The sequence below is a fragment of the Hypanus sabinus genome, chromosome 3, assembly GCF_030144855.1.
Source record: "Hypanus sabinus isolate sHypSab1 chromosome 3, sHypSab1.hap1, whole genome shotgun sequence".
Classification (NCBI taxonomy): Eukaryota; Metazoa; Chordata; class Chondrichthyes; order Myliobatiformes; family Dasyatidae; genus Hypanus; species Hypanus sabinus.
Window position 1 is genome coordinate 191,063,280 of NC_082708.1, and position 144,179 is coordinate 191,207,458.

General features: G+C 48.7%; 2 protein-coding genes across 4 annotated transcripts; one reads left to right on the plus strand and one right to left on the minus strand.

The window, feature by feature from the left end:
* Positions 1-34,950: 34,950 nt before the first annotated feature.
* On the minus strand, positions 34,951-84,578 carry wdr54 (WD repeat domain 54). Of its 3 annotated transcripts, XM_059965901.1 has the most exons (12): positions 84,505-84,550; positions 83,566-83,603; positions 83,383-83,422; positions 78,178-78,403; positions 67,563-67,625; positions 65,852-65,918; positions 64,504-64,557; positions 52,550-52,677; positions 51,069-51,169; positions 42,497-42,659; positions 42,318-42,392; positions 34,951-41,015 (listed from the first exon to the last, which is right to left on the minus strand). In XM_059965901.1, the coding sequence occupies exons 4-12, from the start codon at positions 78,400-78,402 to the stop codon at positions 40,884-40,886; spliced, it is 1,008 nt and encodes a 335-aa protein (XP_059821884.1). In that variant the 5' UTR covers position 78,403; positions 83,383-83,422; positions 83,566-83,603; positions 84,505-84,550; the 3' UTR covers positions 34,951-40,883. The 3 variants fall into 3 exon arrangements, with proteins under 3 accessions (XP_059821884.1, XP_059821883.1, XP_059821885.1); XM_059965900.1 differs by having other exon boundaries at positions 83,383-83,603; positions 84,505-84,578; XM_059965902.1 differs by lacking the exon at positions 83,383-83,422 and having other exon boundaries at positions 84,505-84,547.
* LOC132392007 (uncharacterized protein C2orf81) lies at positions 84,160-113,191 on the plus strand. The gene is made up of 5 exons (XM_059965898.1): positions 84,160-84,271; positions 94,834-95,069; positions 102,677-102,886; positions 105,034-105,210; positions 109,961-113,191. Exons 1-5 carry the CDS (start codon positions 84,175-84,177, stop codon positions 110,690-110,692), a joined length of 1,452 nt encoding a protein of 483 aa, XP_059821881.1. The 5' UTR covers positions 84,160-84,174; the 3' UTR covers positions 110,693-113,191.
* Positions 113,192-144,179: the final 30,988 nt, after the last annotated feature.

Genomic DNA, 144,179 nt, shown 5'->3' on the forward strand with positions numbered 1-144,179 from the left:
TAACTGAGGGGTGACACCAGGCTTCTGGTGTGTAACTGAGGGGTGACAATCGGCTTCTGGTATGTAACTGAGGGGTGACACCAGGCATCTGGTGTGTAACTGAGGGGTGACACTGGGCGTCTGGTGTGTAACTGAGGGGTGACACCACACTTCTGGTGTGTAACTGATGGGTGACACCAGGCGTCTGGTGTGTAACTGAGGGGTGACACTCGGGTTCTGGTGTGTAACTGAGGGGTGACACTTGGCTTCTGGTGTGTAACTGAGGGGTGATACTCGGCATCTGGTGTGTAACTGAGGGGTGACACCAGGCTTCTGGTGTGTAACTGAGGGGTGACACTCGGGTTCAGGTGTGTAACTGAGGGGTGACACTCAGCTTCTGGTGTGTAACTGAGGGGTGACACCAGGCTTCTGGTGTGTAACTGAGGGGTGACACCCGGCGTCTGGTGTTTAACTGAGGGGTGACACGAGGCTTCTGGTGTGTAACTGAGGGGTGACACTCAGCTTCTGGTGTGTAATTGAGGGGTGACACCATGCTTCTGGTGTGTAACTGAGGGGTGACACTCGGGTTCTGGTGTGTAACTGAGGGGTGACACTCGGGTTCTGGTGTGTAACTGAGTGGTGACACTCGGGTTCTGGTGTGTAACTGAGGGGTGACACCAGGCTTCTGGTGTGTAACTGAGGGATGACACTCGGCTCCTGGTGTGTAACTGAGGGGTGGCACCAGGCATCTGGTGTGTAACTGTGGGGTGACACTCGGGTTCTGGTGTGTAACTGAGGGGTGACACCATGCATCTGGTGTGTAACTGAGGGGTGATACTCGGCTTCTGGTGTGTAACTGAGGGGTGACACTCGGCTTCTGGTGTGTAACTGAGGGGTGACACCAGGCATCTGGTGTGTAACTGAGGGGTGACACTCGGCTTCTGGTGTGTAACTGAGGGGTGACACTCGGCTTCTGGTGTGTAACTGAGGGGTGACACCAGGCATCTGGTGTGTAACTGAGGGGTGACACTCGGCTTCTGGTATGTAACTGAGGGGTGACACCAGGCTTCTTGTGTGTAACTGAGGGGTGACACTCGGGTTCTGGTGTGTAACTGAGGGGTGACACTCAGCTTCTGGTGTGTAACTGAGGGGTGACACCAGGCATCTGGTGTGTAACTGAGGGGTGACACTCGGCTTCTGGTGTGTAACTGAGGGGTGACACCAGGCTACTGGTGTGTAACTCAGGGGTGACACTCGGGTACTGGTGTGTAACTGAGGGGTGACACCCGGGTTCTGGTGTGTAGCTGAGGGGTGACACTCGGGTTCAGGTGTGTAACTGAGGGGTGACACTCGGGTTCTGGTGTGTAACTGAGGGGTGACACTCGGGTTCTGGTGTGTAACTGAGGGGTAACACTCGGCTTCTGGTGTGTAACTGAGGGGTGACACTCGGGTTCTGGTGTGTAGCTGAGGGGTAACACTCGGCTTCTGGTGTGTAACTGAGGGGTGACACTCGGGTTCTTGTGTGTAACTGAGGGGTGACACCAGGCTTCTGGTGTGTAACTGAGGGATGACACCAGGCATCTGGTGTGTAACTGAGGGGTGACACTCGGCTTCTGGTGTTTAACTGAGGGGTGACACTCGGCTTCTGGTGTGTAACTGAGGGGTGACACCAGGCATCTGGTGTGTAACTGAGGGGTGACACTCGGCTTCAGGTGTTTAACTGAGGGGTGACACTCGGGTTCAGGTCTGTAACTAAGGGGTGACACCAGGCTTCTGGTGTGTAACTGAAGTTGTGACACTCGGGTTCTGGTGTGTAACTGAGGGGTGACACCAGGCATCTGGTGTGTAACTGAGGGGTGACACTCGGCTTCTGGTATGTAACTGAGGGGTGACACCAGGCATCTGGTGTGTAACTGAGGGGTGACACTCGGCTTCTGGTGTGTAACTGTGGGGTGACACCAGGCATCTGGTGTGTAACTGAGGGGTGACACTCGGCTTCTGGTATGTAACTGAGGGGTGACACCAGGCATCTGGAGTGTAACTGAGGGGTGACACTCGGCTTCTGGTGTGTAACTGAGGGGTGACACTCGGCTTCTGGTGTGTAACTGAGGGGTGACACTCGCGTTCTGGTGTGTAACTGAGGGGTGACACGCAGCTTCTGGTGTGTAACTGAGGGGTGACACTCGGGTTCTGGTGTGTAACTGAGGGGTGACACCAGGCTTCTGGTGTGTAGCTGAGGGGTGACACTCGGGTTCTGGTGTGTAACTGAGGGGTGACACTCAGCTTCTGGTGTGTAACTGAGGGGTGACACCAGGCATCTGGTGTGTAACTGAGGGGTGACACTCGGGTTCTGTTGTGTAACTGAGGGGTGACACTCGGGTTCTGGTGTGTAACTGAGGGGTAACACTCTGCTTCTGGTGTGTAACTGAGGGGTGACACTCGGGTTCTGGTGTGTAGCTGAGGGGTAACACTCGGCTTCTGGTGTGTAACTGAGGGGTGACACGCGGGTTCTGGTGTGTAACTGAGGGGTGACACCAGGCTTCTGGTGTGTAACTGAGGGATGACACTCGGCTCCTGGTGTGTAACTGAGGGGTGACACTCGGCTTCTGGTGTGTAACTGAGGGGTGACACCAGGCATCTGGTGTGTAACTGAGGGGTGACACTCGGCTTCTGGTGTGTAACTGAGGGGTGACACTCGGGTTCTGGTGTGTAACTGAGGGGTGACACTCGGCTTCTGGTGTGTAACTGAGGGGTGGCACCAGGCTTCTGGTGTGTAACTGAGTGGTGACACTCGGCTTCTGGTGTGTAACTGAGGGGTGACACTCAGCTTCTGGTGTGTAACTAAGGGGTGAGACTCGGCTTCTGGTGTGTAACTGAGGGGTGACACTCGGGTTCTGGTGTGTAACTGAGGGGTGATACGAGGCTTCTGGTGTGTAACTGAGGGGTGACACTCAGCTTCTGGTGTGTAATTGAGGGGTGACACCAGGCTTCTGGTGTGTAACTGAGGGGTGACACTCGGGTTCTGGTGTTTAACTGAGGGGTGACACTCGGCTTCTGGTGTGTAACTGAGGGGTGACACCAGGCTTCTGGTGTGTAACTGAGGGGTGACACTCGGCTTCTGGTGTGTAACTGAGGGGTGACACCAGACTTCTGGTGTGTAACTGAGGTGTGACACTCGGCTTCTGGTGTGTAACTGAGGGGTGACACCAGGCTACTGGTGTGTAACTGAGGGGTGACACCAGACTTCTGGTGTGTAACTGAGGGGTGACACTCGGCTTCTGGTGTGTAACTGAGGGGTGACAGCAGGCTTCTGGTGTGTAACTGAGGGGTGACACTCGGCTTCTGGTGTGTAACTGAGGGGTGACACTCGGGTTCTGGTGTGTAACTGAGGGGTGACACCAGGCTTCTGGTGTGTAACTGAGGGATGACACTCGGCTCCTGGTGTGTAACTGAGGGGTGGCACCAGGCATCTAGTCTGTAACTGAGGGGTGACACTTGGGTTCTGGTGTGTAACTGAGGGGTGACACTCGGCTTCTGGTGTGTAACTGAGGGGTGACACCAGGCTTCTGGTGTGTAACTGAGGGGTGACACTCGGGTTCTGGTGTGTAACTGAGGGGTGACACCAGGCTTCTGGTGTGTAACTGAGGGATGACACTCGGCTCCTGGTGTGTAACTGAGGGGTGGCACCAGGCATCTGCTGTGTAACTGAGGGGTGACACTCGGGTTCAGGTGTGTAACTGAGGGGTGACACCAGGCTTCTGGTGTGTAACTGAGGGGTGACACTCGGGTGGTGTGTAACTGAGGGGTGACATCAGGCTTCTGGTGTGTAACTGAGGGGTGACACTAGAGTTCTGGTGTGTAACTGAGGGGTGACACCAGGCTTCTGGTGTGTAACTGAGGGGTGACACTCGGCTTCTGGTGTGTAACTGAGGGGTGACACCAGGCTTCTGGTGTGTTCACTGAGGGGTGACACTCGAGTTCTGGTGTGTAACTGAGGGGTGACACTCGGCTTCAGGTGTGTAACTGAGGGGTGACACCAGGCTTCTGGTGTGTAACTGAGGGGTGACACTGGGCGTCTGGTGTGTAACTGAGGGTTGACACCAGGCTTCTGGTGTGTAACGGATGGGTGACACCAGGCTTCTGGTGTGTAGCTGAGGGGTAACACTCGGCTTCTGGTGTGTAACTGAGGGGTGACACTCGGGTTCTGGTGTGTAACTGAGGGGTGACACCAGGCTTCTGGTGTGTAACTGAGGGGTGACACTCGGGTTCAGGTGTGTAACTGAGGGGTGACACCAGGCATCTGGTGTGTAACTGAGGGGTGACACTCGGGTTCTGGTGTGTAACTGAGGGGTGACACTCGGCTTTTGGTGTGTAACTGAGGGGTGACACCAGGCGTCTGGTGTGTAACTGAGGGGTGACACTCGGGTTCTGGTGTGTAACTGAGGGGTGACACCAGGCGTCTGGTGTGTAACTGAGGGGTGACACTCGGCTTCTGGTGTGTAACTGAGGGGTGACACTCGGGTTCTGGTGTGTAACTGACGGGTGACACTCGGGTTCTGGTGTGTAACTGAGGGGTGACACTCGGGTTCTGGTGTGTAACTGAGGGGTGTCACCAGGCTTCTGGTGTGTAACTGTGGGGTGACACTCGGGTTCAGGTGTGTAACTGAGGGGTGACACCAGGCATCTGGTGTGTAACTGAGGGGTGACAACAGGCATCTGGTGTGTAACTGAGGGGTGACACTCGGCTTCTGGTATGTAACTGAGGGGTGACACCAGGCTTCTGGTGTGTAACTGAGGGGTGACACTCGGGTTCTGGTGTGTAACTGAGGGGTGACACTCAGCTTCTGGTGTGTAACTGAGGGGTGACACCAGGCATCTGGTGTGTAACTGAGGGGTGACACTCGGCTTCTGGTGTGTAACTGAGGGGTGACACCAGGCTACTGGTGTGTAACTCAGGGGTGACACTCGGGTACTGGTGTGTAACTGAGGGGTGACACTCGGGTTCTGGTGTGTAGCTGAGGGGTGACACTCGGGTTCAGGTGTGTAACTGAGGGGTGACACTCGAGTTCTGGTGTGTAACTGAGGGGTGACACTCGGGTTCTGGTGTGTAACTGAGGGGTAACACTCGGCTTCTGGTGTGTAACTGAGGGGTGACACTCGGGTTCTGGTGTGTAGCTGAGGGGTAACACTCGGCTTCTGGTGTGTAACTGAGGGGTGACACTCGGGTTCTTGTGTGTAACTGAGGGGTGACACCAGGCTTCTGGTGTGTAACTGAGGGATGACACCAGGCATCTGGTGTGTAACTGAGGGGTGACACTCGGCTTCTGGTGTTTAACTGAGGGGTGACACTCGGCTTCTGGTGTGTAACTGAGGGGTGACACCAGGCATCTGGTGTGTAACTGAGGGGTGACACTCGGCTTCAGGTGTTTAACTGAGGGGTGACACTCGGGTTCAGGTCTGTAACTAAGGGGTGACACCAGGCTTCTGGTGTGTAACTGAAGTTGTGACACTCGGGTTCTGGTGTGTAACTGAGGGGTGACACCAGGCATCTGGTGTGTAACTGAGGGGTGACACTCGGCTTCTGGTATGTAACTGAGGGGTGACACCAGGCATCTGGTGTGTAACTGAGGGGTGACACTCGGCTTCTGGTGTGTAACTGTGGGGTGACACCAGGCATCTGGTGTGTAACTGAGGGGTGACACTCGGCTTCTGGTATGTAACTGAGGGGTGACACCAGGCATCTGGAGTGTAACTGAGGGGTGACACTCGGCTTCTGGTGTGTAACTGAGAGGTGACACTCGGCTTCTGGTGTGTAACTGAGGGGTGACACTCGCGTTCTGGTGTGTAACTGAGGGGTGACACTCAGCTTCTGGTGTGTAACTGAGGGGTGACACTCGGGTTCTGGTGTGTAACTGAGGGGTGACACCAGGCTTCTGGTGTGTAGCTGAGGGGTGACACTCGGGTTCTGGTGTGTAACTGAGGGGTGACACTCAGCTTCTGGTGTGTAACTGAGGGGTGACACCAGGCATCTGGTGTGTAACTGAGGAGTGACACTCGGCTTCTGGTGTGTAACTGAGGGGTGACACCAGGCTTCTGTTGTGTAACTGAGGGGTGACACTCGGGTTCTGGTGTGTAACTGAGGGGTGACACTCGGGTTCTGGTGTGTAACTGAGGGGTAACACTCTGCTTCTGGTGTGTAACTGAGGGGTGACACTCGGGTTCTGGTGTGTAGCTGAGGGGTAACACTCGGCTTCTGGTGTGTAACTGAGGGGTGACACGCGGGTTCTGGTGTGTAACTGAGGGGTGACACCAGGCTTCTGGTGTGTAACTGAGGGATGACACTCGGCTCCTGGTGTGTAACTGAGGGGTGACAACAGGCTTCTGGTGTGTAACTGAGGGATGACACTCGGCTTCTGGTGTGTAACTGAGGGGTGACACCAGGCATCTGGTGTGTAACTGAGGGGTGATACTCGGCTTCTGGTGTGTAACTGAGGGGTGACACTCGGGTTCTGGTGTGTAACTGAGGGGTGACACTCGGCTTCTGGTGTGTAACTGAGGGGTGGCACCAGGCTTCTGGTGTGTAACTGAGTGGTGACACTCGGCTTCTGGTGTGTAACTGAGGGGTGACACTCAGCTTCTGGTGTGTAACTAAGGGGTGAGACTCGGCTTCTGGTGTGTAGCTGAGGGGTGACACTCGGGTTCTGGTGTGTAACTGAGGGGTGATACGAGGCTTCTGGTGTGTAACTGAGGGGTGACAGCTTCTGGTGTGTAATTGAGGGGTGACAGCAGGCTTCTGGTGTGTAACTGAGGGGTGACACTCGGGTTCTGGTGTTTAACTGAGGGGTGACACTCGGCTTCTGGTGTGTAACTGAGGGGTGACACCAGGCTTCTGGTGTGTAACTGAGGGGTGACACTCGGCTTCTGGTGTGTAACTGAGGGGTGACACCAGACTTCTGGTGTGTAACTGAGGTGTGACACTCGGCTTCTGGTGTGTAACTGAGGGGTGACACCAGGCTACTGGTGTGTAACTGAGGGGTGACACCAGACTTCTGGTGTGTAACTGAGGGGTGACACTCGGCTTCTGGTGTGTAACTGAGGGGTGACAGCAGGCTTCTGGTGTGTAACTGAGGGGTGACACTCGGCTTCTGGTGTGTAACTGAGGGGTGACACTCGGGTTCTGGTGTGTAACTGAGGGGTGACACTCGGGTGGTGTGTAACTGAGGGGTGACATCAGGCTTCTGGTGTGTAACTGAGGGGTGACACTAGAGTTCTGGTGTGTAACTGAGGGGTGACACCAGGCTTCTGGTGTGTAACTGAGGGGTGACACTCGGCTTCTGGTGTGTAACTGAGGGGTGACACCAGGCTTCTGGTGTGTAACTGAGGGGTGACACTCGAGTTCTGGTGTGTAACTGAGGGGTGACACTCGGCTTCAGGTGTGTAACTGAGGGGTGACACCAGGCTTCTGGTGTGTAACTGAGGGGTGACACTGGGCGTCTGGTGTGTAACTGAGGGTTGACACCAGGCTTCTGGTGTGTAACGGATGGGTGACACCAGGCTTCTGGTGTGTAGCTGAGGGGTAACACTCGGCTTCTGGTGTGTAACTGAGGGGTGACACTCGGGTTCTGGTGTGTAACTGAGGGGTGACACCAGGCTTCTGGTGTGTAACTGAGGGGTGACACTCGGGTTCAGGTGTGTAACTGAGGGGTGACACCAGGCATCTGGTGTGTAACTGAGGGGTGACACTCGGGTTCTGGTGTGTAACTGAGGGGTGACACTCGGCTTTTGGTGTGTAACTGAGGGGTGACACCAGGCGTCTGGTGTGTAACTGAGGGGTGACACTCGGGTTCTGGTGTGTAACTGAGGGGTGACACCAGGCGTCTGGTGTGTAACTGAGGGGTGACACTCGGCTTCTGGTGTGTAACTGAGGGGTGACACTCGGGTTCTGGTGTGTAACTGACGGGTGACACTCGGGTTCTGGTGTGTAACTGAGGGGTGACACTCGGGTTCTGGTGTGTAACTGAGGGGTGACACCAGGCTTCTGGTGTGTAACTGTGGGGTGACACTCGGGTTCAGGTGTGTAACTGAGGGGTGACACCAGGCATCTGGTGTGTAACTGAGGGGTGACACTCTGGTTCTGGTGTGCAACTGAGGGGTGACACTCGGGTTCTGGTGTGTAACTGAGGGGTGACACCAGGCTTCTGGTGTGTAACTGAGGGATGACACTCGGCTCCTGGTGTGTAACTGAGGGGTGGCACCAGGCATCTGGTCTGTAACTGAGGGGTGACACTTGGGTTCTGGTGTGTAACTGAGGGGTGACACTCGGCTTCTGGTGTGTAACTGAGGGGTGACACCAGGCTTCTGGTGTGTGACTGAGGGGTGACACTCGGGTTCTGGTGTGTAACTGAGGGGTGACACCAGGCTTCTGGTGTGTAACTGAGGGATGACACTCGGCTCCTGGTGTGTAACTGAGGGGTGGCACCAGGCATCTGCTGTGTAACTGAGGGGTGACACTCGGGTTCAGGTGTGTAACTGAGGGGTGACACCAGGCTTCTGGTGTGTAACTGAGGGGTGACACTCGGGTGGTGTGTAACTGAGGGGTGACATCAGGCTTCTGGTGTGTAACTGAGGGGTGACACTAGAGTTCTGGTGTGTAACTGAGGGGTGACACCAGGCTTCTGGTGTGTAACTGAGGGGTGACACTCGGCTTCTGGTGTGTAACTGAGGGGTGACACCAGGCTTCTGGTGTGTAACTGAGGGGTGACACTCGAGTTCTGGTGTGTAACTGAGGGGTGACACTCGGCTTCAGGTGTGTAACTGAGGGGTGACACCAGGCTTCTGGTGTGTAACTGAGGGGTGTCACTGGGCGTCTGGTGTGTAACTGAGGGTTGACACCAGGCTTCTGGTGTGTAACGGATGGGTGACACCAGGCTTCTGGTGTGTAGCTGAGGGGTAACACTCGGCTTCTGGTGTGTAACTGAGGGGTGACACTCGGGTTCTGGTGTGTAACTGAGGGGTGACACCAGGCTTCTGGTGTGTAACTGAGGGGTGACACTCGGGTTCAGGTGTGTAACTGAGGGGTGACACCAGGCATCTGGTGTGTAACTGAGGGGTGACACTCGGGTTCTGGTGTGTAACTGAGGGGTGACACTCGGGTTCTGGTGTGTAACTGAGGGGTGACACCAGGCGTCTGGTGTGTAACTGAGGGGTGACATTCGGGTTCTGGTGTGTAACTGAGGGGTGACACCAGGCGTCTGGTGTGTAACTGAGGGGTGACACTCGGCTTCTGGTGTGTAACTGAGGGGTGACACTCGGGTTCTGGTGTGTAACTGACGGGTGACACTCGGGTTCTGGTGTGTAACTGAGGGGTGACACTCGGGTTCTGGTGTGTAACTGAGGGGTGACACCAGGCTTCTGGTGTGTAACTGTGGGGTGACACTCGGGTTCAGGTGTGTAACTGAGGGGTGACACCAGGCATCTGGTGTGTAACTGAGGGGTGACACTCTGGTTCTGGTGTGCAACTGAGGGGTGACACTCGGCTTCTGGTGTGTAACTGAGGGGTGACACTCGGCTTTTGGTGTGTAACTGAGGGGTGACACCAGGCGTCTGGTGTGTAACTGAGGGGTGACACTCGGGTTCTGGTGTGTAACTGAGGGGTGACACCAGGCGTCTGGTGTGTAACTGAGGGGTGACACTCGGCTTCTGGTGTGTAACTGAGGGGTGACACTCGGGTTCTGGTCTGTAACTGAGGGGTGACACTCGGGTTCTGGTGTGTAACTGAGGGGTGACACTCGGGTTCTGGTGTGTAACTGAGGGGTGACACCAGGCTTCTGGTGTGTAACTGTGGGGTGACACTCGGGTTCAGGTGTGTAACTGAGGGGTGACACCAGGCATCTGGTGTGTAACTGAGGGGTGATACTCGGGTTCTGGTGTGTAACTGAGGGGTGACACTCGGCTTCTGGTGTGTAACTGAGGGGTGACACTCGGCTTCTGGTGTGTAACTGAGGGGTAAACACCAGGCGTCTGGTGTGTAACTGAGGGGTGACACTCGGGTTCTGGTGTGTAACTGAGGGGTGACACCAGGCTTCTGGTGTGTAACTGAGGGGGGACACTCGGCTTCTGGTGTGTAACTGAGGAGTGACACCAGGCTTCTGTTGTGTAACTGAGGGGTGACACTCGGCTTCTGGTGTGTAACTGAGGAGTGACACCAGGCTTCTGTTGTGTAACTGAGGGGTGACACTCAGCTTCTGGTGTGTAACTGAGGGGTGACACTCGGGTTCTGGTGTGTAACTGAGGTGTAAACACCAGGCGTCTGGTGTGTAACAGAGGAGTGACACCAGGCTTCTGGTGTGTAACTGAGGGGTGACACCAGGCTTCTGGTGTGTAACTGAGGGGGGACACTCGGCTTCTGGTGTGTAACTGAGGAGTGACACCAGGCTTCTGGTGTGTAACTGAGGGGTGACACTCGGGTTCAGGTGTGTAACTGAGCGGTGACACTCAGCTTCTGGTGTGTAACTGAGGGGTGACACCAGGCTTCTGGTGTGTAACTGAGGGGTGACACTCGGGTTCTGGTGTGTAACTGAGGGGTGACACCAGGCTTCTGGTGTGTAACTGAGGGGTGACACTCGGGTTCAGGTGTGTAACTGAGGGGTGACACCAGGCATCTGGTGTGTAACTGAGGGGTGACACTCGGGTTCTGGTGTGTAACTGAGGGGTGACACTCGGCTTCTGGTGTGTAACTGAGGGGTGACACTCGGCTTCTGGTGTGTAACTGATGGGTGACACCAGGCGTCTGGTGTGTAACTGAGGGGTGACACTCGGGTTCAGGTGTGTAACTGAGGGGTGACACTGGGCGTCTGGTGTGTAACTGAAGGGTGACACCACACTTCTGGTGTGTAACTGATGGGTGACACCAGGCGTCTGGTGTGTAACTGAGGGGTGACACTCGGGTTCTGGTGTGTAACTGAGGGGTGACACTTGGCTTCTGGTGTGTAACTGAGGGGTGATACTCGGCATCTGGTGTGTAACTGAGGGGTGACACCAGGCTTCTGGTGTGTAACTGAGGGGTGTCACTCGGGTTCAGGTGTGTAACTGAGGGGTGACACTCAGCTTCTGGTGTGTAACTGAGGGGTGACACCAGGCTTCTGGTGTGTAACTGAGGGGTGACACCCGGCGTCTGGTGTTTAACTGAGGGGTGACACGAGGCTTCTGGTATGTAACTGAGGGGTGACACTCAGCTTCTGGTGTGTAATTGAGGGGTGACACCAGGCTTCTGGTGTGTAACTGAGGGGTGACACTCGGGTTCTGGTGTTTAACTGAGGGGTGACACTCGGCTTCAGGTGTGTAACTGAGGGGTGACACTCGGGTTCTGGTGTGTAACTGAGGGGTGACACTCGGGTTCTGGTGTGTAACTGAGGGGTGACACTCGGCTTCTGGTGTGTAACTGAGGGATGACACTCGGCACCTGGTGTGTAACTGAGGGGTGACACTCGGGTTCTGGTGTGTAACTGAGGGGTGACACCAGGCTTCTGGTGTGTAACTGAGGGGTGAAACTCGGGTTCTGGTGTGTAACTGAGGGGTGACACTCGGGTTCTGGTGTGTAACTGAGGGGTGACACTCGGCTTCTGGTGTGTAACTGAGGGAGACACTCAGCTTCTGGTGTGTAACTGAGGGGTGACACTGGGCGTCTGGTGTGTAACTGAGGGGTGACACCAGGCTTCTGGTGTGTAACTGACGGGTGACACTGGGCGTCTGGTGTGTAACTGAGGGGTGACACCAGGCTTCTGGTGTGTAACGGAGGGGTGACACCAGGCTTCTGGTGTGTAACTGAGGGGTAACACTCGGCTTCTGGTGTGTAACTGAGGGGTGACACTCGGGTTCAGGTGTGTAACTGAGGGGTGACACCAGGCTTCTGGTGTGTAACTGAGGGGAGACACTCGGGTTCAGGTGTGTAACTGAGGGGTGACACCAGGCATCTGGTGTGTAACTGAGGGGTGACACTCGGGTTCTGGTGTGTAACTGAGGGGTGACACTCGGCTTCTGGTGTGTAACTGAGGGGTGACACTCGGCTTCTGGTGTGTAACTGAGGGGTGTCACTCGTCTTCTCGTGTGTAACTGATGGGTGACACCAGGCGTCTGGTGTGTATCTGAGGGGTGACACTCGGGTTCAGGTGTGTAACTGAGGGGTGACACTGGGCGTCTGGTGTGTAACTGAGGGGTGACACCACACTTCTGGTGTGTAACTGAACGGTGACACCAGGCTTCTGGTGTGTAACTGAGGGGTGACACCAGGCTTCTGGTGTGTAACTGAGGGGGGACACTCGGCTTCTGGTGTGTAACTGAGGGGTGACACCAGGCTTCTGGTGTGTAACTGAGGGGTGACACTCGGGTTCAGGTGTGTAACTGAGCGGTGACACTCAGCTTCTGGTGTGTAACTGAGGGGTGACACCAGGCTTCTGGTGTGTAACTGAGGGGTGACACTCGTGTTCTGGTGTGTAACTGAGGGGTGACACCAGGCATCTGGTGTGTAACTGAGGGGTGACACTCGGGTTCTGGTGTGTAACTGAGGGGTGACACTCGGCTTCTGGTGTGTAACTGAGGGGTGACACTCGGCTTCTGGTGTGTAACTGAGGGGTGACACTCGGGTTCTCGTGTGTAACTGATGGGTGACACCAGGCGTCTGGTGTGTAACTGAGGGGTGACACCAGGCTTCTGGTGTGTATCTGAGGGGTGACACTCGGGTTCAGGTGTGTAACTGAGGGGTGACACTGGGCGTCTGGTGTGTAACTGAGGGGTGACACCACACTTCTGGTGTGTAACTGAACGGTGACACCAGGCTTCTGGTGTGTAACTGAGGGGTGACACCAGGCTTCTGGTGTGTAACTGAGGGGGGACACTCGGCTTCTGGTGTGTAACTGAGGAGTGACACCAGGCTTCTGGTGTGTAACTGAGGGGGGACACTCGGCTTCTGGTGTGTAACTGAGGGGTGACACCAGGCTTCTGGTGTGTAACTGAGGGGTGACACTCGGGTTCAGGTGTGTAACTGAGCGGTGACACTCAGCTTCTGGTGTGTAACTGAGGGGTGACACTCGGCTTCTGGTGTGTAACTGAGGGGTGACACCAGGCATCTGGTGTGTAACTGAGGGGTGACACTCGGCTTCAGGTGTTTAACTGAGGGGTGACACTCGGGTTCAGGTCTGTAACTAAGGGGTGACACCAGGCTTCTGGTGTGTAACTGAAGTTGTGACACTCGGGTTCTGGTGTGTAACTGAGGGGTGACACCAGGCATCTGGTGTGTAACTGAGGGGTGACACTCGGCTTCTGGTATGTAACTGAGGGGTGACACCAGGCATCTGGTGTGTAACTGAGGGGTGACACTCGGCTTCTGGTATGTAACTGAGGGGTGACACCAGGCATCTGGTGTGTAACTGAGGGGTGACACTCGGCTTCTGGTGTGTAACTGTGGGGTGACACTAGGCATCTGGTGTGTAACTGAGGGGTGACACTCGGCTTCTGGTATGTAACTGAGGGGTGACACCAGGCATCTGGAGTGTAACTGAGGGGTGACACTCGGCTTCTGGTGTGTAACTGAGAGGTGACACTCGGCTTCTGGTGTGTAACTGAGGGGTGACACTCGCGTTCTGGTGTGTAACTGAGGGGTGACACTCAGCTTCTGGTGTGTAACTGAGGGGTGACACTCGGGTTCTGGTGTGTAACTGAGGGGTGACACCAGGCTTCTGGTGTGTAGCTGAGGGGTGACACTCGGGTTCTGGTGTGTAACTGAGGGGTGACACTCAGCTTCTGGTGTGTAACTGAGGGGTGACACCAGGCATCTGGTGTGTAACTGAGGAGTGACACTCGGCTTCTGGTGTGTAACTGAGGGGTGACACCAGGCTTCTGTTGTGTAACTGAGGGGTGACACTCGGGTTCTGGTGTGTAACTGAGGGGTGACACTCGGGTTCTGGTGTGTAACTGAGGGGTAACACTCTGCTTCTGGTGTGTAACTGAGGGGTGACACTCGGGTTCTGGTGTGTAGCTGAGGGGTAACACTCGGCTTCTGGTGTGTAACTGAGGGGTGACACGCGGGTTCTGGTGTGTAACTGAGGGGTGACACCAGGCTTCTGGTGTGTAACTGAGGGATGACACTCGGCTCCTGGTGTGTAACTGAGGGGTGACAACAGGCTTCTGGTGTGTAACTGAGGGATGACACTCGGCTTCTGGTGTGTAACTGAGGGGTGACACCAGGCATCTGGTGTGTAACTGAGGGGTGATACTCGGCTTCTGGTGTGTAACTGAGGGGTGACACTCGGGTTCTGGTGTGTAACTGAGGGGTGACACTCGGCTTCTGGTGTGTAACTGAGGGGTGGCACCAGGCTTCTGGTGTGTAACTGAGTGGTGACACTCGGCTTCTGGTGTGTAACTGAGGGGTGACACTCAGCTTCTGGTGTGTAACTAAGGGGTGAGACTCGGCTTCTGGTGTGTAGCTGAGGGGTGACACTCGGGTTCTGGTGTGTAACTGAGGGGTGATACGAGGCTTCTGGTGTGTAACTGAGGGGTGACAGCTTCTGGTGTGTAATTGAGGGGTGACAGCAGGCTTCTGGTGTGTAACTGAGGGGTGACACTCGGGTTCTGGTGTTTAACTGAGGGGTGACACTCGGCTTCTGGTGTGTAACTGAGGGGTGACACCAGGCTTCTGGTGTGTAACTGAGGGGTGACACTCGGCTTCTGGTGTGTAACTGAGGGGTGACACCAGACTTCTGGTGTGTAACTGAGGTGTGACACTCGGCTTCTGGTGTGTAACTGAGGGGTGACACCAGGCTACTGGTGTGTAACTGAGGGGTGACACCAGACTTCTGGTGTGTAACTGAGGGGTGACACTCGGCTTCTGGTGTGTAACTGAGGGGTGACAGCAGGCTTCTGGTGTGTAACTGAGGGGTGACACTCGGCTTCTGGTGTGTAACTGAGGGGTGACACTCGGGTTCTAGTGTGTAACTGAGGGGTGACACTCGGGTGGTGTGTAACTGAGGGGTGACATCAGGCTTCTGGTGTGTAACTGAGGGGTGACACTAGAGTTCTGGTGTGTAACTGAGGGGTGACACCAGGCTTCTGGTGTGTAACTGAGGGGTGACACTCGGCTTCTGGTGTGTAACTGAGGGGTGACACCAGGCTTCTGGTGTGTAACTGAGGGGTGACACTCGAGTTCTGGTGTGTAACTGAGGGGTGACACTCGGCTTCAGGTGTGTAACTGAGGGGTGACACCAGGCTTCTGGTGTGTAACTGAGGGGTGACACTGGGCGTCTGGTGTGTAACTGAGGGTTGACACCAGGCTTCTGGTGTGTAACGGATGGGTGACACCAGGCTTCTGGTGTGTTGCTGAGGGGTAACACTCGGCTTCTGGTGTGTAACTGAGGGGTGACACTCGGGTTCTGGTGTGTAACTGAGGGGTGACACCAGGCTTCTGGTGTGTAACTGAGGGGTGACACTCGGGTTCAGGTGTGTAACTGAGGGGTGACACCAGGCATCTGGTGTGTAACTGAGGGGTGACACTCGGGTTCTGGTGTGTAACTGAGGGGTGACACTCGGCTTTTGGTGTGTAACTGAGGGGTGACACCAGGCGTCTGGTGTGTAACTGAGGGGTGACACTCGGGTTCTGGTGTGTAACTGAGGGGTGACACCAGGCGTCTGGTGTGTAACTGAGGGGTGACACTCGGCTTCTGGTGTGTAACTGAGGGGTGACACTAGGGTTCTGGTGTGTAACTGACGGGTGACACTCGGGTTCTGGTGTGTAACTGAGGGGTGACACTCGGGTTCTGGTGTGTAACTGAGGGGTGACACCAGGCTTCTGGTGTGTAACTGTGGGGTGACACTCGGGTTCAGGTGTGTAACTGAGGGGTGACACCAGGCATCTGGTGTGTAACTGAGGGGTGACACTCTGGTTCTGGTGTGCAACTGAGGGGTGACACTCGGGTTCTGGTGTGTAACTGAGGGGTGACACCAGGCTTCTGGTGTGTAACTGAGGGATGACACTCGGCTCCTGGTGTGTAACTGAGGGGTGGCACCAGGCATCTGGTCTGTAACTGAGGGGTGACACTTGGGTTCTGGTGTGTAACTGAGGGGTGACACTCGGCTTCTGGTGTGTAACTGAGGGGTGACACCAGGCTTCTGGTGTGTGACTGAGGGGTGACACTCGGGTTCTGGTGTGTAACTGAGGGGTGACACCAGGCTTCTGGTGTGTAACTGAGGGATGACACTCGGCTCCTGGTGTGTAACTGAGGGGTGGCACCAGGCATCTGCTGTGTAACTGAGGGGTGACACTCGGGTTCAGGTGTGTAACTGAGGGGTGACACCAGGCTTCTGGTGTGTAACTGAGGGGTGACACTCGGGTGGTGTGTAACTGAGGGGTGACATCAGGCTTCTGGTGTGTAACTGAGGGGTGACACTAGAGTTCTGGTGTGTAACTGAGGGGTGACACCAGGCTTCTGGTGTGTAACTGAGGGGTGACACTCGGCTTCTGGTGTGTAACTGAGGGGTGACACCAGGCTTCTGGTGTGTAACTGAGGGGTGACACTCGAGTTCTGGTGTGTAACTGAGGGGTGACACTCGGCTTCAGGTGTGTAACTGAGGGGTGACACCAGGCTTCTGGTGTGTAACTGAGGGGTGTCACTGGGCGTCTGGTGTGTAACTGAGGGTTGACACCAGGCTTCTGGTGTGTAACGGATGGGTGACACCAGGCTTCTGGTGTGTAGCTGAGGGGTAACACTCGGCTTCTGGTGTGTAACTGAGGGGTGACACTCGGGTTCTGGTGTGTAACTGAGGGGTGACACCAGGCTTCTGGTGTGTAACTGAGGGGTGACACTGGGGTTCAGGTGTGTAACTGAGGGGTGACACCAGGCATCTGGTGTGTAACTGAGGGGTGACACTCGGGTTCTGGTGTGTAACTGAGGGGTGACACTCGGGTTCTGGTGTGTAACTGAGGGGTTACACCAGGCGTCTGGTGTGTAACTGAGGGGTGACATTCGGGTTCTGGTGTGTAACTGAGGGGTGACACCAGGCGTCTGGTGTGTAACTGAGGGGTGACACTCGGCTTCTGGTGTGTAACTGAGGGGTGACACTCGGGTTCTGGTGTGTAACTGACGGGTGACACTCGGGTTCTGGTGTGTAACTGAGGGGTGACACTCGGGTTCTGGTGTGTAACTGAGGGGTGACACCAGGCTTCTGGTGTGTAACTGTGGGGTGACACTCGGGTTCAGGTGTGTAACTGAGGGGTGACACCAGGCATCTGGTGTGTAACTGAGGGGTGACACTCTGGTTCTGGTGTGCAACTGAGGGGTGACACTCGGCTTCTGGTGTGTAACTGAGGGGTGACACTCGGCTTTTGGTGTGTAACTGAGGGGTGACACCAGGCGTCTGGTGTGTAACTGAGGGGTGACACTCGGGTTCTGGTGTGTAACTGAGGGGTGACACCAGGCGTCTGGTGTGTAACTGAGGGGTGACACTCGGCTTCTGGTGTGTAACTGAGGGGTGACACTCGGGTTCTGGTCTGTAACTGACGGGTGACACTCGGGTTCTGGTGTGTAACTGAGGGGTGACACTCGGGTTCTGGTGTGTAACTGAGGGGTGACACCAGGCTTCTGGTGTGTAACTGTGGGGTGACACTCGGGTTCAGGTGTGTAACTGAGGGGTGACACCAGGCATCTGGTGTGTAACTGAGGGGTGATACTCGGGTTCTGGTGTGTAACTGAGGGCTGACACTCGGCTTCTGGTGTGTAACTGAGGGGTGACACTCGGCTTCTGGTGTGTAACTGAGGGGTAAACACCAGGCGTCTGGTGTGTAACTGAGGGGTGACACTCGGGTTCTGGTGTGTAACTGAGGGGTGACACCAGGCTTCTGGTGTGTAACTGAGGGGGGACACTCGGCTTCTGGTGTGTAACTGAGGAGTGACACCAGGCTTCTGTTGTGTAACTGAGGGGTGACACTCGGCTTCTGGTGTGTAACTGAGGAGTGACACCAGGCTTCTGTTGTGTAACTGAGGGGTGACACTCAGCTTCTGGTGTGTAACTGAGGGGTGACACTCGGGTTCTGGTGTGTAACTGAGGTGTAAACACCAGGCGTCTGGTGTGTAACAGAGGAGTGACACCAGGCTTCTGGTGTGTAACTGAGGGGTGACACCAGGCTTCTGGTGTGTAACTGAGGGGGGACACTCGGCTTCTGGTGTGTAACTGAGGAGTGACACCAGGCTTCTGGTGTGTAACTGAGGGGTGACACTCGGGTTCAGGTGTGTAACTGAGCGGTGACACTCAGCTTCTGGTGTGTAACTGAGGGGTGACACCAGGCTTCTGGTGTGTAACTGAGGGGTGACACTCGGGTTCTGGTGTGTAACTGAGGGGTGACACCAGGCTTCTGGTGTGTAACTGAGGGGTGACACTCGGGTTCAGGTGTGTAACTGAGGGGTGACACCAGGCATCTGGTGTGTAACTGAGGGGTGACACTCGGGTTCTGGTGTGTAACTGAGGGGTGACACTCGGCTTCTGGTGTGTAACTGAGGGGTGACACTCGGCTTCTGGTGTGTAACTGATGGGTGACACCAGGCGTCTGGTGTGTAACTGAGGGGTGACACTCGGGTTCAGGTGTGTAACTGAGGGGTGACACTGGGCGTCTGGTGTGTAACTGAGGGGTGACACCACACTTCTGGTGTGTAACTGATGGGTGACACCAGGCGTCTGGTGTGTAACTGAGGGGTGACACTCGGGTTCTGGTGTGTAACTGAGGGGTGACACTTGGCTTCTGGTGTGTAACTGAGGGGTGATACTCGGCATCTGGTGTGTAACTGAGGGGTGACACCAGGCTTCTGGTGTGTAACTGAGGGGTGTCACTCGGGTTCAGGTGTGTAACTGAGGGGTGACACTCAGCTTCTGGTGTGTAACTGAGGGGTGACACCAGGCTTCTGGTGTGTAACTGAGGGGTGACACCCGGCGTCTGGTGTTTAACTGAGGGGTGACACGAGGCTTCTGGTGTGTAACTGAGGGGTGACACTCAGCTTCTGGTGTGTAATTGAGGGGTGACACCAGGCTTCTGGTGTGTAACTGAGGGGTGACACTCGGGTTCTGGTGTTTAACTGAGGGGTGACACTCGGCTTCAGGTGTGTAACTGAGGGGTGACACTCGGGTTCTGGTGTGTAACTGAGGGGTGACACTCGGGTTCTGGTGTGTAACTGAGGGGTGACACTCGGCTTCTGGTGTGTAACTGAGGGATGACACTCGGCACCTGGTGTGTAACTGAGGGGTGACACTCGGGTTCTGGTGTGTAACTGAGGGGTGACACCAGGCTTCTGGTGTGTAACTGAGGGGTGAAACTCGGGTTCTGGTGTGTAACTGAGGGGTGACACTCGGGTTCTGGTGTGTAACTGAGGGGTGACACTCGGCTTCTGGTGTGTAACTGAGGGAGACACTCAGCTTCTGGTGTGTAACTGAGGGGTGACACTGGGCGTCTGGTGTGTAACTGAGGGGTGACACCAGGCTTCTGGTGTGTAACTGACGGGTGACACTGGGCGTCTGGTGTGTAACTGAGGGGTGACACCAGGCTTCTGGTGTGTAACGGAGGGGTGACACCAGGCTTCTGGTGTGTAACTGAGGGGTAACACTCGGCTTCTGGTGTGTAACTGAGGGGTGACACTCGGGTTCAGGTGTGTAACTGAGGGGTGACACCAGGCTTCTGGTGTGTAACTGAGGGGAGACACTCGGGTTCAGGTGTGTAACTGAGGGGTGACACCAGGCATCTGGTGTGTAACTGAGGGGTGACACTCGGGTTCTGGTGTGTAACTGAGGGGTGACACTCGGCTTCTGGTGTGTAACTGAGGGGTGACACTCGGCTTCTGGTGTGTAACTGAGGGGTGTCACTCGTCTTCTCGTGTGTAACTGATGGGTGACACCAGGCGTCTGGTGTGTATCTGAGGGGTGACACTCGGTTTCAGGTGTGTAACTGAGGGGTGACACTGGGCGTCTGGTGTGTAACTGAGGGGTGACACCACACTTCTGGTGTGTAACTGAACGGTGACACCAGGCTTCTGGTGTGTAACTGAGGGGTGACACCAGGCTTCTGGTGTGTAACTGAGGGGGGACACTCGGCTTCTGGTGTGTAACTGAGGGGTGACACTCGGGTTCTGGTGTGTAACTGAGGGGTGACACTTGGCTTCTGGTGTGTAACTGAGGGGTGATACTCGGCATCTGGTGTGTAACTGAGGGGTGACACCAGGCTTCTGGTGTGTAACTGAGGGTTGACACCAGGCTTCTGGTGTGTAACGGATGGGTGACACCAGGCTTCTGGTGTGTAGCTGAGGGGTAACACTCGGCTTCTGGTGTGTAACTGAGGGGTGACACTCGGGTTCTGGTGTGTAACTGAGGGGTGACACCAGGCTTCTGGTGTGTAACTGAGGGGTGACACTCGGGTTCAGGTGTGTAACTGAGGGGTGACACCAGGCATCTGGTGTGTAACTGAGGGGTGACACTCGGGTTCTGGTGTGTAACTGAGGGGTGACACTCGGCTTTTGGTGTGTAACTGAGGGGTGACACCAGGCGTCTGGTGTGTAACTGAGGGGTGACACTCGGGTTCTGGTGTGTAACTGAGGGGTGACACCAGGCGTCTGGTGTGTAACTGAGGGGTGACACTCGGCTTCTGGTGTGTAACTGAGGGGTGACACTCGGGTTCTGGTGTGTAACTGACGGGTGACACTCGGGTTCTGGTGTGTAACTGAGGGGTGACACTCGGGTTCTGGTGTGTAACTGAGGGGTGACACCAGGCTTCTGGTGTGTAACTGTGGGGTGACACTCGGGTTCAGGTGTGTAACTGAGGGGTGACACCAGGCATCTGGTGTGTAACTGAGGGGTGACACTCTGGTTCTGGTGTGCAACTGAGGGGTGACACTCGGGTTCTGGTGTGTAACTGAGGGGTGACACCAGGCTTCTGGTGTGTAACTGAGGGATGACACTCGGCTCCTGGTGTGTAACTGAGGGGTGGCACCAGGCATCTGGTCTGTAACTGAGGGGTGACACTTGGGTTCTGGTGTGTAACTGAGGGGTGACACTCGGCTTCTGGTGTGTAACTGAGGGGTGACACCAGGCTTCTGGTGTGTGACTGAGGGGTGACACTCGGGTTCTGGTGTGTAACTGAGGGGTGACACCAGGCTTCTGGTGTGTAACTGAGGGATGACACTCGGCTCCTGGTGTGTAACTGAGGGGTGGCACCAGGCATCTGCTGTGTAACTGAGGGGTGACACTCGGGTTCAGGTGTGTAACTGAGGGGTGACACCAGGCTTCTGGTGTGTAACTGAGGGGTGACACTCGGGTGGTGTGTAACTGAGGGGTGACATCAGGCTTCTGGTGTGTAACTGAGGGGTGACACTAGAGTTCTGGTGTGTAACTGAGGGGTGACACCAGGCTTCTGGTGTGTAACTGAGGGGTGACACTCGGCTTCTGGTGTGTAACTGAGGGGTGACACCAGGCTTCTGGTGTGTAACTGAGGGGTGACACTCGAGTTCTGGTGTGTAACTGAGGGGTGACACTCGGCTTCAGGTGTGTAACTGAGGGGTGACACCAGGCTTCTGGTGTGTAACTGAGGGGTGTCACTGGGCGTCTGGTGTGTAACTGAGGGTTGACACCAGGCTTCTGGTGTGTAACGGATGGGTGACACCAGGCTTCTGGTGTGTAGCTGAGGGGTAACACTCGGCTTCTGGTGTGTAACTGAGGGGTGACACTCGGGTTCTGGTGTGTAACTGAGGGGTGACACCAGGCTTCTGGTGTGTAACTGAGGGGTGACACTCGGGTTCAGGTGTGTAACTGAGGGGTGACACCAGGCATCTGGTGTGTAACTGAGGGGTGACACTCGGGTTCTGGTGTGTAACTGAGGGGTGACACTCGGGTTCTGGTGTGTAACTGAGGGGTGACACCAGGCGTCTGGTGTGTAACTGAGGGGTGACATTCGGGTTCTGGTGTGTAACTGAGGGGTGACACCAGGCGTCTGGTGTGTAACTGAGGGGTGACACTCGGCTTCTGGTGTGTAACTGAGGGGTGACACTCGGGTTCTGGTGTGTAACTGACGGGTGACACTCGGGTTCTGGTGTGTAACTGAGGGGTGACACTCGGGTTCTGCTGTGTAACTGAGGGGTGACACCAGGCTTCTGGTGTGTAACTGTGGGGTGACACTCGGGTTCAGGTGTGTAACTGAGGGGTGACACCAGGCATCTGGTGTGTAACTGAGGGGTGACACTCTGGTTCTGGTGTGCAACTGAGGGGTGACACTCGGCTTCTGGTGTGTAACTGAGGGGTGACACTCGGCTTTTGGTGTGTAACTGAGGGGTGACACCAGGCGTCTGGTGTGTAACTGAGGGGTGACACTCGGGTTCTGGTGTGTAACTGAGGGGTGACACCAGGCGTCTGGTGTGTAACTGAGGGGTGACACTCGGCTTCTGGTGTGTAACTGAGGGGTGACACTCGGGTTCTGGTCTGTAACTGACGGGTGACACTCGGGTTCTGGTGTGTAACTGAGGGGTGACACTCGGGTTCTGGTGTGTAACTGAGGGGTGACACCAGGCTTCTGGTGTGTAACTGTGGGGTGACACTCGGGTTCAGGTGTGTAACTGAGGGGTGACACCAGGCATCTGGTGTGTAACTGAGGGGTGATACTCGGGTTCTGGTGTGTAACTGAGGGGTGACACTCGGCTTCTGGTGTGTAACTGAGGGGTGACACTCGGCTTCTGGTGTGTAACTGAGGGGTAAACACCAGGCGTCTGGTGTGTAACTGAGGGGTGACACTCGGGTTCTGGTGTGTAACTGAGGGGTGACACCAGGCTTCTGGTGTGTAACTGAGGGGGGACACTCGGCTTCTGGTGTGTAACTGAGGAGTGACACCAGGCTTCTGTTGTGTAACTGAGGGGTGACACTCGGCTTCTGGTGTGTAACTGAGGAGTGACACCAGGCTTCTGTTGTGTAACTGAGGGGTGACACTCAGCTTCTGGTGTGTAACTGAGGGGTGACACTCGGGTTCTGGTGTGTAACTGAGGTGTAAACACCAGGCGTCTGGTGTGTAACAGAGGAGTGACACCAGGCTTCTGGTGTGTAACTGAGGGGTGACACCAGGCTTCTGGTGTGTAACTGAGGGGGGACACTCGGCTTCTGGTGTGTAACTGAGGAGTGACACCAGGCTTCTGGTGTGTAACTGAGGGGTGACACTCGGGTTCAGGTGTGTAACTGAGCGGTGACACTCAGCTTCTGGTGTGTAACTGAGGGGTGACACCAGGCTTCTGGTGTGTAACTGAGGGGTGACACTCGGGTTCTGGTGTGTAACTGAGGGGTGACACCAGGCTTCTGGTGTGTAACTGAGGGGTGACACTCGGGTTCAGGTGTGTAACTGAGGGGTGACACCAGGCATCTGGTGTGTAACTGAGGGGTGACACTCGGGTTCTGGTGTGTAACTGAGGGGTGACACTCGGCTTCTGGTGTGTAACTGAGGGGTGACACTCGGCTTCTGGTGTGTAACTGATGGGTGACACCAGGCGTCTGGTGTGTAACTGAGGGGTGACACTCGGGTTCAGGTGTGTAACTGAGGGGTGACACTGGGCGTCTGGTGTGTAACTGAGGGGTGACACCACACTTCTGGTGTGTAACTGATGGGTGACACCAGGCGTCTGGTGTGTAACTGAGGGGTGACACTCGGGTTCTGGTGTGTAACTGAGGGGTGACACTTGGCTTCTGGTGTGTAACTGAGGGGTGATACTCGGCATCTGGTGTGTAACTGAGGGGTGACACCAGGCTTCTGGTGTGTAACTGAGGGGTGTCACTCGGGTTCAGGTGTGTAACTGAGGGGTGACACTCAGCTTCTGGTGTGTAACTGAGGGGTGACACCAGGCTTCTGGTGTGTAACTGAGGGGTGACACCCGGCGTCTGGTGTTTAACTGAGGGGTGACACGAGGCTTCTGGTGTGTAACTGAGGGGTGACACTCAGCTTCTGGTGTGTAATTGAGGGGTGACACCAGGCTTCTGGTGTGTAACTGAGGGGTGACACTCGGGTTCTGGTGTTTAACTGAGGGGTGACACTCGGCTTCAGGTGTGTAACTGAGGGGTGACACTCGGGTTCTGGTGTGTAACTGAGGGGTGACACTCGGGTTCTGGTGTGTAACTGAGGGGTGACACTCGGCTTCTGGTGTGTAACTGAGGGATGACACTCGGCACCTGGTGTGTAACTGAGGGGTGACACTCGGGTTCTGGTGTGTAACTGAGGGGTGACACCAGGCTTCTGGTGTGTAACTGAGGGGTGAAACTCGGGTTCTGGTGTGTAACTGAGGGGTGACACTCGGGTTCTGGTGTGTAACTGAGGGGTGACACTCGGCTTCTGGTGTGTAACTGAGGGAGACACTCAGCTTCTGGTGTGTAACTGAGGGGTGACACTGGGCGTCTGGTGTGTAACTGAGGGGTGACACCAGGCTTCTGGTGTGTAACTGACGGGTGACACTGGGCGTCTGGTGTGTAACTGAGGGGTGACACCAGGCTTCTGGTGTGTAACGGAGGGGTGACACCAGGCTTCTGGTGTGTAACTGAGGGGTAACACTCGGCTTCTGGTGTGTAACTGAGGGGTGACACTCGGGTTCAGGTGTGTAACTGAGGGGTGACACCAGGCTTCTGGTGTGTAACTGAGGGGAGACACTCGGGTTCAGGTGTGTAACTGAGGGGTGACACCAGGCATCTGGTGTGTAACTGAGGGGTGACACTCGGCTTCTGGTGTGTAACTGAGGGGTGACACTCGGCTTCTGGTGTGTAACTGAGGGGTGTCACTCGTCTTCTCGTGTGTAACTGATGGGTGACACCAGGCGTCTGGTGTGTATCTGAGGGGTGACACTCGGGTTCAGGTGTGTAACTGAGGGGTGACACTGGGCGTCTGGTGTGTAACTGAGGGGTGACACCACACTTCTGGTGTGTAACTGAACGGTGACACCAGGCTTCTGGTGTGTAACTGAGGGGTGACACCAGGCTTCTGGTGTGTAACTGAGGGGGGACACTCGGCTTCTGGTGTGTAACTGAGGGGTGACACCAGGCTTCTGGTGTGTAACTGAGGGGTGACACTCGGGTTCAGGTGTGTAACTGAGCGGTGACACTCAGCTTCTGGTGTGTAACTGAGGGGTGACACCAGGCTTCTGGTGTGTAACTGAGGGGTGACACTCGTGTTCTGGTGTGTAACTGAGGGGTGACACCAGGCATCTGGTGTGTAACTGAGGGGTGACACTCGGGTTCTGGTGTGTAACTGAGGGGTGACACTCGGCTTCTGGTGTGTAACTGAGGGGTGACACTCGGCTTCTGGTGTGTAACTGAGGGGTGACACTCGGGTTCTCGTGTGTAACTGATGGGTGACACCAGGCGTCTGGTGTGTAACTGAGGGGTGACACCAGGCTTCTGGTGTGTATCTGAGGGGTGACACTCGGGTTCAGGTGTGTAACTGAGGGGTGACACTGGGCGTCTGGTGTGTAACTGAGGGGTGACACCACACTTCTGGTGTGTAACTGAACGGTGACACCAGGCTTCTGGTGTGTAACTGAGGGGTGACACCAGGCTTCTGGTGTGTAACTGAGGGGGGACACTCGGCTTCTGGTGTGTAACTGAGGAGTGACACCAGGCTTCTGGTGTGTAACTGAGGGGGGACACTCGGCTTCTGGTGTGTAACTGAGGGGTGACACCAGGCTTCTGGTGTGTAACTGAGGGGTGACACTCGGGTTCAGGTGTGTAACTGAGCGGTGACACTCAGCTTCTGGTGTGTAACTGAGGGGTGACACCAGGCTTCTGGTGTGTAACTGAGGGGTGACACTCGTGTTCTGGTGTGTAACTGAGGGGTGACACCAGGCTTCTGGTGTGTAACTGAGGGGTGACACTCGGGTTCAGGTGTGTAACTGAGGGGTGACACCAGGCATCTGGTGTGTAACTGAGGGGTGACACTCAGGTTCTGGTGTGTAACTGAGGGGTGACACTCGGCTTCTGGTGTGTAACTGAGGGGTGACACTCGGGTTCAGGTGTGTAACTGAGGGGTGACACTGGGCGTCTGGTGTGTAACTGAGGGGTGACACCACACTTCTCGTGTGTAACTGATGGGTGACACCAGGCGTCTGGTGTGTAACTGAGGGGTGACACTCGGGTTCTGGTGTGTAACTGAGGGGTAACACTTGGCTTCTGGTGTGTAACTGAGGGGTGATACTCGGCATCTGGTGTGTAACTGAGGGGTGACACCAGGCTTCTGGTGTGTAACTGAGGGGTGACACTCGGGTTCAGGTGTGTAACTGAGGGGTGACACTCAGCTTCTGGTGTGTAACTGAGGGGTGACACCAGGCTTCTGGTGTGTAACTGAGGGGTGACACTCGGGTTCTGGTGTTTAACTGAGGGGTGACACGAGGCTTCTGGTGTGTAACTGAGGGGTGACACTCAGCTTCTGGTGTGTAATTGAGGGGTGACACCAGGCTTCTGGTGTGTAACTGAGGGGTGACACTCGGGTTCTGGTGTTTAACTGAGGGGTGACACTCGGCTTCTGGTGTGTAACTGAGGGGTGACACTCGGCTTCTGGTGTGTAACTGAGGGGTGACACTCGGGTTCTGGTGTGTAACTGAGGGGTGACACTCGGCTTCTGGTGTGTAACTGAGGGATGACACTCGGCACCTGGTGTGTAACTGAGGGGTGACACTCGGGTTCTGGTGTGTAACTGAGGGGTGACACCAGGCTTCTGGTGTGTAACTGAGGGGTGACACTCGGGTTCTGGTGTGTAACTGAGGGGTGACACTCGGGTTCTGGTGTGTAACTGAGGGGTGACACTCGGCTTCTGGTGTGTAACCGAGGGGTGACACTCAGCTTCTGGTGTGTAACTGAGGGGTGACACTGGGCGTCTGGTGTGTAACTGAGGGGTGACACCAGGCTTCTGGTGTGTAACTGACGGGTGACACTGGGCGTCTGGTGTGTAACTGAGGGGTGACACCAGGCTTCTGGTGTGTAACGGAGGGGTGACACCAGGCTTCTGGTGTGTAACTGAGGGGTAACACTCGGCTTCTGGTGTGTAACTGAGGGGTGACACTCGGGTTCTGGTGTTTAACTGAGGGGTGACACCAGGCTTCTGGTGTGTAACTGAGGGGTGACACTCGGGTTCAGGTGTGTAACTGAGGGGTGACACCAGGCATCTGGTGTGTAACTGAGGCGTGACACTCGGGTTCTGGTGTGTAACTGAGGGGTGACACTCGGCTTCTGGTGTGTAACTGAGGGGTGACACTCGGCTTCTGGTGTGTAACTGATGGGTGACTCCAGGCGTCTGGTGTGTAACTGAGGGGTGACACCAGGCTTCTGGTGTGTATCTGAGGGGTGACACTTGGGTTCAGGTGTGTAACTGAGGGGTGACACTGGGCGTCTGGTGTGTAACTGAGGGGTGACACCACACTTCTGGTGTGTAACTGAACGGTGACAGCAGGCGTCTGGTGTGTAACTGAGGGGTGACACTCGGGTTCTGGTGTGTAACTGAGGGGTGACACTTGGCTTCTGGTGTGTAACTGAGGGGTGATACTCGGCATCTGGTGTGTAACTGAGGGGTGACACCAGGCTTCTGGTGTGTAACTGAGGGGTGACACTCGGCTTCTGGTGTGTAACTGAGGGGTGACACCAGGCTTCTGGTGTGTAACTGAGGGGTGACACCCGGCGTCTGGTGTTTAACTGAGGGGTGACACGAGGCTTCTGGTGTGTAACTGAGGGGTGACACACAGCTTCTGGTGTGTAATTGAGGGGTGACACCAGGCTTCTGGTGTGTAACTGAGGGATGACACTCGGCTCCTGGTGTGTAACTGAGGGGTGGCACCAGGCATCTGGTGTGTAACTGAGGGGTGACACTCGGGTTCTGGTGTGTAACTGAAGGGTGACACTCGGCTTCTGGTGTGTAACTGAGGGGTGACACCAGGCATCTGGTGTGTTACTGAGGGATGACACTCGGCTTCTGGTGTGTAACTGAGGGGTTACACCAGGCATCTGGTGTGTAACTGAGGGGTGACAGTCGGCTTCTGGTGTTTAACTGAGGGGTGACACTCGGCTTCTGGTGTGTAACTGAGGGGTGACACTCGGCTTCTGGTGTGTAACTGATGGGTGACACCAGGCGTCTGGTGTGTAACTGAGGGGTGACACCAGGCTTCTGGTGTGTATCTGAGGGGTGACACTTGGGTTCAGGTGTGTAACTGAGGGGTGACACTGGGCGTCTGGTGTGTAACTGAGGGGTGACACCACACTTCTGGTGTGTAACTGAACGGTGACAGCAGGCGTCTGGTGTGTAACTGAGGGGTGACACTCGGGTTCTGGTGTGTAACTGAGGGGTGACACATGGCTTCTGGTGTGTAACTGAGGGGTGATACTCGGCATCTGGTGTGTAACTGAGGGGTGACACCAGGCTTCTGGTGTGTAACTGAGGGGTGACACTCGGCTTCTGGTGTGTAACTGAGGGGTGACACCAGGCTTCTGGTGTGTAACTGAGGGGTGACACCCGGCGTCTGGTGTTTAACTGAGGGGTGACACGAGGCTTCTGGTGTGTAACTGAGGGGTGACACTCAGCTTCTGGTGTGTAATTGAGGGGTGACACCAGGCTTCTGGTGTGTAACTGAGGGATGACACTCGGCTCCTGGTGTGTAACTGAGGGGTGGCACCAGGCATCTGGTGTGTAACTGAGGGGTGACACTCGGGTTCTGGTGTGTAACTGAGGGGTGACACTCGGCTTCTGGTGTGTAACTGAGGGGTGACACCAGGCATCTGGTGTGTAACTGAGGGATGACACTCGGCTTCTGGTGTGTAACTGAGGGGTTACACCAGGCATCTGGTGTGTAACTGAGGGGTGACACTCGGCTTCTGGTGTTTAACTGAGGGGTGACACTCGGCTTCTGGTGTGTAACTGAGGGGTGACACCAGGCATCTGGTGTGTAACTGAGGGGTGACACTCGGCTTCAGGTGTTTAACTGAGGGGTGACACTCGGGTTCAGGTGTGTAACTAAGGGGTGACACCAGGCTTCTGGTGTGTAACTGAGGTTGTGACACTCGGGTTCTGGTGTGTAACTGAGGGATGACACCAGGCATCTGGTGTGTAACTGAGGGATGACACTCGTCTTCTGGTGTGTAACTGAGGGGTGACACAAGGCATCTGGTGTGTAACTGAGGGGTGACAATCGGCTTCTGGTATGTAACTGAGGGGTGACACCAGGCATCTGGTGTGTAACTGAGGGGTGACACTCGGGTTCTGGTGTGTAACTGAGGGGTGACACTCGGCTTCTTGTGTGTAACTGAGGGGTGACACCAGGCAACTGGTGTGTAACTGAGGGGTGACACTCGGCTTCTGGTGTGTAACTGAGGGGTGACACTCGGCTTCTGGTGTGTAACTGAGGGGTGACACCAGGCATCTGGTGTGTAACTGAGGGGTGACACTCGGCTTCTGGTGTGTAACTGAGGGGTGACACTCGGCTTCTGGTGTGTAACTGAGGGGTGACACCAGGCATCTGGTGTGTAACTGAGGGGTGACACTCGGCTTCTGGTGTGTAACTGAGGGGTGACACCAGGCTTCTGGTGTGTAACTGAGGGCTGACACTCGGGTTCTGGTGTGTAACTGAGGAGTGACACTCAGCTTCTGGTGTGTAACTGTGGGGTGACACCAGGCATCTGGTGTGTAACTGAGGGGTGACACTCGGCTTCTGGTGTGTAACTGAGGGGTGACACCAGGCTTCTGGTGTGTAACTGAGGGGTGACACTCGGGTTCTGGTGTGTAGCTGAGGGGTAACACTCGGCTTCTGGTGTGTAACTGAGGGGTGACACTCGGGTTCTGGTGTGTAGCTGAGGGGTAACACTCGGCTTCTGGTGTGTAACTGAGGGGTGACACTCGGGTTCTGGTGTGTAGCTGAGGGGTAACACTCGGCTTCTGGTGTGTAACTGAGGGGTGACACTCGGGTTCTGGTGTTTAACTGAGGGGTGACACCAGGCTTCTGGTGTGTAATTGAGGGATGACACTCGGCTCCTGGTGTGTAACTGAGGGGTGACACCAGGCTTCTGGTGTGTAACTGAGGGATGACACTCGGCTTCTGGTGTGTAACTGAGGGGTGACACTCGGCATCTGGTGTGTAACTGAGGGGTGACACTCGGGTTCTGGTGTGTAGCTGAGGGGTAACACTCGGCTTCTGGTGTGTAACTGAGGGGTGACACTCGGGTTCTGGTGTGTAGCTGAGGGGTAACACTCTGCTTCTGGTGTGTAACTGAGGGGTGACACTCGGGTTCTGGTGTGTAGCTGAGGGGTAACACTCGGCTTCTGGTGTGTAACTGAGGGGTGACACTCGGGTTCTGGTGTGTAACTGAGGGGTGACACCAGGCTTCTGGTGTGTAATTGAGGGATGACACTCGGCTCCTGGTGTGTAACTGAGGGGTGACACCAGGCTTCTGGTGTGTAACTGAGGGATGACACTCGGCTTCTGGTGTGTAACTGAGGGGTGACACCAGGCATCTGGTGTGTAACTGAGGGGTGACACCAGGCATCTGGTGTGTAACTGAGGGGTGACACTCGGCTTCTGGTGTGTAACTGAGGGGTGACACTTGGGTTCTGGTGTGTAACTGAGGGGTGACACTCGGGTTCTGGTGTGTAACTGAGGGGTGACACTCGGCTTCTGGTGTGTAACTGAGGGGTGACACTCGGCATCTGGTGTGTAACTGAGGGGTGACACTCGGGTTCTGATGTGTGATGGAGGGGTGACACTCGGGTTCTGATGTGTGATGGAGGGGTGACACCAAACTCTTCAGACTGATGAAGCTCATCTCCAACATGCTGTGGTCTTGCTCTGCCTGGTGACCGTGTGGCATTCCACACCATAGAACCATAGAACATTACAGCACAGAAACAGGCCCTTCGGCCCTTCTTGTCTGGGCTGAACCATTCTTCTGCTTCGTCCCACTGACCTGCACCTCCATACACCTCTCATCCATGACCTGTCCAAGTTTCTCTTAAATGTTAAAAGTGATCCCTCATTTACTTCATCTGGCAGCTCATTCCACATTCCCACCACTCTGTGTGAAGAAGCCCCCCCCCATGTTCCCTTTAAACTTTTCCCCCTCCACCCTTAACCATGTCCTCTTATTTTTCTCCCCTACCTTCGGTGGAAAAAGCCTGATTGTATTCACTCTATCTGTACCCATCATAATTTTATATACCTCTCTCAAATCTCCCCTCATTCTTCTACGCCCCAGGGAATTAAGTCCTAACCTATTCAATCTTTCTCTGTAACTCAGTTTCTCAATTCCCAGCAACATCCTTGTAAACCTTCTCTGCACTCTTTCAACCTTGTTAATATCCTTCCTGTAATTCAGTGACCAAAATTGCGCACAATACTCCAAATTTGGCCTCACCAATGTCTTATATAACCTCACCATTACATTCCAACTCTTATACTCAAATCTTTGATTTATAAAGCCCAATGTACCAAAAGCTCCCTTTACTACCCTATCTACTTGTGATGCCACTTTTAGGGAATTATGTATCTGTATTCCCAGATCCCTCTGTTCTACTGCACTCCTCAGTGTCCTACCATTTACCTTTATGTTCTACCTTGGTTTTTCCTTCCAAACTGCAATATCTCACACTTGTCTGTATTAGACTCCATCTGCCATTATTCAGCCCATTTATCCAGATCCCTTTGCAAGCTTTGAAAACCTCCTCACTGTCCACTACACCTCCAATCTTTCTATCATCAGCAAATTTGCTGATCCAATTTGCCACATTATCATCCAGATCAACCCCATTAATGTGGTCATACCTTTCCTGTTTCTCAGCTCCACCCATATGGATGGTAGACAAGCCCTTTAATCTGTCCTGCCTGAGCATTTTCCCTGACTAGCAATGTCACCCCCTCACCCACCCTTCATCTCTCTGCCTCTATCACGTCTGAAACATCGGAACCCTGGAACATTAAGCTGCCAGTCCTGCCCCTCCTTTTACCAAGTTTCACTAATGGCTACAATGTCATAATTCCACATGTCAATCCACACCTTCAGCTCTTCTGCCTTCCCCACAATACTCCTCACATTGAAATAGACACACCTCAGAAGATTATTACCACCACACACAACCCTTCTATTTGTGACTTTGCATGAACCCTTAACATCATTTATTTTCACCCCCGTTCCACTATCTACTCTGAAACTCTGGTTTCCATCCCCCTACAAATCTCGTTTAACCCTCCCCCATAGCACTAACAAATCTCCCTGCAAAGATATTGGTCCCCCTGTAGTTCAGGGGTAACCCTTCTCTCCTGCCCCAGAAAGGGTCCCAATGATCCTGAAATCTGAAACCCTGCCCCCTACACCAGTTCCTCAGCCACGTGTTCATCCTCCAGAGCATCCTATTCTTACCCTCACTGGCATGTGGCACAGGTAACAATCCTGAGATTACCACCCTCGAGGTCCTGCTTTTTAACTTCCTACCAAGCTCTCGATACTCACTCTTCAGGGCCTCCTCACTTTCTTCCTATGTCATTGGTACCAATATGCACCATGACATCTGGCTGCTCACCCTCCCATTTCAGAATGCTGTGCACACAATCTGAGACATCCCTGATCCTGGCACCCGAGAGGCAACAAACCATCCGGGAGTCTCTGTTGCGACCACAGATCCTTCTGTCTGTACCTCTAACTATTGAGTCCCCCTATCACTACCACTCTCCTCTTCTTCCTCCCTCCCTTCTGCAGTGCAGAACCAGATTCAGTGCCAGAGATCTGGCTGCCGCAGCTTGTCCCAGGTAAGTCATCCCCCCTCCCCCCAACAGTATCCAAATCGGTATTCTTGTTGTTGAGGGGAATGGCCACAGGGAGCCCTGCTCTGCCTGCTCTTTCCCCTTCCCTCGCCTGACAGTAACCCAATTACTTGTGTGCTGCTCCTTTGGCATAACTACCTCCCTGAAACTACTATCTATAAACTCCTCATCCTCCCAAATGATCCGGTGGTCATCCAGCTCCTGCTCCAGTTCCCTAACACAATTTGTTAGGAGCTGCAGCTGGATGCACCTTGCAGGTGTCATTGTCAGGGACACTAGAGGTCTCCCTAAGTTACCACATCCTGCAAGGGAAGCATTTCAACATCCCGCCTGGCACTCTCTCTACTCTAAACAAACAAAACAAAACTTACCGGAACCTACCCTCGCCTCTCCCTGTTCTCGCCGAAGCCTGATTGAGCCAAAGCCGTCCCACTCTGACTCGTCCACTCCGACGATGGCCGCTGTATATGGCAGTCTTTTTTTTTAAACCTTTGGCACGCTACATCACACACCTGCGCAGTCTAGCCTCTTTTCCCCAATCAGTTAAAAAAAAGGCTTCTCTCCGAGATGCTTCTTCACTCTCCACCTCTTGCTTCAATTTAAAAGATTTAGATTATGTGGGAGATTTCACCAGATTCCTCCTCTCCTCGCATCCCCACCTTGGGTGTTCATACGGATTCAGAGAATCAGACCAGATTCCTCCTCTCCTCGCATCCCCACCTTGGGTGTTCATAGGAATCAGAGAATCAGACCAGATTCCTCCTCTCCCGGCATCCCCACCTTGGCTGTTCATACGGATTCAGAGAATCAGACCAGATTCCTCCTCTCCTCGCATCCCCACCTTGGGTGTTCATACGGATTCAGAGAATCAGACCAGATTCCTCCTCTCCTCGCATCCCCACCTTGGGTGTTCATACGGATTCAGAGAATCAGACCAGATTCCTCCTCTCCTCGCATCCCCACCTTGGGTGTTCATACGGAATCAGAGAATCAGACCAGATTCCTCCTCTCCCGGCATCCCCACCTTGGGTGTTCATACGGATTCAGAGAATCAGACCAGATTCCTCCTCTCCCAGCATCCCCACCTTGGTGTTCACTCAGATTCAGAGAATCAGACCAGATTCCTCCTCTCCCGGCATCCCCACCTTGGGTGTTCACTCAGGTTCAGAGAATCAGACCAGATTCCTCCTCTCTCGGCATCCCCACCTTGGTGTTCACGCAGGTTCAGAGAATCCAGGAGCTTGTTCTGTCTCCGGGGAAGATAAAAGTGCGATCACCACCCATCAAGCAGCCATGAACCGTTCCTCCTGACACCCTCCCGCACAGAGCTCACTCAGTAAGTACAGGATCAATGGAACAGGCGTCCCTTTAGAGTTCATTATGAATATAGAATGTGATTGGTACCTGGAAGAAGTTGCCCTCTGAATATGGGTACATGACTGAATGAACCTTATCAATCTTCCGGACGTCTCAATGAGAATGAACAATCTTCAAGACTTCCCTGTCCCAGACTGAGGTTTATCACTGACACAAGCTGTGAAATTTGCTGGCAGCAGTACAGTGTGAGACCCTGAAGGAAAAACCTGCTCAGCCTAGGGACCCAACGTTGACAGAAGGTCTTGTTCTTGAATCCTGGCTGCTCTGGACAAAGCTCTTTTCAGTTCAGGTTTTCTTGTGAAATGCACAAGAATGGTGATGCTGTAGATGTATAAACTTTGGTTAGTCTGCACCTTGTATTGTGTGAAGCTCCTGTCATGCCATCACAGGAAGGATTAGAAGACTTTGGAGAGGTTTCAGATGAGGTTTAGCACGATGTTGTCTAGATTTGTGGGTACGTGCTATCAGAAAAGGTTAGATTCACCTGAATTGTTTTTCCTGGGGCAATGGAGGCTGAGGAGACCTAAAGGTTTATAAAAGTACGAGAGGCATAAATAGGGTAGACAGTCTGAATATTTATCGCTGGTTGAAATATCAAATACCAGGAGGCAGATATTTAAGGTGAGAGCAGGGAGTTTAAAGGAGATGTGTGTGGTAAATGATTATTTTTTTATATATACACAGAGAGCAGTGGGTGCCTCAATCACACTGCCCAGGGTGGTGCTGATTGTAGATACGAGACTGCTGTCCAAGAAGCTACTAGGCACATGAATATGCATGAAATGGAGGGTTTAATCTGGCAGACATTGTGGGCTGAAAGGCACATAGATTCAAACACATAAATGATACAAAAATTACACTATGAAACCATAAGACATAGGAGTTAAATTGGGCGATTCAGCCCATCAAATCTGCTCTGCCATTTCATCATGGCTGATTGATTAACTCCGTTCTAATAATTATATAATTACTTCAGAAAGTGAAGAAAAATACTCAGGAAAAACATGATATTCGTACAAAATTAGAGCTAGAAAGAAGTCCATGATATTGCTCCATTGTTGAGGTAGGGGTGAGGTTGTGCAAGAAACTGACTTATCCGTGCTCCTGTTTTGGTCCCATATTCCTCTCTGCTTATCCGTTCTTCAGTACAGTAGGAGAGAGCACAGGTTGAGTGGGCCACTGGAGTCCACGCTGGTTGGGGATTGGCCCCTCCTGTTGGGAATTGCATTTGTCTGCGGACTGCACAGGCTTGCTCTTACCAATGACATCTGGGCAGCATCAATCTACAGGACATGACACTCAAGGACTTGGCTCTATTGTATTTTTTGTGTGACTGTATGTTTGCTGCTATTTAATATGTGCTATATGTGCCTTGTGCTGTGTTTGACCTTTGGTAGTGTTCTCACCTTGGTCGCAGAGGAACAGTTTCATTTGGCTGTGTTCATGGCTCTTCCTGAATGACAATTATACTTCAACTTGAACTTTTGGAGTTGAAGCTGTTCCTGAACCAGGTGGGTGGGAACTTAGCTTCAGTATGTCCTACCTGACCATTAGAACATGGCTCATTCGGTGGTGAATCTTGACGCAGTCCTTCCTCGATATGCTTTTGATGACAGGGAGGGACGTGTCTGTGACAGAGCAGCTGTGCCCACTACCTCTGCAGCCTCCTGCATTCCAGCAGCGGTGCTAGAAAGTTAGAATTTTCTCTATTTCTGCATAAATATGACCTAAAATGTGATCAGATCTTCACACAAGTCCTAAAACTAGATAAAGAGAACCCAATTAAATAAATAACACACAAAGCATTATACTTGTTCATTTAATTATTGAGAAAAATGATCCAAAATTACATGACAACAACACACACAAAATGCTGGTGGAACACAGCAGGCCAGGCAGCATCTATAGGGAGAAGTGCTGTCGACATCAGGATGAAGGGTCTCGGCCCGAAACGTCGACAGCGCTTCTCCCTATAGATGCTGCCTGGCCTGTTGTGTTCCACCAGCATTTTGTGTGTGTGTTGTTGTTTGAATTTCCAGCATCTGCAGATTTCCTCGTGTTTGCTCCCAAAATTACATGGATTTGTTAGTGTCACATACCCCGTGACGGGGTTACCGAACTAGCAGAAATGGAAAACACTTTGGAGTCTGGTATTACTGTAAACTAATAGTGTTTATTAGTAAACTAAACAATACAGTCCTATAAAATGCAAATATATAAAACAGATTAGCAATGATATAGACATGGATATAGGTATATGTGTGGAAATAGGATCAAAACTAGGCTCTTTCAAACCTAGGGGTAAATAGATACAGTCTTACGATGCGACAAAAAGAGTTCAGTTCAGTTCAGGTCAATGCAGTTGTTTGAGTATCGTTGGAGAGAGAGAGAGAGGGGATGAGAGGTGATGCTGTTGCCTTTGATCTTCCTGTTGTGGTCACCGACTATGACCATATCACGTACGACCGTTCTTCAGTGGTGGACCAGTCACCCAGGCAGGGGTGGACACACAAACAGTTCCCCACCGGACGCACCTTCTCAACTGTGAGCCATTGATCGATTTCCCAAATTGATCCTCCAAAACCCCCACCTTCATGTGGGGGCACAGCGCTCTTTCAGTGTCCTGCGGTGTGTCTCCCTGATGTGTCTTAGCAGACCTGCTTTTTATCCCCACATGCTGAACGCCGGCTGTCCATCAAACTGGCTCCGCCCTGCTGTCTCTGCAGGAATCTTAACGAGCAGGCAAAGTGTCCCTGGAGCTAAGGTAAATAATCAGCCAAGGATCTATAACATTTTTTATTTCTTATTCTCATCGGAGTTAAGAGAGGTGGGACTGCGCAGGCGTGTGACGTCGGGCAGTGAAGCAGGGAAGATTTAAAAAGAACACAGCCTTATACAGCAGGCAGCAGAGTGAAGGCTTAAGGGCTTGAGCTCAACGGGCTTAGGCAGAAGCGGGTGAGGCAAGGTTGGTTTAGGTTTCAGTTTTTCCTGTTATTTGAGGAAAGGGGAAGTATGAGTGTGAGAGCAGCTTGTTGTTCTCGGTGTCGGATGTGGGAGGACCTGGAGTCTCCCAGCCTCCCGGAAGTCCACATCTGCGCCAGATGCGCCGAGCTGCAGCTCCTAAGGGACCGAGTTAAGGAACTGGAGCTGCAGCTCGATGACCTTCGTCTGGTCAGGATGAGTGAGGAGTTGATAGAGAGGAGTTACAGGCAGGTGGTCACACCAGGGCCACAGGAGGCAGACAGGTGGGTCACAGTCAGGAGGGGAAAGTGGAAGAGTCAGGAATTAGAGAGTACCCCAGTGGCTGTACCCCTTGACAATAAGTACTCCTGTTTGAGTACTATTGGGGGGGGACAGCCTACCTGGGGGAAGCAACAGTGGCCGTGCCTCCGGCACAGAGTCTGGCCCTGTGGCTCAGAAGGGTAGGGAAAGGAAGAGGAAGGCAGTAGTAATAGGGGACTCGATAGTTAGGGGGTCAGATAGGTGATTCTGTGGATGCAGTCAGAAGACCCAGATGGTAGTTTGCCTCCCTGGTGCCAGGGTTCGGGCTGTTTCTGATTGCGTTGAATATATCCTGAAGTGGGAGGGTGAGGAGCCTGAGGTCGTGGTACATATAGGTACCAATGACATAGGTAGGAAAAGGGAAGCGGTCCTGAAAGGAGAATATAGGGAGTTAGGAAGGCAGTTGAGAAGAAGGACCACAAAGGTAGTAATCTCAGGATTACTGCCTGTGCCACGTGACAGTGAGAGTAGGAATGGAATGACGTGGAGGATAAATGCGTGGCTGAGGGATTGGAGCACGGGGCAGGGATTCAAGTTTCTGGATCATTGGGATCTCTTTTGGGGCAGGAGTGACCTGTACAGAAAGGACGGGTTACATTTGAATCATAGGGGGACCAATATCCTGGCGGGGAGATTTGCTAAGGCTACTGGGGAGACTTTAAACTAGAATGGTTGGGGAGTGGGAATCAATTTGAAGAGACTAGGGGAGAGGTTAGTTCACAAATAGAGAAAGCTAGTAGACAGTGTGTGAGGGAGGATAGGCAGGTGATAGAGGAGGGGAGCGCTCAGACCGAAGATGTAGGGGAGAAGGAAGAAAAAGATAATAAAGTTGATCGCATTGTTAGGGATAAACAGAGAGGAAGAGGTGGAGAGTTTCGTAAATGCATCTATTTTAATATTAGAAAGGTGGATCAGCTTAGAGCATGGATTGATACCTAGAAATATGATGTTGTAGCTATTAGTGAAACATGGTTGCAGGAGGGGTGTGATTGGCAACTAAATATTCCTGGATTTCGTTGCTTCAGGTGTGATAGAATCGGAGGGGCAAGAGGAGGAGGTGTTGCATTGCTTGTCCAAGAAAATATTACAGTGGTGCTTTGGCAGGATAGATTAGAGAGCTGATCTAGCGAGACTATTTGGATGGAGTTGAGGAATGGGAAAAGTGTAGTAATACTTATAGGGTTGTATTATAGACCACCTAATGGGGAGTGAGAATTGGAGAAGCAAATTTGTAAGGAGATAGCAGATATTTGTAGTAAGCACAAGGTTGTGATTGTAGGAGAGTGGTAGCTCTCTTTTGAAGACGCTAACCTGGAGTTACATGCAGGCTTCAGTTCTTTGTGGGAATGGGACCCGCTCTCAAGGTTCCATGACTGGCTGTTATTCAACACACCAAGGGTTTGGCCTGAGAGTCTCGATCATGTTCAGAAGCCTAAGATCTCAGGGCTCTGGAGATGTGGGGGGTGGGGGGGGGTCGAGGGTCAGTGTCACGGAAGGAGATTCATGTGTCGTCGGGGAGGCCGGAAAATCTTTCACTGTGGGCTCAAAGACCCGAGGTCTTTGTGATCTTCGGACAGAGAGCTCAAAAGAAGCGATGAAACAGACTTATAATATCGCAAACCAGCATGTTGTTATGTCTCCTGCTCACTGTGAAAATGGGGGACACCTCCCTCTCCCTTGGAGAGAGAGAACCTGTGGTTTGTCAAATGTCAGTTGAAATGCGAAGCCTTTTGGATAACTTTGGTCTGTGTCTTTGCTATTGCTTAGCACACAATACCAATATTGTGACAATACCAATGCGCTTTTTTTTGCTGGTGGGGGTACTTTGGGGTTCTCACGTTTAGCTGCCGTTCATTCTTTGGGGCACTTCTCTGTTTTTGTGGATGTTTGTGAAGAAAAAGCATTTCAGGATGTATATTGTATACATTTCTCTGACATTAAATTCAACCTTTGAACCTTTGAAGGAGCTGAAGCAAGCAGTTCATGCAAAGAAGCCTACCAACATTCCAGAGTTCAAGCAGTTTTGTAAGGAGGAATGGCCTAAAATTCTTCCAAGCCAATGTGCAGGACTGATCAACAGTTACTGGAAATGCTTGGTTGAAGTTACTGCTGTACAAGGGACTGACATCAATTACTGAAAGCAAACAAATACATATAATATTGGATCATCTTTCTCAATAAATAAATGGATAAATAAATAAATAATGTTTCGTGTGAGATTCATTTAATTGGGTTCTTTGTATCTAGTTTTAGGACACATGAAGATCTGATCACATTTTAGGTCATATTTATACAGAAATAGAGAAAATTCTACAGGGTTCACAAACTTTCTAGCACCACTGTATGTGTTGTAATTGCCATACCGATGCATTTTACAACCAGTCTGTAGAGGTTTGTCAGTGTTTGGTGACTGCATAGTAAATGTTGCTCACGTAAGTTAGTGTTAATACTATGTTTACTCAGAGAAAGCAGATAACTTGCACACCACCAAACAAACAGTCTTCTCTTTACAGTAGCATTCAAATATCTTTAAACAGACAAAGAAACAACAAACTTTAATATTAAATAACAAAACTAACTGGCATCATTCTGCATTTTTACACAGACTATTAATTAGCTAATTAATTATCAGTGTTTACTGTCCATACTCTATCTTTTTGATAATTTGAAAACAATGTTTGGGCGTACTGGGAAGAGCTCAGATGAGCCACACCGGCCACACTTTTAGTGAAATTAACACTGGATTTTTTTCAGTTAATTCAAAATAACAAATGACTGTGCTATGTTTTGAACCCACAGATGAATAATGAGGGCTCTAATTACTCTACATATCAGTGCCACTTGCTAAGCACTGAGTCCACCAGGAGGATCACGGGGGTCTCCCTCCCCCCCAATTATGATAGTTACCTGCAGCGTTATTGGTGAAGGGCCCAAGTATTGTTGAGAACCCCTACTGCCTATGCCACAATCTCTTACTCACTACCATCAGGAAGGAGGTACAGGAGCATCAGGTCTGGGACTGCTAGACTAGATAACAGCTCCTTCCCTCAGGCTGCATACCAATGACTACCCTGCCATCGCTGAGGTCTCATCACTAGGACAGAGTTGCTGTTTACTGTATGATTTATTTGCGCTGCACATTTTTAAATTATATTTTATTAACTTATTTATGGTAATATTTTGTTTTATGTGCTCTGTGCGATACATGTTGTGTGTGGATGCACCGTGGTCTAGAAGAACATAGTGTCTCATTTGGTTATATACATGTACAATCAAATGACAATAAATCTGAATTTGAACCTGAACAACGAGGGAACGAGTTCCAGTGAAATTCCATGTATCCTGTCTGAAGGAACTTACGGACAAGCTGTATTCTCTTGGAGTGCTGCTGACACCTGCATATCGACTCTCCTTCCGCAGTACTTACGCCTGTACATAACGAATAATCTCACTCAGGTCGTATCCGGTCACTGCAAAGGCACTTCCTTCGGGGTCACAGAACTTGCCTCCGCAGACCTGAACATCGGTCACACACTCCGTGTGCAAATGCTCCACCTGTCGAAAGCAACGGCCTGTGGGTTGATTCCTGTCACTGGGCTCAAACACACCTACAAGTCAGCCCAGACCACTCCACTAATGCTTATCCCATGTTGGGGGCAGAGGAAAGACAGCAGGAATGAGGGGCTGGGGAGGAAGCCAATGAAGTGCAGATAGAGGAAGTGGGGGATGTCCAGTGGAGTGCAGGGACGATGGGAAAGGCTGGGTGTGGGTGGGCAGTGGGGTCAGAGACACGGGGTATGGGTGGGCAGTGGGGTGCAGAGACACAGGGTGTGTGCGTGAGCAGTGTGGTGCAGAGACACGGGGTATGGGTGGGCAGTGGGGTCAGAGACACGGGGTATGGGTGGGTAGAGGGGTCAGAGACATGGGGTATGGATGGGTAGTGGGGGGGTCAGAGACACGGGGTATGGGTGGGTAGAGGGGTCAGAGGCACGGGGTATGGGTGGGCAGTGGGTGCCGAGACACAGGGGGTGTGCGTGAGCAGCGTGGTGCAGAGACACAGGTTGGGTTATGGGTGAGCAGTGTGGTGCAGAGACATGGGGTATGGGTGGGTAGAGGGGTCAGAGACACGGGGTATGGGTGGGCAGTGGGTGCCGAGACACAGGGGGTGTGCTTGAGCAGCGTGGTGCAGAGACACAGGTTGGGTTATGGGTGAGCAGTGTGGTGCAGAGACACAGGTTGGGTTATGGGTGAGCAGCGTGGTGCAGAGACACAGGTTGGGTTATGGGTGAGCAGTGTGGTGCAGAGACATGGGGTATGGGTGGGTAGAGGGGTCAGAGACATGGGGTATGGGTGGGTAGAGGGGTCAGAGACACAGGTTGGGTTATGGGTGAGCAGTGTGGTGCAGAGACATGGGGTATGGGTGGGTAGAGGGGTCAGAGACGGGGTATGGGTGGGTAGAGGGGTCAGAGACACAGGTTGGGTTATGGGTGAGCAGTGTGGTGCAGAGACACGGGGTATGGGTGGGTAGAGGGGTCAGAGACACAGGTTGGGTTATGGGTGAGCAGTGGAAGGATGAGCCCTCACAAGGAATGGGTTGAAGGAAGCATAGTTCATGGAGGTGTGAACACAGAGCTTGGTCCGAACCGGGTTACTGACAGAAGTTTATATCAGCCTGGGGACCCCAGGTGCAGCCTGAGACTCGGGGAGAGTTCCCCAAATCTGTGTTGACATGCTACAACCTTCCTTAAAGTGGCAGCAATTAGAAACTGGCTTGACCCAAGAAGGAGCACTGTTGCCATCAGCAGCACAGAGCGCACTGGATACCCTGAGAAATCCACCACTTTTCAGCGTCCTTACCTCAATGGCTTTGGACTCCAGGTTCCAAAAGAGTCTCCAGATGTGGACAAAGGAATCCTCAGCCCCTGACAACAGCTGTAAAGGACAAGTGCAGTTAGTAATGTCGCCTGGAACAGCTCTGATCCTGGAGAATCACAAAGGCTGGAAGAGAACAGGCTGCCTATGAGCAACCAGGGTACCTTGCCACTTTGGGGTGCAATATCAAGTGTGCTGATCCAGCAGGCATGAGCGTTCACCACCAAGTGTACCATAGCAGTCGCTGCGTCGAAGATCTGGATCTGGCCACTCCCGTAACCAGCTGCAATCATCCCATTCCACATCCTCACAGACGAGCAGGTAACCCTAGGGACCATCCGCAGGTTAGCACAGGCACCAACATTCACAGCCCACTCCACTACCAGAGGACCAGAGAACTGACCAGTACCAAAATTACTCCCTCCGATCACCAAAAGCAAAATGACTGAGTGGCTGCTTGATTTCTAAACCTTCACTGGAAGTATATTTGTTTACCACCTGCAGTCTCAGATTTCAGTAGATGGTGGTAAAGCACTAAAATAATGTGTCTATTACACATCCTTGTATGTGAACATTTGTGCTGATATGTGAAGCTTATAAAGGATTATAAAAGTATGAAGAGCAGAAATACTACAGATAAAGTCTTTTTCTCAGGACAGGGAAGCCTCAAGATGGAGGTCACCAGTTAAGATGTAATCACAAAGGTGTGCCAGTTCCTCTAGATTCTTAGATTATGGATGTTCATCAATTCACAAGAACTCTAACAAACTTCGACAGATACACAGTCTACATAGTCTTTTAACTGGTTGCATTATGGCCTAGTGTAGCAATTCCAATGCAAAGGAACACAAGAGGCTGCAGAGGGTAATGGACACAGCCCGGTTCTACAGGAGGCAATGGCTCAAAAAGGCAGCATCCATCATCCAAAATCCCCACCATCTGATCCACATTGTATCGAAAGGACAGGCAGGAAGGCAGAGGGAGCAGCGTTGCACTGTTGGTAAAAAATTAAATCAAATCATTAGAAAGAGGTGACATAGGGCTGGAAGGTGTTGTCATTGTGGATAGAGCTAAGGAACTGCAAGGGTAAAAAGACCTTCATGGGAATTGTATAGAGACCCCCAAACAGTAGTAAGGATGTGGTCTACAAATTAAAACAAGAGATAGAAAATGCATGTCAAAAGGGCAACGTTACAATAGACACAGGAGGGGACTATCTAGTGTCTACAAGATGGCTTTTTAGAGCAACTCATGGTTGAACCCACTTGGGAATCAGCTGTTCTCAATTGGGTATTGTGCAATGAACCAGAATTGATTAGAGAGCTTAAAGTAAAGGAATCCGTAGGGGCAAGGGATCATAATGTAATTGAATTCACCACGCAATTTGAGGAGAAGCTAAGTCAGATGTATCAGTATTAAGTGGAGTAAAGGAAATTACAGAGGCATAAGTGAGAAGTAGGCTGGAATTGATTGGAAAAGAACACTGGCAGGGCTAACGGCAGATTGGGAAGTTTTTTTAAACCAACAGCAGGCAACTAAAAAAGATATCAAGAGGGTAAAGATGGAATACAAAAGTAAACCGACCAATAATATTAAAGAGGCTGCCAAAAGATTCTTCAAATACATTAAGTGTAAAGGAGAAGCGAGAGTGGAAATCTGACCCCTTGGAAAAGATGCCGGAGAGATAGTAATGGGGGACAACAAAATTGCAGACAAACTGATTATCAGTCTTCACTGTGGAAGACATTAGCAGTATTGTGGAATTCCAGGTGTCAGCAGTCATGAAGTGTGTGAAGTTAACATAACTAGACAGAAAGTTCTTGGGAAAGTGAAAGGTCTGAAGGTGGATAAGTCACCTGTACCAGATGGTGTACACCCTAGGGTTCTGACAGAGGTGTCTGAAGAGACTGTGGAAGCATTAGTAATGATCTTTCAAGAATCACTAGACACTGGAATGGTTCCAGAAGAATGGAAATTTGCAAATGTCACTCCACTCTTCAAGAAGGCAGAGAGGCAGTTGAAAGCAAACTATAGGCCAGTCAGTGGTTATGAAAATGTTGGAGTTGATGATTAAGGATGAGATCTCTGGGTACTTGAAGGAACATGATAAAATAGACCACAGACAGCATTATTTCCTTAAGGGAAAACCTTGCCTGACAAATCTGTTGGAATTTTTTGAAGAAATACAAGCAGGATAGACAAAGCAGAACTGGTTGATATTATGTAGCTGGATTTTCAGAAAGTCTTTGATAAGGTGCCACACATATAACCATCAAACGATATAACAATTACAGCGCAGAAACAGGCCATCTTGGCCCTTCTAGTCCATGCTGAACACTTACTCTCATCTAGTCCCACCGACCTACTCTCAGCCCATAACCCTCTATTCCTTTCCTGTCCATATACCTATCCAATTTTTTTTTAAATGACAATATCGAACCTGCCTCTACCACTTCTACTGGAAGCTCGTTCCACACAGCTACCACTCTCTGAGTAAAGAAGTTCCCCCTCGTGTTACCCCTAAACTTTTGCCCCTTAACTCTCAACTCATATCCACTTGTTTGAATCTCCCTTACTCTCAATGGAAAAAGCCTATCCACGTCAACTCTATCTATCCCCCTCATAACTTTAAATACCTCTATCAAGTTCCCCCTTAACCTTCTACTCTCCAAAGAATAAAGAACTAACTTGTTCAACCTTTCTCTGTAACTTAAGTGCTGAAACCCAGGTAACATTCTAGTAAATCTCCTCTGTACTCTCTCTATTTTGTTGACATCTTTCCTATAATTTGGTGACCAGAACTGTACACAATACTCCAAAAAAAACTGTACACAATACGAGGCTACTGAATAAGCTACGAGCCCTTGGTATTACAGGAAAGATTCTAACATGGATAAAGCTGTGTCTGATTGACAGGAGGCAAAGAGTAGAAATAAAGGTAACCTTTAATGGTTGACTGCTGGTGACTAGTGATGTTCCACAGGGATCTGTGTTGAGACCAATACCTTTCACGTTATATTTGGATGTTGGAATGCATGGCTTTGTTGCAAGATTTGCAGATGGTATGTAGATTGATGGAAGGGCAGGTAGTTTTAAGGAAGTAAAGAGGTTACAGAAGGACTTAGATAAGGAGAATGTCAGAGAAACAGCAGATGGAATACAGTCTCGGGAAGTGTACGATCATGCACTTTGGTAGAAGAAATGAAAGGGTTGACTTTTTCTAAATGGAAAGAAAGTAAAAAAAATAATGAGGTGCAAAGGACTTGGGAATCCTTGTGCAGGATTCCCTAAAGGTTAATTTGCAGATTGAGTATGTGGTGAAGAAGGCAAATGCATTTGTTAGTATTCATTTCAAGAGGACTTGAAAATAGAACATAGAACATGGAAATTTATGGCACATTACAGGTACTTCGGCCCACAATGTTGTGCCAACCATGTAACCCACTCTACAGACTGCCCAGAATTTCCCTAGCCTTCTATTTTTCTAAGCTTCATGTACCTATCTAAGAGGCTCTTAAAAGACACTATTGTATCTGCTTCCACCACTGCTGCTGGCAGTGCATTCCACGCACCCACCACACTCTGTGTGAAAAGCCTAACCCTAACACCCCCTTGGTACCAAGCGCCTTAAAACTATGCCCCCTCACATTAGCCATTTCAGCCCTGGGAAAAAGCCTCTAGCTATCCACACAATCAATGCCAGTTATAATCTTATACACCTCTATCAGGTCAACTCTCATCCTCCATCGCTCCAAGGAGGAAAGGCCACAAGCACTAAGCCTATTCTCGTAACGTATGCTCTCCAATCCAGGCAACATTCCTGTAAATCTCCTCTGCACTCTCTCTATAATACCCACCTCCTTCCTGTAATGAGATGACCAGAACTGAACACAGTACTCCAAGTGGAGTCTGACCAAGGTCTTACATAGCTGTAATATTACTTCACAGCTCTTGAACTCAACCCCTTGGTTGATGAATGCCAACACACCATACACCTTCTTAACAATCCTGTCAACCTGCACAGCAGCTCTGAGCGTCCTATTGAAACAGACCCCAAGATCTGTCAGATCCTCCACACTGCGAAGTCTTACCATTTATATTATATACCGTCTTCAAATTGGACCTACCAAAATGAACAACTTCACACTTATTTGAGTTGAAGTCCACCTGCCACATCTCAGCCTTAGTTCTGCATCCTATTGATATCCCATTGTAACATCTGATAACCCTGCAGACCATCCACAACACCCCAACCTTTGTATCATCATCAAATTTACTAACCCACCTTTCTACTTCTTCATCTAGGTCATTTATAAAAATCACAAAGAGGAGGTGTCCTAGAACAGATCCCTGCAGAACACCACTGGTCACCAACCTCCATGCAAAATATATACCATCAACAACCACCCTTTGCCTTTGGTGGGCAAGCTAATTCTGGATCCACAAAACAAGGTCTCCTTGGATCCCATACTCCCTTACATTCTGAAGGAGCCTTACATGGGGAACCTTATCATATGCCTTACTGGAATCCATATATACTACAGGAAGTCCCCGAGTTACGAATATCCCTTACAAATGGAGGAAGGAGAATGCCGTCTACCATTTTAAGCCAGATCACATCACTGTCCACCATTTAAAGTCGTTGCCGTTAACACTGTGTTGAGTGTGTAACTTTGTATTTTGTTTAAATTTTCCTTAGCAAGATTCACCCTGACTCCCTTTTCCTGTCAGCACTGCCCCCACTTGTCCCATTTAACCTGCCTCAATGCGGGTGGACTTTAGGACCCGGGGGAGCGCAGGTCAGGACCTGCCGCCCGCAGCTGCTGCTGAATCTGCAGTGTTTCTGTTCCGCTGACGGAAAACGATCACGATTGAAAATGAAGTGGAAATAATAAAGTGATCGGAAAGAGGTGAAATACCATCTGTCACTCGAAAAGCGTTAAGCTACAGTCTGTCAACGATCGGGACAATTTTAAAGGATAAAGGATAAAGTGAGAATAATGGAGCATGTGAAAGGCCCTTCCCCAATGAAAGCTACAATTATTACTAAGCAACGCACTGATTTAATTATTGAAATACATTTGTTTCTCAAGTGTTTTATATGCACAGAAAGGTAAAATATATACTATATACTAAGACAAACGTTTGACTAACTGACGCTAAATAATACTCGATGTACCTGTTCCGACTTAAAGACGGACTCAGGAATGGAACTCATTCATAACCCGGGGACTGCCTGTATATCCACTGTTTCTACTGTCATCAATGTGTTTTGTTACATCCTCAAAGAATTCAATCAGGCTCCTAAGGCACGACCTGCCCTTGACAAAGCCATGCTGGTTACCTCTAATCAGATTATGTCTCTCCAAATGCTCATAAATCTAAGACCAGAGGATATACCTTAGAATAGAGGGGCATCCTTTTAGAACAGAGATGAGGAGGAATTTCTTTAGCCAGAGAGAGGTAAATCAGTGGAATTCTTTGCCACAGGCAGCTGTGGAGGCTAAGTCATCTATATTTAAGGCAGATGTTGACAGATTCTTGATTGGTCAGGGCATGAAGATTTACAGGGAGAAGGCAGGAGATTGGGGCTAGGAGGAAAATTGGTTCAGCCATGATGGAATAGTGGAGCAGACTCAATGGGCCAAATTGTCTAATTCTGTTCCTATATCTCATGGTCTTAGCCATCAAAAATCATCCATTATGCTACTTTCTTCCAATCACCAGGTTCTTGAACAGAGCTGCACAATTCTATCTCAACCTCATCAACAGAAGACAATGGACCACCTATGCTACATAGATTGCTTTTAATTGTGTTTTTGCACTAAAGTCCTGCATACTCCTTTCTTCACCTCCATAGCTTATGCTCTGTGTTTGTCTGATTCTGCATGCTTGCTGCAAGGAAGCTTTTTATTCCACCTGTATACCTCACTGTATTTGTGCAGGGGTCACCAACCTTTTTTGCACCGCGGACCATTTAATATCGACAATATTCTTGTGGACCAGCTGACCGGGGGGTGGGAGGGTGTGATGTTAAACACGACTGGAATACAGCGATACTCGAAGGAGGTTCCTTATGTCCAGTCTATTCCACAATTTAGTTTGTGTGGCTACCAGCACTTGCTTCTGTCCTGCTTGCTCACGTTTTTTCCGCTCAAAAAACTCAATGAGTTTGTCTTTAAATGCAGGGCGCTTGGACTCAAGGTACCGAAGCAGTTTTGAGAGCTTCACTGCCTCATTAGACAGTGCCAGGCCCAAACTCCAGCTTCCCGCCCATTGCCAGATGCCTTGGCCAGGTGTGGCTGGTCATGGGTGGGGTGAGAGAACAAAGTAAGGGCCGGAGGTCCCCATGCCGGGGCCGCGGCAGTCTCAGTCCTGACAGAGTGATTAATCAAGCGGAGAGTACGACAGGGCGTGTGCCCGCCCTCCTTGTAGGTAGGTAGGATCTATCGGCCTAAGGGATGACTTTCAGTGGATCGCAGCGAGGTAGCTGCTCTGCTACTTACGAAACCCTGAGCCTGAATTAGGTCATCTGTGAATATTTTAGCACCAGGTTCCCCACAAACATTTGGTGTGCTAAACAGATTTAGAGGTGGCACCCATCTGTCTGCACTCCAGGCCAGTAGCAATGGCACTTCCCGCCAGCCGCGCGAGGGTATCACTGCTTTTGGGTGACCGACGACCTCGCGTGAGTTCAAGTTCAACAGTGGGCGTGACAGGGAAAGAGGAAAGGTGCAGCTGACTCATATCGTTTCATATCACCAAATCATATTGTGGTGTTTGGGGACCACTGTATTTGTGCATTTGACAATAAACTCCAATTGACTTTTATTTGTGTTTAAAGATACAGCACAGAACTGGACCTGAGCTGCACTGCCCCACAACCCACCTATTTAACCTTAGCCCAATCCCAGGTTAACGACGACGACGAATCACAAGTTATCATGATGCGCCTAGTATGGAAGCTCCCACTTCCAGCTTCCACCACTGGCTAGCAGTCTTGTGAAAAGGAGTCTCTCCCTGCCAGTAAACAGCCTCTCCACAGCAAGCCTCATGTACGCCTCCTCACTAACGACACATAGAAACTGAACTTCTTTCAGACTCAGGCTGAACTACAGAGGACGAGGAGCAGGTTCAGCCCCTGCAAATGTAACACACAGGACATGCCCTGGTGCTTGTGAACTAGATCCCCAGCGCCCCACTGCTTTGTGGGCAGCTTCTGGAGAGACGAAGACTACGTGAGTAAACCCAGACAGCAAATCCGGAGTGGAGCCCCTAAGTCAATGAACATCCTTCCGGCAGCTCCTGCAGCCAAGCTGGTGCCAAACATTTTGCTTCATAAACCAAGAGGGGGTATCTTGACAACTGGGCATCTGAGGATCTCCATACCTTCTGCCCAGGCTTGTGATGATGATCATCATTACCCATTGTCCTTTGAGACAGACAGATGCCAACCAATCGCAGGAGAATTTACAATGACCAATTAACCCACTAACTGATATTCTTTGGACTTTGGCAGGAAATCCACATATATAAATCAAGAACGTACAAACTTCTTTATTGGACACTGGAATTGATCTCTGAACTCTGACACCCCAAGCTGTAATAGTGTCACACTAACTGCTGCACACCCGACACCCTATAGTTTTGATGAAGTAACCAAAGTTAATGAGGAAAAGACAGTAGATATGGTCCACATGAGTAAGGTTTTTGAAAAGGTTCCACATGGTAGGCTGCTCTTTAAGGTTAGATCACATGGCATCCAGGGAGAGTGGGGAACATGAAACAAATTTTTCTCGATGGAAGGAAGCACAGAGTGATGGAGAAAAGTGGTTTCTCGGTCTGGAGGCCCATGACTAGTGGTACTTTCCAGGATCAGTTTGAGGCCCATTGTTATTTGTCTGTGTTGAGGAAGGCAAACGTGATGTCAGCATTCATTTCAAGAGAACCAGAATATAAAAGCAAGGATGTAATGCCGAAACTTTCTAAGGCATTGGTCAGATCTCATTTAGAGTATTGTGAGCAGTTTTGAGCCTCTTATCTAAAAGGCTGTAACACAGAGGAACAGAATTAGGCCATTTGGCCCTTCAACCCTGCTCAAATAAAATGATGTGCTGGCGTTGAAGGGGATCCAGAGGAGGTCCATGTGAATGATTTTGGAAATAAAAGGGTTAACATATGAGGAGGATTTAATGGTTCTGGGTCTTGTACTCGTTGGAGTTTAGGAAAACAAGGGGTGATCTCATGGAAACCAATTGAATATTGAAAAGTCTGGATAGAGTGAATGTAGAGGATGTTTCCAATAGTGGGGGAGTCTAGGACCATAGGGCACAGTCTCAGGATAGAGGGCTGTCCATTTACAACAGAGATGAGGAGGAACTTCTTTAGCCAGAGGGTGAAGAATCTGTGGAACCTATTAGCATGGATGGCTGAGGAGGTCAAGCCATTAGGTATATTTCAAACAGAGATTTATAGATTCTTCATTAGTAAGGGTGTCACAGGTTATGGGGAAAAAGCAGAAGGACAGGGTTGAGTGGGATAATAAATAAGCCATGATAGAATGGTGGAGAAGACTTGATGGCCCAAATGGTCTAATTCTGCTCCTATGTATTATGGTCCTAAGTAAGGGTTTTAGCTTGAGCACCATTTATCCCTCTTATTATCCCTCTATTAGCTGTCAAAGATCCATACATTTCTCTGTTACCATTAAACTGAAATGCTTCTGCCACTACTTACCCATAAGATGAAATCTTGTGGATTAGTGTAAAATCTTCTCCTGATTTCCAGACACAGAGGAGCCCAGAGTCATCAGCCGTCACCATATCTGCAATGCACCCCTGTAAACTCAAGACAATGTCAGTCTGTCTCAATGCAACCTACTGTCAGATAAACACACCAGAATGGGGAGATGAGAGAATATTGCAGTTGGGATTGAGAATGCACTTGCATCCTCATCAAGGGAGGGGAGAACAACTTGAAATTTCCTTGGCATTATTATTTCAGATTATTATTATTATTTCAGAATATTATTTCAGATTATTATTTATTATTATGTCCTGGGTCCAACAAGTAACTGCCATTACAAAGAAGGCATGGCAGCATCTCTACTTTCTTAGAAGTTTGTACAGATTTGGCACATCATCTAAAACTTTGACAAACTTCTATACATATGCTGTGGAGAATATATTGACTGGTCACACCACAGTCTAGTATGGGAACACCAATGTCTTTGAACAAAAAAACCTACAAAGAGTAGTGGATGAGGCCTGGTCCATTGCAGGTAAAGCACTCCCCATGAGCCAGTCCTCATCAGTGAATCAGAGATAGAGACGGTCAGCAACTTTAAATTCCTCAACATTATCATTTCAGAGGATCTGTCCTGGGTCCATAATGTAAATGTCATTAAGAAGAAAGCACGTCAGTGCCTCTACTTTCCTAGAAGTTTGCGAAGGTTCAATACATGTGTAGTGGAGAGTATACTGACCGGCTGCATCACAGCTTGGTATAGAAACACCGATTCCCTTGTACAGAAAAGCCTAAAAAAAGTAGTGGATACAGTCCAGCCCATCAGAGGTAAAGCCCTCCCCACCATTGAGCATATCTGCACAAAACTTTGTCGTAAGAAAGCATTACCCATCATCCAGATCGTGCTCTTTTCTCGCTGCTGCCATCAGGAAATAGTACTGGAGACTCAGGACTCAAACCACCAGATTCAGGAACAGTTATTAGCCCTCAACCATCAGGCTCTTGAACCAACGGGGATAGTTTCACTCACCCTAACACCAGACTGACTCTACAACATATGGACTCATTTTTAAAGACTCCACAAATCATGTTTTCAATATTTATTGCTTATTTATTTTTCCTTTTGTATTTGCATATTGTTGTCTTTTGTATATTGGCTGTTTGTCCGTGTGTGTGATACTACTGTATTTCTTTCTATTTACGTGAATGTCTCCAAGATGGTACAATCTGGTGATGTATATGTACTTTGATAGTAAATTTATTTGGAATTTTCAAAAATAAACTTTAACCCACAGATACACGACACAGAAACAGGCCCTTTGCCCACAAAATCTGTGTCGACCAAACATCAATCTCATTCTTTATTTCTCCCAGATTCCAATCAAGTTGCCCCAGATTGGTGTTGATCAGGCCTCATCTAATTAATTGGTTGGACAAGGCTTAGAGGCTCTCGTGAATGGTAGCCTGGTTACCTTATCTTCAGAGGAGTCACATGCAATATCAGTGATTGGGTCTCTGTGCTCTTCCAGAACTTCAGACAAGATGATGTTGGTCCCTTTAGGAGGAATATTAAAGACAAGGATGGATCCCATCGAAGAGCCTGCAATGAGAGACAGTCAGACACTCAGATGTGCAAGAATGATTCTGGGAAAGAAAGGGTTAATGTATCAGGAGCATTTGATGGTTCTGAGCCTGTAACCAGCCAGTGGCACAGTGCTATCCACACCAGACTTCAAGGCAAGTGATCCCGGATTTGAATCCAGCTGCCTCCTTCCACGCTTTTCATCTGTGCTGGGTTAAGTGTCAAGCAAGCAACTCGGCCTCATAAAAAAGACAAAATACTAAAGAAACAGGGCATGGAAAGGAGCAACAACAACAGCTGAACCTGAGGGGGACCAATATATTTGCAGGCAGATTTCCTAGAACTGTTCGAAGCGTTTAAACCAGGAGTTCCCAATCTTTTATATGCCTTGGACTAATACCATTAACTTGGACCCACGGTTCCGAACCCCTGGCTTAAGCTCATTTGGCAAGAGTTGGCAACCAGAGTGATAGGGCTGAGGATGGGGCAGTTGCTATATAAGTTGATGCATAAGCCCAAAAAAATGGGAGCAGAATTAGGCCATTTGGCCCACTGGGCCTGCTTCAACATTTCGTCATGGATGAGTCATTTCCCTCTCAGCCCCACTCTCCTGCTTACTCCCCATATCCAATCATGCCCTGACTAATCAAGAATCTACCAACCTTTGCCTTAAATATGAAGTTCAAAGTAAATCTTATTCTCAAAGTACATACATTATGTCACCATATAAAACCCTGAGATTCATTTTCCTGTGGACCTGCTCAGCAAGTCCATAGATCAACTAGATTGCAGAAGACAACAAACTGTGCAAATGCAAATATAAATAAATAATAAGAACATGAAATATCAAGATAATGAGTCCTTAAAGTGAGATCATTGGTTGTGGGAACATCTGAAAGCATGAGCAATTGAATGAAGTTAGACTACAAGTAATTGGAGCAGAATTAGGCCATTTAACCCATTGAGTGTGCTCCAGCATTCCATCATGGCTGATCCTGGATCCCACTCAACCCTATACACCTGCCTTCTTACCATATCGTTTGATACCCTGGCCGATCAGGAAACAATCAACTTCCGTGTTAAATATACCCACGGGCGGCCTCCACTGCAGTCTGAGAGCATTTTACAGATTCACTACTCTTACCTGCATTCTAAAATGTCACTCCCCAGCTTTGTGGCTGTGCCCTCTAGTTCTGGATACACCCACCATAGGAAACATCCTCTCCACATCCACCCTATCTAGTTCTTTCAACATTCAGTAAGTTTCAATGAGATCCCCATGCATTCTCCTAAATTCCAGTGAGTACAGGCCCAAAGTTGCCAAACGCTCCTCATATGTTAACCCCTTCCATTCCCGGAATCATCCTCGGGAACCTCCTCTAGACTCTCCCCAATGACAATACATCCTTTCTGAGATATGGGGCCTAAAACCGTCGACAATACTCCAAGTGTGGCCTGACTAGCATCTTATAAAGCATTATCTACTTGTTTTTTTATATTCTACTCCCCTTGAAATAAATGCCAACATTGCATTTGCCTTCCTTACCACAGGCTCAATCTGTAAATTAACTTTCTGGGAGTCTTGCACGAGAACTCCTAAGTCCCTCTGCACCTCTGATGTTTGAATCTTCTCTCCATTTAGATAATTTTCTGCACTATTGTTCCTTTTTACCAAAATGCATTATCATACATTTCCCAACACTGTATTTCATCTGCCATTTTTTGCCCATTCTTCCAATTTGTCGAAGTCCTGCTACAATCCCATTGCTTCCTCAACACTCTCTCCCCCTCCACCTATTTTTGTAACATCCACAAACTTTTCCACAAAGTCACCAATTCTATTATCCAAATCACTGGTAAACAGTATGAAAAGTAGTGGTCCCAATACTGACTCTTGAGGAACACCACTAGTCAATGGCAGCAAAACAGAAAAGGACCCCTTTATTCCCACTCACTCTCTCCTGCCTGTCAGCTATCCCTCTATCCATGCCAGTATCTTTCCTGTAACGCCATAGGATTTTATTTTGTTAAGCAGCCTCCTGCGTGGCACCTTACGAAATGCCTTCTAAAAATCCAACTAAATGGCATCTACTGCTTCTCCTTTGTCCACCCTGCTTGTAACTTCCACGATGAACTCTGACAGATCTGTCAGGCAAGATTTCTTTTTACATAAACCATGCTGACTTTGCTTTATTTTATCATTAGTCTCCAAGTCCCTCAAAACCTCATCCTTAATAATAGACTCCAACACTTTCCCAATCATTGAGGTTAGGCTGACTGGCTTATATTTCCTTTCTTTTGCCTTCCCCCCTTCTTAAAGAACGGAGTGACATTTGAAATCTTCTAGTCTTCTAGGACCATGCCAGAAACAAGTGTGTTCTTGAAAGATCATGACCAATGCATCCATTACCTCTTCAATAACTTCTCTCAGTACTCTGGGATGTAGTCCATCTCATCCAGTGATTTATCCACCTAAAATCTTTCAATTTGCCTGGCACTTTTTCCTTCGTAACCAGCAATGGTTCCCTCTCCTGCTCCCTGGCACTCTCGGACTTCTGGCACACTGCTGGTGACTTCCACAGTGAAGACTTGCAAAGTACCCATTAAGTTCATCTGCCATTTCTTTGTCCGTCATTACTACAGCACCAGCATCATTTTGCAGCAGTCCAATATCAACTCTCACCTCTTTTACTCCTTGTATAACTGAAAAAGCTTTTGGTATCCTGTTAAATTATTGGCTAGTTTGCCCTCATATTTAATCTTTTCTCTTCTTATAGTTTTTTTAGTTGCCTTTTGTTGGATTTTAAAAGATTCCCAATCATCCAACTTCTCACTCACTTTTTCTACCTTATATGCCCTTTCCTTGGCTTTTATGCAGTCCTTAACTTGCTTTGTCAGCCAAGGTTGCTTACTCCTGCCAATTGAGAACTTCTTCCTTTGTGGGACATATCTATCCTGCACCTTGTGAACTATTCCCAGAAACTTCAGCCATCTCTGCTCTGCCTTCATCCCTACCAGTATCCTCCTCCAATCCAACGGGGCAAGCTCCTCTCTCATGCCTCTGTAATTCCCTTTATTCCATTGTGATACTGATACATGTGACTTGTGCTTCTCCCTCTCAAATTGCAGTAAGAATTCAATCATGCTTTGATCACTGCCTCTGAAGGGCTCCTTTAGATTTTGTTCCCTAATAAGTCTTGGGTTATTACACAACACCTAATGTAAGATGGCCTTTCCTTGAATTTGTTCAAGCACAAACTGCTCTAAAGACAACTTGTAGGCATTCAACAAATTCCCTCTCTTGTGATCCAACACCAACCTGATTTTACCAATCCCCTTGCATATTGAAGTCCCCTTTTATAATTGTGCCATTACTCTTTTTACAAACCTTTTCCAGCTCCCTTTGCAATCTCAACCTCACATCTTGTATACTATTTGGAGGCCTATATATGATTCCCAAAATGTTTTTTTCACCCTTGCAGTTTCTTAATTCCACCCACAAAGGTTCAGCATTCTCTGACCCTATGTCACCTCTTTCTAAAGATGTAATTCCATCTCTTACCAACACAGCCACACCAACGCCTATGCCTTGCAATACAAAGTATATCCTTTGATATCAAGCTCCCAATTATGGCCTTCTTTCAGCCATGACTCAGTGATGCCCACAACTTCATTCTGACCAATCTCTAACTGCATCACCAGTTCGTCCACCTTATTCCGAATGCTATGCACATTTAAATACCATGGCTTCAGTTTTGCAGTTCTTCACCCTTTTGAATTTTGCCTCTGTGATACAAATTAACTCTTTGCTCTCTCTACACTTATACTCAATCATCGGCTTGGCCTTTCTTACATTCATGTTACATCTACCATCTACTTGTTAAGCTGTTGGTTCATACTGGTTCCCATCCCATCGCCATATTAGTTTAAATCATTCCCAACAGCTCTAGTAAATTTTCCCATAAAAATATTGGTCCCCTCTCAGATTCAAGTGCAACCCGTCCCTGTTGTACAGGTCTCATCTGCCCCAATTATCCAGAAATCTGAAACCCTGCCCTCTGTTCCAATCTTTCACCGACATATTTATCTGCCACCTCACTGTAACATGGCACAATCCCAAGATTACTATTCTTGACGTCCTGTTTCTCAGCTTACTTCCTAACTCCCTGTACTTATTTTTTCAGGACCTCCTCCCTTTTCTACCCATGTCATTGGTATCAATATGTATGACGACTTCTGGCGGCTCATCCTCCCTGTTCAGGATATCGTTCACGCGTTCAGAAACCTCGCAGACCCTGGCACCCGGGAAGCAAACTACCATCTGTGTTTCCTTTTCATGCTCGTAGAATTGCCTACCTGTCCCTGATTATAGAGTCCTCTATTACTGTTGTCATTCTCTTCAGTTCCCACCATTCTGAGCTACAGGGCCAGACTCAGCAGCAGAGGCACAGCCACTTGTGCTTCCCCCAGGTAGGGCATCCACCTCCAGCAGTACTCAAAATGGAGTACTTACTGTTGAGGGGAATGGCCACAAGGGTGCTCTCCACTATCTGACATTCCCCCTTCACTCTCCTGACAGTTATCCCCTTTGTTCGAGAGCCTGATTGTTGTGGGTTAGTAACTCTTCTTGTACCTGGTGTTGTGAATCCCGAGGCTCTTGCACATTCTACTTGATGGCACCAGCAAGAACAGTACCTCCACAATGTGGAGACTTGGCCTCCACAATGACCTGTGGCAGCAAATTCTACAAATTTACCACTCTCTAAGCAAAAGAAATTGCTCATCTCTGTTCTAAATGGATCCCTCACTATTCTGAAGCTGTGTCCTCTGGTCTTAAGACTCCCCCACCATAGGAAACATCATATCTAGATCAACTCTATTGGGGCCTTTCAACATTTGATAGTTTTCAAAGAGACCGCCATCATTCTTCTGAATTCCAGTAAAGATGGGTCTAGGGCCATCAAACCCTTCTCATACAATAAGGCTTTCAATCCCGGAATCATTTTTGTGAATCACCTTTGATCTCTCTCCAATGTCAGAACACCTTTTCTTAGATAAGGGACCCTGAACTGTTCACAAAACTCCTTACATTGCCTGAACATTACTTCCTTGCTTTTATGTTCTAGTCCTCTTGAAATGAATGCTAACATTATATTTACCTTTCTCTCCACCGCCTCAATCTGCAAATTAACCTTTTGGGAATCCTGCATGAGAACTCCCAAGTCCTTTAGCACCTTCATTTTTTCAATTTTCTTTCCATTCAGAAAATAGTCTATGCTTCTATTTCTTCTTCCAAGGTTCATGGCCATACACTTCCCGACACTCTACTCCATCTGCCACTTCTTTGCCTATTCTCCTAATCTGTCAAAGTCCCTCTGTAGCACCTCTGTTTCCTTAAAACTAGCTGCCCGTCCACTCATCTTCATATCATCTGCAAACTTGGCCACAAAGCCATCAATTCCTTCACCCAAATCATTAACACATTATGTAAAAAGAGACAGTCCCAACACAGACATCTGTGGGAAATCACTAATCACCAAGAGCAAACCAGTAAAGGCTCCCTTTATTCCCACACTTTGCCTCCTGCCAATCAGCCAATGCTCCAACCATGTGAGTATCTTGGGCTTTTAACTTAAGGTATTGGTGGATAGTTTATCTCCAGAGATGGAGACAGAGAGATCAAGAAAGGGGAGGGAAGTGTCTGAAATGGTATTTCCTGGGAACAGATGAGGATACCAAAAGTTTTTTCAAATACATAAAGAGTAAAAGAGAAGTGAGAGAGGATATTGGATCGGTAGAAAATTAAGCTGGAGAGGCAATAATGGAGGAAAAAGAAATGCTGGAGGAACTCGTTAAAATATTTTACATCAGTCTTCACTATGGAAGACACTAGTAGTGTGCCAAAATTCGAGTGTGTCATGGAGCAGAAGTAAGTGTTGTTGCTACTAATAAGAAGGTGCTTGGGAAGCCAAAAGGTCTGAAGGTGGATAAATCACTTGGACCAGATGGACTACACTCCAGGGTTCTAAAAAAAAATAGCTGTGAAGATTGTGGAGGCATTAGTAATCATCTTTCAAGAATCACTAGATTCTGGCACTCTTCAAGAAAGGAAGAAGACAGAAATAAGGAAACTATAGGTCAGTTAGCCTGACTTCAATGGTTGGGAAGATTTTGGAGTCCAGTATTAAGAATGAGGTTTTGGGGTACTGGTAGGTGCATGATAAAACAGGCCAAAGTCAGCATGGTTTCCTTAAAGAGAAAACTTGTCTCATAAATTTGTTGGAAGTTTTTGAGGAAACAAGATAGAGAAAGAGTCAGGTTATGTTACTTACATGGATTTTGAAAAGGCCTTTGACAAAGTGCCCCGCACGAAGCTGCTTAACAAGATAAGAACCCATTGTATTACAGTAAAGATAGAAGATTGGCTGACTGGCGGAAGACAAAGAATGGAAATAAAGGGAGCCTTTTCTGTTTGGCTAATGGTGACTAATGGTGTTTTGCAGGGTCAGAGTTGGGACCGCTTCTCTTCACATCATATGTGAATAATTTGGATGATGGAATTGGCGGGGCAGTAGTGTTGAGGAAGCAGAGAGTTAGCAGAAAAACAGATCAATTGGGAGAAAAGTCAAAGAAATGGTAGATGGAATATAATGCAGGGAAATGCATGGTAATGCACTTTGGTAGAGGAAATAAAGGGATAGACTATTTTCTAAATGGGGAGAAAATTCAAACATTAGAGCTGCAAGCGGACATGGGAGTTCTTGAGCAGGATTCACTGAGGATTAACTTGCAGATTCTATCAATAGAAAAGAAGGCAAATGTAATGTTAGCATTCCTTTCAAAAGAACTAGAACTCCCATAGTCCTGATTGATAAGCTACAGAACCTGGGCCTCTGTAACTCACTCTGCAACTGGATCCTTGACTTCCTAACCGGAAAACCACAAACTGTGCAGATTTCTGATTATATCTCCTTCTCACTGGCAATCAACACTGACACACTATTATGATGAGGGTGTGTGCTTAGCGCACTGCTCTACTCTCTCTATACCCATGAGTGTATGGCTAGGTATAGCTCAAATACCATCTATAAATTTACTGATAATACAACTAATGTCCAAGGCTAGTCATAGCCGAAGGGTGGTGGTGGTGGGGACGAGCTCCCACTGCTAAACAAATGCTCTTCATGGCATGCGTCTCAAACAGTCTCTGACAACCAAGTCCAACTCCTGCGATGCTGCTGGCACCAAACTGTATCGACTCTCGTCGTTCCTTTGGACCCGTCGTCAGCATGGAGTGTTAGAGCAGATAGTGAGGTGGAGGAGGATAAAGGTCATGCGAGGACTGCTTGTGTGGACAGAAATCAAAGGTTTGTATGTGATAGAAATGTTCTCAGGTGCCAAACTAAAGAGACTGGGGAAGAGGCGTCTGGCTCTCAAATAGAAAAAGATAGGAGACAGTGTGTGAGGGAGGATAGGCAGGCGATAGAGAAGGGACGCGCTCAGACCGAAGGTTTGAGATGTGTCTATATTAACGCAAGGAGTGTTGTGAACAAAGCAGGTGAGCTTAGAGCATGGATCAGTATTTGGAGATATGATGTGGTGGCCATTACAGAGACTTGGATGGCTCAGGGACAGGAATGGTTACTTTGAGTGCCAGGCTTTAGATGTTTCAGAAAGGAGGGGGAAGGAGGCAAGAGGTGGGGGCATGGCACTGTTGATCAGAGATAGTGTCACCAATGCAGTAAAGGTAAACGTCATGGACGGATTGTCTATGGAGTTTCTGTGGGTGGAGATTAGGAACAGGAAGGGGTCAATAACTTTACTGGGTGTTTTTTTTACAGTCTGCCCAATAGTAACAGGGATATCAAGGAGCAGATAGGGAAACAGATCCTGGAAAGACGTAATAATAACAGAGTTGTCGTGATGGGAAATTTCAATTTCCCCAAATATAGATTGGCATCTCCCTAGAGCAAGGGGTTTAGATGGGGTGGTGTTTGTTAGGTGTGTTCAGGAAGGTTTCTTGACACAATATGTAGATAAGCCTACAAGAGGAGAGACCATACTTGATTTGGTATTGGGAAATGAACCTGGTCAGGTGTCAGATCGCTCAGTGGGAGAGCATTTTGGAGATAGTGATCATAATTCTATCTCCTTTACCATAGCATTGGAGAGAGATAGGAACAAACAAGTTAGAAAAGCATTGAATTGGAGTAAGGGGAATTATGAGGCTATCAGGCAGGAAATTGGAAGTTTAAATTGGAAACAGATGTTCTCAAGGAAAAGTATGGAAGAAATGTGGCAAATGTTCAGGGAATATTTGTGTGAAGTTCTGCATAGGTACATTCCAATGAGACAGGGAAGTTATAGTAGGGTGCAGGAACCATGGTGTACAAAGCCAGTAATAAATATGGTCAAGAAAAGCTTACAAAAGGTTCAGAGAGCTAGGTAATGTCAGGAATCTAGTAGATTATAAGGCTAATAGGAAGGAGCTTAAGAAGGAAATTAGGAGAGCCAAAAGGGGCCATGAGAGGGCCTTGGCGGGCAGGAAAACCCCAAGGCATTCTACATGTATGTGAAGAGCAGGAGGATAAGACGTGAAAGAATAGGACCTATCAAATATGACAGTGGGAAAGTGTGTATGGAACCGGAGGAAATAGTAGAGGTACTTAATGAATACTTTACTTCAGTATTCACTTTGGAAAAGGCTCTTGGTGATAATAATGATGACTTGCAGCAGATTGAAAAGCTTGAGCATGTAGATATTAAGAAAGAGGATATGCTGGAGTTTTTGGAAAGCATCAGTTGGATAAGTCACCGGGGCCGGATGAGATGTACCCCAGGCTACTGTGAGAGGCGAGGGAGGAGATTGCTGAGCCTCTGGCAATGATCTTTGCATCATCAATAGGGACGGGAGAGGTTCCAGAGGATTGGAGGGTTGAGAATGTTGTTCCTTTATTTAAGAAAGAGAGTACAGATAGACCAGGAAATTATAGACCAGTGAGTCTTAACTCAGTGGTTGGTAAGCTGATGGAGAAGATCCTGAGAGGCAGGATTTATGAACATTTGGAGAGGTATAATATGATTAGGAATAGTCAGCATGGCTTTTGTCATGATGGAGATTGCCATGGATGAGTCTGGTTCCCCAGATTAGCTTTATAAGAATTGAGTTTGCACAGTAGTGTAACAGTTAGCGTAACACTATTGCAGAACCATCAACTCTGGTTCAATTCCTGCTGTTCTGTGTATGGAGTTTGAACCTTCTCTGTGTGCCATTCCTCTGGGTGCTCTGGTTTCCTCGCACCTTCCAAAGATGTATGGGTTAGTAGGGTAATTAGTCACATGGTGTAACTGGGCGCCACGGGCTAGTTGGGCTGCAAGTGTCTGTTACTGTGCTGTATTTCTAAATAAAATGAATAAATAAAAAAATAGACCAACAGAGGGCAAAGTACTGTCAAGTCTGTCCAGAGCAGATTACATCTCTCTCTGCAACTTGACTTTTCGACTGACAGACCGACATCAGCAAAGATAAGCAGCAGCACAGTTATCCTCAACATTGGCACTCCACAAGGTTGTTTCCGCAGCCCCCACTCTCTCCCTACACACTCATGACTGTGAGCAAACACAAGGAAATCTGTAGATGCTAGAAATTCAAGCAACACACACAAAATGCTGGTGGAATGCAGCAGGCCAGGCAGCATCTATAGGGAGAAGCACTGTTGACGTTCCAGGCCAAGACCCTTTGTCAGGACTAACGAAGGATCTCGGCCTGAAACGTCGACAGCGCTTCTCCCTATAGATGCTGCCTGGCCTGCTGCGTTCCGCCAGCATTTTGCATGACTGGGAGGCCAGGTTCTGCTATAAGTTTGCAGATGATATCACTGTAGTGGGAATGAGTTGGAGTACATATAAGAGATCGAGAGCTTAGTAACAAGGTGTCATCAAAACCTTAATCAATGTCAGCAAACAAAAGTCAATTACTTCAGAAAGGGGAGGGGGGTGGTTAGTAGTGCACATTCTCCCAGTGCTCAGTTCTATAGAGGATTGAAAGTTATAAATTCCTAGGAGTAATCACCGTCCTGAAGAAGGGTTGTAGCCCAAAACATCAACTGTTTCTTCACTTACATAGATGCTGCCTGGCCTACTGACTTCCTCCATCATTTTGTGTGTGTTTTGCTTTGGATTTCTAGGATCTGCAGAATTTTTTTGTGTTTAACATCACCAATAGCCTGTCCTGATCTGACCACATTGACAGCATGCCTAGAAAGCTCATCAACGCCTCAATATCCAATATAACCATATAACAATTACAGCGCAGAAACAGGCCATCTAGCCTTCTAGTCCATGCCGAACGCTTACTCTCACCTAGTCCCACCGACCTGCACTCAGCCTATAACCCTCCATTCCTTTCCTGTCCATATACCTATCCAATTTTACTTTAAATGAAAATATCGAACCTGCATCTACCACTTCTACTAGAAGCTCGTTCCACACAGCTACCACTCTCTGAGTAAAGAAATTCCTCCTCGTGTTACCCTTAAACTTTTGCCCCCTAACTCTCAACTCAAGTCTTTTTGTTTGAATCTCCCCTACTCTCAATGGAAAAAGCCTATCCACGTCAACTCTATCTATCCCCCTCATAATTTTAAATACCTCTATCAAGTCCCCCCTCAACCTTCTACGCTTTTATCCTCTTGGCTTGGTACAGAAACTGTTTTGCCGAGGACTGCAGAGGGTTATAGACGCAGCTCAGCACATCACAGAAACCAGCCTCTCCTCCATGGACTGCATAATGGCTTAGTACAGAAACCCCTTTGCCCAGGATGGCAAGAAACTGTAGAAGCTAATGACATTGCTTAAAACATCACAGAAACCAGCTTCCCCTCCATGGACTCCTAAACTTCTTGCTGCCTCAGTAAAACAGCCAAAAGAATCAAACACAACCCATCCCAGGCATTCTCTCTTCTTTCCCGAACCCCCACACTTCCATAGTTGAAAGACATGTTCCACCAGCCTCAAGGAGAGCCTCTTATAAGGCTGACGGTCCTCCAGTCTAAGGTAGACTTCTGACTTCACAATATACCTTGCACCTTATTGCTTGCCTGAACTGCACTTTCTCTGTAAATGTACCACTTTATTCTGCATTCTGTTATTGCTTTTCCCTTGTGCTACCTTGATGTATGGATGTGATGAAATGATCTGTCTGGATGGCATACAGAATAAAATGTTTTTCACTGTACCTCTATACATACGACAATAACGCAATTTGTGTATAAACAGAGACAGGAACCCTTGTCAAAAATTTATTCTAGCACCGTTGCTACAATACATTAGAAAAACTGTTACGACAATCAGAACATAAGACATTGGCAGAATTAGACCATTTGGTCCATCAACTCTGCTCCACCACTCCATCATAGTTTATTATCTTCTATAGAAACAGAAAGAGAAAAATAAAAGACAAAGATTGTACGACATGGGAGCAGAATTAGGCCATTTGGCCCATTGAGTCTGTTCGGCAATTTCATCACGGCTGGGCCATTTCCCTCTAATAAAGGACTTAGGGCAGGGAATAATTTCAGATGACAGAGGTAGGACAACAATGAAATGCATTATTAGAGACAGTATCTGAACAGAGATACTGTGCTTTATACATTGTTTTGGAGAAACTGTCTCATTTCTGTATACATTATATGCTTATATATGTTATATACATGTAAATAGTTAAGTGACAATAAAGTCACCAAAAGGAACAGGTGGATGGGTGGGTGAAGAAAGAGTGAATATAAGGATTAGCATGAACAGGACAGGCTGAACGTTCTGTGCAATGTTGAGAGCAGTACATACCTACACAGATGTAGTTACTCCTCGTTGCTGCAATACCCCGGGCAAAAACAGCATCTGTTGATATTGGGGAAGAAAGGAATTTGCCATTAGAACAGAGGACATTGTCTCTTGTCTCCACGTAAACACAGTGAATGCAAAACGCATCCCATTCCAACCCCTACAACAGAACTGCCCTCATCTGCTGAATGAGAACATGGACAATTTGAAAGGTGGAAGAAAGTTTGCAGTTCAAGAGTAACAAACACAAAATGCTGGAGGAATTCAGCAGGTCAGGCAAATTCTATGGAGGGGAATAAACAGTCAATGTTTTGGGTCAAGACCCTTCACCAGGACTGAACACTGCAGCTGAGCATTGTGGGCATACTATGTTGTCGCTGGAATGTGTGGTGACACTTGCAGGCTGCCCCCAGCTCACCCTTGGGTGTGCTGTTTGTTAACGTAAATGGTGCATTCTTTATAGTTGGATATACGTACATACATGAGGCAATTAATCTGAATCTGAACTTGCTGAATTCCTCCAGCATCTTGTGTGTTGCTCAAGATCTTGAGCATCTGCAATATCCGTTTCTGACTTGTAGCTTAAGAGAAAATTATTGCCAAAGTATGACCACTAGGCTTGAGTAGTTGTAATTAGCCAATCACTACCCAAAACAAAAGTAGCGCTGGCTCTCTGCCAGCGACTATAGCCATGCCTTCGGTGCCCTCAGTGTGTGCTCAGCTCCCATCTTTACCCATTGCAAGCTTTCTGACAAAGATGAGTGGGCAACTTCCTGAATGCAGTCACAATGAGAATCAAGCAACAAACTTTCTTTTTATTTAGAGGTAGTACATTAACTAGCCCTTCTGGTCCAATGAATGCACACTGCCTAATTAGACACATGTAATCAATTAACCTACTAATCTGTATGTTTTTGGAAGGTGGGAGGAAACTGGAGCACCTAGTGGAAACCCACACAGTCATTGGGAGAATGTACAAACTCCTTACAAACAGCAGCAGAGATTGAACCCAGCCCGTTGGTGCTGTAATAACATTACACTACCCTCTACACTGCTGTGCTGCTAATACGTCTAGCTTAGAAATGAGTGTCATTGCAGGCTGAACTATTTCCACAGCCCTTCCCCACACATCAGTCAGAGGAGGTCATATACCCACTCACAGGGTGTTGCTGTGGAAGGGTCCGGCAGGGAAGGTGGTTCCACCCTCCCCTGCAGAGACTGCTGTTGCCTGTTTACTTAATATCGATGCTCTCATGATCGATGAGAGGGACAATGAAGAAGCGTTCCATTACTGTTCTCTACAAACCCTGTCACTACATCAGCATATATTCTGAACAGCCCACACTGTTACCTGTTTGTGCTTCTGGGGTATCCATTGCATGCCAGTAGACCATGATGGAGCCATCTGATTCATACATCTGGAAGGACAGGAGCAACATCAATACAATCGTTCCAATAAGTAACAGACTCTGGCCCCTCCATTCAATTTCTTTTTAAATTAACCACTTTACTTAAAGTGTCTGCAACTACCTCTCAAGAATTCAAGTTCAGTTTACCATACACATGTATACCACCAAACAAAACAACATTCCTCCAGAACAAGGTGCACAGCACAGTATGTATAACTCACACACAACACATAAAGTAATACCACCAGAAATAAATTAACAAATAATAAGAGCCATTTATGATACAAGTTAAAAAGTACACAGTCTAATGCTACCGGTACTTCATATGTGATGCATGGAGTTCAGCAGTCTCACAGCCTGGGGAAGAAGCAGTTTCGCCGGGGGGGGGGAGATCAGTGACAATGTTCAGAGCCCTGTGTACGCAGCATGTCTGTTAAATATCTCTGATAGGTAGAAGAGAAACCCTGATGATGCTCTCAGTAGTCCTCACAATTCTTTGTAGGGATTTGGAGTCAGAAGCCTTGCAATTTCCATACCAGAAGGTGATGCAGCTGGTTAGAGCAATGGAGCTCCTGTAGAAATTGGTTAGAATGGGCCATGAAAAATATCATCTGATACCAGAGGGCATGCATTTAAGGTGAGGGGCACGTTGTTTTTAAAAAACACAGTGGTGGCCGGCTGGAATGCACTTCCTGGGGTGGGGTAAAGACTGAAGAGACATTTAGATAGACACATGAATGTGAAGAAAATAGGATATGGATATTGTTCAGGCAAATTCCTTTCTTCCCCTTTGCCAGCAGTTCAGTAGGTCAACTGATTACTAATTTAATTGGTTCCACACTACATTGTGGGTTAAAGGGCCTGTTCCTGTGCTGTAATGGTTTACATTCTATATTCTACGTTATTCAAAATAAAAATTGCATTGGTATTTTGAAAACCAAGTAGAGGCTGGGTACCACATTCTGTCCTCACCTTCATATCACGTGTCTTGACAGAGTGGATGTGGAGAGGATGTTTTCTTTGGTGGGACATTCTAAGACAAGAGGACACAGCCACAGAATAGATGGCTATTCTTTTAGAATAGAGATGAGGAACTTCTTTAGCCAGAAAGTAGTGAATCTGGAATTCTTTGCTACAGGCTGCTGCAGAGACCAAAACTTTATGTATATTTAAGGCAGAGGTCAGGGCATGAAGGGATAAGGGGAGAAGGCAGGAGATTGGGACTGAGAGGAAAACTGATCAGCCATGATGAAATGGTGGAGCAGACTCGGTGGGCTGAATGGCCTAATTCTGATCCTATATCTTATGGTCTTTCTCACCCTCTCCTCAATTACTCTCCTGTGTATCTGTCCCACTGACACATTCCTGCACGTCAATCCTTCTGCAGATCACACTTCACTTCATACAAACACACACACACACACACACACACACACACACACACACACACACACACCCACCCACCCCAGATGTAAATGATGCTGCTGTGAATGATGTGATGTTGAAAAAAGCTGCAGTGATACTTCTGGGACACTTTGATGGTGAAGGAACACCAGTTGTATAAGCTCGTGTGGGTTTCATTTGACAACAGTGCCTCTGAAAAAGCAAAAGAAAATCTTCACCAATTATCTCACTGCACCTTGCCCACCTCACCTGAATGCCTTTCTGTGATGCCAACACCAAGAGAACTCGAGAAGGTAATACACACCATGATGCCTGAGGAAAATCAGGGAGAAAATATTTAGCAAAAACATGTATCTCAACTTTTATATTGATAGAAATAATTTTAGAGACAGGTAAATGGCACAGAAATTACCAGGAAAATTGATGAATGCAAGGCAGTGGATGTTGTCTACATGGATTTTAACAAAGTATTTGACAAGGTCCCATATAGGAGGCTGATCAGGAAAATTCAGGCACTCAGAATTCAAGATGAGGTAGTAGATTGGATTTGCCATTGGTTTTGTGGGAGAAGCCAGAGAGTGATAATAGATGGTTGTGTCTCTGATGCGTGGCTGTGACTAGTGGTGCAGGAATCAGTGCTGGGTCCATTGTTGTTTGTCATTTATATCAATGATCTGGATGATAATGTGGTTAACTGAATCAGCAAATTTGCAAATGACACCAAGATTGGGGATGTAGTGGACAATGAGGAAGGTTATCATGGCTTGCAGAGGGATATGGATCAGCTGGAAAAATGGGCTGAAAGATGACAGGAATAATTTAATGCAAACAAATGCAGTTTTCCACTTCGGTAGGACCAACCAATGTAGGGCTTACACACTGATGGCAGGGCACTGAGGAGTGTAGTAGAATAAAGGGATCTGAGAATACAGGTCCATACCTCATTGAAAGTGACATCAAAAGTAGATAGGGTCATAAAGAAAGCTTTTGGCAATTGGCCTTCATAAATCGTTGAGTACAGAAGATGCAATGTTATGTTGAACTTGTACAAGACATTGGTGAGGTCTAATTTGGGTTACTGTGTGCAGTTTTGGTCAACTACCTACAGGAAAGATGTAACTAATGCTGAAAAAGGTTGAAAGAGTGCAGAGGAAATTTACACGGATATTGACAGGTCTGGATGACCTGAGGCATAAGGAGGATTGAATAGGTTCAGACTGCATTCTTTAGAATGCAGAAGATTGAAAGGAAATTTGATAGAGATATATAAAATTATGAGGGGTATGAGTAAATCCAGGCAGGCTTTTTCCATTAAGGTTGGGTGGGTCATGGGCTAAGGGTAAATGGTGAGAAGTTTAAGGGGAACAAGGGGAATCTTCTTCACTCAGAGAGTTGTGAGAGTGTGGAATGAGCTGCCAGCACAAGTGGTGCATGAGAGTTCGATTTCAACATTTAAGAGAAGTTTGGATAAGTACATGGATAGTAAGCTTATGGACTTCAGTAGGACCAACAAGGGTAGGTCTTACACAGTAAGGCAGATTAAATGGTTTCAGCATGAACCAGATGGACTGAAGGCCCTGTTTCTGTGCAGTACTTCTCCATGACTCTGACTGCATGGGACAGATGCAGCGGTTTCTTTTTCTTGCTGGATCTCGATCAATGCCACGGTACAGTACAGACTGACTCAGTAGTGTCACTGTTAGCACAACACCTTACAGCACCCGTAATCACCTCCAGGTGCTCCCACATTTCAAAGATGTACAAGTTAGGGATAGTGAGTTGTGAACATGTCAGTGCTGGAGGTGTGGTGACACTTGTGAGCTGCCTCACTGATTTGATTTGATACAAACAACATTTTGATGCACATGCCACAATTAAAGCTGATGGCTTTATTTCATTTCAGGACAAGGAGTTGCCTATTTAGATGGCGTCAACGAGGAATTTCTTCTCTCAAGGAACTGTGAAGCTCTGGTCTACTCTACCCCAGGGAACTATGGAGGTAAGGCACTGAATATAATGAAGATGGAGACTAACAAATATTTGAAATACAAAGGAGATTGGGCAAAGAGGGTGTTATTGGCTTTGAGGCCATGATTGGATCAGCCTTGGGAGGTTTACAGGAATGAGGTCAATCTGCTAGCTGAGTGGTGTTGCAACAACACACTCAACATCAAGTAAGACCAAGGAACTGATTGGGGACTTCAGGAATGGGAAGTCAAGGGAACACACACCACTCCTCATTGAAGTATCAGGAGTAGAAAGGGCGAACAGTTTCAAGTTCCTAGGTGTTAACATCTCTGAGAATCTACTGTATCCTGGACTCGACACATTGATGCAATTACAAAGAAGGCATGCCAACAGCTAAATTTCATTAGGAGTTTGAGGAGGTTTGGTATGTTACCAAAGACTCTAGCAAATATCGACAGATGTACCGTGGAGAGCATTTTAACTGGTTGCATCACCATCTGGTAAGGAGGGGCCACTGCACAGGATTAGAAGATGCTGCGGAGGGTTGCAAACTCAGCCTGCTCCATCAGGGTCACTAGCCTTGACAATTGACAACTAAAGCAGCAGTGCAATATATAATATAAATTATAAGAAATATATTTCATATATTGCACTGATGCCACAAAACAATTTCATGAAACATATCAGTGATAATAAACCCAGTTCTGATTCCAACTCAAAAACACTTGTCAAAAAGGCAATGTTGTGGCGACCCATTTCCTGGCACATCCGAACCGGCTCACAATTAGATAGCCTACGGGGGTTTGCGAGCACAGAGCTTTGGAGCCTCTGCGCCACGGGGGGCAGGTTGAAGGAGGCTTAAAAGTGAGGCTGAGGATTTCGAATAAAGTTTTTTCCTTCGACTGCAGTTACCGACTCCGTGTCGTAATTTTAGCGCTGCGTGTAGCACACTGCTACAATTGGTGACCCCGACGGTCCAAACGATTTTTGGACCAGAAATGACTGACGCCGCCTCTGTTCATGCGGTTTCGTTGAAACTGCCGGGTTTCTGGACACAGCGACCGAACCTATGGTTCCAGCAAGCCGAAGCCCAATTCCACCTTCGCAGGATCACCTCAGAGGACACCCGCTACTACTACGTGGTGAGCTCCCTCGACCAGGACACAGCGGCCCAGGTCGCGGAGTTCGTACAGTCGCCCCCGGCAGACGGCAAGTACACGGAATTCAAAGCCCTGCTCCTCAGGACTTTCGGACTCTCACGGCGCGAGCGGGCTGCCCGTTTACTGCACCTAGATGGCTTGGGCGACAGACCTCCATCGGCTTTAATGAATGAGATGTTGTCTCTCGCCGATGGACACAAGCCCTCCCTCATGTTTGAGCAGGCATTCCTGGAGCAGCTGCCCGAGGACATACGCCTGCTGCTGTCCGACGCGGATTTCAGTGACCCCCGGAAGGTGGCAGCTCGGGTGGACTTGCTGTGGAACGCCAAAAAGGTGAGTGGGGCATCCATCGCACAGATCTCCCAGCCACGCTCCCAGCAGCAAACCAGTCCAGGCCTGGACGCAGAGCCCGCCAACCCCCGGCCCAATGAATACTGGTGCTTCTACCACCAGCGGTGGGGCGCAGAAGCCCGCCGTTGTCGCCCGCCCTGCAAGTTCCCGGGAAACGCCAGGGCCATCGGGATAGCCTCCTGTATGTGTGGGATAGAAGGTCGGGACGCCGGTTTTTGGTTGATACTGGGGCTGAAATCAGCGTTTTACCTCCGACGAGTTACGACACCCGCAGCAGGGCACCGGGTCCCCCCCTGAGGGCCGTGAATGGCAGCACAATAAGGACCTATGGCACCCGTCAGGTGCAGCTACTGTTCGGCTCCAGCCAGTTCACGTGGGACTTTACACTGGCCGCCGTAGCCCAACCGCTTCTGGGTGCGGATTTTTTGCGAGCTCACAGCCTCCTGGTCGACCTGCCCAGGAAGAGACTGGTACACGCCGAGACCTTTCAGATGTTCTCCCTGGGTGCAGCCCAGTTGCCAGCCCCTCACCTCAGCTCCATCACGCTGTCCGACAACGACTTCACCAGGGTCCTGGCGGATTTCCCATCGGTTCTGGCACCGCAGTTCACAGCGGCCATGCCCAGGCACAGCGTACAGCACCACATCCCGACCCAGGGACCACCCCTCCACGCCCGCGCTCGGCGGCTCCCCCCGGACAAGCTCTGACTGGCGAAGGAGGAGTTCCAGAGGATGGAGGAATTGGGGGTCATCCGGCGATCCGACAGCCCATGGGCCTCCCCCCTGCACATGGTGCCCAAAGCGACGGGAGGCTGGAGACCGTGCGGCAACTACCGCAGGCTGAACGAGGCTACCACACCGGACCGCTACCCTGTGCCGCACATTCAGGACTTTGCGGCAAACCTGCACGGCGCACGGATCTTCTCCAAGGTAGACCTCGTCCGAGGGTACCATCAAATCCCGATGCATCCTGACGACGTCCCCAAAACGGCTCTCATCACCCCGTTTGGCCTTTTCCTCCGCATGCCGTTCGCCCTGAAGAATGCCGCACAGACGTTCCAGCGGTTAATGGACGCGGTGGGATGGGACCTGGACTTCGCGTTCATCTATTTGGACGACATCCTCATAGCCAGCAGCAGTCGCCAGGAGCATCTGTCCCACCTCCGTCAACTCTGCGCCCGACTGAGTGAGTACGGTCTTACAATCAACCCCGCCAAATGCCAGTTCGGACTCGATACCATTGACTTCCTGGGCCACAGGATTACTAAAGACGGGGCAACCCCTCTGCCCGCTAAGGTAGATGCGGTCCGCCACTTTCCCCGACCCACCACGATCAAAGGCCTTCAGGAATTCGTAGGTATGGTCAATTTCTACCACCGCTTCCTCCCTTCAGCTGCCCGGATCATGCGCCCCCTGTTCGCCCTGATGTCGGGTCCAAGCAAGGACATTACCTGGGACGAGGAGTCCGCCGCCGCTTTCATTCAAACGGAGAAAGCTTTGGCGAGCGCCGCAATGCTAGTACATCCCAGAATGGACGCCCCTACCGCCCTCACAGTGGACGCATCTAACACGGCAGTCGGTGGGGTGCTGGAGCAACGCATCGCAGGTTGCTGGCAACCCCTGGCGTTTTTCAGCAAACACCTGCGGCCACCCGAGCTCAAGTACAGTGCTTTCGACCGGGAACTGTTGGCGCTCTACCTGGCAATCCGGCATTTCAGGTACTTCCCAGAAGGTCGGCCCTTCACCGCGTTCACGGACCACAAACCGCTTACCTTTGCGTTTACGAAAGCGTCCGACCCCTGGTCGTCCCGCCAGCAACGCCACCTGTCCTACATCTCTGAATACACGACGGATGTCCGGCACGTCTCGGGTAAGGACAATGTCGTAGCGGATGCGCTCTCTCGCCCTACCGTTCATGCCCTTTCCCAAGGGGTAGACTTTGAGGCACTGGCAGAGGCGCAGCAGGCGGATGAGGAGATTCCGAGTTACAGAACCGCAGTCTCCGGTTTGCAGCTCCAGGACCTCCCCGTAGGCCCGGGTGAGAGGACCCTACTCTGTGACGTCGCCACCGGCCAGCCCCGTCCCGTCGTCCCGACAGCCTGGCGGCGCCATGTTTTCGACTCCATTCATAACTTGGCGCATCCCTCCATCCGGACAACTGTCCGGATGGTTTCCAGCAGGTTCGTTTGGCACGGACTCCGCAAACAGGTCAGTGAATGGGCCAAAACGTGCATGCACTGCCAGACGGCCAAGGTGCAGCGGCACACCAAAGCCCCACCGCAGCAGTTCCATCCCGCCCACCGGCGTTTCGACCACATTCATGTGGATATCGTGGGCCCCCTGCCAGTGTCACGCGGAGCGCGGCACCTCCTGACTATCGTGGACCGGTTCACAAGATGGCCAGAGGCGGTCCCACTCACCGACACCACCTCCGAATCTTGCGCCCGAGCCCTGATCACCACCTGGATATCTCGCTTCGGTGTACTGGCCCACATTACCTCCGACAGAGGCGCCCAGTTCACCTCCAGCCTGTGGTCAGCTATGGCCAGCCTTTTGGGGACTCAGCTGCACCACACAACTGCCTACCACCCACAGTTGAACGGGCTAGTGGAGCGTTTCCACCGTCACCTGAAGTCAGCCCTCATGGCCCGCCTGCGAGGAGCCAACTGGGCGGACGAGCTTCCCTGGGTCCTACTCGGCATCCGCACAGAGCCCAAGGACGACCTGCACGCCTCGTCGGCCGAGTTGGTATACGGCACGCCCCTGGTCGTCCCCGGGGAGTTCCTACCAGCCCCACGGGGGCAAGAGGAAGATCCCGCAGCAGTCCTGGGCAGACTACGTGAGAAGCTCGGTAACCTGGCCCCCATACCCACTTCACAGCACGGGCAGAACCCGACCTGCATACCCAAAGACCTGCAGAACTGTAAGTTTGTGTTTGTACGAAGGGGCGGGCATCGGCCACCGCTGCAGCGGCCATACGAGGGGCCGTTTATGGTGCTCCGGAACAACGGGTCCACATTCGTGCTGGACGTTGGGGGGAAAGAGGAGGTTTTCACGGTGGACCGCCTCAAACCGGCCCATGTGGACCTGGCGCAACCGGCCGAGTTTCCGGCACCTCGGCGCAGAGGCCGACCTCCCAAGCAGGTTCTGGCCCAGACTGTGGACGTTAGGGGGTGTATCGCCGGTTCTGGGGGGGGTTATGTGGCGACCCATTTCCTGGCACATCCGAACCGGCTCACAATTAGATAGCCTACGGGGGTTTGCGAGCACAGAGCTTTGGAGCCTCTGTGCCATGGGGGGCAGGTTGAGGGAGGCTTAAAAGTGAGGCTGAGGATTTCGAATAAAGTTTTTTCCTTCGACTGCAGTTACCGACTCCGTGTCGTAATTTTAGCGCTGCGTGTAGCACACCGCTACAATGTCATGATAATCGTTGGGGATTTTAACATGAAAGTGAATTGGGAAAACCAGGTCAGTGCTGGAGCTTAAGAGAGAGAACTTGCAGACTGTTTAAGGGATGACTATTTAGATCAGTTTGTTGTTGAGCCCACTAGGGTATCGGCTGTGCTAGGATGGGTGTTGTGCAATGATCCAGAGGTGATAAGAGAGCTTAAGGCTAAGGAACCCTGAGGGAACAGTAATCACAATATGTTAGAGTTCACATTGAAATTTGAGAGGAAAAAATAAAATCCAATGTGTCGGTCTTCCAGTGGAATAAAGGAAATTACAATGGCATGAGAGGGAAACTGGCCAAGGTTGAGAGCATACAAGGAAGCCAGAGCTAGTTGGAAGATAGAGGATTGGGAAGCTTTTAAAAACTTGCAGAAGGAAACTAAAAGGTGAATTATGAAAGGAAACTGGTGACTAATATCAAAGAAAATACTAAAAAGTTTTTCCAGTATATAAAGTGTATATAAAGTATAAGTATATGTATATAAGTTTTTCCAGTATATAAGGGTAAAAGAGAGTCGAGGGTAGACATACAGCCAATACAAAATGACGTTGGAGATATTGAAATGAGAAATGCTGAGATGTCAGAGGAACTGAATGCGTATTTTGCATCAGTCTTCACAGCCGAAGACATCTGCAGTATACCGGTCATTCAAGAGTGTCAGGGAAGTGAAGTTTGTGCAGTGAAAATTAAGACTGAGAAGGTGCTCAGGAAGCTTAAGGGTCTGAGGGTGGACAAATCTCCTGGACCTGATGGAATGCACCCTCGGGTTCTGAAGGAAGTAGATGGAGAGATTGCAGAGGCATTAATTAACGATGATCTTTCAAGATTCCGGCATTATACTGGATAACTAGAAAATTGCAAAAGTTACTCCACTATGAGAAGGATGGGAGGCAGAAGAAAGGAAACTATAGACCTGCTAGACTGGCACCAGTGGTTGGGAAGTTGTTGGAATTGATTGTTAGGGATGAGGTTACAGAGTACCTGGGGGCGCATGACAAGATAGGCCAAAGCCAGCATGGTTTCCTGAAAGGAAAATCCTGCCTGACAAACCTACTGAAGAACGGAGGGTATGTGTGTTATGCGCAGCCTCGACCAGTACATCACCAAGGCCTGGACTGATGAGAACATCCTACAGCAATGGAGAAATGCAAACATCGTTGCCATTTATAAGAACAAGGGTGACAAGGCCATCTGCGGCAACAGAAGGGGCGTATCACTCCTTTCTGTTGCTGGAAAGGCCCTGGCTAAGGTGATGCTTCAGAGGCTCATCAGCAACATCACCGAGTCAATGCTGCCTGAATCACAGTGTGGATTTAGGAAGAACAGGAGCACGATCGACATGATCTTCACAGCCCGGCAGCTTCAGGAAAAGTGCCGGGAGCAACATCAGGACCTGTTTATGGCCTTAGTCAACCTCTCCAAAGCATTCGACACTGCAAAGAGAGCTCAGGTTTGGCTGTCCAAATAAATTTGTTAACATTCTCAGCCAGTTCCATGATGGGATGACTGAGCCCTTCCTTGTAAGCACAGGGGTGTGTGCTAACACCAGTGCTCTTTAACATCGTCGTCCTGTGTGTTACCAAGCTTCTCCACAACGAGATTGAAGACAGCAGCAGTGTGGCAGTGGACGTCAGATTAGATGGCAACCTCTTTAACATCAGGAGGCTCCACGCAACCACCAAACTCCATAGAGAGCGGATCCTGGAGCTGCAGTATGCAGATGACTGTGCTCTTGTGCCCCATACTCCGGAGGATCTGCAGAATCCTTGCTGTGGCGGTGAGAGCGTACAGCAGGATGGAGCTGACTGTCAATACCACCAAGACAGAAGTGGTTTGCCAATGAAGTACCAGTGTCCCACCCACCCTACCTGCCTTCACTATTGGTGATGAAAAGATGTCAGTAGTGCCATCTTTCACATATCTGGGGAGCATTCTCTCTGAGGATAGCGACGTTGACAACGACATCCAGGGCTGCATTAAAGAGGCATCAGCTACCTCTGGGAGACTTCGGCATAGAGTCTTTCAGAGCAGAAGTCTTTGCTCCTCCACAAAGGTCACTGTACACCAAGCGGTCTGTGTCACCACCCTCCTTTATGGCTGTGAAGCTTGGGTAACCTACAGCCGTCACATCAAGTCCTTGGTGTGAGCGGGTGCCTCACACTGAAATACTTGTAAAGACCAACTGCAGAAGTATTGAGGCCATGATCACCCAGCATCAGCTGCAGTGGCTGGGGCACGTGATAATGATGCCCCCATGTTGGCTACCCTGCAGAGTGTTATATGGCCAGCTACATCAAGGTCGACGCTCAGCTGGAGGGCCAAAGAAGTGCCATAAGGATTAGATGAAGAATACTTTAAGGAAGTGTAAGATCAGGCCCGAGGACCTGGAGGATGTTGCTGCTGACCGTAACACTTGGTGACAGCTGTGTAGGGATGGGGTTCATATACTGGATATGGAAAGAACAACCAGAACACAGCAGAAGAGAGCCAGGAGAAATGCAGCCATGGTTGCCATCACTACCACATATACATGTTCCACCTGCAATAGAACTTGTGGGTCCAGGATAGGACTGCATAGTCATCAAAGATCTCACCGAGTGGACGTTGTCATTGGATTCCGATGGACAACCGAAGAAGAATTCTTTGAGGAAATTACAAACAAGGTAGACAAAGGAGATGCAAAGGCCCTTGACAAAGAGCTGCACATGAGGCTGCTTAGCAAGATAAGAGCCCATAGAATTACAGGGAAGTTAGTGGCTGGTAGGCAGAAAACAGAAAGTGGGAATAAAGGGATCCTATTCTGGCTGGCTGCCAGTTACCAGTGGAGTTCCACAGGGGTCGGTGTTGGGACTGATAGTTTTTATGATATACTCCAATGATTTGGACTACAGTATTAATGGATTTGTGGCTAAATTTACCGATCATACTAAGATAGGTGGAGGAGCGGGTAGTGTTGAAGAAACAAAGAGCCTGCAGAGAGACTTAGATAATTTTGGGGAATGGGCAAAGAAGTGGCAAATGAAATACAATGCTGGAAAGTGTATGGTCATGTACTTTGGTGGAAGAAATAAACGGGTAGACTATTATTTAGATGGGGAGAGAATTCAGAATGCAGAGATGCAAAGGGACTTGGAAGTCCTTGTGCAAGATACTCTAAAGGTTAACTTCCAGGTTGAGTCAGTTGTGAAGAAGGCAAATGCATTGTTGGCATTTATTTCTAGAGGTATAGAATATAAGAGCAGGGAAGTGGTATTGAGGCTCTATAAGGCACTCGTGAGACCATACTTGGAATATTGTGTGCAGTTTTGGGCTCCTTATTTAAGAAAGGATATACTGACATTGGAGAGGATTCAGAGAAGATTCACAAGAATGATTCCAGGAATGAAAGGGTTACTATCTGAGGAACGTCTGGCAGCTCTCGGGCCGCATTCGCTGGAGTTCAGGAGAATGAGGGGAAATCTCAGAAAAGTTCTGAATGTTAAAAGGCCTGAAGAGATTAGATATGGTGAAGTTATTTCCCATGGTAGGGGATTCTAGGACAAGAAGCGACAATTTCAGAATTGAAGGACGCCCTTTTAGAACTGAGATGTGGAGAAATTACTTTAGTCAGAGGGTGGTAAATCTGTGGAATTTGTTGCAACGAGCAGCTATGGAGGCCAAGTGATTGGGTGTATTTAAGACAGAGAGAGATAGGTTCTTGATTAGCTAGGGCATCAAAGCAGGGAAGTGGGGATGGCTGGAATAATTGGATCAGCCCATGATTGAATGGCAGAGCAGACTCGATGGGCCAAATAGCCTACTTCTGCTCCTACATCTTATGGTCTTAAAGAAGAGGCCATAGGCCTCTAGAGCTCAGCCTAGATCTGCCCAATTTCCCATGGAGGCTACTGACCACCCAGCCCATCGTACAAGCAGGTTAACCAGTGCAACCCTACCTGCATGATTAAGGAGGTGCCATGTCCCATGCCTCCCTCCTTGGACTGCAGCTGCCTGTGAGAGAAGTTCAGGCCATCAGCAGAGGCGCTCACCATGTTTACCAGGCCACCGTGGATCACAGCAAAGTAGGTGAGATTCTTGTGTGTGATGGGCAACACGCTGAGGTTGTTATAAAGGGCAGATGCACTGCTCTTAATCTGTATACCTTTCTCCTTCTTGTACATCCTACAACAACAAAAAAGAATTCTCCTTGGGTTAGGAAGTTATGGGTATGCTATTTCAATGGCAGAAGTGTGGGCTATCCAGCACATCCTCCACACATATTCACTACTAGCTGGTCTAATGTTGGCACTTTTCTTCCCTCATTTCTTCATGATAAACCCTGACTGCTCTTACAGTCATCTCAATAGACAGGGACACACAAGGAGGGTATCCGACGCCCAGAGTCTGACATCTCAACTCGTCTGTGCTCAGCCTTCCCCAAGACAAGAAAATCAAAAGCCATGCAGATACTGGAAACAAAAGAAAATGTTGAATATACTCAGCAAGTCAAGTAGCTTCTGGGGAGTTAACCACATCTTCTGTCAAAAGTATGATACAGATGATTTGCAGATATGGGCAGGGAATTGGAAGATGGAGTTTAACTGGCCAAATGTGAAGTGTTGCACCTTGGTAGGTAAAATGTAAAGAAACAGTACATTGTTATGGGCAAAACCCTCAACAGTGTTGATGAGCAGTGGGATCTTGGGCTCTATGTTCCAAGCTCCCTGAAAATGGCTACACAGGTTGATAGGATGATTAAGAAACATGTTTGCTTTTTGAGTTCAAAAGTCAGGAAATTATGTTGCAGCTTTATAAAGCTCTTTGGGCCACATCTTATGTATTTAATACAGTTCTGCTCACCTCTTCATAGGAAGGATGCCAAGATTTTGGAGAGGGTGCAGAAGAGGTTGCCTGGATTAGAGGGCATATGCTATAACGAGTGGTTAGACAAACTTGGGTTATTTTCTCTGGAGCAATGGAGACTGAGGGGAGATCTGAGAGGGGTTTATAAAATTATGGGAGGCATACATAGAGTAGACAAACAATACCTTTTCCCAGGATTGAAATGTCTAATACCAGAGAGCAAGCATTTGAAATGAGAGGGGTAATTTCAAAGGAAATGCCATTTGATTACTAATCTAATTGGTTTGGCCCAACACTGTGTGCTGAAGGGCCTGGTCCTGTGCTACACTGTTCTATGTTCCACAAGTATGCATCACGTTTCAATATCAATTAAGCTAACATCATTTTGTAGCATGTATAACCTAGACTGGCTCAACATTATGGGCAAATTCCCTTACACTTGCCATTCACCAGAATTCTTCTATTTATTTATCAATTTTCTTGAACTGAAATCTACAATTAAATCAACATTTAACATTCAATATTCCAAAAAATTTTCTTAATCCCAAAGATAAAAGAAAAAAAAACCGCCATATACAGCGGCCATCATCGGAGTGGACTGAGGCAGAGTGGGTCGGCTTTGGCTCAATCAGGCTTCGGCGAGAACAGGCAGAGGCGAGGTTTGAACGGGGCACAACTGCGCAAGTGCGTGAAAGTCGGCCTCTGAGATCAGCAGGGAAATTTAAAAAGCGACCTGAGATTTTCTTCAATACTTTAGTAGTAAAAGAAATGTGAGGAAGTTAAGTGTATTAGGAATAATAGTGGGGTGATAGGTTATGCAGAGGACACAGGACATAGTGGATACTCTTAACTCATATTTTGCTGGTCACCTGCGAAGATGTTAGCAATATGTCACTAACGATAGAGAAAAATATGGTTGCTTTAAGTGACTTAGGTATACAGTATTAGAAAGTGAGATCCTGTTTCCACTGAAAAAGCTGTAAATTATTGAATCTCCAGTGCCAGACAACGTACATCAAAAGGTACTTAAAGAAGTCTGTGTTTACATATACAAACCCCTAACATTTATTTTTCAAAAGTCAGTGAAGACTGGTGAAATCACTAAGGACTGGAAATGTGGTAATGTTGCCCAGGTATAAGAAGGGTGACTGCACTGACCCTGGTAACTATAGACCAGTAAGCTTAATGTGTATCATAGGTAAGATAATGGAAACATTCATACAGATTGAGATGAAAAAGCAGCTGATAAGAACAGGCATGTTAGCAGAAAGCCAGCATGGGTTCAGAAAGAGGAAATCATGTTTTTACTAATATGCTGGGTTTCTATGATGAGGCAACTAAAATTTAGAACAATAGAGCAGTTGATATAATTTACTTGAACTTTCAAAAGGCTTTTGACAAGGTACCCCACAAGAAGTTAATAATCAAATTACAGGAGGTAGGGATTCAGGGTAAGGTGTGCAAATGTGAGGAGAATTGGCTCAAAAACGGAAAATAACGAGTTATGATGAGAGGATCATTTTCACGCCTTGAAGATGTTAAAAGTGGGGTTCTGCAGGGATCAGTTTTGGGGACGCTTCTGTTTTTAATTTACATTAATGATTTGGATAAACACATAATGAATAAACTAGTTAAGTTTGCAGATAACATAAAATTAGGGGGGAGGGGGAGCGGGCTAACAACAACCAGGCGGTAGAATCAATACAGTTAGATCTAAACAAAATTCAGATATGACAGATAAATGACAGATGAAATTTAATGAAAGTAAATATACAATATTACATATAGGAAGTAGAAATAGTAGATATAAATATACAGTGGCGGGGGGTCTTGAGTTAGAAATTGCAGCTAATAAGAAGGACCTGGGTGACCTGGTAGACTCATCACTATCAACATCTACACAATGCACAGCAGCAATCAGGAAGGCCTATATAATGTGCTCAGTAGAGTTCAAGTCCAGAGACATTCTCCTTAAGCTATATAATGTGCTTGTGAGGCCACAACTTGAGTACTGTGTACAATTTTGGTCTCTATATTTTGTGAGAGATGTGAACATAGAACAATACAGCACTGTACAGGCCCTTCAGCCCACAATGTTGTGCTGACCCTTAAGCCCTCCCTCCCATATAACCCCCCACCTTAAATTCCTCCAGGAGGCACTGGAGGGAATTCAGAGAAGGTCAATGAGACTCATTTTAGGTCTGCAGGGCAAGAGCTATGAAGAAAGACTGAAAGAATTAAATCATTTTAGCCTAAGTAGGTGTAGAATGAGAGAAGACATTATAGAAGGGGACAAATAAGGTGGATACCAGCTGCTGCTTCATCATCAAGGACACAGGGCCATAGATGGAGACTGGTTAAAGGGAGATTTCAGACCAACATCAGGGAGCATTTCTATACAGAGCGGGTTGTGGCCACATGGAACAAGCTACCTAGTTGTGTAGTTAAGAGTAGTACCTTAGAGGTTTTCAAATATAAATTCAATAGTTATTTCAACACACCATGTGAATAGGAATTTGGCAAGTTTTGTTGGGCTGAATGGCCTGCTCTTGTCAAAAACTTTCTAACATTAGGCTCCCCAGCTACCCTGCCACACACTATTTTGTATATTTCATGGGCACTTCAAGCAGTAGGCTGATCAGCACCTCCAGCCACTAACCCATCCAACCATCACTACTTTATAATTTCCTGTTACTGTCACCTCATGCCTAGCAGCACTTCATGGAAATACAATCTAAGTATACTGTATAAGCTATCTTATGTATTTATATTTATTGTATTTTTATTATTATTGTGTTCTTTATCTTTAATGTTTATTGGTGCTGCATCATTTGTGGAGTAACAATTACTTTCTTCTCCTTTACTTGTGTATGGGAAATGACATTAAAGAATCTTGAATCTCTTATTCTTCTAAGTTCAACACCATATAGATACTTTCTCCTCAAATAGTAAACTTGCCATATCAGGAATCAATTTTGGTGACTTCCCGGCATTTCAACTTTTATTTTTAGCCTTCTGGCAGTAAGAATAACCCTGTATGCATTGTTCACATCTGGTCTGTGTGATTGGATTAAGATACCCCTACTTTTTACTCAAACCCTCTTGCAATACAAATTTTTGTCCCAACGTCCTTTCTAATATCCTGCAGAACCCGTTTGTCAATGATTTAGATGTCAATAATTTAAAGGAATGTCAATGTTTGTCAATGATTTAAAGGAAATTCGGCTCTCTGTAAAAACTAGCACAGATCAATCTCGCCTTTTAAAAAATGTCGTTCACATTTGACTAAAATGGACATCCTCACACCCGAGTCTTTGCCCATTCACTTACCCTGTATTCTTCAAAATACCCTCAGCATCCCCCACCAGCTTACAGCACCGCTCAGCTTCGAATCATCTCAAAAACAGATTACATTATAGCAAAGAAAGCATAACAATGCCTTTACTTGCTTGGGAGGCAAAGAAAATCCAGCACATCCTCAATGCTTCTCATCAATTTTGTTCGTAACAGATGCAGCATAGAAAGAATCCTATCCTGACTTGGTATGACAACTGTTCTGTCCAAGAAACTGCAGAGTTGTGAACAAAGCCACGTCCACCTTGTAGACCAACCTCCCATCCACAGAGACTGCCCATACTACCCACTGCATCGGGAAGTCAGCCAGCATGGACACCAGGCTCAGGGATAGTTTCGATCCAGCTGTTACCCGATTCTTGAACCATTTACAAGCTGAAAATGAACTCTTGATCTCTCACTCTACCTTGTCATGGCCTTTACACCTTATTCGTCCATCTCTAACTGCAGTTCTTATGGTTCCTCAAGGTTGTTATAGCCCAGGAGAGAGGAGGGAGAGGGGTAGTGGGGTTAAGCTCCCACTATCTATTAAATGCTCCCAATGCTGTGTGGCTCAAATAGCCACTGACAACCAAGTCCTGATCTTGGTTTTCAAGTGTGATTTAGCTAGTGAGCTGACAGAACCATTTCTAGTGATAGGAGAAGGGCAAAGGTGGGTTACTGACACCTTAAAACCAGTCACTTTGGGCTGATGGGGCTTATCAGTCATGGTTGGCAGCTCATCTACAAGGAAAATTCTGATCTTAAACCTTTGTTGTGTTGTTATATATAACACACACACACACCCAACCACACAGACAGACAGACAGACAGACAGACAGACACACACACACACACACACACACACACACACACCTCCTCCACCCCCCCCCCCCCAGTGGACCAGAAGGACCTGCTCCACCCTGTAGCTATAAATAAAATGAAAAACATAACAAACCAGTTACCTTGGTACAGGCAAACGAATATTACTGTAGAGTCTGAAATCTGAAACAGAAGCAGAAAATGCTGGAAGAACCTAGCCAATTAAGCAGCATCCGTGGACAGACCAAGCCACACATCAGGTTAAACATACTTCATGTGTTCTGCTGCTTAGGGTCACGAAATATATGTCAAATGTGATACAACACCTGTAAGTACTGGTGACCTTCAGCAAGTGCAGTCACACCTGCGGAGAAACAGAGAAAATATTTAGAATGTGAAGGTAAGAAAACATGTTTGTGCTGCAGAGAGCAGAATGGGTGGTGGGAGCAGACATAATATCACACACAAAGAGTTGGGGGCACTCAGCAAGTCTGGCAGCGTGGAAATGAATAAACAGTCAATGCTTCAAGCCAAGAGCCTTCATCGGGCTTGCAAATGAATAGGGAAGATGCCGGAATAAGAACTTAGGGAGGTGGAAGGCATACAAGCTGGCAAGTGAGAGGTGTGACCAGGTAAGAGGAACGTAGGTGGCTGGGGGAGGCAGGGATGAAGTACGAAGCTGGGAGGTGATTGGTGGAAAAGCAGCAGGGTTGAATAAGAATGAATCTGATAGGAGAGGAGAATGGACCATGGGAGATAGGGAAGGAGGAGAGGAACCAGACGGACAGATGGACAAAGCAGCCACAGAGATTTCCTGTGGAAAGCAGGTAGTGGGGGGAGGGAAGGTAAAGATATATTTGGTGTTCGGATCCCATTGAAGATGGCTGGACTTGGGTAGAATGGTGCGCTGAATGTAGAGGCTCATGGGGAGGTAGATGTCTATGGTTGTCCAGAGACCAGGTTACCTGGATGACATGGAGACACGTTTGTTCAAAAGCCAAAAGAGAACAGAATCGAACAAGGCTGAGCAAGGTTTGATTCTCCAGGAGCCTCGGGCTCACTGCCGGCTTGCTAACTGCCCCACCACCTGCGGTCCGGTTAACCATCTCCCCCTCTACTCCATCATCCCTCCAAACCACGCACCTCCCTCCCGACGCCTACCACCACTCCTCACTCGAACTCATGCCCCTGTAATCCGTCCATCTCACTGCCCTTTAACACAGAATCACTCTCCAATTCCACCCCACTCCGGAGGCCTCACTCACCGCCTCCATGGTGACCGACACCGCCGCCGGAACGTCCGTCCGACGTCAGACCAGCGTGCTGACGTCATGGGGCCCGGGCGGAGCCTGTTGCCCAGAGACGGCGGGCGGACGCGGTCCTGAGCCGAGCCCCGGGTGAGAGAGGACGGGAGGCCGACGAGCGAGGTGGGTGGGCGGGGAAGGAGAGGGCGAGACCCCCACCTTCCCTCAGAGTGAGGAGATCCCTGAGTTTTACCCTCCCGAGGAAAGGGGGTTTCCCGCGGTCTATCTCTTTCTCTTGCCCTTCGCGAGGAGACCCCCTCAATCTGTCCCCCGAGTGAAGAGATCCCTCGGTCTCTCCCCCAAGAGTGAGGAGTCCCCCTCAATCTGTCCCCCGAGTGAAGAGATCCCTCGGTCTCTCCCCCAAGAGTGAGGAGTCCCCCTCAATCTGTCCCCCGAGTGAAGAGATCCCTCGGTCTCTCCCCCAAGAGTGAGGAGTCCCCCTCAATCTGTCCCCCGAGTGGAGATCCCTCGGTCTCTCCCCCAAGAGTGAGGAGTCCCCCTCAATCTGTCCCCCAAGAGTGAAGAGATCCCTCGGTCTCTCCCCCAAGAGTGAGGAGTCCCCCTCAATCTGTCCCCCAAGAGTGAAGAGATCCCTCGGTCTCTCCCCCAAGAGTGAGGAGACCCCCTCAATCTGTCCCCCAAGAGTGAAGAGATCCCTCGGTCTCTCCCCCAAGAGTGAGGAGTCCCCCTCAATCTGTCCCCCAAGAGTGAAGAGATCCCTCGGTCTCTCCCCCAAGAGTGAGGAGTCCCCCTCAATCTGTCCCCCGAGTGAAGAGATCCCTCGGTCTCTCCCCCAAGAGTGAGGAGTCCCCCTCAATCTGTCCCCCGAGTGGAGATCCCTCGGTCTCTCCCCCAAGAGTGAGGAGTCCCCCTCAATCTGTCCCCCGAGTGAAGAGATCCCTCGGTCTCTCCCCCAAGAGTGAGGAGTCCCCCTCAATCTGTCCCCCGAGTGAAGAGATCCCTCGGTCTCTCCCCCAAGAGTGAGGAGTCCCCCTCAATCTGTCCCCCGAGTGAAGAGATCCCTCGGTCTCTCCCCCAAGAGTGAGGAGTCCCCCTCAATCTGTCCCCCCCCGAGTGAAGAGATCCCTCGGTCTCTCCCCCAAGAGTGAGGAGTCCCCCTCAATCTGCCCCCCCCCGAGTGAAGAGATCCCTCGGTCTCTCCCCCAAGAGTGAGGAGTCCCCCTCAATCTGTCCCCCGAGTGAAGAGATCCCTCGGTCTCTCCCCCAAGAGTGAGGAGTCCCCCTCAATCTGTCCCCCGAGTGAAGAGATCCCTCGGTCTCTCCCCCGAGTGAGGAGTCCCCCTCAATCTGTCCCCCAAGTGGAGATCCCTCGGTCTCTCCCCCAAGAGTGAGGAGTCCCCCGAGTGAAGAGATCCCTCGGTCTCTCCCCCAAGAGTGAGGAGTCCCCCTCAATCTGTCCCCCGAGTGAAGAGATCCCTCGGTCTCTCCCCCAAGAGTGAGGAGTCCCCCTCAATCTGTCCCCCGAGTGAAGAGATCCCTCGGTCTCTCCCCCAAGAGTGAGGAGTCCCCCTCAATCTCTCCCCCAAGAGTGAGGAGTCCCCCTCAATCTGTCCCCCGAGTGAAGAGATCCCTCGGTCTCTCCCCCAAGAGTGAGGAGTCCCCCTCAATCTGTCCCCCAAGAGTGAGGAGTCCCCCTCAATCTGTCCCCCGAGTGAAGAGATCCCTCGGTCTCTCCCCCAAGAGTGAGGAGTCCCCCTCAATCTGTCCCCCGAGTGAAGATATCCCTCGGTCTCACCCCCAAGAGTGAGGAGTCCCCCTCAATCTATCCCCCGAGTGAAGAGATCCCTCGGTCTCTCCCCCAAGAGTGAGGAGTCCCCCTCAATCTGTCCCCCGAGTGAAGAGATCCCTCGCTGTCTCCCCCGTGAGGAGTCCCCCTCAATCTGTCCCCCGAGTGAAGAGATCCCTCGGTCTCTCCCCCAAGAGTGAGGAGTCCCCCTCAATCTGTCCCCCGAGTGAAGAGATCCCTCGGTCTCTCCCCCAAGAGTGAGGAGTCCCCCTCAATCTGTCCCCCGAGTGAAGAGATCCCTCGGTCTCTCCCCCAAGAGTGAGGAGTCCCCCTCAATCTGTCCCCCGAGTGAAGAGATCCCTCGGTCTCTCCCCCAAGAGTGAGGAGTCCCCCTCAATCTGTCCCCCAAGAGTGAGGAGTCCCCCTCAATCTGTCCCCCGAGTGAAGAGATCCCTCGGTCTCTCCCCCGAGTGAGGAGTCCCCCTCAATCTGTCCCCCAAGTGGAGATCCCTCGGTCTCTCCCCCAAGAGTGAGGAGTCCCCCTCAATCTGTCCCCCGAGTGAAGAGATCCCTCGGTCTCTCCCCCAAGAGTGAGGAGTCCCCCTCAATCTGTCCCCCCCCCCCCGAGTGAAGAGATCCCTCGGTCTCTCCCCCAAGAGTGAGGAGTCCCCCTCAATCTGTCCCCCCCCCCGAGTGAAGAGATCCCTCGGTCTCTCCCCCAAGAGTGAGGAGTCCCCCGAGTGAAGAGATCCCTCGGTCTCTCCCCCAAGAGTGAGGAGTCCCCCTCAATCTGTCCCCCGAGTGGAGATCCCTCGGTCTCTCCCCCAAGAGTGAGGAGTCCCCCGAGTGAAGAGATCCCTCGGTCTCTCCCCCGAGTGAGGAGTCCCCCTCAATCTGTCCCCCAAGTGGAGATCCCTCGGTCTCTCCCCCAAGAGTGAGGAGTCCCCCGAGTGAAGAGATCCCTCGGTCTCTCCCCCAAGAGTGAGGAGTCCCCCTCAATCTGTCCCCCGAGTGAAGAGATCCCTCGGTCTCTCCCCCAAGAGTGAGGAGTCCCCCTCAATCTCTCCCCCAAGAGTGAGGAGTCCCCCTCAATCTGTCCCCCGAGTGAAGAGATCCCTCGGTCTCTCCCCCAAGAGTGAGGAGTCCCCCTCAATCTGTCCCCCGAGTGAAGATATCCCTCGGTCTCACCCCCAAGAGTGAGGAGTCCCCCTCAATCTATCCCCCGAGTGAAGAGATCCCTCGGTCTCTACCACAAGAGTGAGGAGTCCCCCTCAATCTGTCCCCCGAGTGAAGAGATCCCTCGCTGTCTCCCCCGTGAGGAGTCCCCCTCAATCTGTCCCCCGAGTGAAGAGATCCCTCGGTCTCTCCCCCAAGAGTGAGGAGTCCCCCTCAATCTGTCCCACGAGGGAAGAGATCCCTCGGTCTCTCCCCCAAGAGTGAGGAGTACCCCTCAATCTGTCCCCCGAGTGAAGAGATCCCTCGGTCTCTCCCCCAAGAGTGAGGAGTCCCCCTCAATCTGTCCCCCGAGTGAAGAGATCCCTCGGTCTCTCCCCCAAGAGTGAGGAGTCCCCCTCAATCTGTCCCCCGAGGGAAGAGATCCCTCGGTCTCTCCCCCAAGAGTGAGGAGTCCCCCTCAATCTGTCCCCCGAGTGAAGAGATCCCTCGGTCTCTCCCCCGAGAGTGAGGAGTCCCCCTCAATCTCTCCCCCAAGAGTGAGGAGTCCCCCTCAATCTGTCCCCCGAGTGAAGAGATCCCTCGGTCTCTCCCCCAAGAGTGAGGAGTCCCCCTCAATCTGTCCCCCAAGAGTGAGGAGTCCCCCTCAATCTGTCCCCCGAGTGAAGAGATCCCTCGGTCTCTCCCCCGAGTGAGGAGTCCCCCTCAATCTGTCCCCCAAGTGGAGATCCCTCGGTCTCTCCCCCAAGAGTGAGGAGTCCCCCGAGTGAAGAGATCCCTCGGTCTCTCCCCCAAGAGTGAGGAGTCCCCCTCAATCTGTCCCCCGAGTGAAGAGATCCCTCGGTCTCTCCCCCAAGAGTGAGGAGTCCCCCTCAATCTGTCCCCCGAGTGAAGAGATCCCTCGGTCTCTCCCCCAAGAGTGAGGAGTCCCCCTCAATCTCTCCCCCAAGAGTGAGGAGTCCCCCTCAATCTGTCCCCCGAGTGAAGAGATCCCTCGGTCTCTCCCCCAAGAGTGAGGAGTCCCCCTCAATCTGTCCCCCAAGAGTGAGGAGTCCCCCTCAATCTGTCCCCCGAGTGAAGAGATCCCTCGGTCTCTCCCCCAAGAGTGAGGAGTCCCCCTCAATCTGTCCCCCGAGTGAAGATATCCCTCGGTCTCACCCCCAAGAGTGAGGAGTCCCCCTCAATCTATCCCCCGAGTGAAGAGATCCCTCGGTCTCTCCCCCAAGAGTGAGGAGTCCCCCTCAATCTGTCCCCCGAGTGAAGAGATCCCTCGCTGTCTCCCCCGTGAGGAGTCCCCCTCAATCTGTCCCCCGAGTGAAGAGATCCCTCGGTCTCTCCCCCAAGAGTGAGGAGTCCCCCTCAATCTGTCCCCCGAGTGAAGAGATCCCTCGGTCTCTCCCCCAAGAGTGAGGAGTCCCCCTCAATCTGTCCCCCGAGTGAAGAGATCCCTCGGTCTCTCCCCCAAGAGTGAGGAGTCCCCCTCAATCTGTCCCCCGAGTGAAGAGATCCCTCGGTCTCTCCCCCAAGAGTGAGGAGTCCCCCTCAATCTGTCCCCCAAGAGTGAGGAGTCCCCCTCAATCTGTCCCCCGAGTGAAGAGATCCCTCGGTCTCTCCCCCGAGTGAGGAGTCCCCCTCAATCTGTCCCCCAAGTGGAGATCCCTCGGTCTCTCCCCCAAGAGTGAGGAGTCCCCCTCAATCTGTCCCCCGAGTGAAGAGATCCCTCGGTCTCTCCCCCAAGAGTGAGGAGTCCCCCTCAATCTGTCCCCCCCCCCCCCGAGTGAAGAGATCCCTCGGTCTCTCCCCCAAGAGTGAGGAGTCCCCCTCAATCTGTCCCCCCCCCCGAGTGAAGAGATCCCTCGGTCTCTCCCCCAAGAGTGAGGAGTCCCCCGAGTGAAGAGATCCCTCGGTCTCTCCCCCAAGAGTGAGGAGTCCCCCTCAATCTGTCCCCCGAGTGAAGAGATCCCTCGGTCTCTCCCCCAAGAGTGAGGAGTCCCCCTCAATCTCTCCCCCAAGAGTGAGGAGTCCCCCTCAATCTGTCCCCCGAGTGAAGAGATCCCTCGGTCTCTCCCCCAAGAGTGAGGAGTCCCCCTCAATCTGTCCCCCGAGTGAAGATATCCCTCGGTCTCACCCCCAAGAGTGAGGAGTCCCCCTCAATCTATCCCCCGAGTGAAGAGATCCCTCGGTCTCTACCACAAGAGTGAGGAGTCCCCCTCAATCTGTCCCCCGAGTGAAGAGATCCCTCGCTGTCTCCCCCGTGAGGAGTCCCCCTCAATCTGTCCCCCGAGTGAAGAGATCCCTCGGTCTCTCCCCCAAGAGTGAGGAGTCCCCCTCAATCTGTCCCACGAGGGAAGAGATCCCTCGGTCTCTCCCCCAAGAGTGAGGAGTACCCCTCAATCTGTCCCCCGAGTGAAGAGATCCCTCGGTCTCTCCCCCAAGAGTGAGGAGTCCCCCTCAATCTGTCCCCCGAGTGAAGAGATCCCTCGGTCTCTCCCCCAAGAGTGAGGAGTCCCCCTCAATCTGTCCCCCGAGTGAAGAGATCCCTCGGTCTCTCCCCCAAGAGTGAGGAGTCCCCCTCAATCTGTCCCCCGAGTGAAGAGATCCCTCGGTCTCTCCCCCGAGAGTGAGGAGTCCCCCTCAATCTCTCCCCCAAGAGTGAGGAGTCCCCCTCAATCTGTCCCCCGAGTGAAGAGATCCCTCGGTCTCTCCCCCAAGAGTGAGGAGTCCCCCTCAATCTGTCCCCCAAGAGTGAGGAGTCCCCCTCAATCTGTCCCCCGAGTGAAGAGATCCCTCGGTCTCTCCCCCAAGAGTGAGGAGTCCCCCTCAATCTGTCCCCCGAGTGAAGAGATCCCTCGGTCTCACCCCCAAGAGTGAGGAGTCCCCCTCAATCTGTCCCCCGAGTGAAGAGATCCCTCGGTCTCTCCCCCAAGAGTGAGGAGTCCCCCTCAATCTGTCCCCCGAATGAAGAGATCCCTCGGTCTCTCCCCCAAGAGTGAGGAGTCCCCCTCAATCTGTCCCCCGAGTGGAGATCCCTCGGTCTCTCCCCCAAGAGTGAGGAGTCCCCCTCAATCTGTCCCCCGAGTGAAGAGATCCCTCGGTCTCTCCCCCAAGAGTGAGGAGTCCCCCACAATCTGTCCCCCGAGTGAAGAGATCCCTCGGTCTCTCCCCCAAGAGTGAGGAGTCCCCCTCAATCTGTCCCCCGAGTGAAGAGATCCCTCGGTCTCTCCCCCAAGAGTGAGGAGTCCCCCTCAATCTCTCCCCCAAGAGTGAGGAGTCCCCCTCAATCTCTCCCCCAAGAGTGAGGAGTCCCCCTCAATCTCTCCCCCGAGTGAAGAGATCCCTCGTTCTCCCCCAAGAGTGAGGAGTCCCCCTCAATCTGTCCCCCGAGTGAAGAGATCCCTCGGTCTCTCCCCCAAGAGTGAGGAGTCCCCCTCAATCTGTCCCCCGAGTGAAGAGATCCCTCGCTGTCTCCCCCGTGAGGAGTCCCCCTCAATCTGTCCCCCGAGTGAAGAGATCCCTCGGTCTCTCCCCCAAGAGTGAGGAGTCCCCCTCAATCTCTCCCCCAAGAGTGAGGAGTCCCCCTCAATCTGTCCCCCGAGTGAAGAGATCCCTCGCTCTCCCCCAAGAGTGAGGAGTCCCCCTCAATCTGTCCCCCGAGTGAAGAGATCCCTCGGTCTCTCCCCCAAGAGTGAGGAGTCCCCCTCAATCTCTCCCCCAAGAGTGAGGAGTCCCCCTCAATCTCTCCCCCAAGAGTGAGGAGTCCCCCTCAATCTGTCCCCCGAGTGGAGATCCCTCGCTCTCCCCCAAGAGTGAGGAGTCCCCCTCAATCTCTCCCCCAAGAGTGAGGAGTCCCCCTCAATCTGTCCCCCGAGTGAAGAGATCCCTCGGTCTCTCCCCCAAGAGTGAGGAGTCCCCCTCAATCTCTCCCCCAAGAGTGAGGAGTCCCCCTCAATCTCTCCCCCAAGAGAGAGGAGTCCCCCTCAATCTGTCCCCCGAGTGAAGAGATCCCTCGCTCTCCCACAAGAGTGAGGAGTCCCCCTCAATCTCTCCCCCAAGAGTGAGGAGTCCCCCTCAATCTCTCCCCCAAGAGTGAGGAGTCCCCCTCAATCTGTCCCCCGAGTGAAGAGATCCCTCGCTCTCCCCCAAGAGTGAGGAGTCCCCCTCAATCTGTCCCCCGAGTGAAGAGATCCCTCGGTCTCTCCCCCAAGAGTGAGGAGTCCCCCTCAATCTCTCCCCCAAGAGTGAGGAGTCCCCCTCAATCTCTCCCCCAAGAGTGAGGAGTCCCCCTCAATCTGTCCCCCGTGAAGAGATCCCTCGCTCTCCCCCAAGAGTGAGGAGTCCCCCTCAATCTCTCCCCCAAGAGTGAGGAGTCCCCCTCAATCTCTCCCCCAAGAGTAAGGAGTCCCCCTCAATCTCTTCCCCGAGTGAAGAGATCCCTCGGTCTCTCCCCCAAGAGTGAGGAGTCCCCCACAATCTGTCCCCCGAGTGAAGAGATCCCTCGGTCTCTCCCCCAAGAGTGAGGAGTCCCCCTCAATCTCTCCCCCAAGAGTGAGGAGTCCCCCTCAATCTGTCCCCCGAGTGAAGAGATCCCTCGGTCTCTCCCCCAAGAGTGAGGAGTCCCCCTCAATCTGTCCCCCGAGTGGAGATCCCTCGGTCTCTCCCCCAAGAGTGAGGAGTCCCCCACAATCTGTCCCCCGAGTGAAGAGATCCCTCGGTCTCTCCCCCAAGAGTGAGGAGTCCCCCTCAATCTGTCCCCCGAGTGAAGAGATCCCTCGGTCTCTCCCCCAAGAGTGAGGAGTCCCCCTCAATCTCTCCCCCAAGAGTGAGGAGTCCCCCTCAATCTCTCCCCCAAGAGTGAGGAGTCCCCCTCAATCTCTCCCCCGAGTGAAGAGATCCCTCGTTCTCCCCCAAGAGTGAGGAGTCCCCCTCAATCTGTCCCCCGAGTGAAGAGATCCCTCGCTGTCTCCCCCGTGAGGAGTCCCCCTCAATCTGTCCCCCGAGTGAAGAGATCCCTCGGTCTCTCCCCCAAGAGTGAGGAGTCCCCCTCAATCTCTCCCCCAGGAGTGAGGAGTCCCCCTCAATCTGTCCCCCGAGTGAAGAGATCCCTCGCTCTCCCCCAAGAGTGAGGAGTCCCCCTCAATATGTCCCCCGAGTGAAGAGATCCCTCGCTGTCTCCCCCGAGAGGAGTCCCCCTCAATCTGTCCCCCGAGTGAAGAGATCCCTCGGTCTCTCCCCCAAGAGTGAGGAGTCCCCCTCAATCTCTCCCCCAAGAGTGAGGAGTCCCCCTCAATCTGTCCCCCGAGTGAAGAGATCCCTCGCTCTCCCCCAAGAGTGAGGAGTCCCCCTCAATCTGTCCCCCGAGTGAAGAGATCCCTCGGTCTCTCCCCCAAGAGTGAGGAGTCCCCCTCAATCTCTCCCCCAAGAGTGAGGAGTCCCCCTCAATCTCTCCCCCAAGAGTGAGGAGTCCCCCTCAATCTGTCCCCCGAGTGAAGAGATCCCTCGCTCTCCCCCAAGAGTGAGGAGTCCCCCTCAATCTCTCCCCCAAGAGTGAGGAGTCCCCCTCAATCTGTCCCCCGAGTGAAGAGATCCCTCGGTCTCTCCCCCAAGAGTGAGGAGTCCCCCTCAATCTCTCCCCCAAGAGTGAGGAGTCCCCCTCAATCTCTCCCACAAGAGTGAGGAGTCCCCCTCAATCTGTCCCCCGAGTGAAGAGATCCCTCGCTCTCCCCCAAGAGTGAGGAGTCCCCCTCAATCTCTCCCCCAAGAGTGAGGAGTCCCCCTCAATCTCTCCCCCAAGAGTGAGGAGTCCCCCTCAATCTGTCCCCCGAGTGAAGAGATCCCTCGCTCTCCCCCAAGAGTGAGGAGTCCCCCTCAATCTGTCCCCCGAGTGAAGAGATCCCTCGGTCTCTCCCCCAAGAGTGAGGAGTCCCCCTCAATCTCTCCCCCAAGAGTGAGGAGTCCCCCTCAATCTCTCCCCAAGAGTGAGGAGTCCCCCTCAATCTGTCCCCCGTGAAGAGATCCCTCGCTCTCCCCCAAGAGTGAGGAGTCCCCCTCAATCTCTCCCCCAAGAGTGAGGAGTCCCCCTCAATCTCTCCCCCAAGAGTAAGGAGTCCCCCTCAATCTCTTCCCCGAGTGAAGAGATCCCTCGGTCTCTCCCCCAAAAGTGAGGAGTCCCCCTCAATCTGTCCCCCAAGAGTGGAGATCCCTTGGTCTCTTCCCCAAGAGTGAGGAGATCCCTCTGACTCTCCCTCAAGAGTGAGGAGTCCCCCTCAATCTCTCCCCCGAGTGAAGAGATCCCTCAGTCTCTCCTCCAAGAGTGAGGAGTCCCCCTCAATCTGTCCCCCAAGAGTGAAGAGATCCCTCGGTCTCTCCCCCAAGAGGAGTTCCCCTCAATCTGTCCCCCGTGGAGATCCCTCGGTCTCTCCCCCAAGAGTGAGGTTCCCCTCAATCTGTCCCCTGTGGAGATCCCTCGGTCTCTCCCCCAAGAGTGAGGAGTCCCCCTCAATCTGTCCCCCAAGAGTGAAGAGATCCCTCGGTCTCTCCCCCAAGAGTGAGGAGTCCCCCTCAATCTCTCCCCCGTGAATAGATCCCTCGGTCTCTCCCCCAAGAGTGAGGAGATCCCTCTGACTCTCCCTCAAGAGTGAGGAGATCCCTCAGACTACCAGAGCAGGGAATATCTCACTCTCCCCCAAGAGTGAAGAGATCCCTTGGTCTCACCCCCAGGAGTGAGGAGATCTCTCAATCTCTCTCCCCCAAAAGTGAGGAGATCCCTCAGACTACCAGAGCAGGGAAGATCTCACTCTCCCCCAAGAGTGAGGAGATCCCTCAATCTCTCCCCCAAGTGTGAAGAGATCCCTCTGTATCTCCCCCAAGAGTGAGGAGATCCCTCAGACTACCAGAGCAGGGAAGATCTCACTCTCCCCCAAGAGTGAGGAGATCCATCGGTCTCAGGGTTCCTCAGGGAGAGGAGGTCTCGTAGCCCACCAGAATATTGGATCCCTCAGTTTCCCCCATTGGTGTGAGGAGATCCATGAATTTCTGCCTCTTGCGTGTGTTCTTCCTCCTAGCCGCACGCCACCCCAGTTTGGACAGACCACACTGTTCCATCATCACTGAGTCAGAATACTGGAGCTCCCTCACTGATAGCACTGTGAGTGTACCCCACACCTCAGAGGCTGCAGCTTACTACCTCCTTCTGCTGGGTAGCTAGGGACAAGCAATCAAATGCTGGCCTAATCGGTGACTCCCAGGTCCTGCAGAATGGGGTAATCCCTCCTCCCCCCTCACTCCCGGTTGGTCAGGGCGACCAGAACTCTGTGCCAAAGCCCTGTGATCCGTGGTAAGGTGTTTGATCTCTGCCTTACTTTGACACCAAGGAATCATGTCGCGATCGGCAATGCCGAAGTCCCGTTCTGATAAGAGCCGGGCTGCATTTGTTCCTGCCCCCACTCCTGTGGCTGCCCTGGTGGAGCTCGTGCCCGGCCGCTTCACAGAGAATGACTGGCAGGCTTTGGTGGCAGCCGAAGATGGTGAGAACAGTGTGATGAACATCATCGAGGACATCATCAGCCAAACTCTGGACCAGTGCTTCAGAATTTACATTGAGAATCAGGTAAGGATGCAGTGCTCCATTGGTGCCTGAAAACCAGATGATGTTGCATCCAGTTAGAATGTTCTCTACGTAGAAATTTATCAGAGTCTATGGTGACATACCAAATCTGGAGTCCTGGAGTCTCCCAGCCTCCCGGACGGCCATCTCTGCTCCCGGTATGTTGAGCTGCAGCTCCTAAGGCTCCGTGTTAGGGAACTGGAGCTGCAGCTCGATGACCTTCGCCTGGTCAGGGAGAGCGAGGAGGTGATAGAGAGGAGTTACAGGCAGGTGGTCACACCGGGGCCACGGGAGACAGAGAAGTGGGTCACAGTCAGGAGGGGGAAGGGGAAGAGTTAGATACTAGACAGTACCCCAGTGGCTGTACCCCTTGACAATAAGTACTCCTGTTTGAGTACTGTTGGGGGGGCAACAGCCTACCTGGGGGAAGCGACAGTGGCCATGCCTCTGGCACAGAGTCTGGCCCTGTGGCTCAGAAGGGTAGGGAAAGGAAGAGGAAGGCAGTAGTGATATGGGGCTCTATAGTCAGGGGGTCAGGCGAGCGATTCTGTGGACGCAGGAAAGAAACTCGGATGGTAGTTTGCCTCCCAGGTGCCAGGGTCCGGGATGTTTCCAATCGCGTCCAAGATATCCTGCGGTGGGAGGGAGAACACCCAGAGGTCGTGGTACATATTGGTACCAATGACGTAGGTAGGAAAAGGGAAGAGGTCCTGAAAAAAGACAACAGGGAGTTAAGAAGGAAGTTGAGAAGCAGGACTGCAAAAGGAGAAATATCGGGATTACTGCCTGTGCCACACGACAGTGAGAATAGGAATAGAATGAGGTGGAGGATAAATGCGTAGCTGAGGGATTGGAGCAGGGGGCAGGGATTCAGATTTCTGGATCATTGAGACCTCTTTCAGGGCAGGTGTGACCTGTACAAACAGGACGGGTTGCACTTGCTCAAGCTACTGGAGTGAGTTTAAGCTAGAATAGTTGGGGGTTGGGAACCGAACTGAAGAGACTGGGGAAGAGGAGGTTGTCTCACAAATAGAGAAAGCTTGTAGACAGTGTGAGAGGGAGAACAGGCAGGTGATAGAGAAGGGACGCACTCAGACCAAAGATTTGAGATGTGTCTATTTTAACACAAGGAGTGTTGTGAACAAAGCAAATGAGCTTCGAGCGTGGATCAGCACTTGGAGCTATGATGTGGTGGCCATTACAGAGACTTGGATGGCTCAGGGACAGGAATGATTACTTCAGGTTTTAGATGTTTCAGAAAGGACAGGGAGGGAGGCAAAAGAGGTGGGGGCGTGAGATAGTGTCATGACTGCAGAAAAGGTGGATGCCATGGAGGGATTGTCTACGGAGTCTCTGTGGGTGGAAGTTAGGAACAGGAAATGGTCAATTACTTTACTAGGTGTGTTTTATAGGCCACCCAATAATGGGCTATCGAGGAGCAGATAGGGAAACAGATCCTGGAAAGGTGTAATAATAACAGGGTTGTTGTGATGGGAGATTTTAATTTCCCAAATTTTGAATGGCATCTTCCTAGAGTGAGAGGTTTAGATGGGGTGGAGTTTGTTAGGAGTGTCCAGGAAGGTTTCTTGACATGTAGATATGCCTACAATATCTACAATATGTAGATAAGTCTACAAAAGGAGAGGCTGTACTTGATCTGGTATTGGGAAATGAATCTGGTCAGGCGTCAGATCTCTCAGTGGGGGAGCATTTTGGAAATAGTGATCATAATTCTGTCTCCTTTACAATAGCATTGGAGAGAGATAGGAACAGACAAGTTAGAAAACCTTTAATTGGAGTAAGGGGAATTATGAAGCTATCAGGCAGGAAATTGGAAGTTTAAATTGGAAACAGATGTTCTCAGGGAAAATTACGGAAGAAATATGGCAAATGTTCAGGGGATATTTGTGTGGAGTTCTGTGTCGGTACGTTGCAATGAGACAGGGAAGTTATGGTAGGGTACAGGAACCGTGGTGTACAAAGGCTGTAATAAATCTAGTCAAGAAGAAAAGAAAACCTTACAAAAGGCTCAGAGAGCTAGGTAATGTTAGAGAACTAGAAGATTATAAGGCTAACAGGAAGGAGCTTAAGAAGGAAATTAGGAGCACCAGAAGGGGCCATGAGAAGCCCTTGGCGGGCAGGATTAAGGAAAACCCCAAAGCATTCTACAAGTACGTGAAGAGCAAGAGAATAAAATGTGAAAGAATAGGACCTATCAAGTGTGACAGTGGGGAAGTGTGTTTGGAACCAGAGGAAATAGCAGAAATACTTTACTTCAGTATTCACTAATAGAAAAGGCTGTTCATCAGTGGAACAAGTTTAGGGGATTATCTACGCAACTCGTAAATAATTGTCGCTCACACTTTATTGTCTCTGTACAAACAACAATGTAAGTATGTTGACCCTGGGCCAACAGCTTAGAACGTGAATTCCACTGTTCCCTCTGTACCAATGCTCACTTTTCCCATTGATTACACTGAAATGGGGGATCTCCACTGTCCAGATGATCGATCCTTTCTTCGCCCATGGGGGTTCTTCCTTGTGATGGTGGGTCTCGAGAGATTTATCGCTGATAGCACATTCGAAATTTCCACTTTCATACTCATTCCTTACCAATTCAAATATTTCAGTCCAGTGTCATTGGCTGTAGGTCATCCGATTGATCTTTTTGAACACCTTTTTATTGGATCTGCTCCAGACCAGCATCCATTTATAGACCTCTTCCCAGCAAGTGACAGTTGGTAATTTATGGTTGTTTGTTCTCTTCAGTAACCAGATCTGCCTCCAAGCCCAACATTCACAAACCTGCGTGTTATGTTATTATCACAGACACCTCACAAATAACTTCTTATTTGGAAATAATCTTCAGTCCAGCAGATTACCTGGAACATCATTGTGTCGTACTTTAAAACACAGAGGGGAAAGCAACTCCATCTCACAAAATAGAGGATGTAAAACAAAATGGCAGCCTCCATCTCCAAGCACATGGCAGGAACAAAGATAATTATCTGTCTGCTTCCACTGCCCCTGACCCACTTGCGTTCAATGTTTTCTTCCATATTTTAAATCCACCATGGCCATCTCTAATCTAGATGGCTTTTAAACGTTGGTAATATGGCTACCTCAACTACGATTCCTGTCAGCTCATCCCACCCTTTGCATGAAGAAGCTGCCCTTGATGTTCCTATTGAATCTCTCCCCTTGATCTTAAAGCTGTGTTGATTTGTTTTTAGCATCCCCTCCCTGGGAAAAAGACTGTCTTTTCACCTATCTGTGATGCTCATGATCTCATGTAGCTCCATCAGGTCACCCCTAATCTCTTACATTCCAGGGAATCAAGTCCCTCTCCTTGTAACTCAGGCTCCCAAGTCCAGCTACATCCCACTCCTTACTCTGAATTTATGTCCTCCAGTTTGGAACCTTTGCCTATCCTCTATATCCTCATGATTTTGTACACCTCTGTCATGTCAAAAAGAAAGGATTTGGCACACTAGCCTTCATAAATCAAAGTACTGTGTACGGGAGTTGGGATGTTATGTTAAAATTGTATAAGATGTTGCTGAGACCTAATTTGGAGTTGAAAATTTACATAGATGTTGCTGGGTCTGGAGGACCTGAGTTATAAGGAAATATTGACTAGGTTAGCACTTTATTCCTTGGAGATTGAGAGGAGATTTGATTGGGGTATACAAGATTATTAGCGTGTAGATAGGGTAAATGCAAGGAGGCTTTTTCTACTGAGGTCAGGTGGCACTACAACTAGAGGTCATGGGTTAAGGGTGAAAGGTGAGAAGTTTAAGGGGACAACGAGGGGAAAACTTCACTCAGAGGGTCATGGGTGTGTGGAATAAGCTGCCAGTAGAAGTGGCGGATGTGATGTTGAAGAGAGGTTTGGATATGTACATGGATGGTAGTGATCTGGAGGGCTATGGTACCAGTGCAGGTTGATGGGAGTCAGCGGTTTAAATGGACCGACATGAATGGCTTCTTTCTGTGCTACACTTTTCTATAACTTTATGTCCCCCTCAGACTCTGGCGCTCCAAAGAAAAGAAATCTGTCCCTATCCATTCTGTCCTCCGGCAGCTTGTGAACACAGAAGAGTGCAGCATAGGAACGGGCCCTTGTGCTGTCCACAATGCCAAACTGAACTCAACCCATTTACGTGTATGTGACCCATGTCTTTCCATTCATGTGCCTGTCTAGGTGTCTCAAAAACTACCATTGTGTGTAATTCCACGATTACTCCTGGAAGTATGTCTCAGACATCCATCACTGTGTGTGATAAAAAACTAATTCAAATCTCTCCTTTGTCACTTTAAACCTGGATTTTAACATCTCTAAAGATCTCTCCTGGGTTCAGCATATTGTTGCAATCAAGAAGAAGGCACACCAGTGGCTATATTTCATTAGGAGTCTGAGGAGATTTGGTAAAGAAACATAGAAAACCTACAGCACAATACAGACACTTCAGCACACAAAGTTCTGCCGAACATGTCCCTACCTTAGAAATTATTAGGCTTACATACAGCCCTCTATTTTTGATCTCTATCAATGCTGTCTGACCCCGTGACTCTGTCAGTAATAAAGGTCTCTCTCCATGCTGTCTGACCCTGTGACTGTCAGTGTGAGTGAGTGGGGCCCATACAGTCCACGTGAGGGGTGGGTTCCGAATGGTCCATGTGAGGGGGCGGGGCCCATACAGTCCATGTGAGGGGGTGGGGTCTCTATGGTCCGCATGAGGGGGTGGGGTCTCTATGGTCCGCATGAGGGGGTGGGGTCTGAACGGTCCACGTGAGGGGGTGGGGTCCCTATGGTTCACGTGAAGGGGTGGGGTCCAAACCGTCATCGTGAGTGTGGGTCCCTTACGGTCCGCGTGAGCGGGTGGGGCCCCTACAGTCTGTGTGAGTGGATGGGGTCCGAGCTGCGAGCTGGCTGTGAGAGGCGGGGTGTGAACGGTTTGTGTGAGGGGGTGGGTCTGGTACACAAATTGTCCCATTTATTGACTGAACAACTTTTCCCTTGTGCCAACTGGCAAAATAACCTGTGTGGAATCTTCCTTGATCATAATGGTTTACACATGAAGCTATCTGATGTCCGTTTTGTTGTACCAAAGTTCTAAGTAAATTTACGTCACCGTATACTATCTTGAAATTAATTTTCATGCAGGCATTGTGCAGGAGGGTACAATAAAATCCACATAAAAATCTTTACATAAAGTCTAACAAACAACCAATGTTCAAAAGAAGTCAAACTGCACAAATGACCAAAGGATGCTGAGAACATGAATTGGCATGAGTTGTATTGAGTTGCTATGAGTTTAGATGGAGGTTAACTAACACAATCCCACTGTCTACAAAGAATGAATGAACCCTAAATGTTAGAACCCCAAAGCCCCCCAGCTCCTCCCTCCCACGCATAAGCAGCTGCAAAGTGACGATCACCCCCTCTCCCTCTCCCTCTCCCTCTCCCACCAACGAGCACCCGAGCATGCAGCAAAGTGATGATCACCCCCTCTCCCTCTCCCTCTCCCTCTCCCTCTCCCACCAACAAGCACCTGAGCATGCAGCAAAGTGATGATCACCCCCTCTCCCTCTCCCACCCCCACCAACGAGCAGCAAGGCATCAGCAAAGACACGGACTTGCAGTTTCCAAAGTCTACTCACTCTCCCTGAATTCGACATACCACAGCTCTCCCTCTCCATAATAAGGGAAAAAGCGCTGTCTCCATTTCATGGTGAGAGGAGAGACATAGCAAACAACTCGCTGGTTTATGATGTTAAAAGTTTGTTGTGTCGCTCTTTCCAAGCACTGTGCCCAAAGAACTCGGGTCTCTGTGCACACAGCTAGCGGCAAGCTCTCTGCTTTCGATCTTCCTTGTATTCCCATGATTCCTGTGGATTCCTGCAGAGACACCGGCCTTCGGTTCACCAGTCTCCAGAGTCACGAGATCCTGGAACTCCAAAGGTGACCTAATCTTTTAGGCTGCATCCTTAGCAGCCAGTCTCAAAACCCCAAGAGCAGGTCCCATTCCCACAAAGAACCAAAGTCAGTGTGTAACTCCAGGTTAGGGTCTTCAAAAGAACCCTGAAAGGGAAAAATAGAGATATTAAAGATGGAAATAGAGCTGTTTCCAAAGATGCAAGCAAAGGAGTCACCGTTAGGCACCATTGTCTCTTCCTAAGCTCATCATTGACGTCATGAAATTTATTGTTTTTGGCAGCAGTACATTGCAATAACATAAATATAACTGTTACAAAAAGAAATATAAGTAGGGGAAAAAGAGAGCAAAATATTGAGGTAATGTTCAGAAATCATTCTGTGCGAGACTTCAGGATCCTGTTTCTTAATGATAGATGCTGACTTCTTGAGGCATCGCCTTTTGACAATGTTCTCAATGGTGGTCCAATGCAAGTGAGAGTGTCTCACAATCACATCAGTCTACAAACGGTCTCTCACAAGCAATCGCCTGTGGTGAATCCATCACCAGCTCCCACAACCACTGTGCTTTGCACTTCAAAAATGATTACTGCTTGTTGGTCACATTATGAGATGGTTGAGGGAGATTGGTTGTGACTTGTGTTAATGGTTACACCACGATATCTTCAACTTTATACTTTGATGATACTCCAAATGAATGGGATTAGTACAGGTGGATCCTGAAGGTTGGCATGGCATCGATGGGTTGACTCTGGAACCCTGTGCAGACACTAGAGTCAATAATGGAGGCAAAGTAATTGTAAATTCCCAGCACAATGTGGCATGAAACTCACTCTCCTCCATCTGATTCTTCAAAGAAATATTGATGGTGCCCCAATGCCAGGTAATGACTGACTGTGTCTTCAGCAGAGAGCCTGTCTTGCTCCATTACTGACCTTGTAGAACAGGATATTGACAAATACAGAGCTGGTCTGAGAAATGGCAAATGGAGTTCAAGCCAGAAAAGTGTGAAGTCGAACTCAAAGCGGAGTACAGGGTTAACAGCAGGATTCTTAGCAGTCTCGAGGAACAGAGAGATCATAGGGTCCACGTCCACAAATCCCACAAAGTTGCTGCACAAGTTGATAGGGTGGTTAAAAAGACATATGGTGTGTTGGCCTTCATTAGATAGGGGACTGAGTTCAAGAGCCCTGAGGTAATGTTGGAACTCTGTACAGTGCTGGTCAAACCAGCTGGAACAGTGCTGGAATATTGTGTACAGTTCTGGTCCTTCATTATAGGAAGAAGGTGGAAGCTTTAGAGAAGGTGCGGAGGAGATTTACCAGGATGCTGCCTGGATTAGAGAGCATGCCTAATGAGAGTAGGTTAAGCAAGCTAGGGTCTGTTCTTTTTGTGATGGATGTATGAAACAGCCTGCTAGTGGTAGATACTTTCAGGGCATTTAACAGACTCTTGTACATGGATGATAGAAAAATGGAGAGTTATGTGGGAGGGAAGTGTTAAACTGATCTTGGAGTAGGTTAAAGGGTGATCACAACTTGATGGGCTGAAGGGCCTTACTGTCGTGTTCTATATAATATGTTCTCACAGCTCCACCTTTCTGCCCCCACTATTGGTGGAGCAGCAGGGGCTGGCTGTGCCAATCTGTCTGATGCTATGCCTCTTCCCTCAGTTGCTGCCATTCACCATCACTCAGGCCAAGGACGCTCTCCTGCAGATCATCGAGTGGCAGTTCCTGATCCACGACCCTGGCGAAAGCAACATCAGCCTGACTCCATCCTGGCAGGAGGACACAGAGCCCCAGGCCGATGTCACCGACTCCTGGGCCCAGGGCTCAGTGCCAGTGCTGAGACTTCCCGACACTGCAGCTCTGCAGGGACAGGTAAGGCCTATCAGTTTCAGGCCTTTTCTGCTGTCTGCTGGATAGACGTGAACTGCTGCTGCCTACTGGTGAGTTACTGGTCCGGTAACCTTCAGGTTGACACTGGTAATCCTGAGGTTATCAGTAACAGTTACCATAGCAAAATCCCAACTGTTCTATCAGTAGCTGAGGCTTTTCAAAACATTGGTCAGACTGTATTTGGAGTATCCTGAACAGTTTAGGGCCCCTTATCTGAAAAAGGAGGTGCTAGCATTGGAGAAGGTCCGGAGAATGATCCCGGAAATGACAGGGTAACCATATGAGGACCAATTATGACTCTGGGCCTGTACTCACAAGAATTCAGAATAATGAGGGGGGATCTCATTGAAACCTATCGAATATTGAAAGGCCTAGATAGAGTGGATGTGGAAGATGTTTCCTATAGTGGAAGAGTCTAGAACCAGAGGACACAGCCTCTGAATAGGACATCCATTTTGAACAGAACTGAGGAAGAAAGTGGTGAATCTGTGGATTTTGTTTCTACAGACGGCTGAGGAGGCCAAGTCCTTAAGTATATTTAAAGTGGAGGTTGATAGATTCTTGATTAGTCTGGCCATCAAAGGTTACAGGGAGAAGGCAGGAGAATGGGTTTGAGAGGGTTAATAAATCAGCCATGATGGAATGGCAGAGCAGACTCGGTGGATTGAATGGCCTAATCCTGCTCCTGCATCTTATGCCTTATGGACAATGCTTTTGGGGGAGATCTTGCTTGGGCATATTCCAGTCCTTGATTTGCTTCACCAGCCACTGAACTACAGATGAACACGCAGACCAAGTTCTGGGTGACTGGTGACTACAAGCCACTGCCAACCAGACCAAACGTGTCCACATGGGGAACCTCTGTTAGGACTCAGCTTTAGACAGTGACATAGGAGTGTTGAGGACTGTGTGAGAGTCTAGAACTGGACAACCACACAGATTTCTGAGCCTGATATAGATGGGGGCAGAGAACAAACCAGTGCCTCTCCCCAAACATCTGAACACTCAAAATATTGTGGCCTGGTGATTTCTGTCCCTTCTCCCCTCCCTCTCCTACTCTTCCATAACTCCCATGTCCACTCAGGGACAACTCAATGGCTCAGCAGATAGAGATCCACTGACCATATTCAGTCCTGCCCTTCGAAGTTTTCGAGTTTGTGAGATCTCACAAGAGTTCCCTCTGGCTCTTGGCCCTTCCCAGTTAGTGTGTGGTGGGCAGGTTAATTTGTCACTCGTGTTCAGGGAGGGGTGGAATCGGGGTAGGGTTGTGGTTAACTTGCCAATGGTGTTCAGGGAGGGGGGGGCGGGGTAAGCGCCTCTGATGATCATTGCAGGGGGAGGGGTTGATGTTAAATTGCCTCTGTTGGTCAGAGGGGTGGAATCAGGTGGGGTTCTGTAACTGTCTCTGACTCTTAAAGCTCTACTGACCTGCTGGTCACCTTCTTCCCTGTCAACAGACATGCAGCAGAAGTTTCTTTTTGACATACAGCACGAAATAATCCCTGCTGGCCCAACGAGCCAAATGGCCCAGCAACCCACCTATTGAAGCTAATGACAGGACAATTTACAATGACCAATTATCCTACTAAAGGTATATCTTTGGATTGTGGGAGGGAACAAGAACACGCGGAGGAAACCCAGCCTGTCACAGGAAGAACATCAAACTCCTTGTGGACAGCAGTTGAACTCCACCGCCCCAGGCTGAGGTAGTGTCAGGCTGACCAGCATGGCACATGATTCTGAGAAGGAACAGCAGGTTATGGAATTAAAAGAAAATTGCAGTTGGGCAAACTACCTGACCCTCCAAAATAAATCTTCACATCTACCCTCGGATGGTCGGGTTCAGAGTGTAGGGATGAAGGTCCCAGGGCAGGTGTCCATTAGACTGAGGATGCGGGAGTTGTGGGTCTGATGTTGAGGGCGCAGCGGTTGCTTCTATCAGTTGAACTAAGGCTAGGGAGCATTCCTTCACCTCAGAATTGCAGTACGACCTTCGTCACAGCAAGACCAAGTGGAAGCCCCTCCATCTCTTGGCACCTGAAGCCAATCCTGAGCCCAAAGCCCAGACCACAGCGGGTGAGACAAAGGGAATGACCGTACTCAAGTGACCACACTCTGTTCTTAATTAGGAGTCGATACAGGAGCCCCCCAAAGTTGACCTTCAACCTAAGGCAGCATCTGCTGACCACAGCTCAACGTTTGGGGATCACGACCACGGAGCCCAAGGGTCACTCTACTCATCGCCATGGACAGGCTTTTACCCAGATTTGGAACAAGTCACTACAGAGCCTGAGGAAGCCGGCATGGTAAGTGTACCGTAATTCCAGAGCATTCGCGCTGTGGGCGGGAGAGGGTCGAAGGTGGGGAGGTCAAGGGTGTGGAGGGGTCGAGGGTGAGGTTCGTGGGTGGGATATTGAAGGTAGATGGAGGGGTGAAGGTGTCGAGGTGTTGAGGATAGTGGTTCTGAGGGTGGAGGGGTTGAGGGGATTGGATGCAGAGAATTTACAGAGGGAAAGATGCTGTTCCTAAAACATTGAGTGTGTGTCTCAATGCTCCTGTACCTGCACCGTGATGGTGTAATGGGAAGAGGTTATATGTCCTGGATGGTGTTGGTCCTTACTGCTGGATGGCCCATTCTTGAGGCATCAGCTCTTGAAGATGTGCTCAGCGGTGGGGAGGTGTGTGCCCGTGATGGAGCTGGGTAAGTCTACAACACCCTGCAACTTGTTCAGGCTTTTGTATCTTCTGCCTATGCGTCTGGATAGGTGCATTAATAAAAAAAAATGGCGAGAGTTGACGTTGACATACCAAATGTCTTTTAGCCTCCTGAGGACGTAGAGACATTGATGAGTTTACTGTAACGAATCTCTCCACCTCCGTCCTGCATTTTGACTGATTATTATTTGTGATGCAGCTCACTACGGGCTATCATCTGCAATACAGATGGAGTAAGTGCAGAAACTGACCACACAGTTGTCAGTGGGGGCTGGAAACACAACCTTGCAGAGCACCCGTGTTGAGAATATTGTAGCAGAGGTGAAGCCATCTATCAGAAGATAGAACATAGAAATCTACAGCACATTACAGGCCCTTCGCCTACAATGCTGCGCTGACCATGTAACCTTACGGGACTAAGTTGCTGAGTATCAAATCATCAGAGATGCAGAATCAGAAAGGATAGCAAATACAGTACTCAAGGTGTTGTATCTAAATGCATGTGTAAGAAATAAAGTAGGTGATCAATCTTACAGATTTCCAGGTATGATGTTGTGGCCATCACTGAATCGTGGCTGAAGGACGGTTGTAGTTGGGAACTGAATGTCCAAAGTTACACGGTGTATCAGAAGGATAGGAAGATAGGCAGAGGGGGTGCTGTGGCTCTGCTGGTAAAGATTGGCATCAAATCAGTAGAAAGATGGGACATAGGATTGGAAGATGTTGAATCCTTGTGAGTTGAGTTAAGAAACTACAAGGGTAAAAGGACATGGGTGACAGTCATATACAGGCCTCCCAATAGTGGCTGGGAGGTGGACCACAGGTTACAACAGGAAATAGAAAAGGTGAGTCAAAAGGGCAATGTGATAGTAGTCATGGGAGATTTTAACATGCAGGTCGACTGGGAAAATCAGGTTAGTAATGGATCTCAAGAGAGTAAGTTTGTTGAATGCTTAAGAGATAGCTTTTTAGAGCAGTTTGTCATTGAGCCTACAAGGGAATCAGCTATACTGGATAGGGTGTTGTGCAATGAACTGGAGATGATTAAGGAGCTTAAGGTAAAAAAAAACACTTAGGAACCAGTGAGTACAATATGATTGAGTTCAAACTGAAACTTGATAGGGAGAAAGTGAAGTCTGATGTAGTTAGAACAAGTATGTTAAAAATAAAAGAAAAATGAGAGTGGATGTAGGACCGCTACAAAATGAAGCAGGAGAAATAATAACGGGGGACAAGAAGATAACTGATGAACTAAATGGATATTTTGTATCAGTCTTCACTGTGGAAGACACTAGTAGTGTGCGTGATGTTGTAGTGTGTGAAGGAAGGGAAGTGAGTGCAGTTACTGTTACAAAACTGAAGGTGCTCAAAATGCTAAAAGGCCTAAAGGTACATAAGTCACCCAGACCAGTTGAACTGCATCCTGGGTTTCTGAAAGAGGTAGCATTAGAGATTGTGTTGGCATAAAAATTGTTGGACTCTGGCATGGTGCCAGAGGACTGGAAAATTGCAAATGTCACTCTACTTTTTAAGAAAGGAGGAAGGCAGCAGAAAGGAAATTATACCCTGACCTCAGTGGTTGGGAGGATGTTAGAGTCATTGTTAAGGATGAGGTGATGGAGTACTTTGTAACTCAGGATAAATAGTACAAAGTCAGCATGGTTTCCTTCAGGGAAAATCCTGCCAGATGAACCTGTTGGAATTCTTTCAGGCAATTACAAGTAGGATAGATAAAGGGGATGCAATGGATGTTGTGCATTTGGACTTTCAGAAGGCCTTTGACATGGTGCCACACATGAGGCTGCTTACCAAGTTAAGAACCATGGTTTTACAGGTAATTTACTAACATGCTTAGAGCATTGGCTGATTGGTAGGAGGCAGCAAGTGGGAATAAAAGGATCTTTTTCTGGTTGGCTGCCAGTGACTAGTGGTGTTACATAGAAAAACATAGAAACAAAGAAAACCTACAGCACAATACAGGCCCTTCGGCCCACAAAGTTGTGCCGAACATGTCCCTACCTCAGAAATTACTAGGCTTACCAAAAGTCCTTTATTTTACTAAGCTCCATGTACCTATCTAAAAGCCTCTTAAAAGACCTTATCGTATCCATCTCCAGCACCGTTGCTAGCAGCCCATTCCACACACTCACCACTCTGAGTAAAAAACTTACCCCTGACATCTCCTTTGTACCTACTCCCCAGCACCTTAAACCTGTGTCCTCCTGTGGCAACCATTTCAGCCCTGGGAAAAAGCCTCTGACTATCCACACGATCAATGCCTCTCATCATCTTGTACACCTCTATCAAGTCACTTCTCATCCTCCTTCACTCCAAGGAGAAAAGGCCGAGTTCACTCAACCTGTTCTCATAAGGCATGTTCCCCAATCCAGGCAATATCCTTATAACTCTCCTCTGTGCCCTTTCTATGGCTTCCACATCCTTCCCGTAGCGAGGCAACCAGAACTTAACACAGTACTCCAAATGGGGTCTAAGCAGGGTCCTATATAGCTGCAACATTACCTCTCAGCTCCTAAATTCAATTCCATGATTGATGAAGGCCAATACACCGTATACCTTCTTAACCACAGAGTCAACCTGCACAGCTGTTTTGAGCATCCTATGGACTCGGACCCCAAGATCCCTCTGATCCTCCACACTGCCAAGAGTCTTACCATTAATACTATATTCTGCCATCATATTTGACCTACCAAAATGAACCACTTCACACTTATCTGGGTTCGGCAGGGGTCGGTAATGGGACCACTTCTTTTTATGCTGTATATAAATGATTTAGATGATGGAATAAATGGTTTTGTTGCCAACTTTGCAGATGATACAAAGATTGGTGGAGGGGCAGATAGTGTTGAGGAAACAGGTAGGATGCAGAAAGACTTAGACAGATTAGGAGAATGGGCATGAAAGTGGCAAAAGAAATACAACGTTGGAAAATGCATGGTCTTGCACTTTGGTAGTAGAAATAAATGTGCTCACTATTTTCTAAACAGGGAGAAAATCCTGGAATGTGCGATGCAAATGGACTTGGGAAGGAGTCCTTATGCAGAACACCATGAAGGCTAACTTGCAGGTTGAGTCAGTGGTGAGGAAGGCAAATGCAATCATTGTTAGCATTCATTTCAAGAGTACAACAGTAAGGATGTGATGCTGAGGCTTTATAAGACACTGGTGAGGCCTCACCTTGAGTATTGTGAACAGTTTTGGGCCCCTCATCTTAGAAAAGATGTGCTGGCATTGGAGAGGGTCCAGAGGAAGTTCACAAGGATGATTCCAGGAATGAAATGGTTATCACACGAGGAACGTTTCATGGCTCTGGGCCTGTACTCGCTGAAATTCAGAAGGATGAGGGAGGATCTCATTGAAACCTTTTGAATGTTGAAAGGCCGAGACAGAGTGGATGTGGAAAGGATGTTTCCATGTTTCCCATTGTGTGAGAGTCTAGGACAAGAGGGCACAGCCTCAGGATAGAGGGGCGCCCTTTTAAAACAGAGATGCCGAGAAATTTCTTTGGCCAAAGGGTGGTGAATTTGTGAAATTTGTTGCCACATGCAGCTGTGGAGACCAAGGTCGTTGGGTGTATTTAAGGCAGAGTTTGATAGGTTCTTGATTGGAGATGGTATCAAAGGTTACCGGGAGAAGGCTGGGAACTGGGTTTGAGGAGGAGATATTAAATAAAAGGGATCAACCAGATGACCTGATTCTGCTCCTATGTCTTATGGTCTTAAGGTAACCTACTCTAGAATCTGCCTAGAATTCCCTACCGCATAGCCCTCTATTTTTCTGAGCTCCATGTACCTATCTAAGAGTCTCTCAAAAGACCCTATTGTATCCAATTCCACCACCACTGCCAGCATTGCATTCCTCGCACCCACCACACTGAGTGAAAAACGTACCCCTTGTACCTACTTCCAAGCACCTTAAAACTGTGCCCTCTCATGTTAGCTATTTCAGCCCTGGCAAAAAGCCTCTGACTATCCACACAATTAATGCTTCTCATCATCTTATACACCTCTATCAGGTCACCTCTCATCCTCCGTCACTCCGAGGAGAAAAGCCCAAGTTCACTCAACTTATTCTCATAAGGCATGCTCTCTAATCCAGGCAACACCCTTTGAAAAATCCTCTGCACTCTTTCAATCGTATCCACATCCTTCCTGTAGTGAGGTGAGCAGAACTGAACACACTACTTCATGGGTTCTGACTGAGGTCTTACTGATTGCTTCAGGGAGGATTGAATGAATCCTCTCTAAAGTATCATTACCCTTCTTGGAGCAAGATAGTGTTGCACTCTGCCCAGCTGCTAATCCTGCTATTCTCTGACCCTAGGAACCTGAGCAGACACCAGAAGCCATCACGGTCAGGAAGAGTTGTGGCTTCAAGGCCAGGAGGCACCTTCACAACGCACAGAAAGTGTGGAATATCAGCAAGCCTTTATTTGAGAGAGAAGCAGACCTGGTCCAACCACCAGCCTCCGAAGAGATGCCCCTGGTTCCCTGTGAGGCCCGTTGGGTGCCACCCTACCTCCAGAATGCAATGAGGATTCAGCGCGGCCGCCTCCCATCCAACAACATCGTGACCTTCGATGAACTTGGAAACGTCACCTCGGTGAAAAGGTTGGACCCAACCCAGTTCCGCAGGCGTTGGGTAAAGCCCTTCTTCCGGCTTGTGGAGCCGGACCCCAACCCCGGGAGCTGTCGTCCACCGGGAAGCATGCCTTTGAGGCCTCTGGTGTTCCAGAGTGGACAGTTCAGGCATAACAACAGGAGAGCCCAGCAGCTAAGAGCGGGGAAAGGCAATGGGCCGGGAACCATCGGCACAGGGTCAACTGCTGGTCCTGGCGTGATACTGAGGCCAAGACTTCCTGACACTTGTGCTGCCTCCACTACTCCAGACGTCCCAGAGTTTATCCCCGATGGGGCAAAGGACAGAAATCATTCCAAGTGCGGCTGGTATCCCAAGTATGAAGAAAAATCGCTAATCCAACTCAAGCCAATCTGTAACAGGCTGTTTATTCCTCCCATCTCTGTAGAACAACTGTCCAGCCGCATCCTTCTGTAACAACCCCCACCTCAATGATGCCTGTGCGTTACCCGCTGTGTCACCAAACATCTTAGCTTTTGTAATTAACATTTAGAAAATTCTGTACAAGATGCCTAAATGCTTCTTGCAAAGGGGGTAATATTTTAAGGGGCAAGCAGCTTTTTCCACTGAGGGTGAGACCAGAACTAGAGGTCATAGGTTAAAGGTGAAACATTTAAGGGGAACATGAGGGGAACTTCACTCAGAAATGAAGTGCCAACAGAAGTGGTGGATATAGGTTAGATTACAAGAGAAACTTGGATAAGTACATGGATGGGAGGGATATGGATGGCTATGATCCCTTTGTGAATTGATGGGACTAGGCAGAACAATATTTGGCATGGACTAGATGGGCTGAAGGGCTTGTTTCTGTGCAGTAGTGTTCTATTACTCTACAACACACAGAACACTGAAGGAACTCTGTGGGTCCTAATGGACAAGGGAGTCAAGTAAGGAGTGATCCCTGTGAAAAGTGGGAAGTGGAGGGAGGAAATTGTGTGCTTCGTGGTGGGATCCCGTTGGAGATGGCAGAAGTTACAGAGAATTATGTGCTGGACACAGAAGCGAGTGGGGGTTGTATGTGAGGACAAGAGGAACCCTATTACTGGTGTGGCAGCAGGAGGATGGGGTGAGGGCAGACGTGTGTGAAATGAAAGAAATGCAGTTGAGAGAAGTTGATGCTGGAGGAAGGAAAGCCTTTTACTTTGAAGAATGAGGACATCTCATTAGTTCAGAGATACAGACAGGGGGGTCAAGAAAGGGGAGGGGACTGATAAAAATGGACCAAGTAAATTTGAGAGCACCTACCACCCCACTAGCCTCCATGTCCAGCACAAAATTCTCCGTAAGACCATAAGATAAGGGAGCACAATTAGGCCATTTGGCCCATTGAGTCTGCTCTGCCATTTCATCATGGCTGATCCATTTTTCCTTTCGCCCCAATCTCTTGCCTTCTCCCCTTATCCTTTCATGCCCTGACCAATCAAGAATCTATCAATGTCTGCCTGAAATATAAGATGACCTCCACAGCTGCCTGTGGCATCAAGTTTCACAGATTCACCACTCTCTGGCTAAATAAATTCTTCCTCGTCTCTGTTCTAAAAGAATGCCCCTCTATTCTGAGGCTGTCCTCCTGTCTTAGACTCTACCACCATAGGAAACATCCTCTCCTCATCTACTCTATCAAGGCTTTTCACTATTCAATAGGTTTCAATTAAGTCACCCCTCATTCTTCTGACTTCCAGTGAATACTGGCCCAGAACAAACCACATTCATGTGAAAAGCCGTTTAATCCTTGAATCATTTTCATGTACTGCCTTTGAACCCTCTCCAGTTTCAGCACATCCTTTCTAAGATAAAAGGCTCAAAATGGTTCATAATGCTCTCAAGTGAGGCCTCATCAGTGCTTTATAAAGTCTCAATTTTACATCCTTGCTTTTACAAACGTTTGTACATTCTAGTCCTCTTAAAATGAATGCTAACATCACATTTGTCTTCCTCAGCACAGACTCAACCTGCAAATTAACCTTTAGGGAATCATGCATGAGGACATCCAAGTCCCATTGCACCTCAGATTTTTGTTATTTTCTCTCCATTTGGAAAATAGTCAACCTTTTAATTTCTTCTATCAAAGTGCATGACCATACATTTCCCAACACTGTATTCCATCTGCCATTTCTTTACCCATTCTCCTAATTGTCTAAGTCCTCCTGTAGCCTTTCTACTTCCCCCGCCTATCAGAATCAGACTTTAATCGCCAAGTACCTGTACACATACAAGGAATTTACTTCCAGCAGATGTTGTCTCTCTGCTCATAACAATAATAATGATAATATAAATGAAAATATAGATTATACATACAAGTAGTACAATCCAAGTAATAGTTAGCTGACAGTTAACCGGCAGTTAACTGTTCAGCAAAGTGACCGCAGTAGGGAAAAAACTTCTCCAGTGCCTATTAGTCTTAGTCTGGAGGGATCTGAAGCGCCTACCAGACGGAAGCAGTTCAAACAGTCCGTGCACAGGATGGAAGGAGTCCTTTATGATGTTCCCCGCCCTCTTCTTCAACCTGGAAGAGTACAGGTCCACAATAGAGGGCAGGGAGGCTCCAATGATGCGCTCGGCAGTCCTCACTGTGCGCTGTAGTCTGGTTCTATCCTGCTTGGTGGCGGCTCCAAACCACACAGTGATGGAGGTGCACAGGACAGACTCAATGACTGCAGTGTAGAACTGCAGCAGCAATTCCTGAGGCAGACCATATTTCCTCAAGAGCTGCAGGAAGTACATCCGCTGCTGGGCCTTCTTCAGGATGGAGCTGATGTTCTGCTCCCACTTCAGATCCTGAGAGATGGTGGTTCCCAGGAACCTGAAGTTCTCCACGGTGGACACAGGGCTGCCAAGGACTGTGAGGGGGGACGTAACGGGGGGATGTCTCCTGAAATCCACTATCATCTCCTTTGTCTTGAGTGAGTTCAGCTCCAGATTGTTCCGACTGCACCAGAGCGCCAGTTGGTCCACCTGCTGTCGATATGCAGACTCATCACTGCTCTGGATGAGTCCGATGACGGTGGTGTCGTTTGCAAACTTCAAAAGCTTCACATAGGGGTTGGAGGAGGTGCAGTCATTGGTGTAGAGGGAGAACAGCAGTGGAGAGAGGACACACCCCTGGGGGGCACCGGTGTTGGTGATTCGAGTATCCGAGGTGACCTGTCCCTTCCTTACCTGCTGACTTCTGTTGGTCAGGAAGCTGTAAATCCAATCGCAGAGGTCAGGTGGCACAGTGAGGTGAGACAATTTGGAGCAGAGGGTATGAGGGACGATGGTGTTAAACGCCGAACTGAAATCCACAAACAGCATCCAAGCATAGGTCCCAGGACGATCCAGATGTTGCAGGATATAGTGCAGTCCCAGGTTGACTGCATCATCTACTGACCTATTTGCCCGGTAGGCAAACTGCAGGGGATCCAGCAGGCTGCTGGTGAGGGTCTTCAGGTGGTTCAACACCAGCGTTCAAAGGATTTCATGACCACAGATGTCAATGCGACAGGTCTGTAGTCGTTCAGTCCTGTGATGGTGGGTTTCTTGGGGACCGGGATGATGGTAGAGCGCTTGAAGCAAGTTGGAACCTCACTCAGCTCCAGAGATCTATTAAAGAGCTGAGTGAAGATGGGAGCCAGCTGATCAACACAGGCTCGTAGACAGGAGGGGGAGACCCCATCTGGGCCTGGAGATTTTCGGGTCTTAAGTCGCTGGAACAGTTGACATACTTCTCCTTCGCTGATTCTAAGCTGTGATCTAGGGGGGCTGGGCAGAGATGGTGGGGAGGTGATTGCAGTGATTGGGGGATGAGTGCCAGTGAGTGATGGTCGAGGGCAGGCAGGAAGAGAGACCGAAGAGGGGGGAGGGACAGGTGTAAGATGGACCCTCTCAAATCTACAGTAAAAGGTATTAAGGTCGTCAGCCAAAGCTTTGTTAACCTCAGCAGGGGGGGCAGTGCATCTCCTGTAGCCAGTGACCTCCTGCAGCCCTCTCCACACCGACAATGAGTCGTTAGCTGAGAAATTATTCCTCAACTTTTCGGAGTAGAGCCGCTTGGCCACTCTGATTTCTCTGGTCAGTGCATTTCTGGCCAGCCTGTACAGGGCCCTATTCCCACTCCTGTGGGCGTCCTCCTTAGCTTGGCGAAGATGTCTGAGTTTGGGGGTAAACCATGGCTTATTGTTGGCCAAGGTCCGGAAAGTTTTTGTGGGTACACATGCATCCTCACAAAAACTGATGTAGGATGTCACAGCGTCTGTCAGTTCATGTATATTGGTGGCTGCAGCTTCAAAGATACCCCAGTCAGTGGTGTCAAAACAGTCCTGAAGTTGCTGTTTCGCCTCACTGGTCCACTTCTTCACTGTCCTCACCACAGGCTTAGGAGATTTAAGTCCCTGCCTATGGACTGGGATGAGGTAGATCAGACAGTGGTCAGAGAGTCCTAAGGCTGCACGGGGAATAGAACGGTAAGCATTATTTAGGGTAGTATAACAGTGGTCCAGAGTGTTACTATCCCTGGTGGGGCAGTTAACATGTTGTCTGTATTTCGGGAGTTTGTGATTCAGTTTAGCTCTGTTGAAATCTCCTAGGACGATCAACAGCGAATCTGTGTGTTCCCGTTCTAAACACAAAATATGATCAGCCAGCCGCCGAACGGCCTCGCTCACGTTGGCCTGAGGTGGTACGTAAACACCGACAAGGATAAACGAGGAAAACTCTCGCGGTGAATAGAACAGTTCAGAACGAGAAACTCCAGGTTCGGGTCGCAGTGTCTGTGAAGAACCTTAACGTCAGTGCACTAGCCTTCATGGATGTGAAAACAGATTCCACCACCCCTTGAACTTTTGAACTTGAGTTTTCCCCGAGAACTCCGTGATGTGCTGGAAGCCGGGGACGTGCACTCCGTCTGGAATGGAACCACCGAGCCACGTTTCAGGTGTTCAGGAGCTCATCCCAACTGAATATGACTGGATCCACTTGAACAAAAACACACAAAAAGCCAGAGAGCTCGGCACCGGGGCCGACATCTGCGGCGCCATTTTAGAATAACAAAATCTTCATCTTGTCTTCATATTCATATTGTCTGCAAACTTTGCAACAAATCCATCATCCAAATCATTGACATATAATGTAAAAAGAATCGCTCCCCACACAACTCCCTGTGAAACATTACTAGTCATTGGCAACTAAGCTGAAAAGGCTCCCTATATTCCCACTATTTGCTTCCTGCCAATCAGCCAAGGCTCTATCCATGCTAGAATCTTTCCTGTAATACCATGGGTTCATAGCTTGTTAAGCAGCCTCATGTGTGGCACCTTCTGAAAATCCAACTTACAAAACATCAACCGATTCTCCTTTGTCTATCCTACTTGTCATGTTTTCAAAGAATTCCCCTGACTACAGCCTGTTTTATCATGTGTCTCCAAGTACCCTGAAACTACATCCTTAATCAACTCCAACACATTTCCAGCCAGTGAGGTCAGACCAACTGGTCTCTATAGTTTCTTTTGTCTCTCTTCCTTCTTGAACAGTGGAGTGACATTTGCAATTTTCCAGTCTTCCAGAACATTCCAGAATCCAGCAATTCTGAAATATCATTGCTACTACCTCCATTATATCTTCAGCCCTGGGGTGTACACCATCTGTTCCAGGTGACTTATCTACCTTCAGACCTTGTAATTTCCTAAGAACCTTCTCCATAGTAATGGTTACTGTACACATTTCATGCACCCTGACTCCTGGGACTTCCACCATACTGTTGGTGTCTTCCAGTGAAGACTGATGCAAAATACTTCAATTTGCTCACCTTTTCCTTGTCCTCCAGTACTACCTCTCCAGTGTTGTTTTCCAGCGGTCTGATATCCACTCCCACCTCTCTTTTACACTTAATGAATCTGAAGAAACTTTTGGTATCCTCTTTAAAATTATTGGCTAGCTTATTTTCATATTTCATCTTTATCTTCTTAATGTTTTTAGTTGCCTTCTGTTGGATTTTAAAAGCTTCCCAATCCTCCAACTTCCCACTAATTTTTACTCTATTAGATGCCCTGTCTTTGGCTTCTCTTGTTAGCCAGGTTGTGGCATCTTTCCTTTAGAATACTTCTTCCTCTTTGGGATGTATATATCCTGTGCCTTTCAAATTGCTTTCATAAATTCCAGCTGCTCTGCCATCATCTCTGCCAGTGTTCTTTTCCAATCAGCTCTGGCCAACTCCTCTCTCATGCCTCTGTAATTCCCTTTACTACACTGTAATACTGATAAATCTAACTACAGCTTCTCCTTCTCAAATTTCAGGGTGAATTTGATCATATTATCATTTTCCCTTTAGGGTTCTTTTACCTTAAGCTCTCTAATCAATTCCTGTTCATTGCACAACACACAATCCAGAACAGCTTATCCCTGAGTGTGTCATCCATGAGCTGCTCATTGGTATTCTAGAAATTCCTCCTCCTGGAATCCAGCACCAACCTGATTTTCCCAATCTACCTGCATATTGAAGTCCCCCATGACTATTGTAACATTGTCCTTTTGGCATGCATTTTCTATTTCCCATTGTAATTTGCAGATCACTATTGTTTGGGAGGTCTGTATATAACTCCTATTAGGGTCTTTTTACCACTGCAGCTCCTTAGCTCTATTCACAATGATTCAATACCTTTTGACCCTCTGTCACCTCTATCTAATGATTTGATTTCATTTTTTACCAACCAATGGAGCCACGCCACCACCTCTGCCTTCGACCTGTACTATCATATCACGGACGGACATGGAATGGTCCCAAATGCAGAACACAGGCACTGAAGTACTACGACAGGATGGGGATGCCATGGCATGCAGGGCTAATGCAGGCGGGTCTGGATCCCAGCGTTCGGGGGGGGGGGTCAGGGCAGGAGGATCCCAGCGTTCCGGGGGGGGGGGGGTCAGGGCAGGAGGATCCCAGAATTCGGGGGGGGGGGGTCAGGGCAGGAGGATCCCAGCGTTCCGGGGGGGGGGGGGTCAGGGCAGGAGGATCCCAGAATTCGGGGGGGGTCAGGGCAGGAGGATCCCAGAGTTTGGGGGGGGTCAGGGCAGGAGGATCCCAGCGTTCGGGGGGGCGGGGTGTCAGGGCAGGAGGATCCCAGAATTCAGGGGGTCAGGGCAGGAGGATCCCAGAATTCGGGGGGGTGTCAGGGCAGGAGGATCCCAGAATTTGGGGGGTCAGGGCAGGAGGATCCCAGAATTCAGGGAGGGCAGAAGAGCCCCCTGAGGCGGGCGCATAACTCCTGGGCAGGTGCGGGCACAACCCGAGTAACCCTGCTAACTAAACTGAAACAAACAAAAAAGAAAGATTGGGCAGTCCAATTCAGGATAAAAAAATTTTAAAAAGAGAGAGAAAAAAAACATCCAGTCATCTCCGAACCTCCACGGATAAGGATTTTCTCCAAAGAGAATAAAGAAAAATAAATAAATAAATATAAATTACATCGTCAAAATATTGAATAAAGGGTGCCCAGACTTGTTCAAAATTAAAGGATGTATCAAATGTCCAGCTTCTAATTTTCTCCAAACTTAAACATGACATAATGGAGGAGAGCCGATAGAAAACAGTGGGTGGGTAAGGTTCTTTCCAGTGTAGCAAAATAGCTCTCCCAGCCAGTAAAGTTGAAAAAGCTATCACACGTTGGGCGGAAGCAGACACTTTGCTTGCTTCCTCTGGAATGATCCCAAAAATTGCTGTAAGTGGATTAGGTTGAACATCCACATCTAAAACTTTGGATTATATTCCAAACACATCCTTCCAAGAATTATTTAAGCTTACACATGACCAAAACATATGGGTTAGAGTAGCCACTTCTGCATTACATCTGTCACAAATAGGGCATTATATTAGGAAAAATATGTGCCAATTTATCTTTGGACAGATGGGCCCTGTGTACTATCTTAAACTGAATTAAGGTATGGCGTGCGCAGATAGATGAATTATTGACTAAATAATAAATTTTACTTCATTGATTATCTTAGAGTGAATGTTGAAGTTCTACTTCCCAGGCACGTTGAACCCTATCATTAGGCAACATGCGAGCATTCATTAACTGTTTATAAATGATAGCTATTAATCATTTTTGAAAAGGTTTAAACTGAAAAATAGCATAAGCCAAATTTAAAGAGCAGACTGAGGGGTAATTCGGTAAAAAATCACTTAAAAAATTTCTAACTTGTAAATACCTGAAAAAATGTGTATTAGAGATGTCATATTTAGCCACTAACTGTGAAAAGAACATGAAACAATCCTGTAAAAACAAATCTAATAAAGTTTTTATTCCCTTAATTTTCCATGTTAAAAAAGCCTTATCCAAAGTTGATGGTTTAAAAAAGAAATTATAATAAATATTACTCGAAAGTAGAAAATCATTTAATTCAAAAAATCTATGAAATTGAAACCAAATTTTTAAAGTATGTTTAACAATAGGGTTAAGAGCTTGTCTACCTATTCTGGAGAACGAAAACGGAAGGGGAGCTCCTAATAAAGAAGCTAACGAAAACCCCATTACTGAATTTTCCTCCAACTGTAACCATGAAGGGCGATCTTGGTCATCTATATCATAAATCCAAAAAGTAATATAATGAATATTAATTGCCCAATAATAAAATCTAAAGTTTGGTAAAGCCAGTCCTCCATCTTTTTTTGATTTTTGCAATAAAAGTTTATTCACTCTAGAGCTTTTATTATTCCAAACATAAGACAAAATCAGAGAATCTATTTTATCAAAAAATGTTTTTGGAACAAAAGAGGGAACTGCTTGAAATATATATAAAAATTTTGGTAGAATAACTATTTTTATAGCATTTATTTGACCTATCAATGACATCGACATAGGTGACCATTTGGAAAGCGCCCGTTGAGTATATTCAACGAAAGGGGAGAAATTATACCGATATAGGTCTTTAAAATTTTTAGTAATTTTGATACCAAGGTAAGTAAAATGGTTTTTGTCAATATTAAAAGGTATTTCATCACAATAATCAGAATGGGAAGAAGGGAATGGTGAATAAACTGAATAAGAATTTTGCCAGCGAGGGTGAGAAGTGAGTGTAATCACTGTTGCCAATGAGAAGCTGAAATGTCGAAGGTAGGTAAGTCATCCAGATCAGTTGGACTATACCCCAGTGATCTGAACGAGGTATCTGAACAGATTGAGTAGGCTTCAGTAGTGATCTTTCAAGAATCAGATTCTGGAACGGCTCTGAAGGACTGGAATATTGTCACTTTACTCTTCAGAAGGGAGAGATAAAGGAAAGGAAATTATCGGTCTGTTAGCGTTCTTCCGTGGTTGACAGAATGTTAGAGTCCATCATTAAGGATGAGCTTTTAGGGAAGCTGCTGGCACACAATAAAATAGGCCGAAGTCAGCATGGTTTACTGAAGGAGAGATCTTACCCAGGCAAATCTGTTGGAAATTTTTCAGAAAGCGGCAGAATCAATATAAGAGATGTTGTTCACTTGGATTTTAATGAGGCCTTTGACAAGATGCCACTCATGAGGATACTAAAGAATATAAGGGCTAGACTACTACAGGAAGATTCCAAGATTGAGTTATAGAAAAGTATAGCAGAATATCATATTGCCTCCAATCAACCTGCAGAGGGACCATTGCCCTCCATACCCTGCAATGCATGTTCCTGTTCAAGCATATCTTAAACATTGAAGTCAATCTCAAAAGCAGCAGTTACATTGGCAGCCCAATTCACACTCTCCTGACCCTCAGTGGAAGATGTTTCCGCTCACATTCCCCTTCAACGTCTCACCTTTCACCCTTAACACATGACCTTCGTTTGTCCCAACCAATCACAGTGCCTGCTTGTATTTACCTTATCTTTTCCCCTCATAATTTTTATACTTCTATAAAATATCCCATCAATCTTTAATGTTCCAGGGAATAAATTCTGAATGTATTCAATCTTTCCTCCAATCCTCCAGACTCAGCAAGATCCTTCTAAACTTTCTCCATACTCTTTCAATGTCATTACATATTTCCTGTTGAAAGGTGACCAAAATTGCTCTCAATACTCCAAATTAGGCCTCAGCAATGTCTTATACAACTTCAACATAACATCCCATTTCCAGTACTTCAATTTATGAAGGGCAATGTGCAAAAGCTCTCTTTACAGTCCTATCTACGTGTGAATTATGGACCTGTATTCCCAGAGCCTTTTCTTCTACAGCTTTCCTCAGGGCTCTACCATTCACTGTGTAAGACCTAACCTGCTTGGTCCTACTGAAGGGCAACACCTTGCACTTGTCTGTCTTAAATTCCATCTGCCATTTTTCCAGCTGGCCCAGATCCCACTGCAAGTCAGGATAGTCTTCCTTGCTGCCCACTACACCCTCAATCTTGGTGTCACCTGCAAATTATCATCCAGATCATTGATACAGATGACAGACAATCCCGATCCCCGTGGCACTCCACTAGTCACAGAACCCCAGTCAGAGAAGCAACCATCTATGAACACGCTCTGGCTTATCCCACAAAGGCAATGTCTAATCCTGTTTATTAACTCATCTTGAATGCCGAGCAACTGAACCTTCTAGACCAATATCCCTTGCAAGTCCCTATCATGGGCCTTGCTAAGGTCCATGCAGGTAACATCCACTGCCTTGCCTTCTTCAACCTTCCTGATAACTTCCTCAAAAAACTCCAAAAAATTAGTCAGACAACCTACCACACACAAGGCTGTGTGGACTATCCCGAATCAGTTCCTGACTAGTCTCATCCCTCCCTCTCTGTTGTGTCTAAAACAACAGAACCCCAAAATCACATCAATATTTGTTCTGGCGCTCTGGTTCCCACCACCCTGCAACTCCATCTTAAATCACCTATGAAGCATGAGCAGACCTTCCCACTAGGATATTAATCCCCTTCCAGTTCACTCGCTAACCGGTTTCTCTCTACTGCTCGCACGTTCCCTGGAAAAGAGCTCAATGATTCTTAAAATCTAACGCCAGCCCTCCTACACCATCTCCTTGACCGTGTGTTAAACTGTATGATCTTCCTGTTTCTTGCCGCACTAGCATGTGGAAAAGGTGTCAATCCTGAGATCACAAACCTGGGTATCCACGGATCTGATAGAAGTAGATGAGGAGCTTGTGCAGGCATTAGTCATGAGCTTCAAGAATCATGAGATGCTGGAATATTTTTGTAGGAATGGAAAATTCAAAGGTCACTCCACTTTGATGAAAGTAGGGAGGCAAAAGGCAGGAGATTTAAGCCAGTAAACCTGACTTCAGTGGTTGGTAAGATGCTGTAATCCATTATTAAGGATGAGGTTTTGATGCACCGTCAATAACTCACTCTGAGACGTAAAAGCAAGATATCAGCTTTTATTGACTGGAAGAATGAACAAGCAGTGGTTGACCACCATACTACATCCTGGAGACTGAGAGGTCGGGCCCAGGCCTCAATCGCCTTTACACAGGGGTCTGTGGGAGGAGCCACAGGAGCAGTCAGCAGGGGGGTGTGACCAGACAGGTATATATAGTTCACCACAGGTTTCACAGTAGTTGGAGACACTTGGAGTACTGTCAGCTGTTTTTGGCCACTTATCGAAGAAAATAAATGATCTGTTGATAGTGGAAATGGTCCAGAGGAGGTTGACAAGAATCATCCCAGGAATGACTCACTTTGAAGAACTTTTTACAGTTCATGTTCTCAGTATTATTTCTTGCACAGTTTGTCTTTTGCAATTTGGTTTTTTGTCAGTCTTTATGGGAAGTTTTTCATAAATTCTGTTGCATTTCTGCATCTTCCTGTAAATGCCTGCAAGAAAATGAATCTCAATGTGAAATACAGTGCCTTGAAATAGTATTCAGTGTCCACAAATACAGTATTTTCAATGTGTGTATACTGTGTCCGGTGCTCCCATTGTGGCCTTCTATATATTGGTGCGAGACCCGACGCAGACTGGGAGACCGTTTCACTGAACACCTACGCTCGGTCCGCCAAAGAAAGCAGGATCTCCCAGAGGCCACACATTTTAATTCCGCGTCCCATTCCCATTCTGATATGTCTATCCATGGCCTCCTGTACTGTCAAAATGAATCCAAACTCAGGTTGGAGGAACAACACCTTATATACCGACTGGGTAGCTCCAACCTGATGGCATGAACATTGACTTCTCTAACTTCCGTTAATGCCCCTCCTCCCCTTCTTACCCCATCCCTGACATATTTAGTTGTTCTTTTCTCTCTCACTGCCCATCACTCTAGCTGTTCTCCATCTCCCTCTGGTGCTTCCCCCCCCCCCACTTTCTTTCTCCCGAGGCCTCCCGTCCCATGATCTTTTCCCTTCTCCAGCTCTGTATCACTTTTGCCAATCACCTTTCCAGCTCTTAGCTTCATCTTACCCCCTCCGGTCTTTTCCTATTATTTTGCATTTCCCCCTTCCTCCACTGCTTTCAAATCTCTTACTATTTTTCCTTTCAGTTAGTCCTGACGAAGGGTCTCAGCCGGAAACATTGACAGTGCTTCTCCTTATAGATGCTGTCTGGCCTGCTGTGTTGCACCAGCATTTTGTGTGTGTTGTACAGTATTTTCATGTCATTTTCTAAATGTTTTGAAGTAGAATTTATTGTGCTAATCTACAGAACATTGTGCATCATATAAAATCGAGAAAAATTCCAAAATTTGGAAGTGGTCTCCCAATCTGCATCGGGTCTCACTGATGTAGAGTAGGCCGCACCGGGAGCTTAATTTACAGTCAATCAAAAGAATACAGCATCGTACTCTATATGAATTCTTCTGTCAATGACGATCAGGGACTGAAACACAGTTTTATAGTACTGTAGTCGTATTGGTAGTGTTCTAATTTGTTCTGTATTTCAGTTAAATATACAGTTTGTTACTCAGTTAAACAGTAGTTTGTCTTTTTTAAACTATTTCCATGAAAATTTGTTTAATTGGGTAACCTCTTAATTGGATCAATGTGTACCAGTCCCAATATGCCCTAATAAACCAAAATCTACTGTAATTAGATAGGCAGGGCCTATTTATGGAAAATCAAAGTGGCTTTGTGCATAGTGGGTCATGTCTAACCAATCTTAAAGCTTGTGACTGGTGCCACAGGGATCAGTGCTGGGTCTGTTGTTGTTTGTATCTACAACAACAATCTGGGTGATAATGTGGAAACTTGATCAGCAAATTTGTGGATGACACCAAGACTGGCAACAGAGTGGACAGCGAGGAAGGATATCAAAGGTTGCATCACAGCAACTGGGAGGTTGGTGAGGCTGAACCTGGAGTATTGTGAGTTGTTGTGGTCATCTACCTATGGGAAAGATATCTATAAGTTTAAAAGAGTGCAGAGAAAATGTACATGGATGTTGCCAGGACTTGAGTACCTGAGGTATGGGGAAAGGTTGAAAAGAGTCATAGAGCAATACGGTTCGGAAACAGTCCCTTTAGTCCAACTCATCCATGTGGACCACAGTATTGTCTCTGTTAGTCCCAGTTACTCATGTTGAACAATAGGTCTCCAAGATCCACCCTTCCTGTAACTATCCAAATGCTTCTTAAATATTGCAATTGTACCGTCTCAACAAAATTCCCAGGCAGCTCATTCCAAGTACTCAGCATCCTCTGTGTAAGAAATTACCATTCAGCTCTCTTTCAAACCCTGCCCACTTATCTTGTATCTCTGCAGCTAGTTTTGGACTCCCCCCATTAAAGTTCAAGCTTACTTTAGTTATTATTGAATGATACATCAAAACCGTCAAATGAAACAGTATCATCTGAGGCCAAGTTACAAAAATACATAGCACATTCAGGACTGCAAGCTACCGTACAGATGCACAAAATAAAATTATACATATACAGCCCAGTTCGCTCAGTGACAAGTGTTGCAAATTGGTGGTGTGCTTCCTGGCAGTGTGTAGATGAACACACAGACAGGACGATGACTGTCAATCTTATCCATATTGCTCCTGATTTTCTAAGCTTCTGTAAAGTCCCCTCACAATATCCTTGCATTCCAGGTAATAAAGATCCAGTGTAGACAACCTCTCGGACACTCAGGCACTCTAGTCCAGGCAATATCCCTGTAAAAGTCTTCTGCTCCAAATCCAGCTTGACATGTTTTTCCTTTAAGAAAGTGTCCAGAACTGTACACAATACTCCAAATGCAGCCTCACCACATGGTTCAGACTTCATTCCCTGGGAAGCAGGAGATGAGGGCCGATCTGATCGAGGTATACAAAATTATGAGGCTATAATAACTAAATGCAAACAGGCAGCTAATAATGCAGAAGAAGCTTTTTCCTCTCAGGTTGTGTGAGAATAGAACAAAAGATGATAGATTAATGTGAAACGTGAAATATTCCATGGGAATCTGAGAGCATGGCCTGGATGGTGGGGATCGTTGATGATGGGTGCTTATTTCTTACAACAGTACTCCATGTAGGTGTGCTCAGTGATGGGGAGGGCTTTAACTATGATGGACTGGGTTGGATCCATTGATTTTGTAGGTTTTTCTTTTCAGGGCATTTGTGTTTCCATACCAGGCCAGTCAATATACACACATCTATCAGCTTGTCAAAGTTTTAGATGACATGCCGAATCTTAGCAAACGTTGAGAAAGTAAAAGTATTGCCATGCTTTCTTTGTAATGGCACTTAATTGTGAGACCCAGGACAGATCCTCTGAAAAGTCCAGGAAATGAAGTTTTCTGACCCTCTCCAACTCTGATCACAGATGAGTTCTGGCTCATAGTTTCCCCCACTTGTAGTCAATAAGCTAGTTCTAGCAGATTTGATGGGCTGATTGGTCTGATTCTGCTCCAATGTCCCACGGTGTTCTGGTCTTAGTCCATGCGGGCTCTAAGGTAATCACATTTCCACACCTATTTCCCTCTAAACAATTCCCGTTCACATTCCCTTTCGCTTTTTCTCCTGATAACCTGCTGTCAGGGAAGCTCTGCACATGAGTGGTGGGGTCAAGAACAGGAGAATGTAGAATGAAGGGTCTTGGCATGAAACATCAACAGCTTATTCCCCTCCACAGATACTGCCTGACCTGCTGAATGCCTCCAGCATTTTGTCTGTGTTTTCTGTAGAATGAAGATGTTTGGTAAATAAACTAGGAGTGATGAAAGGTAATATATTTTTACATTTCAGATATTTAAGGTCTGAAGGTAAATGTCTCTTAATAGTGGAGGCAGATTGATATCTCGTTTAGCACCCATGACTGACAGTATTGCACAGAGCCCCCAGGAGTGTGACACTCACAAATGGTACACGATTTAAAGTCTGTGCCACTGAAGGGACAAGGTTGGCGAATGTCTCAAACCTTCCAAACACAATTTTAGCACTGAATCTCCCTTAACCAGGACAAGGGGCAGGGGAAGTGGACAATACCACCTCTGCCATTCCCAAGGTCACCATTGCTACACCACCATCAAGAATGCCTACCGTGCTATTCCACACCCTCACTTTGGGAAGTCTGATCACCTGGCTGTACTTCTACTCCCTGAGTATAGACAGAGACTGAAGACTGCAGCACCAGTAGTGAGGACCAAGAAGGTATGGACAAGAGAAGCACAGGAGCACCTACAGGTCTGCTTTGAATCGATGGACTAGACTGTATTCAGGGATTCATCTTTGAATCTGGATGAGTATGCTGCAGTTGTTACCGACTTCATTAAAACCTGTGTGGATGAGTGTGTGCCTACGAAGACTTACCGTACATTCCCAAATCAAAAGCCATGGATGAACCAGGAGGTACATTGTCTGCTGAAGGCTAGATCTGTGGCATTCAAATCTGGAAACCCAAGTCTGTACCAGAGAACCAGGTATGACCTACGGAGGGCTATTTCAAGGACGAAGAGACAATTTCAAATGAGGTTGCAGGCGATATCAGATGCACGGTATCTCTGGCAGGGACTACAAGACATTACTTCCTACAAAGTGAAACCCAACAGCATGAATGGCAGAGATGCTTCACTACCAGATGAACTCTATGTCTCCTATACACGCTTTGAAAGGGAGAATATAACTACGGCTGTGAAGATCCCTGCTGCACCTGATGACCCTGTGATCTCTGTCTCAGAGGCCGATGTTAGACTGTCTTTAAAGAGCGTGAACCCTCGCAAGGCAGAATGTCCTGATGGAGTACCTGGTAAGGCTCTGAAAACCTGTGCCAACCAACTAGTGGGAGTACTCAAGGACAATTTCAACCTCTCACTGTTACAGGAGGATGTTCCCACTTGCTTCAAAAAGGCAACAATTATACCAGTGCCTAAGAAAAATAACGTGAGCTGCCTTAATGACTATCGCCCAGTAGCACTCACATTGACAGTGATGAAATGCTTTGAGAGGTTGGTTGTGACTAGACTGAGCTCCTGCCTCAGCAAGGACCTGGACCCAGTGCAATTTGCCTATCGCCACAACAGGTCAAGGGCAGGCACAATCTCAAAGTCTCTCCACATGGCTTTAGACCACCTGGGCAACACAAACACCTACAATTCCGCAATCCTGACTGAGAAGTTACAGAATTTGGGCCTCTGTTACTCTCTCTGCAGTTGGATCCTCGACTTCCTAACTGGAAGATCACAGTCTGTGCGGATTGGTGATAACATATCCTCCTTGCTGACGATCAACACTGGGGTGTTGCAACACCCTCAGGGGTGTGTGCTTAGCCCACTGCTCTGCTCTCCGTATACACATGACCGTGTAGCTAGGCATAGCTCAAAATCACCTACAAATTTGCTAACGATACAACCATTGTTGGTAGAATCTCAGGTGGTGACGAGAGGGCGTACAGGATATGCCAACTCGTAGAGTGGTACCACAGTAACAACCTGGCACTCAACATCAGTAAGATGGAAGAGCTGATTGCGAACTTCAGGAAGGGTAAGACAGAAATGGGGGACATCACGTGATGACGTAGAATAGAGACATGGAAATCCAGCTCTCCCGTAAAAAATCAGTAAATTAATGTTTAAGTGAAGAAAAGTTAGTAAATACTTTCTAAAAGTTACTTATAAACTACTCCGGATTGTTTCAAACTATGTCTCATAAACAGAAGATGAAGAAAACTACTACTGTGAAGACAACGCAAATTGGAACAGAATCAAGGCCCACTGCTGCCAGAGAACCGCGGGCTCAGGTACATTTTACCTCCGGTGATACAGAACAGGAAACTGCGGTAACATCGACCATTTCTAAAGAAAAAGACCAACAAGAACTGCGCAAACATGAAGGAAAGAGCATGCGCAAACGCGAAAAATATAGAAAAAACTTTGATGCATATAATGCGTAAATTAGAAAAATTAAACGCATTAAAAGAAATTTTAAAAAATAATAAATATGGAGATTATGTTTGATAAAATGATAAAAAGACAGGAAAAAATGGAAAAGAGAATTATAGACTTGGAAGCTACAATGGAGGAGATGGCTGAAAGAATGAATCAAATGGAAGATAATATCTCTGCCTGGACATCAGAAAGAAAACAATTGTTGGAAAATGTGGATAAGCTTGAAAATTTTAGTAGACGAAACAATATTAAGGTTGTTGGACTTAAAGAAAATATAGAAGGAGAAGATCCAATAAAGTTTTTTCAAAAATGGATCCCTGAAAACTTGGAAATGGAAGGAGAAACTCTAATTGAAATTGAAAGGGCTCATAGAGCCTTAAGATCAAGACCTCAAGCTGATCAAAATCCACAATCAATTTTGATAAAATGCTTAAGATATCAAGATAAAGAAAAGATCCTGAAGGCGGCTGCCAAATGTGCCAAAAAGAGAAACGGGCCATTGATGATAGCAGGGAAGGCAGTTCTTTTCTATCCTGATATAAGTTATAATCTTTTGAAGAGAAAGAAGGAATTTAACCCAGCGAAAAAAGTTTTATGGGAAAAGGGTTATAAATTTATAATGCGTCACCCAGCAACACTGATAATTTTTTTGGAGGATGGAAAAAGAAGATTTTTTACCGATTATCGAGAAGCGGAGGAGTTCGCACAAAAACTCCCACGTATTCCCTAACTACACATACAGATTTCTAAGTGTAATGGATTAAAGATGAAGACAGTGAATGGAATTGATGGACATTTAACGATGTTACAGATATTAATTTGAGAGTAGTATTTTTTTTTCTTCTCATACATATACTTTTTTTATGTCGCGGGGGAGCTGGGGGAATTTTGGATCGATTGCTATGGGATTCACATGTGTAATCAGGGTGATTGTCATGACCCGTACAACAGAGAGGGGTAATGTTGTGTTATTTTTTATCCACAACATTAGCTGGAGGGGGGGTGTTTTGTTTTTTTTTATAAGCTATTTTTCTTCTATCTTTCTTTTTTTGCCTGGAGGATCGGTGGGGACACACATAGCAACATGGAGAATTTTAAAAAGATTTCCCAAGATACCATGAAAGTTGAAAGATTAGGTACTATTATAGATTGGAGTAACCTAATTAAAAATAATGACTAATTTACTGAATTTTTAAAGTTTTAATGTTAATGGGCTTAATGGACCAGTGAAAAGAAAAAGAATCTTAACATACATTAAAAAAATGAAAATAGATATAGCTTTTTTTTACAAGAAACACACTTAACAGAGATAGAACATCAGAAATTAAAAAGAGATTGGGATAGGAAATGTTATTGCAGCTTCATTTAACTCAAAGGCGAGAGGAGTTGCAATTTTGGTTAATAAAAAATTACCAATTAAAATACAAAACGTATTAATTGATTTGGCGGGGAGATATGTAATTATACATTGTCAATTTTTTTCAGAACTATGGACTTTTATGAATATTTATCCACCAAATGAAAATGATATAAAATTTATACAAGAAGTCTTTTTGAATTTGGCTAATGCACATGACAAAATATTAATAGGTGGAGATTTTAACTTTTGTCTAGATCCAGTTTTAGATAGATCAACAAAGGTTGTCACAAAATCAAAAGTAGCAAAATTAACTATCATTGATGAAAGATTTAAATTTGATTGATATATGGAGAAGAATTAACCCAAAAGAAAGAGATTATTCATTTTATTCAAATAGACATAAAGCTTATTCAAAGATAGATTTTTTTCTATTAACAATGAATATTCAAGACAGAGTGAAAAATATGGAATATAAAGCAAGAATATTGTCAGATCATTCTCCTTTGATAATGATAGATAAAGTGGAATCAATTTATAGATGGAGATTTAATTCATTATTACTAAAACATCAAGATTTTTGTGATTTTATGAAAAAGCAGATTCCGTTTTTTTTAGATACAAATTCACATTCAGCTGATGATAAATTTATATTGTGGGAAGCAATGAAGGCACATTTGAGAGGTCAGATAATAAGTTATACTTCTAAAATTAAGAAGGAATATATGACAGAAATAGATCAATTGGAAAAAGAGATTACAAAATTAGAAAAAGAATCTCAAAGATATATGACAGAAGAAAAATGAAGACAACTTGCTAACAAGAAGTTACAATATAATACACTTCAGACATATTGAACAGAAAAAGCAATTATGAGAACTAAACAGAGATATTATGAACTAGGTGAAAGATCACATAAGGTTCTTGCTTGGCAGTTAAAGACAGATCATACTTCTAAAATGATACATGCAATTAGAACAAGAGTAAATAAAATTACTTATAAACCTTTAGAAATTAATGAAATTTTTAAGAATTTTTATTCCAAACTGTATAAATCAGAATCACAAAATGATAATGTCAAGATAGAAAGGTTTTTATCACAAATAACTCTTCCAAAATTGAATTCGGAAGAACAGAAGGAATTAGATATGCCTTTTACTTTAAAAGAGGTTGAAGAAGCTCTAGGAGCATTTCAAAGTAATAAATCGCCAGGAGAAGATGGTTTTTTGCCTGAATTTTATAAAAAGTTTAAAGATTTATTAATTCCTCCTTTATGGAATTAATACACCAAGCGGAAAGAACACATAAACTTCCAGAACCTTTTTCAACAGCTATTTTAATAGTATTGCCAAAAAAAGATAGAGATCTTTTAAAGCCAACATCATATAGAGTTATTTCTTTGTTAAACACTGACTATAAAATAATAGCAAAAATCTTATCTAACAGCTTATTTAAATACTTACCAAAATTAATACATATGGATCAAACAGCATTTATTAAAAATAGACAATCGGCAGATATTGTAACTCAGTTATTTAGCATAATTCATTTCGCTCAAAAGGGAGGAAATGAGTGTAGCAGTTTCTTTAGATGCAGAAAAAGCATTTGATAGATTGAATAATGGAATTTTTATTTAAGGTATTGGAAAAATATGATTAGGAGTATCCTTTATAAAATGGATTAAAACCTTAAATACCCAAAGCTAAAGTGGTGACAAATGGTCAAATTTCAGCATCATTTCAGTTAACAAGGTCAACTGGGCAAGCTTGTCCATTATCACCTGCTTTATTTGTGTTGGCGATAGAGCCATTAGCTGAATTAATTAGAATGGACCCAGATATTAAGGGTTTTAGAGTTAATCAGGAAGAATACAAGATTAACTTATTTGCTGATGATGATCTGCTTTATTTAACAAACCCATTGTACTCGTTGTGTAAATGATCCTCTAGATTAGAAGAATATGGGAAAATATCAGGTTACAAAATAAATGGGGATAAAAGTGAAATTTTACCTGTTACTAAAGGAGATTATAGTCAATGTCGATTAATAACTCAATTCAGATGGCCGATAAACAGTATAAAATATTTAGGTATAAGAGTTGATAATGATATAAAGAACTGATATAAATTAAATTATTTACCATTATTGAAAATAATTCAAGAAGATCTTGATAAATGGATGATATTACCAATAACATTAGTAGGTAGAGTAAATACCGTAAAAATGAATATATTCCCTAGACTACAATGCTTATTCCAATCACTCGTTCAGGTATTTCTCTTTACGTTCGAACAATGAGTGAGGTTGTGGATGACACAAAAATGAGCGTGTGGTGAGAGTGAGGGTGTCTGAGCTTACAATGGGATGGAGACAATCTGGCAAGGTGGGCCAAGAAAGGGCAGGTTGAACATAACTGGACAAGTATGATTTTGGGAGTTAAACCAGAGTAGAACATAGAGAGTAAATGACAGGGCCCAAAGGGAGTTGCAGAACAGAGACCCCGAGGGGGTGAAGTACTGTGTTCCCTAAAAGTGGTGACACATGTGGACAGGGTAGTGAAAAATGTGTGGATGAGTTCTCATGCAGTGTAGATCTGTGATTTAAAATGTAGATGTTCCTGTTGTTGTCTAGTTGTAAGCCAGTGGATTCTATTCCTCTCTTTTGTTTCCTTTCATGATGAGGGGTCTCAGCCTGAAACTTTTACTTAGATGCCGCCTGGCCTGCTGAGTTTCTCCAGCGTTTTCTGTGTATTGTTTGAATCCACTTTTTGTTTCTTCTCCTTGAGGGACAAGAGTGCTGGAAACAGTGACGCATGATTGTGCAGAAGACAACAGAGATTTTAACCGTATGAACCAGCGATGAAGCTGAGAGTGACCACGACACAATGCAAGCCCGAGACAGCAGGTGCCGACTGCATTCAGTACTCCTCAGGTTGGTACCTCTGCCTCCATTCCACCTTATTGTGTTAACTCAATTACCACTCCCATTTCTCTCCACAAACTGACTGAGTCATGGAGACGGTGTGAAACCACCTCTCTTGTCTGAGGACCATTTCCAACCCGTCCATCCGGAGGTCAGAGGGTTCACCCTTCCAATGCTAAATTTGTTCTTACATTGATTTATTTCTCATTTTAAAAGTTGCCATTTCTGTGTGCTGATGGGTGTTTGCCATCCTGACCAGTTCTGCCTGAAGTGGTTTGGTCTGATTGTTTCTTGGTGAAATTTGATGATGGGTTCCCCTGGTTGGACCGTTATTCCCAGTCGTCGTGACCCTGCTCCAGCTCCAGGCTCAGTTGGCATTGCTCGGAGTTACCGTGCTGGCACTGGAGAGGGCGCAGTCCATGTGGTCAATTCTGGCCAATGGCAACTGGGGCTCCACCCTGACACCGAGTCGTTGTATGTGATTAGCAAAAGCTGCCGTTCTTTACTTCCATTATGATCAAACCAAAAGCTATTACCTCACACTGATATCATTCCGTCAGATACTGTCTCTTAGAGTGAACACAACTCATTGATGATTTTTGTGAATTGTGTGGAAGTTTCATTGTGAACAAAATGTTTCATCTGTCACCCATTACATTACATTACATTACATTACAGAGCACCCGCATCCTCTCCCCCCCTTCCCCCACAAGTGTGTGGGGAGCAAATGTGCCAGTTGGTTTATGTTCAAAAGAACTTAATTGGTGTTGTCAAATACTCTGGTCACGACTGCTGACCATTCAAACATGCGATTATGGGAACTGAATTAGGGGAGCGAGCATAAGTTCAACAGCTCATGAAACGAAAACTGATAAAAATTCATCAAAACAAAAAACACTTGCAGTATTTTTTTGAAGGGGGTGTCAGAGGAAAGTTCATAATAGCAGCGACCTTTGATTTCAAGGGGGTCACACCAGCTGCTCAGATGTAGTGGCTGAGAAAGTCAATGGTCGACAACCTGAACTGGTATTCAGTGAGGTTAATAATCAGCCCACGATGGCTGAAGAGTTTGAAAAGTATGTGGAGCCGTGATAAGTGTTCGGTTTTGGATGCGCTGGTGACAGGCTGTACTGTGAAAAAGGCTTAGACACACGTATCTGTAGCAAGGGTGCCTCAGACTTTTGCTCAGTACTGTTTATTATGTTTTCCAGTTACAACTTAATACCACATAATTCCCTGAGCTGGTACAAATCTAAGCACTCTTATTTCTGATTCCCAACCACCTCCTATTTTAGTGAATTTACAGTATTGTGCAAAAGTTTCAGGCACCCTTGCAACATTTAATTGCTTTTTGCACAGTGCTGTGTGTCATCCCGGTAAACAAAAAGAAAATCTGTCAGTGTTTTAACACACAGTTCATGAGTTGCTGGGAAGTCCATACTGCATTTTCCTTCCCAAACGGCTGCACAGAATATCAAACAGGCCAAATGGGGTTATAACAGCAGCTTGGGGTCGGTCCTGAAAGCACCCAGGTACCAATCTACGAACATGGGCATAGACCGTCGAGCCAGTTGTGGAAATGTGGAGCTCGACCACATGCTTTGTAACTGTGGTGGTAAATGTGGGTTTGTGAGGTTTGGGAATGTGCCCAGCAGACAAGTGAATTCACATGTTGGTGATGCACGGCTTAGGTACAGTCTCTGCACCCCCAGGGGAACTTAATGTGGGTGCAGTGTAACAACCCAAAGTCCTTTGCGTCCACAAGCAGGCATTTCTTTAGATATACTAACAGTCTTTGGCAGACAAGCAATCTGTGCCGAGTGGAATTCCAGCAACTGTAGGCAGGACAAAGTCCCGTGTGTAGTGTCGTCCACTGAAGCAGAGCGCCAGGCGTCGTGTCCCAAATGTCCCAAACCTGCTGCCATTGGAGTCCTCCAGTGAGGGTCCGTCACTCTCTGAACTTATCACTGACAGCACACTCACTCGAGTGCCCGTGACACAGGATATGTCACTGTGAAAGTGTGTCTGTAATGAACAGAAGATGACCTGGCAACTGGAACTCATGGTGCTCGGAGACCTCCCGATGTGCAGCATTGCCGAAGCTGCATCATGGCTGGCACTTCTTGGTGTTCATGCCGCAGCATGTGTGGTAAAACCAGAGACCCAGCATTGTCTGGTTCAGAGCCGCAGGCCTGAGGCTGCTGGAGGTTCTGCTGACAGGGTTTATTGCAAAAGGGAAAATAGGAGTGTAATGATGTACTACTGTGTGGATCGGCCGTTTTACCAAGTGCCTGTAGCATAACACGGGTGCATTAGTGAGGGCTGTGCAAAGCTCAACAGACATTTATTGCCTAAAGAGGTGTTTAAAAATAAAACAAGGACGGTGGTTGCCCAGGAGAGGTAACATGTATGCTCCATATTATCTTAAGGCCTAGCTTCACCCAGTCTGATCACTGTTTGGTGTGCTCAGACTCAGGCGGTCCAAAACTCTGACAGTGAATTTTCAAAGGGACATACTGTACTTATCAGGTGCAGGAAGGTCTCTAGTCGACTCCCCACTCTGTCTGCAGTGGAACTACTTAGTGATGCAATGACAGTAAAATTTGGTATTGCCCAAGGTGACTTATTGCAGCAGGAATGGAGTTTCCACTTGTGAAAGCCAGATGGTAGCACGCTGCTCCCGAATCTCCGGCAGCTTCAGAGCGACTGCGTTGGTCGACAGATCGTTGAGTAACTCTAGAAATATCCTAGACCGTCAGGGTCAGCAAGGTAGGGCTTTCTTAAAGTAGTTTTATGTCCGAAACAAAAACCGAAGCCCTTTATTTCCATTCTGAACAAAGCAAAAGTAATTGCCTGACACTGATATCATTACATCAGAACACAACTACTTAATGACGGTGTTTGTGAATTACGTTGAACAGTTTCCAGTGCTTGGGTCTCGTATATCTGAGGCAGTGATGACACTCTGCTTTCGAGACCACAGCACCCATGTTATTCATGACCCTGAAGAGAACAAAAATCCTCGCTGGGAGGTTTGCAAGAGTTGTTGGGGAGTGTTTAAATTAATTTGGCAGGGGGATAGGGACTGGAGTGATGCAGCTAAGGATGAGCCAGTTGGTATAGAAGTGGATGCATTGTGTAGTGAGACTGAAGAATGACACACAGATGATAGGGCAAAGCTGCAGAGGTGAATTGCAACATACAGGTAGGGGCAGAGTTGAAAATGATGATGAGTGCAGGACTGAAGTTGTTACATTTGAATGCATGCAGTATACAGAATAAAGTATTTCATCTTGTAGCACAGTTAGAGATTGGCAGGAACGTCATTATCAACGTCACTGAGTTTGTTGCTTAAAGATCATAGTTGGGAGCTTAACATCCCAGAATATAGACTGTGCTGAAAAGTCAGGCAGAGGGAGTGGGGAGGCATTGTTGTTAAAAATGAAATCCAATTCTTAGAGAGATGTGACATAGGAACAGAAGTTGCAGAAACTTTGGGTGGGGGGGGGGGGTTTGGGGTGTGGTGGTAGAATTAAGAAACGGCCAGGTCTCTGCTGGGAGTATATACAGGCTCCCAAACAGTGGTCATAATGTGGGATATAAATTGCAATGGGAGATAGAAAAGGCATGTAATAAGAGCAATGTTACTATCGTCGTGTGAGATTTCCATATGCAGGTAGATTGGGAAAATCAGGTTCATGCTGGATCCCTAGAGGGGATGACCAAGCAAAGGATAGTCACAGGGGTCTGGTCTCTGCACCGAGTCTGGCTCTATGACTGAGAAGGGAAGGGATGTGAGGAGGGAAGCTGTGGTAATAGGGGATTTGTGAGTTAGGGGAAGTGAAAGGGGGTTCTGTGGACTGGATCGAGATTCCTGGAAGGTATGTTGCCTCCCAGGTGCCAGGGTCTGGCCTACCTTTGGTCGAGTGGACAGCATTCAGAATCAGAATCAGGTTCAATATCACTGGCCTGTTGTGTGTCGTGAAACCTGTTTTTTATGCAGCAGCAACACACAGAATCATAAAAACTGTCAATTACAATAAGTGTGTGTGTCAAATACCTGTCAAATAAGGACAGGTATTTGAGAGCAAGCAGGGTGTCTGCAGAAATACTTGGACAGATTGGGAGAAAAGGCAAGGAAGTAGTAGATGGAATATACTGTAGGGAAGTGTCTGGTCATGCACTTTGGTAAAAGGAATTAAGGTGTAGTCTATTTTAACAATCAGAGGGGTAAAGGTCCTTGGAAGCAGTTCTGCAGGATTCCATAATGGTAACTTGAGGGTTGAGTGGATTGTCACGAAGGCAACTGCAATGTTGGCATTCATTTCAAATGGACTAGAATATAAAAGGAAAGATGTATGGTGAGGCCTTATATGGCATTGGTCAGACTGAATCTGGAGTATTGTGAGCAGTCTTGGGTCGCTTTGAGAAAAGGTGTGCTGGCCTTGGAGAGTTTCCAGTGAAGGTTCTCAAAAAGGAGTCCAGCAATGAAAAGGTTAACATATGAGGAGTTTTAATAGCCATGGAAGAATAACAGTAGATTTCATTGAAACCTGTTGAATATTGAAAGGTCTGGATAGAATGTGAGAAGGATATTTTGTATACTTTCCGATCTAGGGTCACAGCGCATGGCGTCCATTTAGAGCAGTGATAGGGAGGATTTCTTCAGTAACAGGATGGTGAATCTGTGGAATCCATTGCCACCGATGGCTGTGGGGACCATGTAATTGAGAATATTTAAAATGGAAGTTGATTGGTTCTTGGTTAGTCATGGCATGAGAAGTTACAGGTTGAGAGGGATAGTCAATCAGCCATGATGGAATGATAGATCAGACTCAGGGTGCTGAGTCACTGAATTCTGCTCCTGCCTCTGAGGGCCTTATGGTCTAGTTGATGATGACATTAGTGAGGCCTCACCTGGAGTATTGTATTCAGTTTTGCTCGCTTTGCTAGAGGAAAATACTGCTCAGCTGGAAAGAGTGCTGAGGAGATTTACGAGACAGGAATTAGCACTTGAGAGACCAACTTATGGAGAGAGGTTGGGCTTTTTAAGAGGCCACAGGGTTAAGGTTAAAAAAAAAGATTACTAGGGTCTGAGGGGAAAATTATTCACACAACAGACACTCCGACGGGTACGTGGATGGGAAAGGTTTAGAGGGATACGGGACAAATTAGGCAGATGGGACTGGCTCAGAATGGGATCCTAGCAACACCACTTCCCCCTCCCCTCTGCTCCCTCCCCATCCATTACCTTGCTCCCCCCAAGTTATCCAAACCAGCTGACACGATTTCCTCAAAGATAATGTTGTCATCAACAGGTCCATTGAAATCCAGTTCCATGATTGGCCTGGGGAGATTAATATCACCAACTGATCCTTCCAGACTACAGCACGACAACTTCATATGGCATCGCATTTGGGAACTTCACAGATCCAGTGGTGATTGATTGACAACGGAACATCACCTCTGATTAGCTTGATGAACATCTTGAGTTCTGTCTCAGCCAATCAGCTGACCAAACAGCTCAGATCCACCCCAGCTGATTTTTTGTTGTACCATCAGTGACTGACCAATCCCAGAGGTCCTCTCAGTGGCTCCACCAGTGACACCAGACTTTTGGCCCCCAGCCTCACCCTACCCTTCTTCCTTCCCTCCCTCCCTCACATCTTGGCTGTCCACACTGTGACTGCCTGGATCCTCCAGTGAGGGAACACCTCCCTCCTCCTCCCCAACCCCACCCTCATTTTCATCCCTCCCCCACACATCTCCCCTCCCTCTCTCCTCACCATTTCCATCCACCTCCATCCCCCACCTCGTCCTCTTCCCTCTCCTATACACATACCCCTCCCTCCCATTTCCTCCCTCCCCCTCCTACACACTTCCCCATCTCCCTCCCCACCTTCCCCCCTAGGACCTTGTCAGGGAGCCCTCCCTTCTTCCTCCTCCTGCCTATTCCTCCGCACTCCCCTTCCCTCTACCCATCCCCAACCTCTCCCCACCCTCCCCATCCCCTCCTCTAACCCTTTCCTTCCTCCTCCTCCCCTTCCCCTACACTCCTCCACTCGCTCCCAATTCCTCCCCTTCCCCATCTCTCACCTGTACCCCTCCCTTCCCTCACTCTCCCCTTCCCCTCCCATCATCCTCCTTCCCTCTTTCTCCATCCCTCCTGCCTCTGCTCTTCCTTCACCTCAATTCCCTCTGCCCAACCTCTCACCTTCCTTCCCACCTTAACCCTCCATCCCCTCAACTGTATGTTTTTTATTTTGTGTGTGTGTGAGACCTTCCCTACCCACTTCACCCTCCTCCCTCCATCTCCACGCATTCCACACACACCACTCACCACAAGACATAGTGTAATCCCCCCCACACACCACTCCCCCCACACTCCACAATCCACACACACACCACTCCCCCACACTCCACTATCCACACACACACACCACTTCCCCACACTCCACTATCCACACACACACACCACTTCCCCACACTCCACAATCCACACATACACCACTCCCCCACACTCCACAATCCAAACACACACCACTCCCCCACACTCCACAATCCACACACACACCACTCCCCCCACACTCCACTATCCACACACACACACCACTCCACCCACACTCCACTATCCACACACACACCACTCACCCCACACTCCACTATCCAAACTCACACCACTCCCCCCACACTCCACAATCCACAAACACACACCACTCCCCCCACACTCCACTATCCACACACACACACCACTCCCCCACACTCCACAATCCACACACACACACCACTCCCCCACACTCCACAATCCACACACACACACCACTCCCCCCACACTCCACTATCCACACACACACACCACTCCCCCACACTCCACAATCCACACACACACCACTCCCCCCTCACTCCACAATCCACACACACACACCACTCCCCCATACTCCACAATCCACACACACACCACTCCCCCCACACTCCACAATCCACACACACACCACTCCACCACACTCCACAATCCACACACACACCACTCCCCCCACACTCCACAATCCACACACACACACCACTCCCCCCACACTCCACAATCCACACACACACACCACTCCCCCAACACTCCACAATACACACACACACAACACTCCCCCATACTCCACAATCCACACACACACACCACTCCCCCATACTCCACAATCCACTCACACACACCACTCCCCCCACACTCCACAATCCACACACACACACCACTTCCCCCACACTCCACAATCCACACACACACCACACCCCACACTCCACAATCCACACACACACCACTCCCCCACACACCACAATCCACACACACACACCACTCCCCCATACTCCACAATCCACACACACACCACTCCCCCCACACTCCACAATCCACACACACACACCACTCCACCACACTCCACAATCCACACACACACACCACTCCCCCACACTCCACAGTCCACACACACACACACCACTCCCCCCACGCTCCACAATCCACACACACACACACCACTCCCCCACACTCCACAATCCACACACACACACCACTCCCCCACACTCCACAATCCACACACACACCACTCCCCCCACACTCCACAATCCACACACACACACACCACTCCCCCCACACTCCACAATCCACACACACACACACCACTCCCCCACACTCCACAATCCACACACACACCACTCCCCCACACTCCACAATCCACACACACACCACTCCCCCCACACTCCACAATCCACACACACACACCACTCCCCCATACTCCACAATCCACACACACACACCACTCCCCCATACTCCACAATCCACTCACACACCACTCCCCCACACTCCACAATCCACACACACACCACTCCCCCCACACTCCACTATCCACACACACACCACTCCCCCTACACTCCACAATCCACACACACACCACTCCCCCATACTCCACAATCCACACACACACACCACTCCCCCATACTCCACAATTCACACACACACCACTCCCCCACACTCCACAATCCACACACACACCACACCCCCACACTCCACAATCCACACACACACACACCACTCCCCCACACTCCACAATCCACACACACACACCACTCCCCCCACACTCCACAATCCACACACACACCACTCCCCCCACACTCCACAATCCACACACACACACCACTCGCCCACACTCCACAATCCACACACACACACCACTCCCCCCACACTCCACAATCCACACACACACCACTCCCCCACACTCCACAATCCACACACACACCACTCCCCCCACACTCCACAATCCACACACACACACCACTCCCCCACACTCCACAAACCACACACACACACCACTCCCCCCACACTCCACAATCCACACACACACCACTCCCCCCACACTCCACAATCCACACACACACCACTCCCCCACACTCCACAATCCACACACACACCACTCCCCCCACACTCCGCAATCCACACACACACCACTCCCCCCACACTCCACTATCCACACACACACACCACTCCCCACACACTCCACAATCCACACACACACACCACTCCCCCCACACTCCACTATCCACACACACACACCACTCCCCCCACACTCCACTATCCACACACACACACCACTCCCCCCACACTCCACTATCCACACACACACACCACTCCCCCCACACTCCACTATCCACACACACACACCACTCCCCCCACACTCCACAATCCACACACACACACCACCCACCCCCCACCCCCACTCCACTATCCACACACACACCACTCCACCCACACTCCACAACCACACACACACCACTCCACCCACACTCCACAATCCACACACACACCACTCCACCACACTCCACAATCCACACACACCACTCCCCCCACACTCCACAATCCACACACACACCACTCCCCCCACACTCCACAATCCACACACACACCACTCCCCCCCACACTCCACAATCCACACACATACCACCCCCCCCCACACTCCACAATCCACACACACACCACACCCCCAACCCTCCACAATCCACACACACACACCACTCCCCCACACTCCACAATCCACACCACACCACACCACTCCCCCCACACTCCACAATCCACACACACACCACTCCCCCCACACTCCACAATCCCACACACACACCACTCCCCCCACACTCCACAATCCACACACACACCACTCCCCCACACTCCACAATCCACACACACACAACACTCCCCCCCACACTCCCACTATCCACAAACACACCACTCACCCCACACTCCACTATCCACACTCACACACCACTCCCCCCACACTCCACAATCCACACACACACACCACTCCACCCCCCACACTCCACAATCCACACACACACACCACTCCCCCCACACTCCACTATCCACACACACACCACTCCACCCACACTCCACAATCCACACACACACACCACTCCCCCCACAATCCACACACACACCACTCCCCCACACTCCACAATCCACACACACACACCACCCCCCACACCCACAACCACACACACACCACTCCCCCACACTCCACAATCCACACACACACCACTCCCCCACACCCACAATCCACACACACACCACTCCCCCCACACTCCACAATCCACACACACACCACTCCCCCCACACTCCACAATCCACACACACACACCACTCCCCCACACTCCACAATCCACACACACACCACCACCCCACACTCCACTATCCACACTCACACCACTCCCCCCACACTCCACAATCCACACACACACCACTCCCCCCACACTCCACAATCCACACACACACACCACTCCCCCCACACTCCACAATCCACACACACACACCACTCCCCCACACACCACAATCCACACACACACCCACTCCCCCACACTCCACTATCCACACACACACACCACTCCCCCACACTCCACAATCCACACACACACCACTCCCCCCAAACTCCACAATCCACACACACACACACCACTCCCCCACACTCCACAATCCACACACACACCACTCCCCCCACACTCCACAATCCACACACACACCACTCCACCCACACTCCACAATCCACACACACACCACCACCCCCCACCCTCCACAATCCACACACACACCACCCCCCCACACTCCACAATCCACACACACACACCACTCCCCCACACTCCACAATCCACACACACACACCACTCCCCCACACTCCACAATCACACACACACACCACCTCCCCCACACTCCACAATCCACACACACACACCACTCCCCCACACTCCACAATCCACACACACACACACCCCCCACACTCCACAATCCACACACCACACACCACCACCCCCCACACTCCACAACCACCCACACACACCACTCCCCCACACTCCACAATCCACACACACACACCACTCCCCCCACACTCCACAATCCACACACACACCCACACCCCCCACACTCCACAATCCACACACACACCACTCCCCCCACACACCACAATCCACACACACACACCACTCCCCCATACTCCACAATCCACACACACACACCACTCCCCCCACACTCCACAATCCACACACACACACCACTCCACCACACTCCACAATCCACACACACACACCACTCCCCCACACTCCACAATCCACACACACACACACCACTCCCCCCACACTCCACAATCCACACACCACACACCACTCCCCCCACACTCCACAATCCACACACACACCACCCCCACACTCCACAAACCACACACACACCACTCCCCCACACTCCACAATCCACACACACACCACTCCCCCCACACTCCACAATCCACACACACACCACTCCCCCCACACTCCACAATCCACACACACACCCACTCCCCCACACTCCACAATCCACACACACACCACTCCCCCCCACACTCCACAATCCACACACACACACCACTCCCCCCACACTCCACAATCCACACACACACACCACTCCCCCACACTCCACAATCCACACACACACACCACTCCCCCCACACTCCACTATCCACACACACACACCACTCCCCCACACTCCACAATCCACACACACACACCACTCCCCCCACACTCCACAATCCACACACACACACCACCCCCCACACTCCACAATCCACACACACACACCACTCCCCCACACTCCACTATCCACACACACACCACTCCACCCACACTCCACAATCCACACACACACCACTCACCCACACTCCACAATCCACACACACACCACTCCCACCACACACCACACCCCACACTCCACAACCACACACACACCACTCCCCCCACACTCCACAATCCACACACACACACACCACTCCCCCCACACTCCACAATCCACACACACACCACTCCCCCCACACTCCACAATCCACACACACACCACTCCCCCCACACTCCACAATCCACACACACACCACTCCCCCCCACACTCCACAATCCACACACACACCACTCCCCCACACTCCACAATCCACACACACACACCACTCCCCCCACACTCCACAATCCACACACACACCACTCCCCCACACTCCACAATCCACACACACACACCACTCCCCCCACACTCCACAATCCACACACACACCACTCCCCCACACTCCACAATCCACACACACACACCACTCCCCCCACACTCCACAATCCACACACACACCACTCACCCCACACTCCACAATCCACACTCACACACCACTCCCCCCACATTCCACAATCCACACACACACACCACTCCCCCACACTCCGCAATCCACACACACACACCACTCCCCCCACACTCCACTATCCACACACACACCACTCCACCCACACTCCACAATCCACACACACACACCACTCCCCCCACACTCCACAATCCACACTCACACCACTCCCCCTACACTCCACAATCCACACACACACACCACTCCCCCCCACACTCCACAATCCACACACACACCACTCCCCCACACTCCACAATCCACACACACACCCACTCCACCACACTCCACCACCACACTCACCACCACTCCCCCACACCCCCACCCTCCACAATCCACACACACACCACCCCCCACACTCCACAATCCACACACACACCACTCCCCCCACACTCCACAATCCACACACACACCACTCCCCCCACACTCCACAATCCACACACACACCACTCCCCCACACTCCACAATCCACACACACACCACTCACCCCACACTCCACAATCCACACACACACCACTCCCCCACACTCCACAATCCACACACACACACCACTCCCCCCACACTCCACAATCCACACACACACACCACTCCCCCACACTCCACAATCCACACACACACACCACTCCCCCACACTCCACAATCCACACACACACACCACTCCCCCC

Bases quoted from the DNA above. Each gene is read 5' to 3' on its own strand.
- wdr54 (XM_059965900.1), bottom strand. From the start codon at position 78,402: ATGTACAAGAAGGAGAAAGGTATACAGATTAAGAGCAGTGCATCTGCC. The intron at 67,626-78,177 runs GTAGGGTTGCAC...GATTTTCCTCAG, and splicing joins GCACCTCCTTAATCATGCAG to GCATCATGGTGTGTATTACC. The intron at 41,016-42,317 runs GTAAGGACGCTG...TGCTTTCGACAG, and splicing joins TGGAGTCCAAAGCCATTGAG to GTGGAGCATTTGCACACGGA.
- LOC132392007 (XM_059965898.1), top strand. From the start codon at position 84,175: ATGTCTATGGTTGTCCAGAGACCAGGTTACCTGGATGACATGGAGACA. The intron at 84,272-94,833 runs GTTTGATTCTCC...TTTGACACCAAG, and splicing joins ATCGAACAAGGCTGAGCAAG to GAATCATGTCGCGATCGGCA. The intron at 105,211-109,960 runs GTAAGTGTACCG...CTCTGACCCTAG, and splicing joins AGCCTGAGGAAGCCGGCATG to GAACCTGAGCAGACACCAGA.